Genomic DNA, 144,179 nt, shown 5'->3' on the forward strand with positions numbered 1-144,179 from the left:
ACCCAAAGCTTGTGACATTTCATCATGGATCTGCTTCGCACCTTTCTCCTTGGAGAAACAGGAACTTGATTATGGTCCTATGCTCTTCCAAATTTTTCTGTGCCATGTTAATTTTTGACCTGAAAAAGAAAGATAAGTTAAAATCATAGGTAGTTGATTTTTGCACCATTGAATATAGACATATTGGTCAGTACACCCTGCAATTTACAGCTTTCTCACTCTTTTTCTGGGTAAGGCTCGATACTTATCAGCACCCCCTCGTAGCGGGACTGCAACATTGCAGCAGACAAATCGGATACCTGACACTTTGTGGGGACCAGTGACTCTAATACAGTGATCAGTGCTAAAAATATGCGCTGTCGCTTTACTAAAGACACTGGCTGGGAAGGGGCTAACATCAGGGGCAATCAAAGGGTTAAGGGAGTGCTTGCTAACTGTGTGGGTTGGTTTGAAGTAGAATAATGACGAATCAAACCAGGCAGGACCTCAGCGATGCAGGTTTATTAACAGCTGGGAACATACAGGTTTATGTTAAAAGTATAACAAGATGCAGTTCTAATTTATTGTAATTTCTTACAATGCAAGCATATTAGGTACAACATGATTGGTTGCTAAGATCTAAGTCAATGTAACTAACCATAAATCTGACACTTATCATACAACCAGACAAACTTATTAATTCACTGAATTCCCACATGTTTATTAAAATGATTTATAACTGTTTTTGTCTATGGCTTTATACATTACAATACTTGTGTAGAGACAGTATGGCACCCAGTCATGTTAAATCAAACCCTCTTTGTCCTGATAAGACTTTACCAACTCAAGGATAACAGATTTACGACTTTGTGAAATGAACTTGCAATAACCTCACCTTATGTGTTATGCGTCTTATTGTTTTTCACTATATAATCCTATGTGTATGTATTCATATATTGGTTTTACAAAAAGGTACTGTATTATTTACATAATGTGTGTGTGTAACTACTTTTATTCAATATTGTCTAATTATTAATATATACATACACATCAGTGTTCTTCTTATTCAATGTATTTTAACAGTTGTAATGAGGACACAAGCAGACCTTTTGGACCCAGTCAAACTAAATGAAAGTACATAACTTTACCATATTCCACATAATTATTTTAAAACCATCATTATCTTAAAGGAATATTATCTTATCAGGCCGTAGTTCAACTGCTGTCAAAGTGTTTCTTTTCTAATTAGTGAACTTAACTGTTGTCTTATTTTTTTTATTTAAAAAAGTGTATTTAAAAAAAAAAGACAGTTGTGCAAATACGTACGACCACCACTTTATTCTCTATGGTGTTAGAACCCCAAACATTATATATATATATATATATATATAATATTTTTTTTTCAGTATTGCTACATATTTTTTTAAGTAATATTCTAGCAAAAAAATGTTTTAAATTGGAAACAACAAGTGTATCGAAGAGGCTTGGTCCTTAGGTGGTTAAAAAATAGTCGATCTTGATTGAGAGAATTAAATTCTGCTTTAAAGTTTCCTTTTGCTGGAGTTGCAACTCCTCTGATCAGTATATTACTTGCTACAATACTCGATTCACAGCTGTTTGTTCTGTTCCATTGTGTTTAAGTGAATGGGCTGCCAACTCTCCAGAAGAGGCAACCAGTCAGACCACGCCATTTCTTCTGATTCGCACCACAATGGATGTGCAATAATGTGCTGTTCTGCAATGCATGTATGTCAGAGGTGCATTGGGATAATGTTTTAGGTTACCATAGACAATGGATGGCACTGAAACATGCTAACGCATGGAACGTGTCCACCTACATTGCAGTAATGCACGTTACCACAACACAAAAATGTGATTGGGTGCTTTAAAGTGGTTGTATAGCCTTTTTTGGGACTTTTACCTACAGGAAAGCCTATAATAAGGCTTACTTGTAGGTAAAAAAAAATATCTCCTAAACCTGTACGGTTTAGGAGATATTTCCCTCGCAATGCGCTGCTGACTGCAGCGGCGCATGCGCACAGGGGATTCCCAGCTGAAAGCCCGGCAGACTACGGACGCTGCCGGGAAGAAATCTCCCGCGCGCATGCGCGGGAGTGACGATATCGCGGCTCTGCCCACTCACAGCGCCGGAGCCGCGATACCTGGAAGAAACGCCGAGGGAGCATGTCAGCTCCCTCGGCGTGGATCGGACCAGATGTCGGGGCCTCATTCTAAGGTAAGTATTTCATAATGAGCTAGTATGCGGTGCATACTAGCTCATTATGCTTTTTCCTTTGCAGGTAGGAAAAAAAAAAAAACATCTGCGGGTTTACTCCCGCTTTAAAGTAAGGTGCACATGGGCAGCCAGCCAAAATAACAAAAAAATCCAAAATGTTTCAGCAATTTGTGTTGGGTTTATGTTGGATACATTTGCAAACATATGTGAAGCCACACTGCCACGTCAAGGCCCCTCTGCAAAGTGTGGTCCCTAACTCCACTCTAATGTTATTTGTCAAGTTATTTGTCATTGTCAAATACATTCCAAATATAAACTAGTTAAAAAAATTCATTCAAAACAGAGGTTTTGGTTACATACCGCATATTTGTAATCATATGTGAAATCACCTTCCATTAAGCTGTTCCAAACCTGCCTGAAATAAATACTGTCCTCCAACCTCCCCTCATAGGCAGTCCAACACATGCCTGAAAACAAAAAAGGTCCAGCCTCCAACCTCCCCTCATAGCCGGTCCAACGCACGCCGAAAAAAAAAAAAAGGCCTACAACGTTTCCTAATAACTGTTCAATGCATGCCTCAAAAAAATACCGCCCTCCTGATTCCCCTTAAAGTGGTCAAATGGACACCTGAAAAAAATACCAGCCTCCAAACTCCCCTCATAGCTGGTCCAATGCACACCGGGAAAAAAATACTGGCATCCAACCTCCCCTCATAGCTGGTTCAACACACACCTGCAAAAAAGGGACTACTGTTTTACAACCTCCCATCATAGCTGGCCCAACACATGCTTGAAACTCCAACTCCCACCCCATAGACGGTCCAACGCATGCCTGAAAAATACCGGCCTCCAACCTCCCTTCATAGCCAGTTTGACTTATGCCTGCAGGAAAGATACTTACTAGAACCCAAAAATGTGTGGGACTTTAAATGTACCTCCTTGTGTGTATTAGAAACAGGCTTATAACGTATATAAAAATATAACAATTTTATTAAACATATTACAGATATGGAAAAATAATTTTAAAACAAATCCACAATTTAGTTAACCTCAGTGATGTTTATCCTGGCCTTGGGATCCGGTTAGTTGGCCGACATGTTTCACGAGCAAACATGCTTTATCTGGGCCTCAGATCCTATTCAGAAATACTGTAATCATATACAAGTATATGTGTGAAACATTGATCACTAGGTAGAATATTGCGTAGCATATTCTATAGTACCTTATATGTACATTATTGATTAAACACACCATACAAACATATTTACGTGTTTTGCAAACAAACACGCTTCATCAGGGCCTCGGATCCTATTCAGAAATCATGTGTGTGTGTGTGTGTGTGTATGTGTGTGTGTATGTGTATATATATATATATATATATATATATATATATATATATATATATATATATATATATATATTGATCGCTGAGTAGCATATTATATAGTATCTTATATGTACATTATTGACTAAACATACCGTATCATATCATATCATATCTACCATGAATATAAAAGGATGGATTAAGAACTTCCCAACATTATTGGCTACTTAATTTTGATTGACAATACATCAATCAAACAAAATTACCTGCAAAAAAAAAATGCCTGAGATGTTGCTGGTAAACAGCCTGCCAGTCCCAGGGGGAACCAAACTGAGTCCTCCAAAAGCTACCTCATATCCAAGAGTGTAAATCTATTAAGATTTAAGGTACATCTGTCAGAAACCATGAACCAGACGAGACAGAAGTACAATTAAATCAAGCTTGTTTATTAATAAAAAATACAAAGGTAAATAGAGTAAGCATAGTCAAAGCATAGCCAGAGGCCAGTAACTGTATTGAGTAGTCAGCCAGTCCAGAGTTCAATAACCAGATCGGGTAACGAACCATGCCAGAAGTCAGGGATCCAAGTGGAGCAACAGCAAGCAGGGTAAGGAGCCAGAAGGGTTGTCAGCAAGCCAGTCTTTAAACAGAACCGCAGGAGATGGTTTCTTGTGATGTGATGAAGGCAGAGATGAAGTGAGCTGGACAGCTTTAGGTAGGCAATTCAGACGAGTAGGATCAGGAACAGCTGGGTGACTGTGGAGAGAGATGAGAGCTGGCAATTAGCTGACAGCTGAGCAGCCAGCCCAGAGAAGGAAGGGCTAAGCCAGCCCTGACAACATCAAAAATATGTGTGGTGGTTCCCCCCCCCCCTTGTTTTCGTGGATTTGTTTTTAAGATGATTTTTTTTTATATATATGTGATATCTTTAACCACTTCAATAGGGCATTTATACACCCTTCCTTCCCAGACCAATTTGGACACTTTGAATGCCAATTACTCAGTCATGCAACACTGTACCCACACAAAATTTTTCAAATTTTTTTCATACAAATAGAGCTTTCTTTTGGTGGCATTTATTCACCACTGGGTTTTTTAATTTTTTGCAAAATAAGTGAAAAAAGAGCGAAAATTTTGGAAAAAATTTTTTTTTGCAAATAAGTCCATTTTTGTTCATAAATTTGTGCCAAAATTTATACTGCTACATCTCTTTCGTAAAAATAACCCAAATTAGTGTATATTATTTAGTATCTTTGAAAGTTATAGAGTCTACAAGCTATGGTGCAAATCACTGAAAATTGATCACATCTGATCACACCTGATGCACAGACGACCTATCTCATTTCTTGAGTCTCTGAAATGTCAGGACAGTACAAACACCCCTCATATTACCCTTACTTTTTGAAAAGTAGACAGTCCAAGGTATTTAGTAAGAGGCATGGTGAGTTTTTTGAAGTTGTAATTCTTTTCCCACAATTTTTGGGAAAACTTTTAATTTTTTGTTTTTGTCCACAAAATTGTCATAATAACAAGTTATTTCTCACACACAGCATATGCATACTTCTAATTACACCCCAAAATACATTCTGCTACTCCTCCTGCGTATGGCGATACCACATGTGTGGGACTTTTACACAGCCTGGCCACACAGAGAGGTCCAACATTCAGGGAGCACCGTCAAGGGTTCTAAGAGCATAAATTACACCTCTAATTTCGACCTATTACATTTGTGAAGGCCCTGGAGCCCCAGGACAGTGGAATTACCCACAAAATGACCCCATTTTGGAAAGCAAACACCCCAACATCTATTCTATGAGGCATAATGAGTCTTTTGAACAGTTCATTTTTTCCACAAGTCTTCATAAAACGTGGAAAGAAAATGAAAACGTATTTTGTTTTACACAAAGTGGTCAGTTTATAAGATATTTCTAACTAAAAGAATGCACAAAGCAAAAATGACACCCCAAAATAAATTCTGCTACTCATCATGAGTATGGCGATACCATATGTGTGTGACTTTTAGACAGCCTAGCCACATACAAAGGCCCAACATGCAGGGAGCACCGTCAGGTGTTTTAGGAGCATAAATTACACCTCTAATTTCCTAACTAGCTATCACACTTTTGAAGGCCCTGGAGTACCAGGACAATGGAATTACCCACAAAATTACCAGATTTTGGAAAAAAAATACCCCAAAGTATATTCTATGAAGCATTATGAGTCTTTTGAATGGTTCATTTTTATACACAAGTCTGCAGAAAACGTGTTGTGCTTTTTTTTTTTTTTTTTTAACACATACACAATGTTGTCAATTTATAAGATATTTCTAACACATAGCATGTATATAGCAAAAATGACACCCCAAAACACATTCTGCTACTCGTCCTGAGTATGGCAATACCACAGGTGAGACTTTTATACAGCCTGACCATATACAGAGGCCCAACATTGAAGTAGTACCTTCAGGCGCTCTAGGAGCATAAATTACATATCTCATTTCATTCCTACCTATCACACTTTTGAAGGTCATTGAGCACCAGGACAATGGAATTACCCACAAAATGACCCCATTTTGTAAAGCAAACACCTCAACGTGTATTCTATGAGGCATGGGCTGCAACTAGGTACTCTAGTACTCCCTTGGGCTGGTGACAGGTACTCGGGTACTCCGATAGCCTGGTGACAGGTACTCGGGTACTCTGATGGCCTGGTGACAGGTACTCTGGTACTCAGATGAACTGTGAAAGGTACTCAGATGGACTGTGACAGGTACTTGGGTACTCCAGATGGGCTTGGACAGGTACACGGGTACTCAGATGAACTGTGAAAGGTACTCAGGTACTCAGATGGGCTGTGACAGGTATTCAGATGGACTGTGACAGGTACTCAGGTACTCAGATGGGCTGTGACAGGTACTCGGGTACTCAGATGGTCTTTGACAGGTATTTAGATGGACTGTGACAGGTATTCGGGTACTCAGATGGGCTGTGACAGGTACTCAGATAGGCTGTGATAGGTACTCGGTACTCAGATGGACTGTGACAGGTACTCGGGTACTCAGATGGGCTGTGACGGGTGATGACAGGTATTTTGATGGCTGGTGACAGGTACTCATTATTAGGGGGGGGGGTAATCAGTGTGTTTTGGTGTAAACTAAGCGGTAATGAGATGTTACCGCAATCTTCTTCTCACACACGATCAGTAACATCTCGTTACAGCGGTTTGTTGACATTCTGTGACCCGCTGGGATTAGACACAGCCGGTCACATGGTAAAGAGCCAATTTTATTGGCTCTTTACTGCGATCGGGGTTGGGCTGTGTCAGGGTGAAGCCTCGTCCCCGATCGCCGCTCTGCACGCACCCTAGGGGTGGGGCGGGGAGGCAGATCACATGGATCAGGGATGGGCTGTGTCCAAAGGACACATCTCATCCACGATCGACACACTGCGGGCCCCTGGGGGCCGTCAGGAGTGGCGAGATACCGAGGATGTCATATGTTGCCTACCCAGGATGGTATGGTAACACTCTATCCCCACGCAAAACTTAAACTATGCAGAAAATAAACTGTGGCACTCCTGCTGGTGGTATTGCTCTCTTGGAGACAGGTGCTGAAGAGAGTGATGATGTAGTGGACTCTCTCTGGTAATGATGGCTTGACTTAGGAGATCCTCTCCCTTTATGTTTACTAGCATAATCATCTTCTGATCCCTCCTCTTACCACCTAGTTTAAAATTTCTTCCAAGGCTTTCACCTTTTTCCTTCAAAAATGCTGCACTTCCATTTAAGTGCAGTCTGTCCCTGCTGAAGAGCCATTAACCAATTGAAAAGTCAGCCCAGTTCTCCATGAAGCCAAACCCCTCCTCCCTGCACCAGTTCCACAGCCCTAATCTGCTGCCGCTCTGGTGTGGCACGAGGTATAGGCAGTATTTCTGAAAATACTGTCTTAAGCCCCATACACACTATCAGTTTTTCTGCTGAGTTTTTCCTTCAGGTTTACCAAAACCATGTAGTGCAAGGGCCTGCCTGATTGCATTCAAATTGTAACTCCTAAGGTTTGACCTCATATTACATGGTTTTGGTCAATCTGAAGGAAAAACTCAGCAGAAAAACTGATAGTGTGTATGGGGCTTTAGAGATCCTTTTTTCTTGATCATACATCACGGGACACAGGAGCTTCATTACATAGTGGTTTATATAGGCACCTCTGGTGATTGGACACTGGTTGACCCTAATTAAGGAGAATTCCTCCCCTATATAACCCCTCCCATTTGGGAGGCACCTCAGTTTTTTCGCCAGTGTCTATGGTGTTGGTCACGTAAAACTTTAGCTCTATGCAGGTCCCTGCGAGGGCCTAAGGGCTACAATAATCTGGATCCATACCTCGGGCCGATATTTGACTCCCAAGATGGTATGGTACCCGGGCCTCGTCAGCCGAAGAAGCAAGGTTTTGCCTGTAAGTCCTCTCCATTGGAAGACTGGGCTATGGGAAAACCAGACTTGGTGTACTGTTTATACAGAGCGCACAAAAGTCTCTGGCAGAGCTTTCTACATGGCCCAGGTGGGAGGTTCTTCCGAGAAGGAGCCCCAGATATACCTGAAGGTTGGCTAACAATACCCGCCGTGATGGGTGAAGGCTGGAATTTGTCTGGTTCAGCAATTCCTGCGGCGGGGACAGGTAAGGGAAGTTATCCTGTATATTTAATATATGAATGGATTTCTTCATTGTGAGTAGTTGTATGTCTTACCTGGTTTCCACCACTAGAGGGAGTAAGAGCAGCCTGATGCATACTTACATGCCTTTCAATACACACGCTCAGTGAAAGCCTGTTTCTCCAGCTAACTCACGTCTCCATTGCAGTCCCTGCCACAAATAAGGTAAACAGGGGTCCCACGCAGCTCCGTTTTGGGTTCTCCTCCCCCCCCTGGATTCCGCGGTCCTCGTGCACGCGCGTGGGCACGTGCACGCGCGCCGGGCGCGCTCCCGGCCTAATGGAGGAGGGGGGGTGTGGTTGCGAGCCGTGCACGTCAGTGTGCACGGCGCTGTACTGCGCAGGCGCCAGGCGGCAGTTTTAAAAAGCCCAGAGCGTCAGGGGGCTGTAATTGGAGACACAGGAGCTGTGGGCAGTAAGCATCCGTGGGGATTGGATCCAGGCAAACCTTAAGACACCTACTCAGCATCAGGTTGTGCAATTTAAGCATATATATATTATTGTGAGACTTTAAGCACAGCAGTGATCGCACTTGTACAAGTACCTCTGCTTTGTAGCCTAGTACTATGTCTCCTCGTAAGAGGGTCTCAGGGGGAGGTATTAAGGGCACTGGTAAATCACCGCCTAGGTCCAGGGGTTCCAAAAGTGCCTGTAAATTACCATCCCCCCCTGCAAGACTGGAGCCAGCCTCTCAAGACGAGTCAGTGCCCCTGTCAGGTTTTGCAGCCTCTCCTAATGTCGCAGCCCCGGTTTATGTCACTGAGGACTTCTTTAGGGCTACATTGGAGGGTTTTGAAGGGAGAATCATGAATTTTATTTCCTAAAAGATAGCAGGAAAAGGGGTAGATCCCCTCCCTCTGCTGAAATCCCTCTCTTAGATGGTTCTTCTGAAAATGAGGAGGGATCCCTATCTTTGGATAGGGATCATGAGCAGTCGGATGAGTCAGAGGAAGAGGAGATAGTCCCCTCCTCCCAGGCGCTCAGAAAGCAGGTGCAGTATTATACTGAATTGGTGCGTACCACATTCAGAATGCCTGCTGCTGAAGTCGCTACGTCCTCTGTTTCTTCCCTGGGAGTCAGGAAAGCCCCACAGACTGCCTATTCCTTCCCAATTCATCCTTTAATGGATAAATTGATGTATGAGGATTGGGGACATCCCGATAAACTGTTTGCTCCTCCTAAAAGGTTTTCTATGCATTATCCTGTGGAGGAAAGTTTCACCAAGAAGTGGGGGGTCCCATCTGTCGATGCGGCTGTTTCTTGTGTGAATAAGAACCTAACTTGTCCATTGGATAATGCGCAGGTATTCAAGGATCCAACTGATAAAAAGCTGGAAACCTTATTAAAAGCCTCCTTTTCCATGGCTGGCACTGTGGTGCAACCTACAGTCGCAGCCGTGGGGTTGTGTCAGTTCCTCAAGGAACAGGTTAAGCAGATGCTTGGGCTCCTTCCCAGTGAGGAAGTAGAAAATTATGCAGAATTGCCTCACATTCTGTTTCATAATTGATGCGATTTTGGATTCCGTCCAACAAGCATCACGTTTGTCTCTCATGTTGGTTCACATGCAAAGGGCCCTATGGCTAAAGAATTGGGCAGCTGAGCTGTCATGCAAGAAGCATTTGACTGGGTTCCCGTTTAAAGGGGAGCATTTGTTTGGAGAAGAATTAGATAAGTTCGTCCAAAATATTTCAGGAGGTAAATCTACTCTCCTTCCAGTCAAAAAGAGCAAGCGTCCTTCCTTCAGGCGTGCTCTCTCTCCCGAAGCATCAAGCTCTAAACAGTGGCGACGGCCTTCTCAGTCCTCCTCTACCAGAAAGGCTCAAGGCCGAGCCCAGGGACAGAAAAAGGCTTGGGGGCGAAAGCCTGCCAAGCAGAGCCCAAAAACTTCCTTGTGAAGGGGCGCCCCTGCTCGGCAGAGTTTGGGGAAGGCTCCTGCAGTTTGCAGGCGCCTGACGAGAAGAGATCCAGGACAAGTGGGTGATCTCTTCAGTATCTCTGGGCTACAAGCTAGAGTTTCAGGAGATTCCACCTTCTCGTTTCCTAAGGTCAAGGATCCCCAGGGATCCAGTAATGCAAAGACCACTATTTCTGGCCTTAGATCAGTTACTATCCCAGGGTGTGATAGTAGAAGTGAACCCGAAAGATCGGGGTTCGGGGTTTTACTCAAATCTCTTCACCGTTCCAAAACCAAATGGAAGTGTCAGACCTATCCTGGATCTGAAGGACCTGAACCGGTTTTTTACACATTCAGTCCTTCCGAATGCCGTCAATCCGCACTGTGGTCTCCTCCCTGCAAGGGGGAGAATTCATGGCATCAATAGATATCAAGGATGCATATCTCCATGTGCCAATTTTTCCCGCACACCAAAAATTCCTAAGGTTCGCGGTAGAGCTGCGCCATTTTCAATTTGAGGCCTTGCCGTTCGGGCTTGCTACAGCCCCTCGAGTCTTCACAAAGATTCTGGACCCTCTCTTAGCAATCTTAAGAGCTCAGGGCATAGCCGTCATGGCTTATCTAGACGACTTGCTTCTCGTGGAGAAAACTGCAGCGTTCCTAAGTCACAGCGTCACCAAAACGCTAGAACACCTAGAACGCCTAGGTTGGATTATAAACCTAGAAAAGTCGTCCCTACAACCGACTACCCGGTTGGAATACCTAGGTATGATCATCGACACCACTCAGGGCAGGGTGTTTCTTCCAAGGCTAAAGGCCTTGGCCATTGGGGATCTGGTGCGCCTGATTCTGGGCAGAAGATCTTCCTCCATTCGGTTGTGCATGAGACTGTTAGGGAAGATGGTCGCCTCCTTCGAGGCCGTCCCATTCGCCCAGTTCCACTCAAGGCCTCTGCAAGGATGCATCCTTGCGGCTTGGAACAGGAAGCCCCAATCTCTGGATCTTCCTATGCGTCTATCCCCAGGGACACGCAAGAGTCTTGTCTGGTGGTTACAAACCAAGAATTTGCTGAAGGGCAAAACTTTTCTTCCTCTCTCATGGAAGATTATCACAACAGATGCCAGCCTGACAGGCTGGGGAGCTGTATTGGAGGAAACATGCTCGCAGGGGAAATGGTCTGCGACCGAGAATCTACTGCCCGTAAATATCTTGGAGATCCGGGCAGTTTACATGGCACTCATAGAGTGGTCTTACAGACTGCGAGGTTTCCCGGTTCGGATTCAGTCCGACAATGCCACCGCAGTGGCTTATTTCAATCACCAGGGCGGTACCAGAAGTCTGGTGGCCCAAAAAGAGGTGAATCGCATACTTGTCTGGGCAGAAAAGCATGTTCCATGTCTTTCTGCAGTCTTCATCCCAGGAGTGGAGAATTGGCAGGCGGATTTTCTCAGCCGCCAGCAGTTGTGCCCAGGAGAATGGGCTCTGCACCCCGACGTGTTTCAGAACATATGTCACAAGTGGGGTACTCCAGACGTAGATCGGTTTGCATCCAGGTTCAACAGGAAACTGGACAAGTTTGTGTCAAGGACAAGAGATGCACTTGCTCAGGGGTCAGATGCTCTGACAGTTCCCTGGGATCAGTACAATCTGATCTATGCCTTCCCCCCGAGCCCGCTTCTGTCGCGGTTCCTGGGAAGGGTCAAGAGGGAGACAAAGTCAGTCCTTTTGGTGGCCTCGGCTTGGCCCAGGCGACCATGGTACGCAGAAATCATGAATTGGGCAGTAGGCAGGCCATGGACCCTCCCTCTCCGGCCAGATCTGCTCTCACAGGGTCCAATCTACCATCCTGCTTTACGCAGTCTGAATTTGACGGTTTGGCTGCTGAGACCCACATTCTGAGAGACCGTGGCCTTTCGGGGCCAGTCCTTTCTACTCTGGTCAATGCCAGAAAGCTGGCCTCCAGGCTTATTTATTACAAGATCTGGAAGACATATGTTTCCTGGTGTGAATTCAGGAAATGGCATCCTAGAAAGTATGTCATTAACAGAATCTCCAGTCAGGCCTAGAAATGAATTTGGCCATAAGCACTATCAAGGTGCAGATTTCGGCCCTGTCGGTATTTTTTCAAACACCGCTTGCATCACATTCCCTGGTACGGGCTTTTATCCAGGGGGCTATGCGGACAAAACCGCCAGTTAAACCTCCGGTATGCCCATGGGATCTGAATTTGGTTCTCTCGGCCTTACAGGGGCAACCATTTGAACCTTTGCATCTGGCTTCTTTAGCTCTCCTGACTAAAAAGCTGGTCTTCTTAGTAGCCATATCTACGGCTAGAAGAGTATCAGAGTTGGCAGCTCTTTCCAGTAAGGAGCCGTATTTAATTATCCATAAGGACCGGGTGGTCATGCGTTCCAACAGGTCCTTTCTACCTAAGGTGGTTTCGGGTTTCCATTTGAATCAGGATGTAATCCTACCATCCTTTTTTCCGGACCCTCAGTCCACAGAGGAAGAATCTTTACACACTTTGGATGTGGTTAGAGCAATCAGTATTTATCTTCAAGCAACTTCTCAGATAAGGAAAACTGATTGTTTATTTATTCTGCCAGAGGGCCCTAGAAAGGGCCAGGCAGCGTCAAAATCCACTCTCCCAAGGTGGATCAGGCAAGTTATTTCTCAGGCCTATGGTTTAAAGGGGAAGATTCCTCCTTTTCGGGTGAAAGCGCACTCTACTAGGGCTGTTAGTGCTTCTTGGGCAGTGCATCACCAGGCCTCCCTGGCTCAGATCTGTAAGGCTGCGACTTGGTCATCAGTCCACACATTCACCAGATTCTATCAGGTGGATGTCAGAGGGCAAGAGGATATCGCCTTCGGGCGCAGTGTACTGCAGGCTGCAGTTTGGGTCCTCAGGTCCCTGGCGGTCTATATTTATGATCTGTGTCTCCCTCCCCTCAATCTGAGCATTGCTATGGGACATCCCACTATGTAATGAAGCTCCTGTGTCCCGTGATGTATGATCAAGAAAATGGGATTTTTATATACAGCTTACCTGTAAAATCCTTTTCTTGAGAGTACATGACGGGACACAGGACTCCCGCCCCTCTTGGGTTTTACGTGGTTTCTTATTGCTTTGCTACAAAATTGAGGTGCCTCCCAAATGGGAGGGGTTTTATAGGGGAGGAATTCTCCTTAATTAGGGTCAACCAGTGTCCAATCACCAGAGGTGCCTATATAACCCACTATGTAATGAAGCTCCTGTGTCCCATGATGTACTCTCAAGAAAAGGATTTTACAGGTAAGCTGTATATAAAAATCCAATTTTTCAATATAGTTCCTAAGTCCCTGAAATTTTGTAGGGCTCTAAATCCTACTCAAACGTTGTCATTGGTACCGATATGTACCATGACAGGTGGGTCCGACCCAGCCCCATCAAACAATCTGTCCATGCAATCTACAATGTCCCAAACCGGAGCATCTGGTAGACATACTGTTCAGCCATAACAATCTTTGTGACAGATTGCCCTTTCTATGCTTCTAATAACTGAATCCCCTACCACCAGTATCTGCCTATCCATTCCTGTAATTTTGCTCCAACTTCACTGGTGATGGTCCAAAAGTTCCTCTGGATTTTTGGCGGAGTCTCAACTTGAATGTCACATTCTGGCAGAGTCTCAATGTGAACATCACATTCTGGTTGAGTCTCAGCATGAGAGTCACATTCTGGTAGGTTCTCAATGTGAACTTCACATTTTGTTGGCTTGTCAACCTGAATTTCTTTCAGCTTTTTGGTCATCTCTCCCGGTAGAGCAGCACCCTGTTCTTTTGAAGCCCTATACACACTATCAGTTTTTCTGCTGAGTTTTTCCTTCAGATTTACCAAAACCATATAATATGAGGTCAAGCCTTAGGAGTTTCAATTTGTATGCAATCAGACAGGCCCTTGTACTACATGGTTTTGGTAAACCTGAAGGAAAAACTCAGCAGAAAAACTGATAGCGTGGTAGTGATAGGGCTTAAGTGTAGTCCATCCCTGCTATAGAGCTACTAACTGACCGAAAAGTCAGCCCAGTTCTCCATAAACCCAAAGCCCTACTCCCTGCACTAGTTCCTCAGCCATTTTTTAAGTACCCTAAGGCTCGAGCTACAGGCAGTATTTCTGAAAATACTGCATTGGAGATCCTTTTCTTCAATATAGCTCCTAAGTCCCTGAAATCATGTTGTAGGGCTCTCCATCTTCTTCTAACTTTTCATTGGTACCGATATATACTATGACAGCTGGGTACTCCCAGCTCCATTGAACAATATGTCCATGTAATCTGTAATGTCCCGAACCCAAGTGCCTGGTAAACAACATACTGTTCAGCAATAACTGACTTTTTGACAGATTGCCCTCTCTATTCTTCTAATAATTGAGACCCCTACCAATATCTGCCTATCCTTTCTTGTAACCTTGCCCCCATCTTCACTGGAGGATATGTTCCTCTGGTTCCCCTGGCATTTTGATGGAGTCTCAACATAAATGTCACATTCTGGTAGAGTCTGTCAGGGCTGGGCTCAGCCCTTGCTTCTCAGAGCAGGCCGCTCAGCTGTCGGTAAATTGCCAGCTCTAATCTTTCCACAGTGACTCACCTGGTGATGATATCCTGTTTGTCAGTCCTGCCGGCTACTTAAAGAGGGATTTCACTGTAAAAAAAATATTAAAAGCCAGCAGCTACAAATACTGCAGCTGCTGACTTTTAATAAATGGACACTCACCTGTCCCAGGATCCAGCGCTGTCGGCAGCTGAGGCCGATTGATCGCTCGGCTCTCGACGGCTGCCGTCGCCATTCTAGGTGAGGGAATTGGGTAGGGCCGAAACAACTAATCGATTAATCGACAACTAATCGATTATGAAATTAATCGATTACTATTTTCATAATCGATTAATCGGCCAGTAACATAATGGGGTTAAAAAAAAACTAAAATTAGCCCTTTATAGTACAAAAAGAGCAAACTGCTACTGTAAATATTACTTTCACTGTCCCATAGTAAAAAATTAACCCCTTACAGTAGCGATTATTTGCTCTTTTTTTTTTACTAATTTTAGTTTTTTAACCCCATTATGTTACTTAACATCTCAGGCCTGGGTCACACCTGTGTTTTTTGGTGCTTTTTGCAGAAACACACTACAGTTCATTTACATGGTTTCCTATGGGACACGTTCGTATCCATGATTTTTTCAGCTGCTGCTTATTTGGAAAAGACAAGGACAAGGACGCAAAACGGTGCTATTTTGTTTTTTTGGTTCAATATACTTCAATAGAAAAGCTGCAGAAAAGCATGTAATAATGCATTTTTGCGGCAATTTGTGTTTTTAATCTGCCCAACAACAAATTGGCCAAAAAAAATGTCAAAATGCAAATAGCAGCAAAATTACCATTTTTATTTTAAGGTTATTAATCGAAACAATAATCGGCCAACTAATCGATTATGAAAATAATCGTTAGTTGCAGCCCTAGAATTGGGAAGTGAAGCCGCAACGGTGAAGCCGCGAGTCGCGCAGCGCAATAGGAATGGTCCACCCGTGTGTGTCCCACCAGACAGCGCGCAGGGACAGGAAGAGGCATAGACTCCCGTGGGAGTCTTTGCCCCGAAGTGGGTGCAAATACCTGTCTTAAACAGGTATCTGCACCCCCCTCCCCCCGAAAGGTGCCAACTGTGACACCGGAGGGGGTGGAGGGTTTCCGATGAGCGGAAGTTCCACTTTAGAGTGGAACCCCGCTTTAAGCTGTTCAGTCCAGATCCTCTCTGCCTTCGCTTTGGTCAAACACATCCAGAGACTCTCTCCTGTGTACCTTGCGAAGACTCGCTTGGCTGACATCCCTTCTGGTTCCTGATCCTGCTTGCTGTTCCACTACACTGATTCTCCGGTTTCCTGATTTCCTGGCCTGTCCTAAAGTACGTTGATCTCTGGCTCCATGAAGTCCTGGCTTGTCTGACTATCCATTCCGAATTCTGGCTATGATTTGACTACGTTGCCCTGTTTACCTTTTACTATTATTATTATTATTATTAAACAAGTGGAATCTTAATTGCTAGCCAACCACCCACCACAGTTGTACTGTGGCAGATTGGCATGGCTGCGCAAATTACCGTAGGTATACATTGCTTCTTTGAGACGATCTAGCAGGCACAGGTGCCGCCAGAGGCCACGTGTCCCCGGAGCTGATGCATGTGCCCGGAGAGCGCTATGTTCGCCGGGCACCAGCGATCACTAGTGACAGAGCAGGAACGTGGATCTGTGTGTGTAAACACACAGATCCACATTCTGCCAGGGGAGTAGAGACAGCTGGACAGGGTCTCCTCCCCTAGTCAGTCTCATCCCATCCACAGTTAGAACACACCTAATGCTGCGTACACACGTAGCCGACTATCCGACGGACTTAGTCTGGCGGACTTCCCGCCAGACTGTCCGTCAGACTTTCCAAACGGGCTACTTGCCCACACACGGCACTTTTTCAGCGGACTAATACGGCGTACTAAGTCCGCCGTACTATCCGCCCTTTTGAAATGAACGGACTCGCCCACGCACGCGGAGGAAAGTCCGCTCATTTTGAGCACGTCTCCAGGTAGGCGGGGCCCACGAAGGAGACGTCGCTGGCCCCGCCACCTGGTATGGACTTAAAGGGGAACCCCAACGCCAAAAAAATCGGCGTGGGGGTCCCCCCAGGTCCACATCAGACCCTTGTCCAAGCACGCTACCCGGCCGGCCAGGAAAGGGGGGACAAGCGAGCGCCCCCCCCTCCTGAGCCGTACCAGGCCGCGTGCCCTCAACATGGGGGGTGCCTTGGGGAAGGGGGGCCGCGCGGTCCCCCCACCCCAAAGCACCTTGTCCCCATGTTGATGAGGACAAGGGCCTCTTCCCGACAACCCTGGCCGTTGGTTGACGGGGTCTGCAGGCGAGGGGCTTATCGGAATCCGGGAGCCCCCTTTAATAAGGGGGCCCCCGGATACCAGCCCCCCACCCTATGTGAATGAGTATGGGGTACAATGTACCCCTACCCATTCACCTGTAAAATAAAGTACAAAAAAAACACAACACACAAGATAAAATAGTTTATTGCACAGCTCCGTGGGTCTTCCGTATTCGGGGGGTCTTCTCGCCGGACTCCTCCGCTATCTTCTTGTAGCTCTTTTACTAGCGGAGGAGCCCGGCTTTCTTCCTCGCCGCGGCCTCTTCTTCCGACTTCGGGGGTCTTGTCCCCCTCTTCGGTTCTTCTGCCGGGCCACCGCGCCTTCTTCTAGCTCTTTTACAGGCGGTGGCCCGGTCTTCTGTCGCCGCCGCCGCCTTCTGTTCTGTTCTTCTCTTCTTCAGATGTTGCCTCGTCGAGTCCTCTGCTCACGATGACGGGGACCAGGCACGCGGCGACTTATATAGGGACATCGCCGGATGATGTCCCCGCCTATTATGATGTCACAGTCCCAGCATCCTCTGGGACTGTGACACCATAATGGGCGGGGACATCATCCGGGATATCCCTATATAAGTCGCCGCGCGCCCGGTCAGAGCCATTGTGAGCGGAGGACTTGACGAGGCAACATCTGAAGAAGAAGAAGAGAAGAACAGAAGGCGGCGGTGGCGACAGCGACGACATCGGTGACAGAAGACCGGGCCACCGCCTGTAAAAGAGCTAGAAGAAGGCGCGGTGGCCCGGCAGAAGAACCGAAGAGGGGGACAAGACCCCCAAAGTCAGAAGAAGAGGCCGCGCCTAGGAAGAAAGAAAATACTTTATTTTACAGGTGAATGGGTAGGGGTACATTGTACCCCATACTCATTCACATAGGGTGGGGGGCCGCTATCCGGGGGCCCCCTTATTAAAGGGGCTCCTGGATTCCGATAAGCCCCTCGCCCGCAGACCCCCACAACCAACGGCCAGGGTTGTCGGGAAGAGGCCCTTGTCCTCATCAACATGGGGACAAGGTGCTTTGGGGTGGGGGGACCGCGCGGCCCCCCCTTCCCCAAGGCACCCCCCATGTTGAGGGCACGCGGCCTGGTATGGCTCAGGAGGGGGGGCGCTCGCTCGTCCCCCCCTTTCCTGGCCGGCCGGGTAGCGCGCTCGGACAAGGGTCTGATGTGGACCTGGGGGGACCCCCACGCCGATTTTTTTTTTGGCGTTGGGGTTCCCCTTTAAGTCCATACCTGGTGGCGGGGCCAGCGACATCTCCTTCGCGGGCCCCACCTACCTGGAGACCCACTCGAAATGAGCGGACTTTTCTCAGGGCGGGAAAAGTTCGCTCATTTCAAAAGTACGGCGGACTGGCACACACACGGCCGGATTGTCCGCAGAAATGCGAGTCCGCCGGGAAGATTGGAGTGCAAAACTACTTTCTAAGTCCGCCGTACTTTCGGGTCAAAAAAGTATGCCGGAGGCTACACACGGGGGGATTGTCCGGCGGACTTCAGTTTGACGGACTTTTCCACCCGCTTGTTTGATCGTGTGTTCGCGGCATAAGGAACACAGTTAACCCCTTGATCGCCACTGGTTTTAACTCCTTCCCTGCCAGTGACATTTATACAGTAATCAGTGGCTATTTTTAGCTCTGACCGCTGTATAAATGTCAATGGTCCCGAAAAAGTGTCCGATCTGTCCGCCGCAATGTCACAGTCCTGATAAAAATCACAGATTGTTACTAGTAATGGCATACCAATCAATGTATGCTTATTGTGATATAGATAGAGAGATATTTTATTTTTATTTTTTTAACCAAAAATATACATATTGGCCTAAACTGATGAAGAAATTTGTTTTTTTTTGTTTTGTTTGTTTTTTTAATGAATATTTATTATAGAAAAAAGTACAAAATATTGTGTATTTTTTTATTTATTTTTTCAAAAAAAAATTTTTTCTTTTTTGTTCATAGCGCAAGAAAAGGTGAAGGTGATCAAATACCACCAAAAGAAAGATGAGGTAAACACAGACTGATCGTGTGTTCATTCCTCTTCCCCTAGCTAGTCCAATCTCCACTTCAGTTAGAACACACACTAGGGAACACAGTTAACCCCTTGATCGCCCCCCTAGTATTAACCCCTTCACTGCCAGTGACATTTCTACAGCAATCAGTGCATTTTTATATTTTTATTATCCTTTCCCTTGTGTCTGGGTACAAATAGCCCAGAAGCTTCAGCTAGACCAATGTACACAGCTTCCTTGTACATCATATGCTGTGGTTATTTCAAAACTAACTTAGCAGCCTACCACTATAAGCCCTAATATAGTGCACAAATATGAGTGAACTTAGTGAAGAGGTGTGATCTGTTAGGCACAGGCTGTTCCTGCCACTAAACATTCCTAAAGAGTTAATTGGAAGGTTGTGAGGTGGTTTGCTGGAACCTGGAGATTCCAGGAATAATAACAGGTTTCCCCTGGTCAGCAGATGCACACCAAGTAATCTAAATCTTAGGCCAGCAGGTAGCTCCACAATGGTGCATTTAGAGTTTTTTTTGGCTCTTAAAAGCCTGCCTCCTAATTTTTACCCATAGGGTGTGGGGGGGCACCCTTGTGAACAGCTCAACAAGTTCCAACTTATTATTTCCTCTTTACACTGCTGCTATATCTATCAGTGTGCAAGAGTTAATCAAGACCTTTTGTGGTTTGGGATACAGCCCACCTGTGAGCTGTACGAGAAGCATAAAATGCTATCCTGCAACCCTTAATTGACGGGTTCCTGGTGCAAACCTCTGTGCTAAAGCTACATAAACTAGCCTGTATCTAGTGTGAAGTCCTACAGGTGTCTACCTCCAGACTAAAATTGTGATAATTTCTTCCTGAGAATGACTTACCGTATTTATCGGCGTATATTACGCACTTTTTCCCCTTAAAATCAGGGGAAAATCGTGCGTGTTATATGCTGATCCTCCGTCGATCCCCCGCTGATTGTGAGCGGAGGAGCGAGCCGCTAAGATCATAGCCGAGTGCACTCAGCTAGACTATGCTCCGCTCAGTCCCGCCCAGTCCCACCCTATGATGGACATACCACAGGGACTGGGCGTGACTGTGAGCAGAGCCGAGTCTAGCCGAGTACACTCAACTATGATCTTGGGGGGCTCTCGGCTCCGCTCACAGTCATGCCCAGTCCCACCATTGGACCTGTGTTATGTCCATCATAGGACAGGACTGCCAGAGGAGCCGAGAGCGGCACAGCACCGCAGAGATACACAGGACATCCGACTCTTTATCTCGGTGGCACCATTTTTAAACTGGAAATCTGCAGATGGACACTGATAAGGCTGCATTGATGGGCATTTAAATGTAAGTTTTTTTCCTTAAAATTCCCACCTAAACTTTGAGTGCGTGTTATACGCCAGCACGTGTTATACGCCAATAAATATGGTAATTGATCTCTGGTTCTATGCTCATTAAGACCTTAGATGCTTGGGAGGCTTGGACTCGCTCCCACCTGTGTGTGGGCCAGCTACACCTACTCAGACTTATTCAGTAACTACCATGCTCCTTCACTGATGGCTGAGGATTAGTATCGGGAGTTCAGGCTATGCCTAGGATAGATTGTTTGTTGGACCGCACATCAGAAATACACACCATGGGAAGTTGTTTTGTGTCTTTTCTGTTATATAACTTTCTTATGGCCCAATAGAAATGCATAATATTGATTATGTGACTGTACAGTGTTGCTTATCAGAAACGCATAACATTGAATTGTTAGTGACACTTCTGTTATATAACGCTACACTATTTGTAGCGCAATGTCGCAGTCCCGCTAAAAATCACTGATTGCCGCAATTAAGTAAGCAAAAACAATAAAATTTAAAACAAAGTCCATAAAAATATCCCATACTTTTGTAGATGCTATTACTTTTGCGCAAACCAATGAATATACACGTATTGGGATTTCTTTCCCCCAAAAACGTGTAGCAGAATACAGATTGGCCAAAATAGATGGAAATTTTTTTTTTTTTTTACAATTTTATTCTTTTTTTGTTTATAGCGCAAAAAATAAAAACTGCAGAGATGACCAAATACCACCAAAAAGAAAGCGCTATTTATGGGGAAAAAAAGGACATAAATTTTGGGTACAGCGCCGTACGACTGCGCAATTGTCAGTTAAAGTAACGCAGTGCCGTATTGCAAAAAATGGCCGGGTCAGGAAGGAAGGGAAAATCTCCTCGAGCTGAAGTGGTTAATAAAAAGCAACCACATGTGGCAGTATATTAAATTATATTAGTTTACAATAGAATTGATATGTTCAATGCATTATTAAAAAAAAAAAAACACTTGGTGGCAGTATAATATATACGATATTAGTTTACAATGAATATTATATATGCAGTGCATTTGTAAGAAGCAACCACCTGGTGGCAGTATAACAAATGCTGGTTTACTTAGAGTTGTCTATTGCTTGTAATGCAAGAAACTGAACACTTGAGGGCAGCATATACGCAGGAATAGTGTAACTAAAACTACACTTTCAGTTATATTTGAACACTTGATAGCAGATTAAACCCCAACATTGGTCAAAACCTTTTTTTTTTTTTTTCCTATAGCATGGAGAAGGGTTAGCATCTCTTTCAAATCACTTTCTTTCCAAGTGACAGTGTCAGAACAGGTAGTGAAGAAGAATCTCTCTCGAATAGCTGTAATAGAGAGTATCACTTACCTCCCCTGTTATACAGGTTTCTGCCTCACTGGTCCTTGTAGTAGCAATCAGTCCCATGTAGGTGCTCCTTTTCTATGGTATGATGGGCCTTCCTTCTCGTGATTTCATCAGTCAGTGCTTATTTACCTGATCACATGCTCCTGTGCCACTCTTCCTCTCCTCTATCCAGCCAGGGCTATATCTGTAGTGCCAGGCAGAGGTCACTGCCTGACAATGTTTTTCGAATGCCAACTGCCACTATGCAAGCTGCCTAGGACACCGAGCTGTCCCCAGGGCCCAGGGTTGTACACAGATGTATGCAGGTAGGGGTAAGGGAGCCTTTACTGCAATATTCAGAGATTTATGCTGCTCAGTGTGAGGGTGAATGGGACAGACAGGCACTGGAAGTGACGTCAGCGTGTGAGCTTGCCGCTCGTGGAGATTAGCATTTTTCACTGTTGTTTATGTGAGTACCACAGCTGTTCGTTTTAATAAAGTATAGTCTGGTTTTACAATACTACACTATCTGGAACCCCCTTTTTCTTCTATATACCATACGAGTAAGCCCGGGAGGGATACCCAGGATACACGTTGGCTCCAGAAGAAGTTCCGCTAATATACACATATAGTGGGAATCGCCCATCAGGAGAAAGAGGCCCCTTAGAAGATTTTGCTTTATGTCATTCACTAAACTAGATGTTCACAGTGTGATCGATTACACCATCCAGGATATTCATTGTTATCTTCTTATGCTGTTACCTTACAGCTGTAAGGTGAGAGGCCACCCTGCACTGAGGTGTCACTGCACAGGAGAGAAAAAGACACTTGCCTTGATTTTTTTTCAATTTGCACAGTGTTAGATGGAACCCAGCACTCCATTCACTTCCTACCTGTTGCCAATCTAGTTGTCACGTACCTTACAGTGGAGTCCAAAATGCTGAGAGTGGCCTCTTGCACGGTTCCGGTCCCAACACCCCTGGTAGTGGGGACGGGGAGTGCTGGGGCAAGGAAAGGGTGCAGGTGCCTGATGACTGGAGCTTGGAGATACAGAATCCTCTCGGAGGAAGGCGTGAAGACTGATCACCAGAACTGTTCAGCGGAAAGCAGGCAGGTAAGTATGGATTCAGGAACAACTGCAACATCAGGAACAGGCAAAGGTTCGCAACTGGCTGGCAACAAGGTACATAAACGGAAGGCAAGTTTGTAGTCAAGGACAAGCAGAGGTTGGGTGCGGGCTGGCAGCGAGGTAGAGAATCAGGAAACAGAGCCGTAGTAGAGAATCCAAGCCGAGGTCTATATAATCAGTAGAGGTAGGTAACAGGCAGGGGTTGATCCAGGAGAATGGTCAAGCAAGTCGGGTTTGTCAGGAGCAAGGTAACAGGTCAAACAGCAGTCAGGAACTCGGGAACAAGCTGAAGACGATCCAGCACTGGTATCAGTCAGAAACTCTGTTTATATAGGGCGTCGTGCGCCAGGATTGGTAGACATGAATGTGAGTGCGCCCACACGTTCGTATGGGTGCGCATGTTCGTTACGGAACTCGTTCGCCTCTGTCGGGGACACTGGGAGGGCCTGGGACGGGCATTAGCACTGTGAGTTCTCTGACACTAATCTTTTAAGACATTTATTTTATTTGCATCCGTGTGCACTTCATTGTTTGGATTTCTTCACAACATTAATCTATTGTCAGTCAAGTCATGCAGGACTTTATATATGATCATAGCAATTTCTTATTTGTTTATACACTGTTCAGATTTTTTTCAACTATTTATTGTTAATATTCATGTTTACAACAACACCTTCCACTTATTTTATCATCTTTGCACCTATTACTAACAGCACAGCATTAATTATTTTGTGTAAAGTATGCTCACCCCTACTATTAAAAGTACCAAATACCATCTCTAGATGTTTAGACCAGGGGTCTCAAACTGGCGGCCCTCCAACTGTTGCAAAACTACAAGTCCCATCATGCCTCTGCCTGTGGGAGTCATGCTTGTAACTGTCAGCCTTGCAATGCCTCATGGAACTTGTAGTTTTGCAACAGCTGGAGGGCCGCTAGTTTGAGACCCCCGGTTTAGACCCTCCCACCATATACTGAATAGAGAAAATCCACCTATGAAGAGCCCCACATTTTAAACCTATACTAAAAATGTTGAATAGTCAATTAAAACTACATAATAGACCCAACCCTAGGTATATCAATAGAGAATGGACCTGTGGGTGTATGCATGGTCCATCACCATAAATAGTTTTAAGTGAATGGTTATGGTCCCAGACCTAGGTAATGGGATATCTATAGATACTACATATTGCTAAGATAACAACTCAAGTCAAAATCCTTATTAAAACCCCCTGGAACCAAAGATCCCAATTGGTGTATCCAAACTCCCGTTTACTATGTTCTCTAAAAAAGTTATTCTACTCCAATGATGTTTAGGGGCTTCTATGTCCCAAAATTGCATCCCTCTTGGATTTGGTTGTGTTTGTCTCTAAAGTGTACCGATAAATGATATTTATCAAACCCATTTTTAATATTCCGAACATGCTCCTCAATCCTTTCCTTAAGGGCCCTTTTTGTTCTACCAATTTAAACTAAATCACAGGGACATTTTATGGCACAAACTACCCCTTTATTGTCACACGATATAAAATCCTTAATGATATATGTCTGGTTTGTACTAGAATTAGTAAACCGTCTTCTTTTTCTTACGTTTTGTGGGACTCTCACACAACTGTAGCATCGGCTGCAGCTGTGGAATCCCTTTTATATACCAGAATGTGAGTTTCCTGGATTTGGGGGGTTCGGTCACATTTTGTACTATTTTATCCCTTAAGTTCGATACTTTTTTTTTTTGTATACACATAAAGTCCAATATACAAACCTTGGTTTATCAGGTAAAATTCCTCCTAATTGTTTGCCTTGTTTCAGGACTTATATTTAGTGACAATGTTTTTCGCATTCCTAAACTGTAGATTATAGTCTAAAACTATGTTGATACCCATATCTTCATTTATATCCCCTTTTTCTTTATCCACCAATAACATGTCCCTTTCCATATCTCTAATTTTATTTCTCTCTTTTTCCAGAAATCCCTCCTGGTACCCCTTATCTTTAAACATGTTGGTTGGTCTTTCTGATTGCTTTTCAAATTCCTGAGTTGTAGTGCAATTCCTCTTTATCCTGATATTCCTCTTTATCCTGATATATTGCCCTCTAAGGATAATGGTTATCCAGGGCTTATAGTGGCAACTAGTGGCCGGAATATATGAATTATTTTCGTTTGTTGTTTTCGTCTGCATACCAAAGGAGTTTATACTTGCCTCCTAGATCTAAGAAGTATACTTGGGTTTTACTAATTATCCCAAGTTAAAGCGGTAGTAAACCCAGTTTCAAAAAACACTTACATTCCCGGCATGCCGGAAATGCTAACTTTCACATTGGTTGTGCTCTCAACCAAACTTTCAAACCATCCAATGGCTGGTTTCATAACTGATCACATGTGCAGCATTATGGCAGTTGAAGAATCATTAGAGGCCAAGATGGCAGCTTCCTTGACTGAAAACGATAGAAGGGTTTACTTCCACTTTAAACTAATGTTCTGATCATTGGTATTCATAACCAATAATAGTGTTCTTAATTTATCCATATTTCCTTTCCACACGATAATCAAATCATCTATGAAACGTCTGTAAATCGCTAAGATCCTATATCCAGGTCTATACTCACAATGACAAAAAAAGCAAAGGAAAAAAATCCAAGGAAAATTCCAAGCTCTACTTACTGACCAGCCTGTGACCAACCAAATTCACCTGTCTAACAGTATGCATTAAAACCAGGGGTTTAGTCTGCACACATTCGCAAATACATGCATAAGCTACATGCCTTCGCCAAGGCACCCTGTTACCTCTGACTTTTAAGAGGCTCCACAATAGGAGCACATGTATTCTGATGGATAGATGGATGGGTAGGGCAAATGGGATGAAGGGAGCCCACCCCTCCTTAAAGGTACAGGTGCACACTGAACACCCAGCACATTGCACTATGGCTGCAAAGGTGTCAGTGCATTGCCTGACGGAAATATCAACAGTACAAGAAAGTTAACCACTGCCCCCACCTATAACTTTTCTTTGCAGCAGGGAGCATTGGGGGCAATACATGTAAAAAAAAAAACAAAAAAAAAAAAAAAAGGCCAAGGAAAATTCCAAGCTCTACTTGCTAACCAGCTTGCGACCAACCAAATTGCCCTCCGATGCTTCTTGCTGCAAAGGCCAGATATAGGTGGGGGCAGTGGCTAACTTTTTTGTCCTATACTCACAGTGACCCCGTATACTTGGATGCCTCCATCCAATATTGGTCGGACACTTTTCTTATGAATCTCCAGGCCAGATCCTCAGTGAATCCTTTTGATATGGCTCCAACTACTTCCAGGGAATAGGACCCCCCTCTTACTGAGCTGGGACCTTGATGAACTTCTGTAGACTTTAGCTACACGGCCCAGAAGGGCAGCAGTCCTTCAGGCTGGGATCTTCACCTCCCAGGACAAGAACCAGCAGTGGAACTACTTGGGTCACAAAGGTCACACTTGTGATTGGGCCCTGGAGTTTTGCCACCGCACCCCACTGCCAGCGCTAACAGCCCCCCCCCCCGCATGAATAGGAGAGAGAGAGCTGATCAGTTTCTCCTCCTCCTCCTCCTGTGTCTGCCCCTGGCAGTGTTGTACCTCAGAGAAGGGGAAGTGTGGATGGGAAGTTTGAAGTCCAACTCTGCAGACTCTGATGTAAGGGGGGCTCTGTGGACTCTGATGTAAGGGGGGCTCTGTGGACTCTGATGTAAGGGGGTTCTGTGGACTCTGATGTAAGGGTATGGATATAGATTAAACCCATACATGTGGGGATGGGTTGATAGTTGTGCCATTACTAAGTCAGGGGAAGGAAATATTATAAGTTCGGTTTTGGACAAGTTGAGTTTAAGGAAGTGTTGTGACATCCATACAGATATGTCTGTTAGTAAGTTGGTGATGTGTGAGGAGACTGATTGAGTGAGTTGAGGGGTGGAGAGAGAGATTTGTGTGTCGTCAGCATAGAAATGATATTGAAAGCCGTGAGAGGCTATCAGCTGACCCAGGGAAGAGGTGTAGATTGAAAATAAGCCCCGGACCATTTTCCAGCTAAAGGACCAAGCCCCTTTTTGTAATTCGGCACTGAGTCACTTTAACTGACAATTGCGCAGTCGTGTGACGTGGCTCCAAAACAAAATTGACGTCCTTTTTTCCCCCCACAAATAGAGCTTTCTTTTGGTGGTATTTGATCACCCCTGCAGTTTTTATTTTTTGCACTATAAACAAAAAAAGCTACAATTTTGAAAAAAAAACACATTATTTTTTACATTTTGCTATAATAAATATCCCCCAAAAATATATATACAATTTTTTTTTCCTCAGTTTAGGCCGATACGTATTCTTCTACATATTTTTGGTAAAAAAATCGTAATAGGCGTTTATTGATTGGTTTGTGCAAAAGCGTCTTATAGCGTCTACAAAATAGGGGATAGTTTTATGGCATTTTTATTAATATATTTTTTTTTACTAGTAATGGCGGCGATCCGCAATTTTTATTGTGACTGCGACATTATGGTGGACATGTCGGACAATTTTGACACATTTTTTGGACCATTGGCATTAATATAGCAATCAGTGCAATTAAAAATGCACTGATTACTGTAAAAATGTCACTGTCAGTGAAGGGGTTAACCACTAGGGGGCAGTGTAGGGGTTAAGTGTGTGTGTGTTTTTTTAACTGTAGGGGGGCATGGCTTGGCGTCTGACGTCACTGATCGTCTTTCCCTATAACAGGGAACAGATGATCAGTGACAGGCTCACTAGGAAGCACGGGGGAGAGGTTTGTTTACACTTACCTCTCCTCGTTCTTCAGCTCTGTGACCTGATCGTGAGACACCGGCGGCGATCGGCTCCACAGGTCCCGCGGCCACGTTCACGGAGCTCAGGACCGGGTCGCGAGTGCGCCTCTGGCAGCGCACTCGTGACCCACGGCTGGGCACTTAAAGGGCAACGTACCTGTACGTGCTTGAGCCCAGCAGTGCCATTCTGCCGACGTACATCGGCTTGAGGCGGTCCTTACACGGTTAATCACGAAATATATGTATAGTGTATACTACAGAAAACAATTGCCATGGCCAGTGAAAGTGTTTTGGTTTGCTTGAAGAAAAGATGGCAACCCTACCCAAGACAGCAGAAAGGGTGTCTGCTGTGGGACCGTAATAAAGGGCCCTGCGATGGGAATAAAGGGCGACCGAATCAATGGGAAGGGCCCTGGGCTCCGAGAGAAGTGGGGAACCCTTCATGAATTCTTGAACTGGGGCCTTAGTTACGCCGCTGACAAGAACACTGCTTCTTCAGGCCTCAAACTATTTTTGTGTCCCTCAGCCACCTACTGGGCATTCTCCCCCCAGGGGGAGAATGCAGCCAGTGAAACCCAGAACAGCCAAAAATAATCACACACCGCTCCAATGTTTACAGAGGATCCAAAGACCTAAATTTCGCGACCTATTCCAGGAGGGTGCTACATAAGGGTTTGGTGAGCGGGCAGATTTGACGAAGATAAATGCTAGAATGCAAAATGGACAATTGCCACTCGGTATCCTCACAGGGGACATCCGACTGCAGTTTACCTTTAAGCCTTTTGCTGAGGGGCCTGAAAATATAAAACGCTGAGAATTGTGCCCTAGCATTGTGCACGTGCCAGCAGTTTACTGAAAATGTGAAGAGAGAAAAATGGATCATTTATATGGCTGTCAGAACATCTCGATGTTCCTGTAAGAGTACACGCCGTGTCCGATTCCTTCCTACAAGAGAGATTTATTTCACAGCTTGTTCTGTGCTTATGCCATAAATAATACATTCACAATTCTACGTCTATCCTCCGCTGCAAACCTGAGCTGCAGAAACTATTTTAGAGAAGTTCTTTGCTTCTCTGAAGTCTGTGCTGTTTGAGGCCATTTTCTATACGTTGTCCGGTCTTTGGCTGCGTTTTTGTCCTCTCAGGACACAGAAGAGAACCGTGTGCTTTCTCCGCTCAGCGACCACAGACAGCATTTATCCAACAAGACCAATCGCACAAACAAACTCAGAGCAAGTCTCCTATCCTCTTCAGCTCCGGAAGATTCACCCCTCTTCCTGACCAGGTCATTTTTTTTTTTTTTGCATTACAGCACTGCGTTACTTTGACTGACAATTGCGCGGTCATGCAACGCTGTACACAAATCTTTTTTTTTTCCACAAATAGAGCTTTCTTTTGGTATTTTATCACCCACCTCCCATGGTTTTTATTAATTTTTTGAGCTATAAACAAAAAAGGCCGATTATTTTGAAGAAAAAAAATATATTTTTTACTTTCTGCTATAAAACCTATCCAATAAAAAAATGTAAACACATTTCTTCTTCAATTTATTCCAATATGTATCCTGCTACATATTTTTGTTAAAAAACAAGCATATATTGATTGGTTTGTGCAAAAGTTAGCGTCTACAATTGATGGGATATATTTATGGAAATGTTATTTTATTTATTTTTTACTAGTAATAGCGGCGATCAGTGACTTATAGTAGGACTGCGACATTGTGGCGGATAAATCAGACACTGACTGACACTTATTTTGGGGACCAGTAACACTAATACAGTGGTCAGTGCTAAAAAAACAAACAAAAAAAAAAAACCCTGTCATTGTACTAATGACAATGGCAGGGAAGGGGTTAACATTTGGGCGATCAAAGCGTTACATGTGTTCCTAGGGAGGGCTTGCTAACTGTGTGAGGGAGGTGCCTGTACTGTGGGAAGGCAGAGATCCGTGTTTCTGCTTAGCAGAAACACAAGATTACTGCCTTCCCTTGTCACAGAAAGGCAATCTGCCTGTGTTTTGAACGAACGGCGCATCCCGGCTGGACCCCCTGATTGGCTCCTGTGTCCAGTCACAGTGGGAGCGGGTCGCTGGCGGTACACATGTGCGCCCCAGGCCCCGAAAGTGCAGAATCACGCACATGTACTTTTGGCTAAACAATTTATAGTTCTAGAACACATAGTGAAAAGCACAGCACATTGTTACCTCCCTTTTACTCAATCCTTCATTCAGCCACTGGGAAAGAAAGGAAAGAGTGGATTGGCCTAGCCTGTCATGTTATATGCTCCTCCAGAAGCTTGGGTAATTATTTTGGTTCCTGGATATTAACCACTAGGCGTCCACGCTATAGCCAAAAGATGGCTACAGCGCGGCGCCTAATTGCCGCTTATTTGGCTGCAGTTATAGGTTTTTGGTTGCACTTATTTAGGTTACTGAGTGTGCACTTCTTATTATAGTGCGCACTCTGACCTACCAGTGTCCTATTTTTTTGTGTTTGTGTTAGTGTAGCGCTACCCCCACAGGAGCCACTGGTGTATAGGGGAATAAACTTGGATGGGGTAAGGGTTCTTAACAAAATCTCAGTTAGATCCTGGTGAATGCCCTTTGCAGGCAGCGGGGACCGTGGGCCCCTTTAGTAGAGTAGCAAAAATAGAGGTCTTTGGTGCTAGCTGTCCTATTCTTGTATCTACTGCTCCTAGTGCCACCTCACCTCTTCAGCCACTGCAAGCCTGCCTGGCTGCAGCTGCCCCTTTCACTAGCCCTCCTGGCTACTTCTTCACAGTCCATCCCAGACTGCTTGTAGCCAGTCCCTCCAGGCATTCCTCTCAGTCCTCTGACTGCAACATTCACCAGCCCATGTAGCTGTCTTCCTCCTTGGAGATTTGCCCCACTGTCCTCTCCTTGCTCCCATGCCTCCTGGTCAGGATCCCTCCGTGTGTCATGAGAAGGGGTTCCTTCCACACCCGAGCCCAGGCCTGAGTGCACCCCCCCTCCCCATCCTAGGGGGCTACTTTCAAAGGCCTCTGACAGCCTAACACTCCATCTCCATCTTCCACTCAAACTCAACTGCCCCAGCTGGGCTGAGTTTGAGTATTTGAAGGGGTCTTCCCCTTTTTAACCCATCTGTTGGGAAAGTAGATACATTTTACGCTGCACTAAAGCGTGCTACACCATGTAAACCTGTATTGTGGTCTATCAACTTATACACCTACAGGCACATGTACTAATTCATAAATATAAATAAACAAATAAAATAAACAAATGTATATATAACAATGAATAACCCTATGCGACTAAATCCAAATAATTAATAAATAATAAAGTTTTCCTGTGATCCAGAATAACCTGTGTTACTCATATTGTCCACTGGGGGCATATACAATTTCCAAAAAAAGGCTTCTGTGACAAACAATAAATAATAAAAAAAAGAAGGTATGTATGTGTGTGTGTGTGTATATATAATATAAACAAAATGTGACAAACTTGTTGTAAAACCGTGATAATCTCAAAAACGTGCAGAAAGTACATATGCATAAATACATTTCAAACAAGTGCTTCTGTGTCACAATCCTTATTGTATTCATTTTATAATCCCCCTCTGTTGGGGATTGGTCTGGGCCCTCAGAACACTCCTAGACCCCTCCCAACTGCTTCTGGAATTTTCTCCAAGTTCACAGCAAGCAGGGAGGAGTCACCAGAGATGCTGCTGCTGAGTCATCCAGCCCTCTTTGAGTCACTCAAAACCCTGACCCATAAAAGCACATGCGGAGCCTGAATTTACCTACACTAACTAAAATCCTAACTTTAGAACTCTAGCTATGCTAGGGGGTGCTGCACTAGTGTAGCCTGCAAATGTCCAAAGCCCCTTCTAAATTGTGTATTTATTTTGACTTTGCCCCACAATGATTATTGTGGTCAGAAGGCTATAGATTTTGTGTTTGTCAGGTCTTACAAAAAGACAGGGTATGGCGCAGTTTCTTATCTCTGCAAAGCAGAGATAAGAAACAGTGATATTTAGTAAAAAGCAGCACATATTACACATAGTTAGGCACACATTTAACCCCTTGATCACCCGAGATGGTGACCCCTTCCCAGACAGTGGTTTTAGTACAGTGACAGTGTATAGTATTAGCACTGAGCACTGTATTAGTGTCCCTGCTGATTACAGTGGCAGTTAGTCAGTTCCCACAAAGTGTCAGTTGGTGTCTGATTGGAGTCCTGCTGTAAGCTGCTGATGAGCACCATTACAAGTATAACAAAAAAAAAACACAATTTAATTATAATTCCAGTATATACACCATAGCTTGCAGATGCTATAACTTTCACACAAACCAATCAATATACATCTATTGGGAGTTTTTTTTTTTATACCAAAGACATGTAGCAAAATACATTTTGGCCTAAATTTATAAAGAAATTCTTATTTTTTTTTTCTGTTATAAAAAAAGTAAAAAAAAAAATCGGAAAATCTAAATTTTCTGTATTTTTTTCAGTTTTATATAATAAAAAATAAAATAAAAACCCAGTGGTGATCAAATACCACCAAAAGAAATCTCTGTGGGGAAAAAATGATATAAATATAATGTGGGTACAGTGTTGCATGACCACGTAATTAACAGTTAGACCCCTTTCACACCACACCGCACCTTGCGTCGGCGGTAAAACGCCGCTATTTTTAGCTGCGTTTTACCGCCGGATTTGCGGCGGATTTCGCCCGCTAGCGGGGTGCTTTTACCCCCCGCTAGCGGCCGAGAAAGGGTTAAAACCGCCGGCAATACGCCGCAATAGCGGCGTTTTGCCGGCGGCATTACAGCGCTGCTCCATTGATTTCAATGGGCAGCAGCGGTGGAGGAGCGGTAAACACACCGCTCCTTCACCGCTCCAAAGAAGCTGCTGGCAGGACTTTTTTCTGACGTCCTGCCAGCGCACCGCTGTAGTGTGAAAGCCCTCGGGGCTTTCACACTACACACAATGGTGCAGCTTCTTTGGGGCGTTTTGTAGGCGCTATTTCTAATGCTATAGCGCCTGCAAAACGCCCTGGTGTGAAAGGGGTCTTAAAGTAGCACAGTGCTGAATAGCAAAAAATGGCCTGGTCATGAAGGGGGTAAAATCTTCTGGAGCTCAAGTGGTTAAAGTGGAGGGCCACCCAAAAATAAAATAAAAAAATGCATTAATAAAATAAATAAAAATTTTCACTTACCTGAAACGCTGTTGCTAGACAGTCTTCCTAATCTGCCTCTTCCTATTCCGCAGCGCTTCCTCCTCTTTGGTGAGCGGCCCTGTTGCCTTCTGGGACACGTGTGTCCCAGAAAGCAATGGGGCCATTCACAAAGCATCGCGCGACTTGCACATGCGCAGTAGGAAACGGGCGGCGAAGCCGCAAGGCTCCACTACCTGTTTCCCTTCGTTAGGATGGAGGCGCCGGCAGCCGATCCAATAGACGGATCGGCCTTGGGGCGGCCGACATCGTGGGATCGTTGGACAGGTAAGTGTCCTTATTAAAAGTCAGCAGCTACAGTGTTTGTAGCTGCTGACGTTTAAAAAAAATAAAAAATTGTATTGGCCGGAACGCCCCTTTAAGATGTTTGACCTTTTTTCTTGTTTTGCTTGGCCAGTCCTTGTAATGAGAATGAGACAGGTGAGCCACAAATAAAAAAACTCTCATAAGGCAACACTAGTTTTTAATTTAAATATGTCACACATCACAGCTTACTAATCCTTAGACGTGGTAGCTGCATTATTATTATTATTATAAATTTATTTTATTATTTTTAATCAGCTTTTTTTCCCCCTCTCTTAGGGTGACAATGCTCATTCGCATTCAAGAAGCAGTGTTGTCACCCCAGGGCAGGAAGTGTGTAAGGACCACAGAACACCCCCCCCCCCCAACTCTGTAAGATAGAGGGGAGGGATTTTGTAGTTCACAGAGGAGCACTGGACAGGGCGTATGACACTGCTTGGAATTTTAGTTTAGCAGAGTGCAGGAAGTGACAAGATTGTTGGATTTCTTTTTTTGCTCTTATCAGACATATCAGATACAATTTCTATGGTATATTTAACAGACCAAAAGGTAAAAAAAAAAAGAAGAGAAGTTCCTTATTAGGATTTACATTGACTTTAAAGCGGAGCTCCACCCAAAAGGGGAAGATCTGCTTATTTGCATCCCCCCTCCTTCAGCTACCACATTTGGCACCTTTTGAGCGGTAAATGTCCCAGTATTTATAGCTGCTGATTTTTTTCTGAAGGAGCCCGAAACTCCACTGTAATTGCTCTCCTATAATAAGAAAAGAAGAGAATGATAAAGACTTTGGATTGATTTACTAAAACCGGTGAGTGCAAAATCTGGTGCAGCTGTGCATGGTAGCCAATCAGCTTTGTGTTTATTATTTTTCAAGCTGAAATTACAGCTGCACCCAATTTTGCACGCTCCAGTTTTAGTAAATTGACCCCTTTGTACTTATGTCAAGTTTTGTATGTGTGTAGTTTACATACTATGAGCAGTTCTTGCAATCACCACAAGATGGCAGCAATCTCCTTTATCTCTCATAAAAGAAGACCATGAATAAGCTATAACCCTAACAATTTGTTTTATATGATAAAATACATGTTACTTTTTTTTTTTTTTACAAATTCTCTGACCGTGAAAATTCAATGCAGGCACCACTGCGGTCCACAAACTCCAATGGGTATCAACATGTTCGTTGCCCTGTCAGATGAGAGAACCTTTCCCCCAAAAAATATATTGTACCTGTCCGCATCAGAGTGCTTCCCATTGACTTACACACTGAGATGATGCAGAGATCATCAATTCAGTGAAGAACATTCATGCTGTGATTCACAATATAATCATGCTGGTAGGAAGAGCTCCTTTGTGCTCTGATCTTTCGCTAACTCTGGAACCAGAGTCAAAAAGACATCCCTAAACTTCTCTAACATGACTTAAAGCGGAGTAAATACTGCAGCTGCTGACTTTTAATAATCGGACACTTACCTGTGCCAGGAAGTGGGAGCTGGAACAATCTAAAAAGAAAAAAAAATCAGTATACATACCCTTTCTGCAGGCGATCCGACCCGATCTCCAGCGGCGGAAGCTCTGATCCCATGCTGAGCTGTCAGCCGTGGCTTTGCTGTGGACGTGGGTGCAGAGGACACATCCGTCAATGGAAGCCCCATAGTAACGCTATGGGTGACGTCACTTCCTATTAATTTCACAGCCGTTGTCGGCCGCATCCTCTGCAAAGCTTCCTCTACTGGAGATTGGGTCGGATCGCCTGCAGAAAGGGTATGTATGCTGATTTTTTCTTTTTTTTCTTTTCAGAGCTAGATGGGTTAGTGTTAGAATATTGGTGACTGTAGATGCAGGGATTTTAGTTTCAGCCTGGACTTCCACTTTAACACCCCTTTCACACCAGGGCATTTTGCAGGCGCTATAGCGTTAGAAATAGCGCCTGCAATCCGCCCTAAAGAAGCTGCACCATTGTGTGTAGTGTGAAAGCCCCGAGGGCTTTCACTCTACAGTGGTGCACTGGCAGGACTTCAGAAAAAAGTCCTGCCAGCAGCTTCTTTGGAGCGGTGAAGGAGCGGTGTGTTTACCGCTCCTCCACCGCTGCTCCCCATTGAAATTAATGGGGCAGCGCTGTAATGCCACCGGCAAAACGCCGCTATTGCGGCGTATTGCCGGTGGTTTTTACCCTTTCGCGGCCGCTAGCGGGGGTAAAAGCGCCGCTAAAAATAGCGGCGTTTTATAGCCGACGCAAAGGGCGGTGTGGTGTGAAAGGGGTCTAAATGAGGAAACCCATTTAGGGATCTCTTTAAAGAGCACCTGTCATCAGAAAACCATATAACACTCCTCCCCCTGCATAACACACCTTCAATGCCATGATTTACCATTAACGTTCCATCATGCCATGATAATCCCCCCCACCAAACCTCCAAGCTAATAACTTTACCTAAGGTGGATGTAAACCCTTCCATATACCCAGTGAAGTGACTATCCTCAGATGATACAAAGAGATTAAACAAATCCTCCTACATAAGTTGTACCTGTTTATCTGCAGCCATCTGTCCCCTACATCCATTCAAAGTGCAGAATTCTTACCTGAGCTGTCAGGAATCGGAAAAAAAAACTTTTTTATTTTTGATATATTTGTGTTTTTTTGGATCCTTTGCATTTTGCACTTTGTTCACATTTCATGCCCGAGGTTTACAACCAATTTAAAGCTAATATTTGCATACAGCAAGGCATGACCTCACCAGCTATTCATGTGACAGCACTCTGTCCTGGCAATTGGCTGCACAGGCACTGGACAATGCATGGAAGAGTCATTGACTTACTAGTTAGTGATGGCAGCATCAGTGTGACTGGTCTGGTTCCTAAAGACATATCATATATTTCCAGACTTAATACATACTTTCTATACTGTACCTTTTACGTGCTGTTACTGCAGCCGATGTAGGAACAGATGAATCGTTGCATTGTAGAAGAGCTGCTTTCCTGCTCTGAGGAAGCAGGAATATCCCTCGAAATGTGCCAATTCTGTGTCAGTTGCTTAGTGTAGCCCAGGGCTCTCCATGGAATATTTGCCTCTTTGGCTGATTCTATTATTTAAGGCTTGTAGCCATATGGCTTTTCTGAGTATGTGTTTACATATTTTTCATCAATAAATGATTTTAAGATATTAAGACTTTTGCTCCTTTCTTGCTATTTTGTCATTTAGAATTAAAGATCTCCCAAATCAGAAGAGAGCTGCATAGCTTGCATCATAGCCTGCTATTGAATTGAAGTCCCTGACTATTCAGTCCTTCATCTCAATGCAGCTTATGTACCTTTTGCAAATAAAGGTTTTAACCACTTAAGGACCAGAAGAATTTACCCCCCAAACGATCAGGCCATTTTTTGCGAAATGGCACTGTGCCGTTTTAACTGACATTTGCGCGGTCGTACGGCGTTGTACCAAAAAAAAAAGTATGTCCTTTCCCCCCCCCCCCAGAAATAGAGCTTTCTTTTGGTGGTATTTGATCACCTCTGCGGTTTTTATTTTTTGCGCCATAAACTAAAAAAGAGCAACAATTTTGGGAAAAAAAAGCTATTTTTTTTACTTTTTGCTGTAATATCCCCCCAAAAATATAAAAAAATGTATTCCTTCATCAGTTTAGGCCAATATTTATTCTACACATATTTGGTAAAAAAAAAAAAAAAATGCAGTGTATATTGATTGGTTTGCGCAAAAGTTATAGTGTCTACAAAATAGGGGATAGATTTATGGCATATATATATATATATATATATATATATATATATATATATATATATATATATATATATATATATATATATATATATATATATATATATATATATATAATATTTTTTTTTTACTAGTAATGGCGGTGATCTGTGATTTTTAGCGGGACTGTGACATTGCGGCGGACAGACTGGACACTTTTGACACTTTGTTGGGACCTGTGACATTAATAAAACGATCATTGCTATAAAAATGCACTGATTACTGTATAAATTGCAAGGAAGGGGTTAACACTGAAATGGATAGGAACTACAAATTAGTTCTTGGTTATCTGCTGCTATTTCTAATTAAAAAGTATAAATGTACGTGCACATTAGAAGTAAACACTCTCTGAGACACGTTCAGCTCGGCTACTTCTAAATTTTGATTTATTAGTGGGCGGTATTAATATTTTATACAGAAAGCTACGTCATTGCTATGTCAGTCTAATAGGTACATCTTATTGGTTACAATACAAGAGAAATGAAGAAACTTGATGCTTGAAGTTTGGTTGAAGCTGGTTCTGTTATCTCAAATGCATTCTTCTAACGCGTGGGATGTAGGGGGTGGACGCCATCTTTAAGAGTCAATCTGTATACTACATAATAAGTAAGGAGCATAGGAACATGTATGCACATAAGCAAATAAACATTTTCTGATTATCATTATGTACATTAGATTCTTTAACAACTCTAGTGGTGATCAAGGGGTTAAGTGTTCCCTGGGAGGTGTTCCTAACTGTGGGGGGGGGGGGGGGGACTGACTGGAGGAGGAGAGAGATCGCTGTTCCTGATCACTAGGAACAGACCATCTCTACTCCTCTGACGGAACGGGGATCTGTTTGTTTACAGTGACAGATCCCTGTTCTGGCTCTCTGTGGAGCGATCACGGGTGGCCGGCGGACATTGTGGCTACCGGTCACGTGCATCGGCTCTGGCGCACGCCCACTGTATCTATTTCACGAACCGACGTACAGCTATGGCGATTCGTGTAATGGAGCCAACCTGCCGCCTTGTAATGACGGTGGCTGGTCGGCAAGTGGTTAAAGTGGTTCTCAAGTCAAAATTTTTGTTCCTTAATGCATTTCCTGCATTAGGATAAAAAATGCTCCACTTCCTGTAAAAACCACACCCCCCACCTAAATAAATATTGTACTTGACACCTTTCACCACTTCAGTACTGTGCTGGCAACAGAACTGCTCTTCTCGTAGGAGACATGGAGAGCAGCAGGACCCATAGGCTCCCACTGCTGTAAGTGACCTCCTGTGAGAAGGGAGCGAGAGCATGGCTTACTGTCACTGCATGCGTCTATGGATGCACACAGCCCAGCTTGAGAACACTTGCACACAGGGGTGTGCCCCCTTAACACTTGGCTTTCTTAAAAGGCACATGGAGGAAGGGGTACGAGACAGCGTCGGCTGGGGACTGCCAAAGAGGAGGTAAGGGACCACTTTATGTAAATTAGTTTATGGAAATTTAGGTGTGTATAATGTCTTTTTTATCTATATTGGAACATTGCTTCCAAATCCTGAATCCAAATGTAAAACACAAATGTAAATAGGAAGCTTTTCACTTTTATTTTTTTTTATTACAACAGTTGTGACCCCCCCTTTAGAGTTTAATCAAAGCTGCCTGTAACGTGGAGCTTCCTTGAACGTGTTACATTTGGTAATAATTTATCTCAGAAATGTTGCGAAATGTTTTTGTTCTTTTTGGCAGCATTAATGGAAATCCCCCATATACTGATTTATAAAGTGCTCTTGGCTTTTTATGCAATTTCAATTCATGTATTGTCTTCTGTTGTACACCAGTGTATTTGCAGAAATAATTCATTAATAGACTATAAAATTCTTTGGATGTTCTACTACATCTGAAGCCTTAGAAATCTATTGTTTAAGCCCAACAGCAGATCTGAAAGCTGCAGACATACCGAACAGGGAAGTCACAGTTTGTTGCTCCCTATATTCCAGGAGTATACAGTTAAGGCCGCATACAGTGCCTTGAAAAGTATTCATACCCCTTGAAATTTTCCAGATTTTGTCATGTTACAACCAAAAACGTAAATGTATCTTATATGGATTTTATGTGATAGACCAACACAAAGTGGCACATAATTGTGAAATTGAAGGAAAATGATAAATGGTGTTCAAAGGTTTTTACAAATATGTGAAAAGTGTGGCATGCATTTGTATTCAGCCCCCCTGAGTAAGTACTTTGTAGAACCACCTTTCGCTGCAATTACAGCTGCAAGTCTTTTTGGGGATGTCTCTACCAGCTTTGCACATCTAGAGATTGACGTTTTTGCCCATTCTTTGCAAAAATAGGTAAAGCTCTGTCAGATTGGCTGGAGAGCGTCTGTGAACAGCAATTTTCAAGTCTTGCCACTGATTCTCAATTGCATTTCGGTCTGGACTCTGACTGGATTATTCTAACACATGAATATGCTTTGATCTAAACCATTTCATTGTAGCTCTGGCTGTATGTTTAGGGTTATTGCCCTGCTGGAAGGTAAACCTCCATCCCGGTCTCAAGTCTTTTGCAGACTCTAACAGGTTTTCTTCCAAGATTGCCCTGTATTTGGCTCCATCCATCATCCCATCAACTCTGACCATCTTCCATGTCCCTGCTGAAGAAAAGCATACCCACAACATGATGCTGCCACCACCACCATGTTTCACGGTGAGGATGGTGTGTTCAGGGTGATGTGCAGTGTTGGTTTTCCACCACACATAGCGTTTTGCTTTTAGGTCAAAAAGATCAATTTTGGTCTCATCTGACCAGAGCACCTTCTGCCACATGTTTGCTGTGTCCCCCACATGGCATCTCACAAACTGCAATCAGGACTTCTCATGGCTTTCTTTCAACAATGGCTTTCTTGCCACTTTTCTTTGTGGTCAGCCACAGTGGGAGATTCCAGGTGAGTCGTGTGACTCAGGAGTGTTTGTAACGCCATGGCAAACTGATCCATGTGGTGATCCAGTTCATCCAATCTGGAAAAAAAATATTACCAACAAGTGGATTGACTGCATCTTCTGAATTCATGGCCTTTGCCTACTGTCCGAAACCATGAAATCAGACCGAGACAGAAGTACAGTTAAATCACACCTGTTTAATAATAGAAGTAAAAAGAACAAACATAGTCAAAACATAGCCAAAGTTCAGTATCCAGAATGGATAGTCAGCCAAGCCAGAAGTCAGGGATCAATGTAGTGCAACAACAAGCAGGATCTGGAGCCAGAAGGGATGTCACGCAAGTCTTTAACAGAGACTCAACAGAGATCCCCTGGGCTGGACGACTTAAGTAGGCAGGACTGATAAGCAGGATATCATCAACAGGTGAGTAACTGTGGATAGATAGGAGCTGGCAATTAGCCGACAGCTGAGCGGCCACCTCAGAGAAGGAAGGGCTGAGCCCAGCCCTGACAGTCCTTTGATCCTGCCAAGACAGAGAGCGTTACCAAAGTGGGCAGGTGAGAGGAACAGAATAGGGTACTCATCTGTGTGTGGTGCTTTAAGAGTATTGAATCGCGGATTTGGACAAGTTACTATTTGAGTGATTCCTCCTATCCGAATTATTGTTTAGCACAATACACAAAGGTACATACTTTTACATTAATCCTTTTGTGGACATGCTTGTGGGTTATATGGAAAATATCCATTTGTCTGATCCTTTTTTCTGGGATGGGACAAATGATGAGTTTCACATGAACATGGTTAGAGGGTTATGTTTGGGAGAGAGGGATGTGTTTTCTTATTTAGGCCCAGATCCTGGATGGTATGTGGACTACATGAGAGGGGGTGGTGCAAACTGTATAGCTTATGCAACAGGGTATGGTACCAATCCGAGTGTGCCTTCTGCCTACATTTAGCACTAACAGCCTTTTTTAAACCACCCCCTTACACTCCATTGTATCCCAGCTTGTCTAAAACAGATACTATGGATGATATAATGAGGTCATGTAACTCCCATCACCCCCTGCAGTGACCGCAGGCTGCTGCTCAGGCTTGAGCGACAGCTGCTCTGCCACTGGCTGCACAGATTGAGGTAGCTGTTCATGCACAGTCCCCTCCTGGTGAGGCACAAACTATTCAAGCCGAGGCTTTACCATCTCCTGTGGCCAATGTTTCATAAACTCCTGTAATACAGCTAGGTAGTCCGGAACAGAGTCAGAGTCAGTCGCCAGACTCTTCCCAGCTGGACTCCGACCTTCTGCTATATACACCTGATCATGATGAGGTGGAACTTACTCTCCCTTGGGTACTGGTTCAGCAGAGGGTGGCTACGGTGTCGGTCCTTTCTAAACACACCGAGAGTTCTCCTCTTGTACAGAAAATACAAGAGTACAAGACAGAGAGCTCAGTCAGAATATAAGGCTCTTGGAAGTGAAGTGGATACATTAAAAATGCTTGTCACTCCCAAATCAGATAGCGCTCATACCTGAAACTTGGGAGCGTCATGTCTATGGCTGATCCTGGATCAGAAGTGGATAATATGATAGAATTGATTCTTATACATTTTGTTTTATGAGTGCACTTTACCCTCTATTATTTGAGAATGCATATTGCTGCATTTGCATTCCATGTTCAGCAAATCTAAGCCTTGCTGGAAAGTGAGTGTTGAAGACAAATGCGAGCTCTTGTAATTCAGAGAAGTTATCTGTATAGATTTAAAGTATGTTATTACATGTTTATTGTTAAAAGGTTGCAATTACTGTTAGTCTATTCATGGAATGTGTTAGGCACATAGTATTAATCCCATGCCCAATTCATAGTTAATTGGAATCATAAAAGGGGAATGTAACATCACTATTGAATTACATGTATGTGCTGGTACCAAATGTTTTTTTGAGGACTCCGATCAGATAAGTAGATTAAAAGGTTTAAGATAATTGCAAGATACACATTTTTAAGAGTAATATTTTAACTTGTAGTTGGGGTATTTTGATTTACTTACTTTAAGGAATGTTTTTTAATTGTGCAATTGCCTATCCTCACATTGTTAAGGGTTTAGAAGGTATTTTTCAATATCAACAAATTTACTATATTTTGGATTGATAAAATTGCCCTGGGCTCTGAAGGGTTCAATAAATGGCATTATGGTTTTATAGAAGAACCTAGCGTGGTGTTTTATGTAGGAAAAAATATGTTGCTCAAGATTAATTATGAAAAAATAGATTGTATGTTTGAGGGGTAGTTGGGCTGATGAATTCATTTGTTGATATTGAAGTTAAAAAAATGGGAACCTGGCATTACTAGGATATATTGCCTGTTACAAAACAAGGGAATGGTTATTTGTGCAAACAATGATTGGGGATTTAAAATTTTTAGATTTTTACCTTTTTGGCAACACAAGTTTAGGATAGAAAAAAAGAAAAGGGGAAGTGTTCCAGGCGCTATGCCAGAGGAATTGTGGTTAGGAAAGAAAAAGGGAAGTAACCTAAGGTTGTGTGATCCTATGCACCTAAGCTACCATTAGGAAAAAATATACTTTGAGTGAGATATGGATTTGGAAAAAAAAAAATTGGAAAAGGTGTTTAAAGAGAAAATATGTAAAATTTTCTTAATGGAGAATGAATAGAATGGCCAATGAATGTGGAATGAGAAAGTGGTTGAATTGTGTTTAACCACTAGAGATCCGCGCTATAGCCGAATGACGGCTACAGCGCAGACCTGCTTTGCCGGAACTACGTCTATTGACGTCGTCCCATGTACGAGCGGCCTGCACGCCCCCTGAGGGGCACGCAAGGCGCGCTCTGTGATCGGCGAGTCTATGAGACTCGCCTGATCACGGATCCGAGCAAGGGGTTGATCCTGACCCCTTACCACGTGATCAGCTGTCAGCCAATGTGACAAAACAGAGCCGGTAATCGGCTATTTTTCCTCCTCATGCTGATAGCGCGAGGAGAGAAAAAAAAAGCCGATCACCAGCGGCCGTGATCGGGACATCAGTCCCGATCACGGCCAACTTATCAGTGTCCACCTGCCCCCTGCCAGTACCAGCCAGTTATTAATAAAAGTGCCACCCAGCAGTGCCACCCATCAGTGCCATACATCAGTGCCACCTATCAGAGCCACCTATCAGTGCCCATCAGTCCCATCTATCAGGGGTACCTATCAGTGCCCCTTAGTGCCATCTTATTTGTGCCCATCTTTGCCCATCAGTGCTGCCTTATCTGTGCCTATATAATACATACACACACACACACACACAGTATTTCACACAAGTGAGTACACCCCTCACATTTTTGTAAATATCTTATTATATCTTTACTATATTATAATCATATAATATTTATTATATCACTGAAGAAATTCCACTTTGCTACAATGTAACGTAGTGAGTGTACAGCTTGTATAACAGTGTCAAATTTCTGTCCCCTCAACATAACTCAACACACAGCCATTCATGTCTAAACCGCTGGTAACAAAAGTGAGTACACCCCTAAGTGAAAATGTCCAAATTGGGCCCAATTAGCCATTTTCCCTCCCTGGCGTCATGTGACTCATTAGTGTTACAAGGTCTCAGGTGTGAGTGGGGAGCAGGTGTGTTCAATTTGGTTTTACCGCTCTCACTCTCTCATACTGCTCACTGGAAGTTCATATGGCAAAGAACTCTCTGAGGATCTGAAAAAAAGAATTGTTGCTCTACATAAAGATGGCCTAGGCCAGTGATGGCTAACCTTGGCACCCCAGATGTTTTGGAACTACATTTCCCATGATGCTCAACTACACTGCAGGGTGCAAGAGCATCATGGGAAATGTAGTTCCAAAACATCTGGGGTGCCGAGGTTCTCCATCACTGGCCTAGGCTATAAGAAGATTGCCAAGACCCTGAAACTGAGCAAAGACCATAGAGTGGTTTAACAGGACAGGTTCAACTCAGAGCAGGTCTCGACATGGTCGATCAAAGAAGTTGAGTGCACGTGCTCAGCGTCATATCCAGAGGTTGTCTTGGGGAAATAGATGTATGAGTGCTGCCAGCATTGTTGCATAGGTTGAAGGGGTGGGGGGGGGGGGTCAGCCTGTCAGTGCTCAGACCATACGATTGGTAAGGGGAAACCTCCTAAACAGGGTCAGAAATAAAAACTCAAACCTTTCTCCGCTCGCTCCAAAACAAAAAAAAAAAAAAGAAGTGTTGGCTGCAGTTCCTCTTTAATATTGCTGACAGTAATTCAGAGAAGGTTTGAAAACCATTTCTTATAGCACAAAGCCCCTTTCAATCTGGTGAAACAAACATTCCACTTATTGTCGCAACTGTCACAAACATTCCAATCCCCCTGCTAACCAGTTAGTGAACATCTGTGTTTTCAAATGACTCACTCTGGCTTCTAATTCTCCATATGGAGGCCTGTGTACTGAAGAACGCTCCGCAGGATGTTCAAAGGGAAACTGCACTGCAGCCCAACTCTGCATTCTGACTGCCCAGGGTGTATTATTTATAAACACACAACACAGGAATACTTTCATTTTTACCATTTTATTTGAACACGGTCTGGGTTTCCACATATGTACATCTTTTTACAAATAATCTCTTATAAATAAAAGTATATATGGCAAAAATATGATTTTTTTTATTTATTTTTTTCAACGCAGTAGGATTCTTTATGCCCTGAAGCAAAAAAATAGGCTATATTAAAGCTATTGACTGCTCAGAGATGGACTCTGATTCATCAGGTTTTCTTTAGCAAATAATTGTGGACAAAGGATTAGCAGTAGTCTTTAAATTCTTCCATCCGCAGTACGGCATTTCATTGCAGCGGTAAATGAGTTCTTCTGGGCGGTTCGTTTTCAGGGATATATAAATGAAACCCTTACAGGATATCAGCTTAATTTGCCATGCTTAGCTATGGAAAATTGGGCTCCAGCCCTGAGGGGATTACATGCTGCAGGATAACCATGACTGGTCAGAAATAAGAGGCAGCCCGTTCCATACTCCTGAGGAAGAAGAGTCAAGTTCTGCAAAACTTCATACAACTGGCCTTGATTGAGTATATCCAATACTTTATATACAAGGTTACATTCATTGGAACTGTGGGGTTGAAACTAAAACTAAGACCACGTTTACACTGAAGCGCTGCTAAAACAGCCGCTAAAGCGCCAGTCGTTTTTGCGATGCTTTGGCGGCGGTTTTCGAATGCTAGCAGATCACATTTTTTTAAGGTCCAACCAACCAACCAACCCCTGTGTGCTGGTACTCGTTGAACGTTTGTTTAGTTCTGTAAATACCCAACACACTACATGGCTTAAAAGAGTAACAACACTTGTGTCCACCACAGCTCAACTGTATGTATTAGGACCACATACTATATTACCAAAATTATGGGGATGCTTGCCTTAACATGCACATGAACTTTAATCCCAGTCTTAAGCCCCATACACACTAATATATTTTCTGCAGATTTTTGTCTTCAGATTTACCAAAACCCTATAAAATAAGGTCAAACCTTAGCGGAGTTCCACCCGTTTTTTTTTTTTTTTTTTTTTTTTTTTTTTTAGTTTATTAAAAGTCAGCAGCTACAAAAAGCATAGCTGCTGACTTTTAGACCCCTTTCACACTGCCAGCGTTTTAAAGGCGCTAGAAAAAAGTGGCTCCATTCACTTCAGTGTGAAAGCCTGAGGGCTTTTACACTGGAGCAGTGCGCTGGGAGGGCATCACAAAAAGTCCTGCCAGAACTCAATGGGGCAGCGCTGCGATACCGGCGGTGTTTTGCAGGCAGATTTAACCCCTTTTTGGCTGCTAGCCGGGGGGGTTAAAACCACCCCTAATAGCGCTGCTAAAGCAATGGTAAAGTGGCGCTAAAAATACTGTCAACGCCCGGGGTGGCTCGGTGTGAAAGTAGTCTTAATAAACAGACACATACCTGTCCCACAGTCCAGCGATGTGGGCGCCCGGAGCCTCGCTCCTCTCCCCCCCCCTCTCCGTGGCGCTGTCATAGCAACTGTGAGCACCCGGCCGTGACAGCTTATGGCTTCCATCCCTGGGCGCCCACTGTGCATGCGCGAGTCGCGATGCGCTCTATTGGCCAGGCAATCTTCTGGGACCTGTGATGTGTCCCAGAAGATCGCTGGCAGGGAGGGGCCGCCTAGGGCGAGAGGAGGAGTCGCCTAGGCAGCCAAGAAGAGGAAGAAGGAAGTCCCACTAAAAAGAAGGTACACACTTCCACCGCCCCAAAAAATTACATGCAATTGTGGCATGTCAGGGGGCGAGGAGTGCTTATAGTTTCATAGTTAGTAAGGTTGAATAAAGACACCAGTCCATCCTGTTCAACCTGAGTGAGTGTCTACAATTGTCCCTATCCCTGAACATTGCACACTCACATTGGTCCCTACCCTCAAGGAGCCCACAATACAAGGTCCCCACTCATCTACTAGGGTCAATTTTGGACAGAAGCCAATTAACCTACCTGCATGTCTTTGGAGTGGAACTCCGCTTTTAAGAGTTTCAATTTGTATGCAATCAGGCAGGCCCTTGCACTACATGGTTTTGGTAAATCTGAAGAAAAAAAAAATCTGCATAAAATTGAATAGTGTGTATGGGGTCTTAGTCCGTAGGGTTCAATATTGAGTTGGCCCACCCTTTGCAGCTATAACAGTTTCAACTCTTTTGGGAAAGCTGTCCACAAGGTTTAGGAGAATGTTTGACCATTCTTCCAGAAGAGCATTTGTGAGGTCAGGTACTGATGTTAGACGAGAAGGCCTAGCTCGCAGTCTCCGCTCCAATTTATCCCAAAGGTGTTGAGGTCAAGACTCTGTGCAGGCCAGTCAAGTTCCTCCACCCCAAACTCGCTCATCCATGTCTTTATGGACCTTTCTTTATGCCCTGGTCCAAATCATTTGGTGGAGGGGGAATTATGGTGTGGGGTCGTTTTTCAGGGGTTGGGGGTTCACCCCTTAGTTCCAGTGAAGGGAAATCTTAAAGTGGTTGTAAAGGTTGTGTTATTTTTTATTTTTATTTTTTTTTTTAAATAACAAACATGTCATATTTACCTTCTCTGTATAAGGGCTTTGCACAGAGTGGTCCCGATCCTCCTCTTCTCAAATGCCCACCTGGAGAGTCGCTTTCCATGTGGGCACACTCCTGAGTTCTGCTGCATCTATAAACACAGACAGCAGGACTCCATCTCGGCCCCTGGGTCACTGGACTTGATTGACTGCAGCGGGAGCCAATGGGGAAAAATCTATTTATCCAATGGGGAACCGAGACGGCGACTGGAGCTGCTGTGCTTGTCCCAGTCCCTGGAACAATCGTGTCCAAGTAAAAGGGGGGGCTCTGGAAAGCTGCTGCACTACAGAAGGTTTTTCACCTTAATGCATAGAGTGCATTAAGGTGAAAAACCTTGAAGGTCTACACCCCTTCAAGGCGTCAACATACCAAGACATTTTGGACAATTTCATGCTCCCTAATTTGTGAGAACAGTTTGGGGATGGCCCCTTCCTGTTCCAACATGACTGCACACCAGTGCACAAAGCAAGGTCCATAAAAACACGGATAAGGGTAGAGGAACTTGAGTGGCCTGCACAGAGTCCTGACCTAAACCCGAGAGTAAACCTGTGGGATGAATTAGAGCAGATATTAAGAGTCAGGCCTTCTTGTCCAACATCAGTGCCTGACCTCACAAATGCGCGTCTGTAAGAATGGTCAAACATTCCCATAGACACACTCCTAAACCTTGTGGGCGGCCTTCCCAGAAGAGTTGAAGCTGTTATAGCTGCAAAGGGTGGGCCTTTCAACTCAATATTGAACCCTATAGACTAAGACTGGAATGCCATTAAAGTTCATGTGCATGTAAAGGCAGGCGTCACAATGCTTTTGATAATATAGTGTTCTTCCTGTCCCCCTAGGGACACATCCTTGTGCCACCCCCTACTTATCCCTATTAGCTGGCTAGCCTGAGTATTACATTACTAAAACTACTTGTCCCACAAGTCACGCCAAGGCTGGGTGTGGAAAGTTGGAAAAAAGACAGCCTGATCACTGAGTTAGAACCTAGAACAGAGAACTGATGACTAGAAGGGTAGGACAAATTGTTGCCCCACTCTGCTAGCAATTTGGATGTGTGTATACAGACCCAGATTGGGCGATACTATATTACACAGTACAATATTCCACCAAAATAATATTCAAACTGTAGAGGAACAGCAACAGCGATGACCCTTGCGTTGGCAGGAGTCTGGTACCTTTTTATTATACGCAGGAATGTCTTAATGGCTTGGCAGCATGAGTGGGTGGTTGTATGCCACCCATGGCAGTCTTGCTGCCTCTGGTGATGGCCTATGTAGAAATCCAGCTCTGGTCCTCTATACTTTACATACCTACACACTACAGACCTAATAAAACTAACTGCTTGTGTAGGCCCTTGGAGCATTCATTTAAGGGCTGATTTAATTAATGAAAGTAACAACCTGGTTTGCGAAGGAAAACACAACTCTTTTGTGACGTATTTATTCAGGAGGCATCTGTGGCTAGGGGTGCTACAAGCAGCCACTAAATCACTAGATCAATAAAGTACAAAAGTACAGGTAGAGAGGGTTCAGGAAATGTTTCATGGCAAATGTATGCAAGTGAGCTGCTCCAAGGGAGGATGGACTTCTGCACACACACACTGCTTTTATATGGCAACTGGTTGTTCTGATGTGGTGTTTGGCAGTGGTGGCTGGTGGGTTTTTCTTTTTGGGGGGCAGCGAACAAGCAACCCCCCTCTAGGCAGCCAGTGGCATGCCACTGACAGCACCTCGCCCCCTGGGCGGCCTGCGGCATGGCACTGACACCAACCCCCCCGGGAGGCCAGCAGGGCAGCACTGACACAAACCCCCCACCCCGTGAGGCCGCAGCATGGTACTGACGACCCCCCCCCCCCTCCGGGAGCCCGGCGGCAGGGCACTGACAACCCGAGGCCCCCCCAGCCGGTGGTCAGACACCTACCCAATCTAAGGCTGTGGTGTCTTCTCCTCCTCTCCTGGGTGCGGGCAGCGGCTCCGGCGGCTTCCTCCTCTCTGTTCCTCCTAAGCGCTAGGCATGCAATAGGATTGTCTGACACTTTGGCCAGTCGGGAAACAGGTCAAAACCTGCCTTCTGATTGGCGGGGAGGAACTTTAGTGTGAAAAAAGGGAAAATGAATTTGCAGTCTTCATACAACTGGGTGGGATCGCCACTGGCTCTAATCAGGTGCTTCAAAAGAACACTCCCCCCATTGGAATCCATAGTTCGGCGCAGTGATATGTAGATCAGGGGACCCGACGCATGGATGGGGGGGGCGGCGCCCATGCGCCCTCTATGCCCCTTTCCCCCCATAGCAGTATTCTCTAACCCCCATCCAACAGTAGTATCCTTTGTCCCCATTCACATCACCCAACCCCCACTGTAGTGTCCCCTGCCCCCCCATAGCAGTGTCCTCTGGCCCCCCCTTTGGTTAACCCCCCATAGTGTCTCGTGCCCCTTTCCCCCCACCGTAATATCCTCTGGACCTATAGCAGTTTCCTTTGCCCCCTACAGTAGAGTCCTGTGTCCCCCAGCAGTGTCCTTTGCACCCTTCACAAACACATTGCTGTGTGTGGGTAGCACTTTCCTACCTTACAGCGGGTGTACAGCAGAGTGGAGAGCGGAAGGCAGCACAGTACTGGAATAATGGTGAGCGCAGAAATGAACGGAGTTAACTCTTCATATTAACAAGCTGGTGATTGGTTGCTAGGCCAACCCAGCCTCCCGCTGTCCACGCTGCAGTGAAGATGAGAGCGATGAATGCAGAGAGGAAGGATAGGTAAAACAGAGACGTGTTCGCGACCTACCCATCGGCTGTCAGCGGTCGTCAGGTAGATCGCAATTGATGGCTGGCAGACCCCCGCTCCACACTGACTGCCAATGTAAAGGGGCTTTCCTAGTTACCACCAATTTAAGAGGCACTTACCCACTGACCACTAGTGTACGCGGACACTAGACCTTTGAAGGTCTACATTTTATCTTTGGCCATTATTATTGGTTTTATATTAAATAAGATTTATATTGTGGTACAGAGCAAGGAATGCTGTAAAGAGCCCTGCTCTGGGTGCCAAATTCTGTAGCATTGCCACATTCCTTATTCTTTTATTTAAAACATTACACAAATTACTGATCCGGCTAACGTGTCATGAGAAGTAGGTAAAAATATTTACCAGGGTAAAAAGTTGAGAGGCTGCTTTAGACATCCGCCTTGCCGTATAAGCCTGTAAAAAATGTCATTTAATTTGAAGCTGTATCTCTTTTTGGAGAAACTTGCTGGTACAGTACCATAAAATTCGGCCACTGATGATTTACAGTATAGGGGCAAAACCTGAAACCACCCACTACTAAAAATGACCCATCTACACCTTTACAACCATGCTTCATCTTTAGTAGATGTTAATTCACAGTTTAACATAGATAGTTATCCACAAGCGAACACTCCATCCATCACATCTTCCTGATTTTCCTCACAAGCCTTCATTCTGAGAGTTGGTGTCCAAAAAGTATACCCCATTTCCAAAAATACCCTGGAGCCCATACAAGCAGACCCATCAAGGCTGTTGGATGATCACGCCGACGATGTTCTTCTAGCTGTCTCTATGGAATGGTTTTCTGCTAAAGATTTACATGTCTAATGCGCCATCAGCAGTGCGCCTGCACTAGAGGAAAAGCATTTTTAACTTGGCCAGTTGATTTATGCAAGCTGGATATTTATGATAATACTCAGTACTATCATTAATGGGGGGGGGGGTGGCACTTTTTTTTTTGGAGGGGGGGGAGGCAGACAAGCCCACTTTACCCAATGGTCAGACAAGCCCATTTTACCAGTAGTGACTGGGCCGTGTTCCCCTCTCAGTCATTGTCTTTTGACTCAGAAGACATGCTCCCAAAAAGTATGTCACTTCCGTGCAAGTTATTGCTTAGCTGCGACTTGCTCTTCATCAGCAGCTGCGCCCTCCTGCAGATGAGTCTCTCTTGTTCCTGCTTTAGCTCGATGTAGGACCGGGAAAAAGTATGGAAGATTGAGGTCACAGGGAAAGCCATCAGTAAAATTCCACTTAGGATGCTGCTGAGAGCTACAACCTGGCCTGGTATGCTCCTAGGCACCATGTCGCCATACCCTACTGTCGTCATGGTGATAACAGCCCACCAATAGCAAGCAGGGATGCTCGTGAACTCCTGCGAGTCCGCCATCTCGTTCTCAATCAAGTAAAGCAGCGGGGCAAAAAGGGCAATGGCTACACATAGGAAGAGGAGCAGCAGGCCAAACTCACGGGTGCAACGGCGGGCAGTGAGGCCCAATGTCTGCAGCCCTAGGGAGTGCCTAGCCAGACGCATGACATACAGGATCCTCAAGGCACGAAGTATGCGCAGCACAAGGCCCACTTTGTCCAGGTAGATGTTCCCAGTTCCCGATTTCTTCTGCCCACCTGAAGTGTTGTCCACGACCAGCGCGATATAGTAGGGCAGGATGGCCACAACGTCTATTAGGTTCAGTGGCTGCCGCAAGAATGCAAACTTACTGGGCGCCTGGATGAAGCGCAAGACAAATTCCAGAGAGAACCAACCCACGCAGACCGACTCCACAATAAAGATGTTGTAGCACATGGTGGAGCATTCCCCCTGGAAAAGAAAGATATTTCTGGGTCAGAAACAGATTTCAAATATTACATTTCAATGTTGATCTGTATTGTGAAGAAAACTGCTCAGAATGAGGGTAAATCTAAAAAAGGTATTCATTAAAAGATATATTATATATATATATATATATATATATATAATATATATATAATCTTATATCTATCTATGTATCACACACAAATATACACACATGAATACATACAGAATATAAAATAAGCCCTCATTATGAAGCATCAGTTGACCCTGTGGAAGGCAATCTTGCCCCACTGACTCCTGAATAGCACAACGGGTGAAACACATTAAAGGATCAAGTTCAACATTTATGAATAATGATCCTGTCACAGTGTGTGAAGAATTAATTAAAACTAAGACCCGTAGCGATAAAGGTCAGGGAACCTAGTCAGCCAGAAATGTGTCATATACTTCCGCATTCACATTGTAAAATGTGTGATGGCCTTTGCCAAATGGGTAGTGACTCCTCTACCTTATGTACTACAATGCTAAGGTTGTCCAGCTCAAGCTTTCAAAACAAAACTGTGACCACGGGTACTAGTGCCGCGTACACACAAGCGGATTGTATGGCGTACTTAGTCCGTCATACAATCCGACGGACAATCCGTCGTAGTTTCCACTGAACGGACTTGACCACACACGGATGCACAAACAGTCCGTCAAAAGCTTGCGCGATGACGTGTACAGCACGTACGACGGGACTAGAAATAGGAAGTCCAAGACACAGCAAAGCACCCTTCCGCCGTGTAAATCCTTTCTGGGCATGCGCCATTCTTAGTCCGTCGAACTAGCATACTGACGACCGTATTGTCCGCTGAAACCAAAGTATGACGGACAGAATTTCGAAAAAACCGAAATACTTAGTACTCCGGACTGCACGCTGAAAAAGTCCGCTGAAGCCCACACACGAGCAGATTGTCCGCTGAAATGTGTTTAGACGGACTGAGTACGCCATACAGTCCGCTCGTGTGTACGCGGCATAGGACTACCCAGGACTGTTTTCAGACATCTGAGCCAATCAGACTGGCAGGTCTTCCAACTTTTATATAATGTTTAAGAAATGTTTATTGAAACAAGAATTTTCTCCATAGAGCAAAGCCAGTAGAAAAAGAAAAAAAAAAAAAAAAGATGTACAGGGGGTCCCCGGGTTACAAACAAGATGGGGACTGTAGGTTTTTTCTTAGGCTGGGTTCACACTGCTGCGGGGGGAGATCCGGATGTGATTCGCACAGCAAATCACATCCGATCTCCGTAGCACTGCGAGTTCAGCCATACAGATAGTATGGCTGAACTCGCAGCTGTCCCGCAGCAAACTCGCACAGGACCCTTTTTTGGGTCCGCAACGGAATCGGATCGCATGGGGGTTCACACCATGCGATCCGATTCCTGTGCGAGTCGGCAGATCGCACTGCGATATGCCGACGGATCTGGGGGTGTCATTAACATAACATTGACACCCCCAGCCGTCCGCATAGGGCAGTGTGAACTGCCGGCGGGAGGTATGCGATGCGGGAAAACGCCGCGGATTCGCGGCGTTCCCGCATCGCAATAGTGTGAACCTAGCCTTAAGTTGAATCTGTTTGTAAGTCGGACAGGTGCATTTTTTAAGTGTAGCTCCAGTCAAAAAATCTATTTTTAAGCTTTTTGGATAACATAGGGAAGGGTTATCACCCCTGTAACATTTGTTTAGCTGTCTGTGCCCCTGTACAAAAGATTTCACCTCACTTTCTGTCCCAATGATAATTGGATTTTGAAAATTTTGGGAAACAAGGATTGGTGATAAAGCATCAGTGGAGACACCTTTTTTTCCCATATTAACTCTTACAGGAGAGAATTTCCCTTCCTAGGGGTAGATTTCCTCTCACTTTCTGTTATCTCCCTCCATTTGTAAGTCAGAGTCGTTTGTAAGTCAGATGTTTGTAAGTAGGGGGGCGCCTGCATTTATTTATTTATTTAAATTAGGTTTAGCAAATATGTATTTTGCCATTAAAGTGGTTGTAAACCCTTACATTTACCTACTAAAGTGACAAGCCCCAAGCCACAGAGATGAAACAAATCCTCCTACATACGTTTTACCGGTTTATCTGCAGCCTTCTCTTCTCTATGGTCTTCTAAAACACTCAGATCAAAGGTGATTTCTCAGCTTCAGTGGGCAGGGATCTGACTGCGCAGCTGAGGCTTTTAATAACCTGTTGCACGTGCGTGCCGCTGGCGGCACTCTCCCGCTTATGATCACACACAGCGGGAGCTCAGCGGCAGGTACCGCTGACTTGATGTAAACAAGGCAGATTGCCGCTCTGTCAGTAGGGAAGGCGTTGGGACACAGATCTATACCTTTTCTTAGTAAAAGCACCTCCCACAGCACACAAGCACTGGCTAGGAACACGTTTAACCCTTTGACCACCCCTGTTAACCTCTTCCCTACCAGTGTCATTAGTACAGTGATAGTATGTTAGTATAGTATTGTGTGGTATAGTGTAAGATTTTTTTTTTTTTTAGCACCGATTACTGTATTAGTGTCACTGGTTACCAAAAAAAGTGTCAAAAAATGTCAGATTTGTCCACCGCAATATCGCTGTCCTGCTATAAGTCGCTGAATGCCGCCATTACTAGAAAATAAACATATCCCATAGTTTGTAGACATTATATCTTTTTGCGCTAACCAATCAATGTACATTTATTGGAATTTGTTTTTAACCGAACAGATGTAGCAGAATACATATTGGCCAAAATGTATGAAGAAATTCGATTTTTTTTTATTTTTATAAATTATATATATATATATATATATATATATATATATATATATATATATATATATATATATATATATATATATATATATATATATATATATATGTATATGATGTGTTTTATAGCAGAAAGTAAAAATATATATATTTTTTTTCTTTAAAATGTCTGCCTTTTTTTATTTCTGGCGTAAAAAAAGAAAAAACAGAGGTGATCAAATACCACCAAAATATATTTTTTCTTGTGAAAAGAAATGACAAATTTTATTTGGGTACGGCTTTGCATGACTGCTAAAGAAAGTAACACCGTGCTGCCTGTATCGCAAAAAATGGCCTGGTCATAAAGGGGGGGGTATATCTTCTAGAGGGCAATTGGTTCAATTATTTTCTTGTAGTGGTTGCATTTTTTTTTAATTATTATTTTGAAGCACAGTGTAGAAAAGTGTATTTAGAATTTTTAGTCTCATTCTCGTAGCTCAGTTTTCACAAATTTAACCCGTACAGACAGAACAATGAAGAAAGATTAAGGAAGAGGCAAATCCTCAGCCTGGGATGATGACCCGACAACGACGTTGGGCACCGATGTACTCTCCCATTCCAGGTAACTGTATACTGGTATAATATTGGCTTTCACGGCTTTGTTATTTCAATTAATTAAAAAGACAGATGGCTGCAGTTTATGTACAGGCAAATAAATGATGATTACTCTTTGTACTCTGTACAGTGTGATTAATTGTCATTGCCTGGTTGAGCCAGAGAGGAATGGGAACATCCGCCGAGCTACAGCCATTATCCACAGCTTAGATCTGCCAATAACCATAATAAAGCGTTGGCATCGAAAATGGTCATGCTATACAATTGGTGGGGAGTTATAAAATATTTGAAATTCATTTGGTGCGTTTGGAAAATATAGCAGTTTCAAGCATAACTGATCTGAGACCACCTCATTCACGGTAGTGGGAGCAAAACAAAAAAAAACACGTACAAAAGCTCAGTAATCCACATTAATGAGATCCGGAGTTGCATCCCTAGAGTCAACATTATCCACATGTCGTGCGGGTGGTGTGGTCTACTCCCACAGTACAAAACATAGCTGCGGTTCAATTTATTACTGTCAACATCTGTATAAAGTAGCAGGGGGCTGACGAAAATAGTTGCTGTTGGGATCATTTAAGTGCTCCTGCTCCCAATTCCAGGATCTGCGTTTTTAGCTATTGCATTCTCCCTGTCCGTGTCCACCGACAAGGTGATTGATATGGTCAGTCAACTATTATTAGACATGTGCAGGTATTGTAATTTCCTTTCAAATTTGGCTGTTAGTGAACGCAATGAATACGAATTTATCCAGACGCGCTAATTCATCCCAAAGGTGTTCTATTGGGTTGAAGGCAGGACTCTGTGCAGGCCAGTCAAGTTCCTCCACCTCAAAACTCGCTCATCCATGTCCTTATGGACCTTGCTTTGTGCACTGGTCCAAATCATTTGGTGGAGGGGGGATTATGGCGTGGGTTTGTTTTTATGGGGTTGGGCTTGGCCCCTTAGTTCCAGTGAAGGGAACTCTCTTAAGGCGTCGGCATACCAAGACATTTTGGACAATTTCATGCTCCCAACTTTGTGGGAACAGTTTGGGGACGGCCCCTTCCTGTTCCAACATGACTGCAATGGCATTACAGCCAGTGCACAAAGCAAGGTCTATAAAGACATGGATGAGCGAGTTTGGGGTGGAGGAACTTGACTGGCCTGCACAGAGTCCTGATCTCAACCCGATAGAATACCTTTGGGATGAATTGGAGCAGAGAGGGAATACTGGCTCCTTGCATCTTGGTCACAATGTTGACATTATTCCCCTGACATTTCAGATCAGATAGATCCAGCCCTGATGCTAAGATATGTATGCATTTCCAGCTCTGCTATCTTTGGGGTCTACCGATTGTTTTATTGGTTTATAAAGACGGTATCTTCCACTTGTTGTTTTTTAAATTGTATGTTTGACTTAGATTGTGCACAGTGGGGGAAGGTTTATTTTAAAGACAATCCACGACTTTAGTTTTACCTTCAGTACTTTATGTAGTCATGCAAAATGATGACAATTTCTGTGTCCATCTTTGCATAGGGGGCTACTTTTAAAACCTTTGTTCATTTCTTGCAAGTATAGAATTTTTTTTTTTTGTGAAGCTCTGACCAGTGTTAAAGGGGTTGTAAGGAGGGGCCTGGAGTGCAGGCAGGAGACCCCAGAAGAAGAGGATCGGAGATACTCTGTGCAGGACCATTACACAGAGCAGGTAAGTATAAGCATATTGGTTCTTTTTATCAAAAAAAAAAAAAAAAAAACGTTTACAACCCCTTTAAGGTTTGAACATGCACTACAGAAACTGATTTAGCTGTTGTGATCTATAACGTCTTTTTAAATTAAGCCAAGTTTCATTAACAAAAATATTGCTTTTTGAAAAACAGAACCGCTCCGCTGTTAAATGACAGCGGGGCAGGGCGGCTCCCATTCTGGGACACTGTCATACGACGGCATCCCAGAACGGGTGCGCAGCATGGCGATCATGCCTGCGCCGTGTCCTAGCAACCCCGATCTCTGTAAAGAGCAGCGTCCATGGCTCTTTAACCATGTGATCGGCTGTGTCCAATCACAGCTGGTCACATTTAGACAAGGAGATGCCGGTAATCGGCTCTCCTCACCTCACACTGACAGATTGTGTGACGAGGAGAGCCGATTAGCGGCATCTTCATACAGGTGTACATGTAGGAATGTAATCAGGGCACTGATCATCAGTGCTCCAATTACAATATAGCAATACAGTGTCACCAATCAGCGGCCATTAGCGATGCCAGTCAGTGCCGCCTATCAGTGCTGCCCATCACTGCTGTCGATCAATGCCCATCAATGCCCATCAGTACTGCCTATCCATGCCACCCACCAGTGCTGCCCATCAGTGCGGCATATTAGTGCCTCATCAGTGCTCACAAGTGCCACCTCATCAATGCCCACCAGTTCAGCCTATCAGTGCCCAACAGTGCCGTCTCATCAGCGCACATCAGAGGACGGTGAAAAATTACTTGGTTACAAAATTTACTGACAGAAAAAAAAAGTAAAAAAAAAAAAAAAAATTTCCCTTTTTTTTTTTTTTTTGTAAAAAATAAAAAACCCAGCAGTGATTACATACCAGCAAAAGAAACCTCTATTTGTGTGAAGAAAATAATAAAAAAAGTGTTTTGCTACAGTCTAGCACGACCGCGCAATTGTCATTCAAAGTGCGACAGAGCTGAAAAATGGCTTGGGCAGGAAGGGGGTGTAAGTGCCCAGTAGGCAAGAGGTTAAACATGTATTGCACTACCACATAAGAATAAGTAGAGGGCATCTACCAATGTGCTGAAAGAAAAATAAATTAAGAAAAAGGCTTTTAATTTTTTTCTTAATATTTAATGTTGCTAATATTAATAGGTAATATGTGCAATGGCATTACAGCCAATAGAATTTACATTTTTTTTTTTTTTTTATGTTTTAACCACTTGCCTAACAGGCATTTTCACCCCCTTCCTGCCAAGGCCAATTTTCAGCTTTCAGCTCTGTAACATTTTGAATGACAATTGCGCGGTCATGCAACGCTTTCACCGAATGAAATTTTTATAATTTTTTTTCCCCACAAATAGAGCTTGCTTTTGGTGGTATTTGATCACCTCTGCTTTCTTTTTTTTTTGCGCTATAAACAAAAAAAGAGCGACAATTTAGAAAAAAAACATTTTTTTTACTTTTTGCTATAATAAATATATTTTTAAAAACAATTCCCCCCCCCCCCCCAGTTTAGCCTGATATGTATTCAACTACATGTTTTTGGTTAAAAAAATAAAAATAAATAATCGCAATAGGCATATATTGATTGGTTTGCGCAAAAGTTAAACCGCCTAAAAAATAGGGGATAGATTTATGCCATTTTTCTTATTTTCTTTCTTATTAGTAATGGAGGCAATCTGCGATTTGTATCATGACTGCGACATTGCGGTGGACACATCGGACACTTTTGACACTATTTTGGGACCACTGACATTTCAGGATTCAAGGAGTTAACACTAGGGGTGATCAAGGGGTGTGGGGGGATAGGACTGACTAGGGGAGGAGACCGATCAATGTTCCTATATTCTAGGAACACGCGATCTGTCTCCTCTCCCCTGACAGGACGTGGATCTGTGTATTTACAAGTTCCTGCTCTGTCACCAGACATTGCAGCCGCCGGGCACACGCTTCGCACCCGAGTGACGTGGCCGGCACGGGCGCCCCCTATACCACCGGGAACCCGAGGAGCTCATACGACGCCTGCACAGGATGAAAGATCTCACCTGCGGATGTCATATGACAATATGCGAGTATTGAAGTGGTTCAATTTTAACCATTTCAGCCCCAGACCATTTTGCTGGTCAAAGACCAGACCACTTTTTGCGATTCGGCACTGCGCCGCTTTAACTGACATTTGCGCGGTCATACGACGTGGCTCCCAAACAAAATTGATGTCCTTTTTTCCCCATAAATAGAGCTTTCTTTTGGTGGTATTTGATCACCCCTGCATTTTTTATTTTTTGCGCTATAAACAAAAATAGAGCGACAATTGTGAAAAAAAAAACGCATTATATTTTACTTTTTGTTATAATAAATATCCCCCAAAAATATATATAAAAAATTTTTTCCCTCAGTTTAGGCCGTATTCTTCTACATATTTTTGGTAAAAAAAAAAAATAAATAAAAAAAAAAAATCGCAATAAGCTATTATTGATTGGTTTGCGCAAAACTTATAGGGGATAGTTTTATGGCATTTTTATTAATTTTTTTTTTTACTAGTAATGGCAGCAATCAGCGATTTTTATTGTGACTGTGACATGGCGGACACATCGGACATTTTTGACACATTTTTGGGACCATTGTCATTTATACAGCAATCGCTGCTATATAAATGCAGTGATTCCTGTGTAAATGACACTGGCAGTGAAGGGGTTAACCAGTGGGTGGCAGTGTAGGGGTTAAGTGTTCCTAGGGGTGTTTACTAACTGTGGGGGGCTGGGCTTTCATTTAGTGAACACTGATCTCTGCTCCAATCACATGGAGCAGAGATCAGCATCACTAGTTGCTAGGCAGAACGGGGAGATTCTGTTTACAACGGCATCTCTCCGTTCGGCCACCCCGTGAGACGATTGCGGGTATGCCTGCGGCAATCGAGTCCGCGGGACCCGCGACCAGACTCACGGGGGTCCCGACTGGCGCGCTCGCGAAGGCAGGGCGGGAAAATTTAAAGGGAGGTACAGGTATGCCCATTTGCCTGCCCGTGCCATTCTGCCGACGTACATCGGTGTGCGCCGGTCGGGAACCGGTTAATATGCTGCTATTGTAGGCCGGGGAAAAGGCTTTAGGATTTAGAAAAGGCCAGCAGAGCAGCGTTAAGTTTTACGTCAAATTTCGTCATTGTCTTTTGACTAAAACGCCATTTTAGTTTTAGTCACATTTTAGTCATCTGAATAGTTTTAGTCGTATTTTAGTCGACTAAAATCTCCAGTACCAGTGTTATATTTTTTAGACGAAATTAAAGCTGGCTCTGACTGGATAGGGTGGGTGGATTCAGTTTTTAGTAATCCAACTGAAATTCACTCAAGTCTTGGAACGTGAAGCAGGATGACACCAAATTTTTTTATTTTTTTTTAATGAAATTGTTGAATCATGACCAAACCCAAGAGTTCTTACTTTTTCCTCTTCTTCCCTCAACTCGGGCATGGTGCTGATAGAGAGATTCACTGCTGTGATTGTCACAAATAAGACTGACAAGCAAGCAAAGATTTTCCCCGGAAGTCCAGACTGCGGTTTCTCCACCATGTCCCTGAGATGACGCATGCACATGTCAAACCGGCTCTCATCCTCTGGCTCAGAAATATTTTCACTCTCGATCATCTCATCCTCCTGGAGGTTGAGCTCGGCAAACTCTTCCATCTTTTGAATATACCGTCTTTTACAGCACCATTCCAAGCTGTCCTCTTCAATCCCCCAATAGAGAAGCTCCTCCTGGAAGGAAAGTGCGCACATCTCCCGCAAGAGCCGCAGTTTTCCCACGCGCAGGAATGTCAAAATAGTCCTGAAGGCTCCAGGGTTCCGATCGAAAAAAAACTCATTGCAAGTAACGTCATAATCATCGCATATGCTCAGGATCTCATCAAAGTTGTTGCACAACTTTAGCTGTCCCAGCCGCGTCAACGGGAATTCCTCCAAAGTGGTCCATGGAAGCAGGTACCTAATGCCACCAACATTAATAATGGCATGGTGCTTGCGGTCCTCCGGGTGTATGCAATTAAAGAGGTCCTCCCCTGGCGGTATGAGCTTAGCCCTTTTGTAAAATATCCCTTTCAAGGATTCAGCTTCGGTAAAGAAACTTGGGTTGAATGAAGCGTCAGAGGCGCAGCTCAGCGCACTGTAGTCATAGTCCGAATTTTCCCCTCCAAGAAGAGTCATAATGCCGAGAATCACATTCTGTGGAGATTTTCTGGGGAGAATTCTGAAAAATAGAAACACAGTTAATGTTACGTTGGATATTTGTACAGAGCCAACATAGTCAGAAATTCTTTATAGAAAATAGTCATTCACATTAGTCCCAGCCCCAGAAGAGTCTGGATTTTACAATCCCTGCCTCAGAGGAGTTAACATATTGGGCCAGAAGCCATATATCTTGGATTATAGGAAAACCCACGCAGATATTGGTAGAACATATAAACTCTGTCTTTCACACAAAAAAAAAAAAAAAAAAAAAAAAAAACCTCTAGGGCCACAGCTCTGTAAGAAAACTGCTAACCACATTATTACCTTACTGCATTATACATACAGTGCCTTGCGAAAGTATTCAGCCCCCTTGAACTTTTCAACCTTTTGCCACATTTCAGGCTTCAAACATAAAGATATAAAATTAAAATTTTTTATGAAGAATCACCAACAAGTGGGACACAATTGTGAAGTGGAACGAAATCTATTGGATAATTTAAACTTTTTTAGCAAATAAAAAAAACTGAAAAGTGGTGCGTGCAAAATTATTCGGCCCCTTTACTTTCAGTGCAGCAAACTCACTCCAGAAGTTCAGTGAGGATCTCTGAATGATCCAATGTTGTCCTAAATGACTGATGGTCACACACCAGGCAGGGCCGTAATACTGTTGTGGAGAAGTTTAAAGCCGGATTTGGATACAAAAAGATTTCACAAGCTTTAAACATCCCAAGGAGCACTGTGCAAGCGATCATTTTGAAATGGAAGGAGTATCAGACCACTGCAAATCTACCAAGACCTGGCCGTCCCTCTAAACTTTCAGCTCAGACAAGGAGAAGACTAATCAGAGATGCAGCCAAGAGGCCCATGATCACTCTGGATGAACTGCAGAGAACTACAGCTGAGGTGGGAGAGTCTGTCCATAGGACAACAATCAGTCGTACACTGCACAAATCTGACCTTTATGGAAGAGTGGCAAGAAGAAAGCCATTTCTCAAAGATATCCATAAAAAGTCTTGTCTAAGGTTTGCCGCAAGCCACCTGGGAGACACACCAAACATGTGGAAGAAGGTGCTCTGGTCAGATGAAACCAAAATCGAACTTTTTGCCCACAATGCAAAACGATATGTTTGGCGTAAAAGCAACACAGCTCATCACCCTCAACACACCATCCCCACTGTCAAACATGGTGGTGGCAGCATCATGGTTTGGGCCTGCTTTTCTTCAGCAAGGACAGGGAAGATGGTTAAAATTGAGGGGAAGATGGATGCAGCCAAATACAGGACCATTCTGGATGAAAACCTGTTGGAGTCTGCAAAAGACCTGAAACTGGGACGGAGATTTATCTTCCAACAAGACAATGATCCCAAACATACAGCAAAATCACAAATAAACGTATCCAGGTGTTAGAATGGCCAAGTCAAAGTCCAGACCTGAATCCAATCGAGAATCTGTGGAAAGAGCTGAAAACTGCTGTTCACAAACGCTCTCCATCCAACCTCACTGAGCTCCAGCTGTTTTGCAAGGAAGAATGGGCAAGAATTTCAGTCTCTCGATGTGCAAAACTGATAGAGACATACCCCAAGCGACTTGCAGCTCTAATCGCAGCAAAAGGTGGCTCTACAAAGTATTAACGCAAGGGGGCCGAATAATTTTGCACGCCCCACTTTTCATTTTTTATTAGTTAAAAAAGTTTCAAAAATCCAATAGATTTCGTTCCACTTCACAATTGTGTCCCACTTGTTGGTGATTCTTCACAAAAAATAAAAATGTTATATCTTTATGTTTGAAGCCTGAAATGTGGCAAAAAGTTGAAAAGTTCAAGGGGGCCGAATACTTTCGCAAGGCACTGTATATGTAGCGCTGCATACGCCGTATTCAAAAGTATTGGGACGCCTGCCACGTACACACAAGCAGAATGTCCGACAGAAGCTTTTCCGTGTGTATGCCTCATCTGACTTTTTTTTTTTTTGAAAATTCAGACGGACCTAGAAATAGAACATGTTCTAAATATTTCCAACAGAACCAATTCCTATAGGGAAAACCACTCGTCCTGTATGCTGTTCAGACGGATCAAAAACAACGCATGCTCTGAAGCAAGTACGAGATGGAAGCTATTGCCTACTGGGTATTGAACTTCCCTTTTCTAGTCCCGTCGTACGTGCTGTACGTCACTGCATTCTTGACGATCGGACTGTGATAGTGTGTACGCAAGACAGTTTCAGCAGAAATCCCGTCGAAAAAACCTTCAGAGTTTATTCCGATGGGAAAACCGGTCGTGTGTACAGGGCATTAGTCTGTAGGGTTCAATGTTGAGTTGGCCCACCCTTGCAGCTTTAACAGCTTCAACTCTTCTGGGAAGGCCGTCCACAAGGTTTAGGAGTGTGTCTATGGGAATGTTTGCCCACTCTTCCAGAAGCGAATTTGTGAGGTCAGGCACTGATGTTGGACAAGAAGGCCTAGCTCACAGTCTCCGTTTTAATTCATCCCAAAGGTGTTCTATCAGGTTGAGGTCAGGCCAGTCAAGTTCCTCCAGCCCAGACTTGCTCATCCATGTCTTAGCAACTGCATCAGAAACAGTACGGGCATGGGTGTTCAACCCGTGACCCTCCAGCTGCTACATTGCAAGGCACAGGTACAAGCATGACTCCCAAAGGCAGAGGCATGATGGGACTTGAAGTTCCACAGCAGCTGGAGGGCCCCAGGTTGAGCACCCATGGTAGGGGTTGTCTTTTTAAAAGTTTATTGCAAATTAACTTATATAGGATTAAGGGAGCTGTGGGATACTCAAGGCCACTAAACAGTAGTGTGAGGACACTCTTCCCTTTGCAGCAGCTGATTAATACATTCAAGCAAGAACATAACGTGGGAAGCACTGGGACACCATTAGCAATGTCCTAGACCAGACAAGCCTTAAACTCAGTGTATCAGGGGTTAGCAACAGTCACTGAGATCTTTCCTCCCTTAAGTCTGTACTCACAGTATCCTCAGGGTTTCGACGGCTCCTTCAGACTCAGGCAGGCAGGCTCCTCTGTAGACCTCCCAGATCAAATCCTCTGAGGCACCTCTTTTTGCCTCCCAAAGGACATGTAGCAGGACAGCCCCCGACCCCCTCCCCAACAGCCGAGACCTTGATGAGACAGGCAAAACTTTCAGTAGAATGGCCAGAAAGAGCTGGCAACCTCTCCCTCCTGGGAAAAGAACCCTGTTCCCTGGGGTTAAACTATTTATTTACTCCCCAACCACCATCTGGTTACACCTCCCCAGGTATTGTCTGGCACTGCATAAAGATTGTCTATTTGACTCTCCCACCCACTATGTTCTGGAAATCTTCAAAAAACAGGGTGAAGTAATCAAACTTGCAGCCTGCACAGCCCAGAGCAGCCTAAAGCAATCACATGCTGCCCTGCCGATTACAGAAGAGCCACAGAACTAAAATTTGCCTAACCAAATCCTAGCACCCCAACTGGGAGGGTGCTACACATATACAGTGTACTTTCAGGGCTGGTGCAAGGATTTTTGACACCCTAGGCTAAACCTAAATTTTGCTGCCGTACCATTGGCTCCACCCCGCCCCTTTGCCCTGCTCATGTATACCCTCACTAGCACCCATCAAATGCAGCCTACCAGTGCCCATCAGTGAATGTTTGCTTGCTTCCATTCATTCGTGAGTCGGAACACAGACACAGTCCTCTGCCGCTGGGGCTCTGACACTATGTGCGAACGGAGCTGCGGCCGCCTGCTGATGCTAAAACGTAGTTGCTTGCTGCAGAGAGAAGAGAATATGAACACCAGTGGCCAAGCGCCCTAGGTAGCAGTGTGCCCTAGGCGGCTGCCTAGTTTACATAGTGGTAGCACCAGCCCTGCATACTTTGCTAGAGAGTTAAAGGGGTTGTAAACATTGCATTAAGGTGAAAAACATCTGACAGTGCCTGCCCCCCCCCCATTTTACTTACCTGACCCCTCGAAAGTCCCATGCTCGTCTCCAAAATCCTCTTCGCCGCTCAGCCTGGCTGTTGATTGGCTAGAGTGGATGGATTGAAAGCAGCACTGGTGTATCAAGGGAGCACGCCCGCAAGCGAGAGAGCTTGCATGAACGTGAGAAGTACTTGCGGGGGGCGGGGGGAGCCGAGATGAGCAGGTTCGGGGCCACTCTGTGCAAAACGAGCTGCACAGTGGAGGTAAGTATAACATGTTTGTTATTTAAAAAAAAAAAAAATTCCCTTTACAATCCCTTTAAAGTAAAACTCCTAGGAAGAAGATTTTTTCTTTTTGATTTAAGAACATCTACACATCTCTTCTGCCAAAGAAAAACATCCCTCTGTTTTCTAGTGTTTATTTTGGGGTGTGCTTCCTATATGTATGCAGTGCACCCTACAGGCTCACTCCCAGTATCTGTAGAATACCAAGAATGGAACCAGGTGTAGAGAAGGTGCAACTCTACTAGAAGTGCACAGAAATGAAGAAGCAGTGGAAAGGATAGCAGCAGCGGCAAAGGAAATCATTCTGAACCAGGAGGAAAGAAAACACACATGCAAGTACGCATATGCATATAGCACTATGGAAACTTTGGCTGTTGTTATTGTCCCTGTCAGGCCAGCTTGTGTGTCAACATACCAGCACCACCTATAATAAGTGTAGCGGCCTTGACTTATTGGGCTTACCGGTTACCTTCTCTTGGCCTGCTCTTCCACGTCTAGGGGTCCCCAGGGTTGATACCCAAGGACTTGAACACTGACACAGATGACGTCCTCTTTAAGAGGTTTTATTTTGCAGTAAGAACTCTCAAATAACACAGTTTCTTAGGGAACAGAGGGCACAGGTGAAGAACTCAGGCACTCTAGCCAGAGATCATGGCAGTCAGCAAGTTGACTCAAACTTGATCAATCAACTAAGGGTGAACAGGAACCCTTTTCCGCCGTACCTGGAACGTTTCCCGTCTCCTCAATGGTACTGGAAAATTGTGAATTCGTCAATGTCCTTCCCAACTCAGTAACCAGGCACTTCTCAGGATGCCTCTTGCCGGCCCTCCTCCGAAGAGTCCTCCCCCGGTCACTTCCACGAGCTGTGGTGTCCCTCCAAGCCGAGAGCACACCCGGACACCTTGAATCCTCCCTCAGTTACTGTGCCTCGGACCAGCAGGCTCCGAGACTCGGAACAGACGGATCCCTACCCCAGACCAGGCAGGTCTATCAGGGGCCACTAACAGGAACATGTTGCGGGATGTCGAACACCCCCTGACCGGGACCTCTCACGGGGCTACCCCGGTCCTGGAACCAGAACAGACCACACGGGTCACACGAACACCTCCCCTTTAACACGTGACCCACACCGCTTAAGTACCCCCTTCCCAGACTCCTCAGCGGGCACCGGAACTCCCACTGATTGGCTCCAAAAAGGCCAATACCCAAACATCCAACCAGACCTGCTACATAAGGGATGAGGATTCTGACCGTTTATTGACCAAAACTGTGACGCAAAAGAGATAGGAGATAGCTGCAAGTCATAAAAGTAAAATATTGCCGAACAGGAGATGTAAAAGCCTTGTTATTAAGGCACTCTAATTATACAGATAAAAGGAAATACTCAAAGTGAGCACAAAGTATTACAGTCCAGAGATTAATCTGTTTATTATACCTATAAGTAAGCCAAGAAATTTTGGGCGATAGCCACAAAACCAAAGACATTACGGGTAGGGCTGCATACATCAGCAGAGGATCATACGGCCCGTAATAAAGTACAGACTACACTCTTTATCAAATAGTCACCCACATCATGGATCCTAAACCTCAATGGGTCCCCAGAGTTTTTTTTTTTTTTGAGGGGGTGAGTACTTAAAATTGCCTTACCAGCTTGGTAGTCCAATGTAGTGTCTTAATTTGGCCTGTATATAGCCTATTATGTTCAACACAGTGGCTCAGTGGTTAGCACTTCCGCATATCACCACTGGGGTTGTTGGTTCGAATCCCAACAGTACTACCTACATGAAGTTTGCATGTCCTCCCTGTGCCTGTGTGGGTTTCCTCTGGGTACTCCGGTTCCCTCCCATACTCCACAGACATGCTGGTATATTTATTGGCTCCTGTTTAAATGAGCTCTAATGAATTTTGAGTTAGGAAGCTTAGATTGTAAGCTCCCGAGGGCCAGGACTGATGTGAATGTATAATATATGTAAAAGTGCGGCGTAAATTGATGGCTCTATACAAAGTACCTGAAAAAAAAAATATTGTAATTAAATTTAAAGCTGAATTTCAAGGAGATAAAAAAATGCACATGTAGCACCCTGGGTTTTAGGCGGGAGCTCCTCACAAATTTACTTGCCAGGAATAGTCACCCTGGTCAATTGCTAGAGATCCATTGATTTCTCCCGAAGTTTGGCCTGGTTGCACGTTCCTCTTTTACCGATAGGTGGCCAGGTACTTGGTGGTACTAGATACGAGAAGGGCAACCCAAGGTCATGCTATGAGTATATGTTATATCTAAGCCAATGGGCAAGGGTTTTCTTGAATCCCTTGGCCTGCTGGGAGAGCATATATATTTGGATGAGAACAGGTAATCCATGTTCTGTGACACCTGGACCGCTGTCTGGGTGGACACGTCATACGCCCTGGGCTGCTAGGCCGGTGATTGGGCCTATCCCAGGGGCATCTGGCTGCCAGGCTGTGTGAGGGCCTATTCAAAAGTAAGAGGGCAGCGTAGGGTTGAGATTGCGGCTTGTAGTCCAACCAGAAGAGATGATTCTGTCGGCCGGGGGGGATCTGTCCTGGTCGGAGGTAGATGGGAAGCGGTTGCCACTAAAGGGACCAACCACTTTTACCAGGGACCACAGTGAGTAACTGAAGCAAGTACCAGAGTAGCATTCTCAATGAACGGGCACGGTGGAGAATCGGAAAACTTCAGGCGTTGATCAAGTCAAGGACCCAGCCATCGGAGTTGACGCTTGCAGAGTAACCTTGTCCGTCAAGCCATGGACCGAGCCGTTTAGCAGGGGTGAAGCTTGAGAAGTATCTGGAGTGCCAAGCTAGGGACCTAGCAGGGAAGCGTGGGTGACGCTTGAGGGAGATACCACCGCAAAGCTTTGAGGAGCTCTAGGGATTTAGATTCGGTGAATCAGAGGGTCCAGTGAGAGACCCTGAGCTCAAAGGGCTTAAGAATTACAAGTAAAAGTTGTAATGAAGCAAAGAGGATTGTAATAATTTGTGTTAAGAACTGTTCAAGACTGTTGCCATAGGAGACAGCAATCCTGCATGTGCAGATGTGGCGCCTTTCGCTTTCCCCGTATGGCTGTCCTCCTACTGAAGTCTCGGAGTCTGCCAATTTAAATTGCAACTGCATAAGGGTGTCCTGGCCCCAACCTGCTTTCCCTCTAAAAATATAAAAAAAGGACTGTTAAGCAAAATAAAACCTCTTTTTCATCCAATAAGTGTCTGGCGCTCAATAAATTCATCCATGTTGTATTTATTATGCCTCACGACCCACCACATACAGAAGTATCTCAGCTATCTTTGGCCCTGAAGGTTCTAATTAGACTGGAGGAGGCTAAAGACTTTGCTACACACAACTAAAACAGTTCTATAATCATGCAATACCCTAATAAAATTAATTTTTTACATGCAAGTACTAGAGTTGCACCAATACCGTTTTTTTTTATAGGCGAGTACGAGTATTGTTAGTTTCGGTCAAGTACTCGCTGATACTGTGCACGTAGGCTCTATGTACTGTGAGTTCTAAGATTATTTAAACTGTCCACTAGATGGCACTTTAATCTCTTTCTATACACACACACACACACACACACACACACAGGATCGGTGGGGAAAATTGCATGCGATACAGGTAGGAATCGCACCACATTCCTGTTCAAATGAAATGCGATGATTTGCGCCCATTCATTTGTATTAAGGTAAATCGCACAACAAAGTATTGGTTTCAGTATAGGGAGCATTTGGGAGAGTACCAGCACTCACGCAAATGCTTGGTATCGGCACTGATATCTGTGCTTCCCTAGCAAGTACCTAAGTGTACCAGGTATCAGACTCGTGCAGTTCATATGCAGCACAGCGCAGACTAAGGCCCCATACACACTATTAGATTTTCTGCAGATTTTTGTCTTCATATTATATGGTTTTGATAAATCTGAGGTCAAGCCACAAATGGATAAATGATACAACAATATTAAGTGCAATAATATCACAGTGCAAAAAATGAATAAAGTGACAGTGCATAAATGAATAAAGTGCCAATGAATGCAAGTGTCTCCAGAAGATAGTGAAAAAAAAATAAACAAATGCTCAAACAGTCCAGATGCTTAACAAAATAAATTAGGAGTCTATAAAAGATGATAAATGTCCTCCAAATCTGGATAATATATTTGAAGGAAATTCCAAATATGCGACTTGATATAGATGTTCTAATTGGTAAATAGTGACGTCCATATAGAATTCCATAAATTCTCTCTTAAACATTGGTCTCACAGGACTCTCACCTTATACCACCATATATATATATATATATATATATATATATATATATATCTCATCAAGAAGTGATTAGTATTTTCCACATTCTCCTATTGGGATCTTATTGTGTTGGTATATACTGCAGATTGAACCATAGGTGCTTCTCCCTTTTAAAATCCTCCACAAATATTTCCTAGATCGCTTCGGTGTCACCAAGGCATATATGGGAGGAGGGAGAGAGAAAAGATGCCTCCACTAGTGTAATATGTTTGAAAAGGCTATAGTATAGTAAGTGCCAAATAGGTGGACTCTGAAAGTTATAAAGTTCAAAACAGGCAAATAGAAAAACTATGACTGTGGCATTCTCAGCGCTCTCTCACGTCTCTTCCTGGTGTACGTCTGACTCAGGCCACTCCCTACGCGTTACGACACATCCCATGTGTTCACCTGGGGAACCAGATTGGTTGTACAGACCTAGTTTATATGACGTGCAACCGGAAATGTAAGAGCGGCCATCTTTTTGGAGGTTCGCTCTAGGTTTACATCGCGCCCATTTTATTGGTGGTCTATGTGACATTTTCTTGTAGTTCGAATACGGCATCTATTCAATACATAAGGTTGGGTCTATATGTGTAAGTCTCCTGTACTCACACACGTCAACTAATGTATGAATAGATCAAACGGCTAATCGATTAAACTCTCTCTCAACTGAAACAAATTTTTTTTTTTTTTAATCTGTTTATTAAGTTTTGAAACATTTAACAAAGAACAAACAACATACATTGGTCATGACAAGAGTGGGCTTTGGTACCTACAGAGACATGAGATGAGGCAAACAATTGCGTGCAATACAGCAGTGGGCTCAAGACCTCACAATGGTTCCAACAGGTGGCATTCGCGGGTAGGATGATGCCAGGGGGCCCAGAACATCAATCACCAATATACAATTACAGTTACAATTGCAAATTCCTATTCATTTGACGAAAATATCAGGTTAAGAAGGGTGCGAGTCAGAGGCTGTGGAGGGATCTGCCAGCCATTTGGACCAAACCTTACCATATTTTTGGGTGCAGCCCCTATTAGCGTAACAATCTTTGTACAGGGGCAGGCTATTGTTAACTAGTTGTTTCCACAAAGAGAGAGGAGGAGGAGTGGGCTTACACCAGCTAAGGGCTATGCCTTTGCGGGCATAAAAGAGAAGCTGTCCGACCAGAGTGTGGCTAGCCACAGTGGGAATTAGTTCTTCTATCAGGCCCAGTATACATATTGCCATGGAGGGTTGGAGCGATATGGTGGTGACCTGTGTGATGACCTTTAGTATCTCTTTCCAGTAATCGACAATGGGTGGGCAGGTCCAAAAAATGTGGGTGAAGTCACCCGGTATAACTCAACTGAAACGAATATTTACTTTGGATAATAGTTTATGCTAATTCCAGAACGGAATAAAGTAGAATGAAAAACATACACTATGAGATTTAAAATCGCACAAATGCCTACCTAGTAGGTTCTGTTTTGTTCAAGGCTACGTCGTACAATGCAGATAAACCGAAAGAGTGCCTAAAGTACTTATATCTATGAAATTATTACACCTACAGTATGGTTAGTGGTTTTCATAGGAATGGATTAAAAATACATATTAAAATTATATATAAAATACATAAAATAATATATATATATTATGTATATAAAATTAGCAATAATAAAAAAAAAATCTGCATTGTACGACTGACGTAGCCTTGAACAAAACAGAACCTACTAGGACATTTGTGCTATTTTAAATCTCAGTGTATGTTTTTCATTCTACATTATTCAGTTCTGGAATTAGCATATACTATTTATTATCCAAATTAAATATTTTGTTTCAGTTGAGAGAGCGTTTAATCAATTAGCCATTTTAATCTATCCATACATTAGTTGACGTGTGAGAGTACAGGAGACTTACACATATCGACCCAACCTTATGTATTGAATAGATGCCCTATTCGAACTACAAGAAAATGGTCGCATAGACCACCAATAAAATGGGCGCAATGTAAACATAGAGCGAAACCTCCAAAAAGATGGCCGCGCTTACATTTCCGGTTGCACGTCATATAAACTAGGTCTGTACAACCAATCCGGTTCCCCAGATGAACACACGTGACGGGTTGTAATGCGCAGGCAGTGGCCTGAGTCAGACGTACACCAGGAAGAGACGTGAGAGGGCGCTAAGAACGCCACAGTCATAGTGTTTTTCTATTTGCCGTTTTTAACTTTATAACTGTATAACTTTATAACACAATAAGATCCCGATGTTGGCTCAAACTTGTCTTGCATACACACGGTCACACAAATGTTATCGGAAATTCCAAGCGTCAAGAACGCGGTGATATACAACACGTACGAAGAGCCGAGAAAAATGAAGTGTGGCTCTTCTGCTCGATTCCGAGCATTCGTGGAATTGTGTGTGTCATAATTGTGCATACACTCTCCGAATTTCCGACAACAAGTCTTGTTGTCAGAAAATTTGAGAACCTGCTCTCAAACAGTTGTTGTCGGAAATTACGACAGCAAACGTTCGATGGAGCATATACACTTTCGGAATTTCCGACAACAAGCTCACATCAAACATTTGTTTTTGGAAATTCCGATCTTCTGTACGCGGCTGAATTGCTCATGTGCTTACAAGAAACATGCCGATAGATAGAAAGCAGAGAATCAAAGATGTGCTCATCTGTCCGCTGCTTCTCCTTTCACTTTCCAGTGATTGAGGGAGGGACAAGACCCAACTGCATTACTGAATTGAAGTGGACAAAAATCGGGTCTCCTGCCCTCCCAGGCAGATCTGGGCTTTGGGGCAGTCTTTATATCGACAGATGAATGTAAATTAAATTGCAGGCAATACAACTCCCATGTACAATGGGGGAAAAAAATATTATTTAATCCCCTGCAGCTTTAGTAAGTTCACCCACTTACAAAGAAATGAAGGCTCCATAATTTTTTTATCTTGGGTGTATTTTAAATGATAGAGACAGAATATCAACCAAAGATCCAGAAATAACACGATACTAATTTTTAGAAATTAAGTCACAGTTCAGTGAGTAAAATATGCATTTTAATCCCCTACCAACCAACAATAATTCTGGCTCCCACAGACTGGCTACAGTAGGTGCTCATGTGGTACACAGATTAGTCCTGTCAATTTAAGAAGGTGCTCCTAACAACTCGCTATTTTTATAAAAAGACACCTGTCCACAGAATCTTTTACTTCCATTCAAATCTCACAATCATGGGCAAGACCAAAGAGCTGTCAAAAGGGTGTCAGGGACAGGATGGTAGACCTGCACAAGGCTGGAATGGGCTACAAGACCATCAGCAAGAAGCTTGGTGAGAAGGAGACAACTGTTGGAGTGATTTTTCGCAAATGGAAGAAATACAAAATAACCATCAATCGCCCCTCGGTCTGGAGCTTCATGCAAGATTTTGCCTCATGGGGTGAGGATGATCATGGGAAAAGTGAGGGATCAGCCCAGAACTACAGGGGAAGAGCTTGTGAATGATCTTAAGGCAGTTGGTACCACAGTCACCAAGCAAAACATTGATAACACAATACGCCACCGTGGACTGAAATCCTGCAGTGCCCGTAAGGTCCCCCTCCCATGAAGCCACATGTACAGGCCCGTCTGAAGTTTGCCAATGATATCTTTATGATTCAGAGAAGGATTGAGAGGATTGCTGTGGTCAGATAAGACCCAGATTGAGCTCTTTGGCATGAACCCGACTCGCTGTGTTTGAAAAATGAAAAATGCTGACTATGACCCTAAGAACACCATCCCTACAGTCAAGCACTGAGGTGGAAACATTATGCTTTGGGGTTATTTCTTTGCTAAAGGTACAGGCCAACTTTGCCGCTTTGAGGGGCCAATGAACATGTATTGTAAAATCTTGGATAAGAACCTTCTTCCCTCAGCCAGATCACTGAAGATGGGTTGTAGATGTGTCTTCCAGCATGACAATGACCCAAAACATACCACCAAGGAAAGAAAGGAGCAGCTCAAGAAAAAGCACATTACGGTCATGGAGTGGCCTAGCCAGACCCCAGACCTTAATCCTATAAAAAAAAAAAAAAAAAAAAAAATGTATGAAGGGGGCTGAAACTTCAAGTTGTCAAGAAACAGCCAAGAAACCTTAAGGATTTGGAGAAGATCCGTAAAGAGTGGACCAAAATCCCTCCTGTGATGTGTGAAAACCAGGTCACCAACTACAAGAAACATCTTACCTCTGTGCTTGCCAACAAGGGTTTGTCCATCAACTACTAAGTCATGTATTGCTTGGGGATCAAATACTTATTTTACTTGAACTTAACTGCATCTTAATTTATAATATTTGTATCATATTTTTTTCTGGATTTTTGGTTGCTATTCTGTCTCTATCATTTAAAATACACCTATGATACAAAAAATTCTAGACCCTTCATTTCTTTGTAAGTGGGTAAACTTACAAAATCTGCAGGGGATCAAATAATTATTTTTACCACTGTATGTATTTTATCTGTGTGATTAGCAGTTTGTCTGAAAGTTCTGCTATATATTTTGCAAAGTTATACATATAAGGGCTAGGCAGACAGACAGGATATAGATATATGATAGATATAGCTTTGTTATGGTGAAGCAAAACAGATACTTTCTCTTTAGATATCATCAACTTTCCCAAATGCATCCTTTTAGGTTCATTGCTTTCTCCTGTTACATAGTTACATAGTTGGTGAGGTTGGGAAAAGACAAGTCCATCAAGTCCAACCTATGTGTGTGATTATATGTCTGTATTACATTGTATATCCCTGTATATTGCGGTCATTCGGGTGCTTATCTAAAAGTTTTTTGAAACCATCGATGCTCCCCACTGAGACCACCGCCTGTGGAAGGGAATTCCACATCCTTGCTGCTCTTACAGTAAAGAATGCTCTATGCAGTTTAAGGTTAAACCTCTTTTCTTATAAGAAGAATGAGTGGCCACGAGTCTTGTTAGACTCCCTTCCGCAGAAAAAAGTTTTCTCCCTATTGTGGGGTCACCAGTACGGGATTTATAAATTGAAATCATATCCCCTCTCAAGTGTCTCTTCTCCAGAGAGAATAAGTTCAGAGCTTGCAAACTTTCCTCATAACTAATATCCTCCAGACCCTTTATTAGCTTTGTTGCCCTTCTTTGTACTCGCTCCATTTCCAGTACATCCTTCCTGAGGACTGGTGCCCAGAACTGGACAGGCACTCTAGGTGCGGCCGGACCAGAGTCTTGTAGAGTGGGAGAATTATCGTTTTATCTCTGGAATTAATCCCCTTTTTAATGCCAATATTCTGTTTTCTTTGTTAGGCTCAACAACGGCATGCAATGCCAAGCTGCTGCTATCATCTACTAGGACCCCCAGGTCCTTTTCCATCCTAGAACCCCCCCGAGGTTTTCCCCCCAGTGTATAGATTGCATTCATTATTTTGCAACTCAAATGCATTATTTTACATTTTTATACATTAAACCTAATTTTCCATGTAGTTGCCCACCCCATTCATTTGCTCAGCTCTTCTTGCAAGGTTTCCACATCCTGCGGAGAATTTATTGCCCTGCTTAGCTCTTAGTATCATCCGCAAATACTGAGATTGAACTGTTTACCCCATCCTCCAGGTCGTTTATGAACAAATTAAATAGATTAGTTGTCTCAATTCCAGTCCTCAAGGTGCCCCAACAGGTCGTGTTTTCAGGCTCTCCATTATTTTGCACAGGTGATTTGATAAGTTTCACAGCCTTAGTAATTACCCCAGCTGTTTCATCTGAGGGAAATCCTGAAAACATGACCTGTTGGAATTGAGAAACATTAAAGAGGAAGTAAACCCTGATGAGTTTACTTCCTCTTTTTTTCCCTGCAAAGGTAAAGCATAATGGACTACTATGCATCGCATAGTAGCCCATTAGGTGTCACTTACCTGACACAGGAGCCAGCGAAGTCGCCGCTGTCCCCTGTAGTCCGCCGCATCCATCTTGCTTGTGGCGTCTCGCAGCTCCGCCGAATGACAGCGGCGAAGCCGCGATGACGTCACTCCCGCGCATGCGCACGGGAGTGGCGTCTCGCAGCTCCGCCGCTGTCATTCGGCAAAGCCGCGATGACGTCACTCCCACGCATGCGCACGGGAGTCGACAAATGCGGCAGCTCCATTCTTGGAACTGCGGCGTTTAGTGCGCCTGCGCGCCGCTGTCTACGGCGCATGCGCCGTAGACAGCGGTGCCCGTTTTCGGGCAAATATCTCCTAAACCATATAGGTTTAGGAGATATTTCTTGGACCTACAGGTAAGCCTTAATCTAGGCTTACCTGTAGGTCAAAGTGGTTTGTAAGGGTTTACTTCCTCTTTAACTGTTCTTAAAATGCCATGTTTGACTGATCAGCTGGGGGTATTGCAGAGTGTGAGATAATCTCCAGTGTCTACACTGTGTCCGGAATTGCATGCCATACAGATCCTTACTTTACCACCTAGGATGTCAGCAGACTCAGATCCCACTGTCAGCGCTCGATTGTTAGAATGTAATGTTTAATGAGGCTACATAACTGATTCAGCCAAAACCCCTATTATTCTAATCTGAAGTCTCGTGCAGCAGGGAAAGGATGCTGCACTGTACAGCCAGCAAATTGGCTCCTGACTGTGAAGAGATGCTGCATTTGGGATTAAAGATCTTCACACCAGTTGATTTAAAGCTTTCATCTATTCCTGAAATCATTGGCTCCTTTTACAAAGTAATTGCAAATAGTGGAGCATTACCATGAAAAACAATTATGAGCGTATCCATGTCTGCATTGCCGCAGGTGGCTATTATTCGATTTGTGGAGGCATTTCGCTCCTTCAGTTTAACCACCAACTGAATGCCAGTCAAGAATGCTATAAACAGATGTTTACACAAGTTTTTTCTTTTTTTTAATTTTGTAAAATATTATCTATAAAAACTTCTACTACTTTTCTACAATTTGGCTTTTTGGGCAATAGTTACACTTCTTTTGTATTTTGCCCTAAGCACGGAAAACACGGATTTTAGCACCCACCAGTGCCGCGACAAAGTCGCCCAGCGAAAAGATGCTAAACTGCACCCCCAATTCCCTTAGGGTTAGGGTCAGGGTACCCCCCATCCCTGCAATTAACCATTGCACCCAATCCAGTCACCCCTTGTCCCAGCCCTGGCACCTACCAATACAGCTATACAGAATATGTGAGCCATTCACTTGATATCCTGCTTTTAACCACTTCAATACCAGGCACTTTCCCCCCTTCCTGCCCAGGACAATTTTTAGCTTTCAACGCTGTCACATTTTGAATGACAATTGCACGGTCACACAACACTGTACCCAAACTAAATGTTTATCATTTTCTTCACACAAATAGCTTTCTTTTGGTGGTATTTGATCACCTCTGCGGTTTTTAATTTTTGTGCTATAAACAAAAAAAAAGAGAGCGACAATTATGGAAAACAAAACAAAAAAACAACAACAACTGATGGCACCGATAGGCAGCACTGATGGGCACAGATAGGCGGCACTGATGAGGAGCTACTGACAGGCTTTACCGATTGGCACTTTGTTGGAGCACTGACAGGCATTACTGATGGGGTACTAATTGGCACTTTTTTGGGCACTGATCTGCACTTTCATGGGCATTGGCAGGTTTTAAAGACGGGGGCAGGCTGGCAGCTGATGGGCACCTTTTGATGGGGGCTGTGCCGATAATCAATGTGCTGATCATCAGCACAGACCCGTTTGGCTCTCCCTGTCAGTGTGAACCGAGGAAAGCCGCTTACCAGTACTTCCTGGTTCATGCAATGATCAGCTGTGATTGGTCACAGCTGATCACGTGGTATGAAGCCTCTGTTAGAGGCTTCATACCGCGATCGGAGTTGCGGTGTGTCAGACTGACACACAGCACCAACAATCGCCGTGCTGCTCGCTGGCTCTATTGTCCTGATCTCATCATATGATGTTCGATCCGGATAACCAAACCACTTTGTCGCCGTCATTTTGCTATACAGTGGGCGGCAAGAAGCTTACAATCCTGTGGCTGCACATTTCACCTGACATGTACAGCCTTTACAATTCTTTCCTAAATATACCTAATATAACTGGATACATTCATAGGCAATGCTGATCTAGGGAACATACGATTGGCTCTCCAGGGATCAGGAAGGAATTTTGTTCCCATGTTCAAGCAAATAGGATCATGCTTTGCTGTTTTTTTTTTTTTGCCTTCCTCTGGATCAACTGTGGGTATAGGATTGGGTAATTTTGTTTTCTTTCCCTTTTATTAGTTGACTTAGATAAACTTGTGTCTTTTTTTTCAACCAGACTAATTAACTATGTAAGGAAGGAGTTTTAGTCTGCACACTCCATCCAAATCTTGAAAAAGTGTTTGGCTGGACATATGCAACGGTTTTGTCCCGAGTAGCCAAATCACAGGCTTTCTATGCTGTCAAGCGTCCAATTGGACAGCGGCCGTTTACTGGCCTTCCTGAGAACGGTGTGCAGAGATTGCACTTGGCATTCAGGTGGACTCAGGGACATCCTCCATTTCCTGACATGCTCGTTACCATTGCACACCATGTAAGTGGATAATTGTATTGCCTTTATCTCGTGTATTAAAGATACTACACTCACTATCAGATTTTCTGATAATTTTTGTCTTCAGATTTACCAAAACCATGTAGTGCAAGGGCCTGCCTGATTGCATACACATTGAAACTCCTAAGGTTTGACCTCATATTATATGGTTTTGGTAAATCTAAAAGGAAAAAAAAAAAATCAGCAGAAAATCTCATATTGTGTGTGTGTATGGGGCTTTAGAGGCGCTTGTCCTTACTCCTTTGGCTTCCCTGAAGAGACCTATGGAGGCCTCAGAGAGACCTGGTTTCCCTTTGTCGGCCACCCACTCCGCACGGATAGCGCCACCCTTACAGGGAGGCTGTACTGCACCTGCTTACAAGCTGACCACTAATATTACACACCAGCTCCACCCTAGGCATGTGCATAATGAAAAAAATTGTTTTTGTTTCGATTCGTTAATCAAGTTATTTCGTTTTGTTAAATTCGGTGGATTCGTTTTCGGGATTCGTATTCAAAATTAATTTTATGTTACATAGTAGGTGAGATTGTAAAAAGACACAAGTTCATCAAGCCCAACCTATGTGTGATTATATGTCAGTATTACATTGTATATCTGTATGTTTCCGTCATTCAGGTGCTTATTTAATAGTTTTTTTTTATACTATCAATGCTCCCCGCTGAGACCACCGCCTGTGAATGGAAGGGAATTCCACATTCTTGCCGCTCTTACAGTAAAGAACCCTCTACGTAGTTTAAGGTTAAACCTCTTTTCTTCAAATTTTAATGAGTGGTCGCGTGTCTTGTTAAACTTCCTTCCGCGAAAAAGTTTTATCCCTATTGTGGGGTCACCAGTACGGTATTTGTAAATCATATCCCCTCTCAAGCGTCTCTTCTCCAGAGAGAATAAGTTCAGTGCGCGCAACCTTTCCTCATAACGAATATCCTCCAGACCCTTTATTAGCTTTGTTGCCATGTTGCCTTATTAGGTCTTTATCAAAAAACAATAAAAGAAAATCTTCAAATGATTACAATGACTCTTTAAATCACCTTTGTCTTAACAAAAACAGAATTTTTTTTTTTCGAAATGGTACTCACACACAGTCTGTGATTTCAGCAATATGTGTACAGTTATGCCGTGTACACACAATTGGACTTTCTGGAAGACTAGGGCCGACGGTCTTCCCGACGGACTTTCGCCTGAGCTCCGACGGACTTTCCGAATGGACTTGGCCACACACGAATGGACGAAGTCCGTTCCTTTTGAACATGATGACGTAAACGGAACTAAACAAGGAAGTTCAATAGCCAGTAGCCAATAGCTTCCCTTGCGTCGTATTTGGTCCGTCGGACCAGCACACAGACGAATGGTTTTCCCGATTTTAGTCCATCGGATAGATTTGAAACATGTTCTATTTCTAGGTCCGTCTGATTTTTTTCAGAAAAATGATCGGACTAGCTCATGCACGATCGGATTGTCCGACGAACTAATCCCTAAGGACATAGTGTGCCTGAAAGTCCGGTCGTGTGTATGCAGCATTAGAATTCGGCTGGAGTTCAATGTAAAAATTTAATTGGAATTTCAGTCCGAATTTTGGAAATTCTGACAAATTTTGTTTCGTTATTCGGACCATTCTGTAAAAAAAAATGTTTATATTGTAATTCGGGTATTCGGATATATTCCAATCTCCGAATAACGAAAAATGTGTGCAACAAACAGCATTTCTACCCCCCCCCCCCTTACGTCTACCATCAGTCCCTGCTCCTGCAGCTTCCTGAGATATGTCGTGGGGCAATCCCAGGAGAATGCAGGAGCAAGGACAAGTCATTCTTGCCTAGGCGAGAAAGGCGGCAAGGAGCGGGGCTAGACAAAAAAAAAAAAAAAGTAAACAAGAACATAAAAAAGCACCAAATTTACACTGCAGAGGAAGAAGGGAATCCAGCAAGCTAAAGTGCCTCTGGAGGGTAAAAAAAACACTTTTTTGAAAATGGCAGATCTTCTCTGTCCTTGACACGGAATGTCAAGATTATAAAAAGAAGCAGACGACGATGGAAGATGGAGGATGCGGCGCAATCAAGTGAAAGCCAAAGAGGAGAAGAATGGGGCTCTGTGTGGGATGCTTTGTCCCCACCACACCAGCAGTAAATTGAGTTCTCTGCAGGCCGGTCTGATTGCCTGGCTCCTAACAATGGACTTAGTTAATGGAAATGGTGGGCAAGAGGTGATGATGGCCAAGCTTTCAAGAATAGCTTGCTTTATAATACAGACCACTCGCAATAGAGGGCTATGCCTGCCCATGACACAGTATATTAACCCTTGGCAGGGAAAGCTATATTTATTTTTATATATATATATATATATATATATATATATATATATATATATATATATATATATATATATATATATATATATATATATATATATATATATATACACACATACATACATACATACATACATACATACATACATACATACATACATACACACACACACAATTATTTTATCATGAGACACATCCGTAAGAAGTTGAAAAGACAACACGTTCAAAAAGCTTTAAAATGACATTGCCTTCTCCCCTTTTATTATCCATTATTTGTATGGCTAATAAGATACATTTTGCATTCTATTTAGTATATAGTATGAGGTATAGTAAGACATGTTAGTGTGGGATATGTGTACGTAGATGGCTGTACCACAGATTTGCTCTGCTATGATTTACAAAAGACCTGGAATATAACAAATATAAAAACGCCAGGGAACTGAATTACAACTGTAGTAAGGTTTCACTCTCCAGCATGACACTTGTCATATTATACTTACAAAGTATCAGAATAGCTTTTCATTAAACTGCAACAGTTTTCTTTTGTCCCAGAATGGTAGATCTAATGCCATTAACCACTTCAACTCCAAAAGATTTAAACTCCCCCCATTTATGACCAGTCGATTTTTTTATTTATTTTTTGCTATTCAGCACCGCGCTAATTTAATTGACAGTTGCGGGGTCATGCAACGCTGTACCCAAATAAAATGTATATATTTAATTTTATATATGCAATGGCATTACAGCCAATAGAAATGACGGTCTTTTTTTGTTTTTGTTTTTTAAATATTTTAAACCCCTCTTGATGACCAGGACATTCTTTGCGATATATGGCACTGCATTACTTTGACATTGTGCGGTCATGCAACGCCGTACCCAAATACATTTTGTATATTCCCCCCCCCCCTACAAATAGAGCTTTCTTTTGGTGGTATTTGATCACCATTGGGTTATTTTTTTGTGCTAAAATGAAAAAAGCCTAACAAAAATTAAAAATTATATATATATATATATATATATATATATATATATATATATATATTTTTACCTTCGGCTATAAAACATATCCAATTTAGGCCAATATGTATTCTGCTACGTATTTTTGGTAAAAAATAAAATAACAGTATAGGCGTATATTGATTTTGCATGAAAGTTACAGCATCTACAAACTATGGTAGTTATACTGGAATTTGTATTTTTTTTCTATAATAGTAATCAGGGACTTATAACAGGACTGTAATAGTATGGTGAGTGGTGTGACATGAACTGACACTTTGTGGGGACCAGTGACACTAATACAGTGATCTGTGCTAAAAATATGCACTGTCACTGTACTATTGACACTGGCTGGGAAGGGGTTAACATCTAGAGCGATCAAAGGCTTAACTGTGTACTTAACCAGTGTTTGTGTGTACTGTGTTGTGCTTTTACTAAGGCTCTGTTCAAATCTTGGCGTTCTGGATTGTGAGCGTAAACGCAGCAATTCTGACAAATCGTGGGATGCCCTTGTGATCCCCGTAATTTCCAATGGCACCCTGATCGCAAACCCGTTTTTATTGGGATTAGTCAGGTGACAATCGTGGTAAAATCGCGCAGACAGTATCGTGGGACACCTGTCCTCCAAAAGAAGTTCTTGTACTTTTGGGCAACAGGAGTCCCACGATTCTGTTCGTGCGATTTTACTGCATCAGGCGACAATCTCAGCAAAATCGCACCGCAATGGATGAGCGAGTTTTGAGTCCTGACATCAACCCGATAGAACACCTTTGGGATGAATTAGAGCGGAGACTGCGAGCCAGCCCTTTCCGTCCGACATCAGTGCCTGACCTCACAAATGTGCTTCTGGAAGACTGGTCAACAAACATTCCCATAGACACACTCCTAAACCTTGTGGACGGCCTTCCCAGACGAGTTGAAACTGTTATAGCTGCAAAGGGTGGGCCAACTCAATATTGAACCCTATGCACTAAGACTGGGATGCCATGAAGGTTCATGTGCGTGTAAAGGCAGACGTCCCATTACTTTTGGTAATATGGTGTAACTGAGAATATATGTGTAGCGGCCATTACCCTTTGTAGGGCGGCCTTGACTTATTGGGCTTACCGGTTACCTTGTTCTTCCACGTCTAGGGGTTCCCAGGGTTGATACCCAACAACTTGGACGCTGACACCAATAAAGTCCTTTTGCAAGGTTTTATTTTGCAGGGGTAACATCCAACAACACAGTCTCATATAGGAACAGAGGGCAAGGGTGAAGAACTCAGGCACCTTGAACTGCAGACATAACAAAGTCTCTAATACCACCCAGAGAGTAGCCACTCGCAGCTGGGCACTTCAAGGCTGAACAGATCTCTAGCCAGAGATCATGGCAATCAGCACGTTGATTCAGAACTTGTAAAATCTCTGAACGTGGACAAGTTGTAACCGAGAGTGAACAGGAACCCTTTTCCTCAGTACCTGGAACGTTCTCTGTCTCCTTGATAGTACTGGAAAAAATGTGGATTCGTCAATGTCATTCCCAACTCAGTAACCAGGCACTTCCCAGGACGCCACTTCCCGGCCCTCCTCCGAAGAGTCCTCCCCCGGTCACTTTCACAAGCTGTGGCGCCTCTCCAAGCCGAGAGCAAACTGACACTTTGAATCCTCCCTCAGTTACTGCGCCTTGGACCAGCCGGTTCCGAGACTCGGGAACAGATGGATCCCTACCCCAGGCCAGGCGGATCTATTGGGGGGGTAACCGACAGAAGCATGTTGCGGGATGTCGAACACCCCGTGACCGGGACCCCTCGCGGGGCTACCCCGGTCCTGGAAAATAAGACAGATCACACAGGCCTCACGAACTCCTACTGAACACGTGACCTCAACATCTTAAATACCCCTTCCCAGACTCCCCAGCGGGGCCCGGCACACCCACCGATTGGTTCCGAGAAGGCTGATACTCAAAACGTCCAACCAGGCCTGGTTCTGGCTTGTCATGTGCACCTCACTGTTCACATGACCAAGCAGAACTTCTAACACAGCCCAGCCAGACTGATGTCAAAGTTAACCTACATATTTAACCCTCAGAACCCCACTACTGTTCTGAGGCAAAAACAAAAATTTACACATGAATGACACTTTGTTCAAAATGTCATCCGCTACATATGGAAAACCGAATCGATTTTAAACCACTTAAAATTACACCAACATAGTCCAGGCAGATGACTTGCAGTGTATACCTACTAGCATACAGGAGGTTTCCCCATCATAAATATTGCAACCTCAGAAAGTCGATCTGTCCAGCTACCACTGTTTAAATACACTTTTTAATAGCTTGTATTGCAGCATGGTAGAAGAATTTTCCCCATATGGTTTGTATAATCTCTCACATGACATGACATATGAATGCTGCATAGTTGGCACTCCTGTCTTGTCTATTCTATGGGTTGTGTACATATAAGCTGTCTTTTAAAACACACCAAGATAGATAAGCAATGCTCCTAACAGGAGGCACAATGCAAACAAAGACATAGCTGCAGCCATATTACCAGTGCATCAGTTTCAAGTAGGGATGCACCGATATATCAGTCGCCGAAATTTTTTTTGTCCGAAAATTGGGTTATCTGTGTTTTAAAAAAAAAAAAAAAGTGGCAATAATGGCTGCCAAAAATTATTGGCCGAAATTATGACAATAATGATCGAAAAAAAAATTATTTTCTTTTTTAAAAACGGTCCATTACAGTTTTCGGCCAAGTGCATCCTAAATTTTCAGCTCTGGTCCAGAATTTTAATTTCGGTGCACCGCTAGTTTCAAGCATTGGCAAGTGAAGGGGGTCACTGCCACAAACCATCTCAGCGACTTTAAGTGGAAGTAAACCCATCGATTTAAACAGTTTAAAAAAAAAAGGCATGCCGGGAGTGCTAACTGCACATTGGCTGTGCTCTCAGCCAAACTATCAAACCATCCAATGGCTGGTGTCATAACGAATCACATGTGCAGCACCATAGCAGTTGAAGATTAAACAGAGGCAAAGATGGCAGCTTCCTTGGCTGAAAACGATAGGGGAGTTTACTTCCACTTTTAGGGCTCTTTCACATGCCTCCCAGCCACCAACCTGAAATCTAACATTACAGCCTAACAGTGCTGTACACATGTTGTGGCCACAATTTGTTGCTTCGAACCTGCGGCCTGTTGAGACCTGCAGCCCCTCCTATTGAGATATAAAATATATTAAAAAAACTAAAAACATATATATTATACGCATATACACACACACACACACAGTATATATTTAGATTTATGTTTCTTCTACATATTTTTTTATCCGTTAAGAGAACTATCGAGAGACTATTCAGCTTAATGTTCATTCACTGTCTCCAACATGGTCTCACATCAACGTGGTATAAACTTCAACCCTTTTTACCCCTTTTTTTTTCCCCTCTTTTTTTTTTTCTTTTTTCCCTTTTCTTATCCCTTTTATTTTTCCAAACTTTATTTAAAAAAAATTTTTTCCATATGCAAATAGGCAAAAAGCTAAAAAAAATAGTTAACATCTCTATACAGTACTTTCCCTGTCTATTTCTCCTTTCTCCCTCCCATTCCCCCACCCACCTCCCTACTCCCTATCTTGTTTGCCATTGCATCGTCCCTGCTCTTCCAGTCCTGCTGCCCTCCTCCATCATCCTTTCCACATAGTTCCCCTAAGCCTTAAAACGTATTCCTCTTCCCCAGATACTGTTATATCTTTCTACCTGCCTTCTATCTCTACTGCTTAAATATTCAATTTTACAGATGTAATCTACTCTTTCAAACCACTCCTTTAAATAACCATTTCTTTGGTATTAGCCCTTTTAACAGAAATGGGGTCAGTGTTTTCCCATAGTGCTTTTTTGTATCTTTTTTCGTGTATCGTGAAACGGGCACGTCTGTAACTTATTTCATATCTTTTCCCCAGTTATCTCTCCTATACAATCTTGAATTTCCTGCCAGTAATCTTTTATTTTTGGACAGTCCCACCAGATGTGTGTCATTGTGCCGATTTGTTTAAATTTCCTCCAACATTGTGGGGATCTATCCTGTTGATATTTATGGATTTTCTCTGGTGTTAAATACCATCTTACCAAAAACTTTAACGTTAATTTCTATTGGGTTTATATCCGTTGCATAATTATATACTACTACTACAATCATTCTCTCGACCAGTTGTTCGTCTAGTTTTATGCCCATTTTTTCCCCCCATTTTCCTATATAATGGAGCGGCCCATATCCTTCTAGGTCTGTCAGGATTCCGTATATTTGTGATATCCCTTGTTTTAATGGTGTTTGCGTACAACAACGTTTTTCTAGTGGATTCAAGTTCTTTCCATCTCAAATTGGTTGAGGTAGTGTATTTACCAAATGTTTTAATTGCAAATATTCCCATTCACTAATCTTTTACCCATCTATGTGCTTTAAATCCTGCAATGTTCTCTTCTTCCCTTGTTTAGTAATATCTTAACTGTGCATTTCCCATTTGGCCACCAAAAAGTGTCTCCTTCCCTGGAGTAAAAAAAAAAAAAAAATTGTTCCTGTGAGTGAGATTAATGGTGAATTGTATTTCCATTTTCCCCGTTTATAAATTAAGTCCCATATTTTAAATACGTTTCTAGGCAGATCATGTCCTTCTAATGCCCTGTACACACGGTCGGAAATTCGGACGGAAAAGGTCTGATCGGATTATATTGTCTGAAAATCCGATCGTGTGTGGGCTCTATCAGACTTTTTCCATCGGAAATTCAGACAGAAAAAATTTGAGAGCAGGATCTCAAATATTCAGACAAAAAAAAATCTGATCGGACTTTTTCCGATCGTTTGTAGAGGATTCCGATCAGACAAAGTGCTCAGATAAAATTACGAGACCAACGCTATTGGCTACTAGCCTCAACGTAGTCCCGTCGTAACGAATGAACGTCATCACGTTCCGAATGATCGGATTTTCCTGCAACTTTGTCCGATCGTGTGTAGTCCAGTTTAGGACAAAATCCGTTGGAAAAAAAAATCAGATGGATTTTGTTGTCGGAATGTCCAACTGTGTGTACAAGGCATTAGTTTAGTGTTCTATGCTTCCGTGATACCCATATATTCTTATGCAATAGTGTCCTACTAAAAGTGTTTTTTTATTTTAACCCAATTTTTCTTGCTTTTTTCATTCCCCCATTCTACCATTCATTAAATAATAACTGCTTTTTAGTATCTATTTGTATACAGTGTTGCTAAACCGTGTTTTTTTTTTTCTAGCAATCAATGCAAAATTTTTCTCTCTGCTTTCTATTTTGCTATATATATAGCAAAATTTTTCTCTCTGCTTTCTATTTTGATATATATATATATATATATATATATATATATATATATATTTTAGCATCATTGTTTTTAATGTTCTAAAAAAAAAACTTTATGGTATTGCTATTGGTGTCATTTGGAACTTGTATATTATTTTTGGAAGGATCACAAATTTTAACATACCGTATATACTCGAGTATAGGCCGACCCGAATATAAGCCGAGGCCCCCAATTTACCCCCAAAAAAACTGGCAAACTTATTGACTCGTGTATAAGCCGAGGGTGAGACATGCCTGTCCATCCCTGTGTGTGTGTCCGTCCATCCCTGTGTGTCCGTCCGTCCCTGTGTGTCCGTCCATCCCTGTGTGTCCGTCCATCCCTGTGTGTCCGTCCATCCATCCCTGTGTGTGTCCATCCATCCATCCATCCCTGTGTGTGTGTGTCTCCATCCATCCATCCATCCATCCCTGTGTGTGTGTCTCCATCCATCCATCCATCCCTGTGTGTGTGTGTGTGTCTCCATCCATCCATCCATCCATCCCTGTGTGTGTGTGTCTCCATCCATCCATCCCTGTGTGTGTGTGTATCCATCCATCCATCCATGTGTGTGTGTGTGTGTGTGTGTGTGTGTCCAGCCTACCTGTGTCCCGAGCCTTTGTCCCGAGCCTCCGTCCCGTGTCGTGCCTTGCCTTCGTCCCGTCCCGTCCCGTCCCGTCCCTTGCCTTGCCTCCGTCCCGTGCCCTCTTCGTCGGCGGCCATTGTAAAATTCAAAAGCCGCGCCTCCTCCTTCGCCTGTGATAGGCGGAACACTGAATTTCCCAGCAGCCTGTGTTCCGCCTATCACAGACGTCGTATCATCCTCGTCCGTAGTACGAGGATGATACGACGTCCGTGATAGGCGGAACACAGGCTGCTGGGAAATTCAGTGTTCCGCCTATCACAGGCGAAGGCGGAGCCGGAGGCGCGGCTTTTGAATCAGAATGGCCGCTGTCTGTCTGCTCGACACGCTGATCGAGCGGGCAGACAGCGATGACTCGAGTATAAGCCGAGGGGGGCACTTTCAGCCTCAAAAAAGAGGCTGAAAATCTCGGCTTATACTCGAGTATATACGGTATTTATCCTTCCAATCCAGGATAGAGGTCTCATCGATATTTTCTCAATTTTCCTTTTGATCTCATTCAGTAATGGGATATAATTTGCCAAGTGTAACTTCTCTAATACAGGTGTCAGCTTACTTCCTCAATATGATAGTTCTCTTCCCACCCATGTGAATGAGAATTTCCATTGTAATGCAAGTTCTTCTTTTTCATTCTACGCTTATATTTAGTATTTCTGTTTTTATGGGATTGATCTTAAAATTCGAGAGTTCCCCATATTTTTTTATTTCTTTCATTATATTTGGCAGTGTCACCCTTGGTTTAGGTACGTACAGTAAGATATATTGTCTGCGTATTCCGGCACCTTATGTTTCTCCTCTCCCACGCTCGCCCCTCCTATATCAACAATCTTCCGCAAAGATGCCAAGAATGGTTCTAATGACGATACATACAGGAGTGGTGATAGCAGGCAGCACTGTCTTGTCCTGTTGAACATTTCAAAAGGTGGCGACATACTTCCATTAACCCTTATCATCGCCATTGGGCGACTATATCCATTTTTAATCCAGCGCATAATTTTAGGTCCCAATCCTAGATGTTGAAGCATGCCCATCATGAATCCCCAGTCTACCCTGTCAAACGCTTTCTCCTTGTCAGTTGACAGGAGTAGCACTGGGGATTCCCCTGTTTTTTCCCCTTTTTCACAGCATTAACATTGTTCTTATACTATTATTCCTCCCCTCTCTACCAGGTACAAACCCTGTTTGGTCTGCGTTAACCCATTCTGGCATTAAACTTTTTAGTCTCAATTTTTGCGTATAACTGTGTCAGCATTCAGCAATGCTATGGGCCTATAGTTAGAGCAGATAGTTTTATAATTTCCCTCTTTGGGTATAATTGTAATATGGGCTAGTAGTGACTCTCTTCTTAATTATTAATCTCTCCTATTTTATTCAGGTAGTCACATATTTTTGGTATTAATTGATTTTGATTTTTTTTTTTTTATAGTATTTAATCGTAAACCTGCTAGGTCCTGGGCTTTTCCCTATAGGTGTTTCTTTCATTGCCTTTCTAATTTAATCTTGTGCGATTGGTTCATCTAGTTCCTTCAATCTTACTACTGGAATTTTTGGTAGTTTGGCATCTGACATATTCTTGCGCTTTTCTTTTTCTTCTTCTTCTTTCTTCTTCTTCTTCTGTGTCTCTTTGTTTCTAAATCAAGTATAATGCACTATAGTATATTTGAAAGACCTTTGCGATATCAGTTGTTTTATGTACCATCTCTAATTTTTTTTTATGTTTTCTATGTAATTTAGTCTTCTTATTTCTTAAGATTTTGGCAAGATGTTTCTCAGGTTTATTTCCCCATTGATCTCTTTTTATAATTAAAGCCTGATGGATTTCCACTTCTGCTTGCTGTTTATGCCTTTGTTCTAATTCATGTATTTCTTTTACCATTTTTTCTATAGTTTTTGCTCTCTCCTTTTTTCTTGCCCCAATAGAAATCAACGTCCCCTAATAAAAACTTTATGGGCTTCCTATATAGTTGCCTTTGTTAATTCTGGTGACTCGTTCAGCAAGAAATATTGGTCGATTTCATTTGTTAGTCTTTTCTACTTCTACAGCTTCTATTAAATCTTCGTGGGCCTTTCCCCTGTTCTTCCCTTTTCATTCTCATCTTTATCATTACTGGGGCTTGGTCAGATATCAATGTTATTCCAATTGAGGTTCCTATTACAGCCTCCAGGACTCTATGCTCCACCAATATATAATCCAGCCTGGAGTACGTGTTGTGCACTGCCAAGTGGTAGGTATAATCTTTTGTGCTCGGATGTTGAATTCTCCAAACATCAACCAATTCATGGTTATATATCTTTTTCTCTACCAATCTTAATTGTTTATTTTCCTTATCCAGTGCACCAGATGTACTATCCAATTTATGGTCTATAGAAAAGTTAAAGTCTTCGGCCAATATTAGGTAGCCCTGCTTAAATTTCATCAAGACATTTAAAATTTGGGGTATTTATTGGGGCAATATACGTTTGCAAGCGCACACTTCATACCCTGTAAGGTCTCCCCTCAAAAAAAAGAAGGCGATCTTCTGGGTCTACCTTTCTCTCCTCTAAGATGAAACTGACCTTTTTCCCTAATACTATTGCTACACCATTTACCCTTCTACTTGCAGAGTCCCCATAATACCATATTGAAATGGTGTTTGAGTATAATTTGGTGCTTGAGTCCTTTGCGATATGTGTCTCTTGTATAAATATTATTTCTGCAGCATATCTTTCCAATTCCCTTAATACCATATATCTATATCCTGGGGAATTTAAACCTCTTACATTATATGTCAAAAACGTCACACTATTCAGGTTTCTTTTTTCCTTTCCATCTCCCCCTGGAGGGCGGGAGGGCCCAAACACGTAACGAAGTGGGGAGAACTCCACCCATATCATAGTAGTTTCCCCAATTCTATTGAATTTCATGGTCTTGCAACACCTTCAGTAGAGGTTTTAACATCCTCCTTTTCCTTATGCTGCGTTCAGATGGCCAGCAAAAGACAGATGAGAGCTTTTCGTTGGAAAATGCGACCACGTGTATGCTCCATCGGAATTTTGCTGGCCAAATTTCCGCCAGCGAAAGATTTAGAGCAGATTCTCAATTTTTCAGGCAGAAAAGATCAGAAATTCCGATCGTGTGTATGCAATTCCAACACGCACAAACTCACACATGCGCAATCCCATCACAATTCTGTTGGGAAAACAATCAGAGCTTTTTCCGACCAAAATTCCGATCGTGTATACACTGCATTAGAGTTTCTTGCAGAGTCTTTTCCTCATACTTAATTGAGAACTTACTCCTCATATTTCCCCATATTTTATTTTTTTCCTCCCAGTTATCGAACCTTACAATTTTGTCCCTTGGGCTCTCCAATTTATTGTTCACTGGGACACCAATCGTTCAATGGAGAGTTGCTAAAACTGGTGCGCATAGAATCTTATGCAGCTGCGCATGGTAACCAGCTTCTAACTTCAGCTTGTTCTATTAAGCTCTGACAATAAGCCCAGGTTCACACTGAATGCAGGTTTGAGATCGTGAGAGTTCAGCTGAACTCGCACGATTTCAAACCGGAATTTTAGTCTGACTTTGGGGGGTGATTTGACAGACCTCTCTGGGGGTTCATGCACAGATGTCTATTGAAATCACCCTGCAAGTCACCAAAAGTATGCAGGAACTACTTCCGGGAATCGATGCGGCACTGCAAAGTTGGAGTCACACCAATTGGGACACTCCTATTACCGGCAATAGGCTCCGATTTCACGCATGTCAAATCGCACGCCGATGTGAACGAGGGCTAAAACTTGGTAGCCAGTTGGTTAATATGCACAGCTGAACCAGATTCTGTGTGCACCCATTTTAGTAAATCCCCCCCTTAATGACTGGGTGTGACCAACACGAAAAACAATTCTGAAAAATAATGCTACTCTATTACATAGGCAGATACTTAATAGCATGTTCTGATTTTCTTGTCAGTGTTTTTCCTTGTCTCCATGACAACTATCTTCATCACAAGCAAAATTAATACTCTGATTTTACCCATTCATGTCAGGAACGTCCTTATGCTCTTATGCTGGGAATATAACGCCCATTATTTACTGTTGGGAGCATTCCGCAAATTGCAAGAAGAAGAGGTCAGTTAGACTAGAGAGGGTGATAAACCCAGCAGAGGAGTAGCCAAAACACCTAAAACATTTTTACCGTCACATTACTGGTCACCTAGGATAACCCTGGCCTGTTCACACCTTTCTGGTGTGATTCGGTAACACGTTAATACAGTTTACACACGTTTGCTCATTGCAGTGCCGTTAATTTTGAAAGTCAAATCAACCCGCTAAGGCAATGCTGGATTGGCAAACATCGGTGAGTATTTTTTTTTTTTGTTTTTTTTTTTTTTGACGGTGCTTTGCCAACCCGTTCATTTAAATGTGCCCAACGCGACCCACCATTACACCAGGCTCTGAATGGGCAAAAACATCCAATCTTTCTGTTCACACGATGAAGACTACAATTACCTTGATGATCTTTTTCCCGAATGTTTATTTTGCTGCTATAATAAGATTTTGAATCCATTTCTTTTTGAACTTGCATCAGCTACCTTTTTAGCTTCAGTAAGAAACTTGGTATTTGCTTTCATTTCACACTGCAGAGGTCAGTAATAAGTTATGCATATGGCAGGGGTCAGGAGTAAGTAATGCAGAGTTTAGAGGTCATTGGTAAGTAGTGCAGAGTTCAGTGGTAAATAATAGAGTTGAGAGGTTGGTAGCATGTAATGCAGAGTACAGGGCTCAGGTGTACAAATTAGTAGTAAGTAAGTAACACAGAGTGATGGGGTCAACTCAATTGTATGAATTGCAGAGTGCTGAGGTCAGGAGTTAGTAAAGCAGTGTTCAGAGGTCAGTAGTATGTATTGCAGAGGTCAATAGTAAGTAAAAAACAGAAGTCAGTGGTAAATAATGGAGAGAACAGGGGTCAGTAGTATGTATTGCAGAGTGCTGAGGTTAGGCGTAAGTAACACAGAGTTCAGGGGTCAGGAGTAAATAATGCAGAGTGCAGGGGTCAGTAGCACAGCACAAATCCTCCAGTCTGTGAAAATTAATTCCCCAGAGCTCATTCACCTGGCAGAGTGCTCCCAGGTGTCCCTTTGGCAAGGTAATACGACACCTGAGGAGGTGAGGACTTTCCTTGGCTCTGCATTGACATATTTGGTCAATGCGTAGGGATGCCATTAAGAATTAAGGGCACCCACACTTGTCTGTGCAGTGCAGGAAACTGCACCATTTAGCATGCGTTTGAACACCACACGGTGTGCATGAGCCTTTAAAGTGCTGCCAAAGATTAGCTTTGATTATTAGTTTAAAGCGGAACTCCACACAAAAGGGGAAGTTCTGCTTTATGTCCTCTTCCTCTCCTCCCCTGCCACATTTAGCATGTCATTTTTATTGGGGGGGGGGGGGGGGGGGTACCTAGTTTTGATAGGTATCCGCGCCCACTTCTGCTCAGATTTCCAGCGGACGTTCTCCTCTGACCCTCCCTCCCCACAGTCTTCTGGGTCACAGGTCCCAGAAGACTGTGGGACCATTCACAAAGCACAGCGCGTCTCGCTAATGTGCAGTGGGAAACCGGCTGTGAAGCCAAAAGCAGAATCAGTGCAGGGAACCCGAAGCCTAGTGAAGACCTGGCCCGGGTGAAGATGGCGCTGGATCTCTGGACAGGTACGTTTCCTTTTATTAAAAGTCAGAAGCTGCAGGATTTTTTTTCCCCCCATGAGTCAACCTACTCTTTATCTGAATCTTTTCACAAGACGCAGGATTGAAATAAGACTGGATTCCAAAATTCTAGACACAGTGTGATGACTAAAAAATACAATAGTGTTTCGAAATCTCTAAAGTGTGCCTATTATCCAGCAATGGAATCCAGGATTGAAAAGGCTTGTGAATAATCAGCCTCATTCTGAAGACAAAGAGGCTTGGAAATATTCAGGGACTGTATGTGTTATTCAGCGATTATGATTATCACTTACCTTAGGTGTTCTTCCAAGTGGTTTTATTAACGCTTACTGTGTATAATAATTCTGTGACTGATTGATCTAAGGCTTTGTACAATATTGGTGCCTAAAATATTTCTCTAGTCAAAAATAAAAACTCTAAAATTTTTCCATTGAGTAAAACGGACAACTAGGGGTTTCAACATTTCTTTATTTATTCGTAATTTATACAACCTGCTGAAAAGTTAATCTGACAATTCTGTTCTATCAAAGGAATACTGGGCAGTGGCGGCTGATGCTGGCTTCTCCTCCTGGCCAATCTGGTCTTAAGACTCCTTTCACACTGAGGCAGTTTTCAGGTGTCTTAGCGCTAGAAAGAGCGCCTGAAAACTGCTGCCCGAATGTGAAAGCCCAAGTGCTTTCACACTGGGGCGGTGCGCTTGCTGGACTTTAGAAAAAGTCCTGCAAGCAGCATCCATGGGGCAGTTTGGGAGCGGTGTATACAAAACCCCCCTGCCCAATGCATTGAATGAGCAGCGCATCAGAAGCGCCATAACATGGGCGTTTTTAACTCCTTTTTTGCCTGCTAGGGGTTAAAAGCACCCCGCTAGTGGCCGAAAAGTGCCGCTAAAACGAGCTGCGCTTTAGAGCTAACGCACGGGCAGTTAATGAAAAGCCCCAGGAATGTGCCAATTACGAAAGATTCCTAGAAAGTTCTGTGTAGGTGGTACTATACCCCAGCACGTATAGCCCAAATTTCTTCCAAATGACTCTTCCATTTTCTTCCAGGTCCGAGTTCAGAAGGCGCTAGACATGTCCACTATGGAAAAATTTGTTTAGTTTAGTTTTCGATTCATTTGATTGTTTATCGGATCATTCGTTATGATCGGCATTCGTTACTTCAGATGCATTCGTATTCATTCTGTTCACTAACAGTTACTTTAGCCAAGTTTGAAAAGGAAATTCCAATGTGAATCTAATCTATCCCAAATTAGCTGCTATGGTGCACAGACCTGAATAGAAGAATTACTGACTTCAGCTATCTTACCTAGAATTTAATATAATAATAATAATAATAATAATAATACAAACTATGATAATAGTTAATAAATTTAATCACAATAGAAAATACGAAAAACAAAATTATCGGACTGGAATTGATTTGCTAATCTTGAATTCAGTCAGAATTGTTTTTGGATTTTCATTCTGACAATTAGTTTTCGTATGCTTTCGTCAAAAGTGTCTTTGGATCATTCAGATGCTTCCCTTCCGATTTTTCCTTTCTTTACACAATTTCCTTTCTGCTTTTATGTCTTACGATTCCACCTCTGCTTGACGGTCACTAATACTTCCTTATATAATCTTGTGGATCTACATTCTAGGCTACATAGGATAGTTTTACAAACCTCCTATGCTGCATTAGCTTGATTATTCTCTCCTTATGTAGCGGTTACAGATTTTATTACCCGTCACTGTGTTACCCATTTATGCCTTTTTCTATAACGCAACATGTTTACATTTGACGACAAAAAAAAAAAAATCTTATTGAAAGACAGATGTAAATCTTTTTTCCGACTCTGCTAATGAACTCTTTTTAAAGGATATATTGATTCATTACACACACACACAGATATCTTTCAAGCATTTATTTATTTCTTTTAAATGTTGACGATTATGGCTTAAACCCAAAATCCTGTATCTCAGAAAATTTGGATTTTCTAAAAAAGTTGAATATTGTAGACTCATGGTGTCAAAACGCCCGTTAGGCCCCATTCACACCTGAGCATAGCGTTTTCAGCCAGAAAATCGATTTTGCAGCGTTTTTGTACCGCAATTTTGTGCAGGGCCAAAGGTCCAGAACTTGTTTGAGCTTCAGGCGACTTGGAGTGGAGATGTGAACCATCTCCATTGAGAATAATAGATTTTTTTTTTCCCTCCAGCGTTTTGTAGCTTCAGGCTTCAAGCTGCAAAACGCTCAGGTGTGAATGGGGCCTAAAGGTTTCCTGAGCCTTTAAATTGTCTCTCAGTCTGGTTCAATAAGTTACACATTCATGGGGAAGACCGCTGACTTGACAGTTGTCCAGAAGACAGTCATTGACACCCTCCACAAGGAGGATAAGTCACAAAGGATCATTGCTAAAGAAGCTGCCTGCTCATAGAGTGCTGTATATCCAAGCATATTAATGGAAAGTTGAGTGGAAGTTAAAAGCGTGGTAGAAAAAGGTGCACAAGCAACAGGAATAACCACAGCCTTGAGACGATTGTGAAGCCAAGGCCATGCAACAATTTGCATGTTTGTTGTCAAAAAGTCAGACCATGTGTACGGGCCTTTAGAGTGCTCTCTGCCTACCAGGGAGCAGGATCTATTTGTTAGGTCTGCTCATTGTGCTCAGGTGCAGCTCAGCTTGTTTGACTGTCGCTCACTGGTCCAATAGGGAGGCATATTGGACAGTGGGAGGGGACCTGACAAGTGAGTGCACCATCTTTGTCCTGGTATATAAAGCCAGAGTACACATGCTCAGAGTTAGTTAAGCCAGGGAACAGAATCCAGGAGGTAGTGGCTGCCCTCTCCTTCGTGGAGGAGCTCACGTGGCCCTGGGTGGTTGACCCAGGGGCCTAGAGAGAGAGAGAAGCTGAACCCAGAGGTCCTGCAAAGCTGACTGGAAGGGAGACACTAGGAAGAATCTGATTCTGCCTACTCAGAGTACAGATCTGTGTCTTTGGGACCTGTCAAGTGAGGGCCACCCCTTCAGCTAGAAGACTCGGTGGATGGGTGTCAGTAAAGGGGATGCTAGAGAGTGTCCTGAAGATAATGTAGCGCATCAAGTCTGTTGCTACTGAGATAAAGAAGACTTAATTCCTCCATACATGTGGCCGTATGGTTAAAGCAGTGTGACTGCTTCCACAAGTAATCCGGGGAGGTCACGTGAGAGTTGTCCTTATCCATTGTGGACTGATCATGGTGTAACAATCAAGTGGGAGAAGTGTGAGACAAGCGGAAATCCCTAGCAAGCAAGTGGGGAGTATTAGCACACAGCTGCTGGTAACCTATGTGGATTTTTCTGTATTGTGTAAAACTTTTAATTTAGTTGTTACATTTTGGAATGGGGTGCCTCCAGATTGTCTAAAGGGTGCCACGACTGGAAAACGTGTTAAGAAACACTGAGTTATAGAAAGTAGACTTGAGTTAGATGTAGATGTTGCCTTCCCTACAAGTGTACAGTCATTTCTTTAAACGTTTGCCAACCGCCTCATGTACGAGTATGGCGGCAGAGCAGCTCTCCAGTGCCTACATGATCCGGCACTTGCGGGTGTGTGTGTGTGTGTGTGTGTGTGTGTGTGTGTGTGTGTGTGTTGGCTATACTGTGATTAGACACAGCACAAGCCAATGAGTGGGTGCCAGCCAATGGATGTCCGCCGGCACCCGCTGATGAATGAATGAAATACTTATATAGCGCACAATGCGAACTGAATCGCCTCTTGTGTGATCAACATGGAGACACACAGAACAGAGCTCTGTTCTGGCAGCAGGGATGTGGTGTATTTTTGTTTTCCGGCAAAGCACATCCCTTAGTAAAAACAGCACATAGTAAACACAAAAATACAGGGTAAGCATACATTTAACCCTTTGATTGTTCTAGATATTTAACCCCTTCCCAGCTAGTGTCATTAGTACAGTGACAGTGCATATTTGTTTTTTTAACACTGAACACTGTATTAATGTCACTGGTTCCCACAATGTGTCAGTTAGTGTCCAATTGTCCGCTGCAATATCACAGACTTACTTTAAGTCGCTGATCACCCCCATTACCAATACAAAAAAAAAAAAAAATTATGTATATATAAAAAAAATTCAAAATTGTTGGTGTTTTTTTTGTCTATAGCACACAAAACAAAACAAACAAAAAAAAAAAGAACAAAAATAAAACAGGTGATCAAATATCACCAAAAGAAAGCTCTATTTGTGGGGAATAAAAATAAAAATAAATTTAATTTGTGTATGGTGTTGCATGACCGTGCAATTGGCACCAGTTAAAGTAAAAATGGCCTGGTCATGAGGGGGGGGGGGGAGTAAAACTTCCGGAAGGCAAGTGAGTAAATGGTTAGTCCAATCCACAAAATATTTGAATATTGTATACTATACATACAAGCAGGATCTGTTATGGCTCATCTGAAGGCCTCGTGGATCCCACGCCACTACCTTCCGGTCAGTGCCCTGTTTCTTTAGTTGGTTGAAAAAAAAAAAAAGTAAAGTATTGTTGTTTCATTTTTGCTTTATTGAATCACGTCACCCGGAAGGTGATGATTCCCATGAACAGCCACCCTAGAAGTTGACTCCGGCGTGCAGTCATCATGGCCCGGCTGTGTTTACTGGATCTCAAGTACAGTGGTGAATTATTATAAACTGGAAGACAGCTTCAAGATGAAGAGAGCAGATAGAACAAGAGTGTTTAAACAGAGCGCACAGCAGCCGTGGAGATTAACATAGGAGACTCAAAAACCAACTCTTCTTTTTTTTACTCTTTAGCCGAATGACATTATTAAACAAGTATGGAAAAGATAAACAAGAGAAAGTGCACAGGGACAGCTGGTGGGTGGCACAGTGGTGTAGTGGGTAGCACTCTCACCTAGCAGTAAAAAGGGTCGCTGGTTGAAATCCCAACCATGACACTACCTGCCTGGAGTTTTCATGTTCTCCCTGTGCCTGCGTGCGTTTCCTCTGGGTACTCCGGTTTCCTCCTACACTCCAAAGACATGCTGGTTGGGGAAATTGGCTTCTGTCCAAAAAAAAATAATAAATTGGCCCTAGTATATGCATGGGGATCTTGGATTGTGGGCTCCTTGAGGGTAGGGACCGATGTGAGTGTGCAATGTATAGGGATAGGGACAATTGTAGACACTCACTCAGGTTGAACTGGATGGCTTGGTGTCTTTATTCAACCTAACTATGTAGCAGCTGCAGAGATGGCTGTAAGTAGAGAGAATTGATAAAAGAGCCTCCGGCTTCCAGCTGAACCTATCCCTATTCGGCTTCCTTGTGATGAGTCGAGGGGGGAAGAAGAAATTGCCACATACAGAAGCAAAGGGGTTGTTTTACTGAAGGCAAATCCACTCTGCACTACAAGTGCACTTGGAGGTGCAGTCGCTCTAAATCTGAGGGAAAGTTCTGAAATCAGGGGGTGCTCTGCTGATTTTATCATCCAGTCATGTACAAGCAAAAATGCTGTTTTTTTTTTATTTTCCTTGCATGTCCCCTACGTATCTTCTGCGACTGCACTTCCAAGTGCACTTGTTGTGCAAAGTGTATTTCCCTTTTAGTAAATCAACCCCAAAGTCTCACATTTCAGCAGATACGCCTACCACTTACAAATTTGGCAATAGAATTTTTTTCTCTTTACAGGTCTGAATGCACATATATCTATAGGCCCAGCGCACACAGCTGCATAATGATCAGTAAAAAAAAAAAAAAAAAAAAAAAAAAAAAAATTGGACCTAGTAACAGTTGGATCCTTCCTTCAGAAGCCACCTGCATCCTAGCAACGGAAGATGCTTCTAGGGGGCAATAGCCACCCAGGGCCAGATCTAGCCTATTTGATCTGGGGGTGCAGTAAAAAAAAAAAAATAAAAAAAAAAAAAAAAAAGAAGGAAATAAAGTATGGGGGAAAAATGTCAGCACAGTCTGTCACAGATGCAGGGAGCCATTCACTTGTTCACTCAGCACACTTCTGTATGTCTGCCTGGTAATGCAGAAGTAAAAAAGGGAACACCATCATGTATCAGGCTGTCATTAGATTAGGATGAATAAAAAGAACCTGTGCTCCCTTATATGGGGGCCATAACCCTTGGCAGGGCGGCCTTAACTTTTGGGCTTACCGGTTACCTCCACTTGGCTGGTTTTTCCACGTCTAGGGGTTTCCAGAGTTAGTACTCAACAACTTTGGACACTGACACCATAAAAGTCCTTTAGAAAAGGTTTTTATTTGCAGGGGTAACATCCAACAAACACAGCCTCGTATAGGAACAGAGGGCAAGGGTGAAGAAACTCAGGCACCTTGAACTGCTAATGTCAAAGTCTCTAATACCACCCAGAGAGTAGCCAGTCGCAGCTGGGCGCTTCAAAGCTGAACAAATCTCTAGCCAGAGATTATGGCAGTCAGCACTTTGATCCAGAACTTGTGAAACCTTGGATCTTGAGTACCTCGTAACTGAAGTGAACAGGAACCTTTTTCCTCAGTACCTGGAACGTTCTCTGTCTCCTTGGCAGTACTGGAAAAAGCGTGAATTAGTCAGTGTCCTTCACAACTCAGCAACCAGGCACTTCTCAGGATGCCAGCTTGTTGGCCCTCCTCCAAAGAGTCCTCCCCCAGTCACTTACACGAGCTGCGGTGCCCCTCCAAGCCGAGAGCACACCCGGACGCCTTGAATCCTCCCTCAGTTACTGCGCCTCGGATCAGCCGTTTCCGAGACTCGGGAACAGATGGATCCCTACTCCAGACCAGGTGGGTCTATTGGGGTTAGCCAACCGAAGAATGTTGCGGAACGACGAACGCTCCCGTGACCAGAACCCCTTGCGGGGGCTACCCCGGTCCAGAATCAGGAACAGACCGCTAAGGCCTCACGAACGAACCTGGAACACGTGACTTCAACATCTTAAGTACCCCTCCCCCAGACTCCTCAGCGGGGCCCGGCGCACCCACCGATTGGCTCTGGGGAAGCTGATACCCAAAACGTCCAACCAGGCCTGGTTCTGAGCCTGTCATGTGTACCTAACTGTACACATGACCAGGCAGAACTCTAACACAGCCCAGCCAAACTGATGTTAAAGTTACACCTACACAATTAACCCTTTACTGTTCTGAGGCAAAAACTAAATTTTTACAGGACAGACACATTGTCCAAAGTGTCATTGCTACACTTATATCAAGTGTCCTTATCAGAGTCCCCCCTTTACATAATGGTCCCCCATCAGAGTGCAGCCGCACATCATTTGTCTACAACAGAGTGCCCCTTACATCAATTGCCTTCCCCAGTGTCACCTTACATCAATTGTCCCTAACAGAATGGCTCGTGAATCAGTGAATGGACCCTGAGCAGGGCTGGGACAAAGGGTGGGTGGGACAACTGCCCTGGTTGCAATGGTTTGCTGTAGGGGCGGCTTCCTTCTGTTACAGGGCTGCCAGGAGTAGTGACAGCGGCAGCGGTTTTGAAAAAAAAAAGTAAAAAAAAAAAAAAAAAAAAAAGTAGCGACTGCTGGGCGTAGGGTCCCCTAAACTTGCACATCGTTAAAGGTGGTGGGGAGGGCGCAGTGTGGTATCTTTGCCCTAGGCGCTATGTGGCCTTGTCCAGGCACTGATCGGGCCAGAGGTACCCCCCTTTTTGATAGATAAAAAGTGTATTTTATATATGTAGCACTTACGCCCCGAAGGAGCGGCTGGTTTTAATGGGCTTACCGTTACCTTCCCTCACTCACTTCTCGTGCCTAGGGGTTTGCCATGGTAGATGGTCCAGAAACTTTAGAGACTGACGACAGATCCACTTAAAGTGATTTTTATTTGCTAAAACGTAGTTAACAGTCTCTAGTATAGGATCAGAGGGTTAGGTGAAAAGTCCAGGTGCTCTTAGTGTCAAAGTCAGTAATAAAGACCTTTCTTATTTTAAATAAATCCAGAGAATAGCCATTCACAGCTGGATGTTCATTCTAGTTGGATAGTCCCTCTCTCACAAGGCCTAGCAGCCAACAGGGTGCTTAAAATCAGGAACAAGTCTCTGCCACAGACTTTGTTATAGAACATGAACAAGGAAACTTGAATACTTGTAGAACACTCGTGTGGTACCAGTATCTTGCAGCCGATCCGGCGATACCGCACGAGATAGGTCCTTCAGCTTCACAAGGCTCTTGCTAAGAAACCAACCCTTGCGAGGCCTTCTTCTGAAGAGTGCTCCCCTGGATAACTACAAAGTTGCTGGGCCTCTCCACAACCTGAGATGGCACCGGACCACCTCTGAATCCTTTCCTTAGTTTCCTCAGGCTAGCCAGCTCCGAGACATAAAGTCAAGTGGATCCGCACCCCAGGCCATAGGCGTCCTGGGGGCTGGTCAGGAGGACCAGGACCATGGAGTCAGAACATACGTCTGGACCGGAAACCCCAAACCACGTGACATCTGCATCTTAAGTACCATCTCCCAGAAAGCACAGCAAGAGCGACACTCCCACTGGGCTGACTCCGAGAGAAAGTGACCTTAAAACACCCAACCAGACTGTTTCCATGCCTCCCAGAAGAGAAAGCACCCCCTATGGCCAGGCTGAACACCCTATAGTCCAGTCAGACTGATGCTGAGGTCAAAATTTGGAATAATTATACACAAACCAAACTGCAGTGCAGGTGTAACGTTAAATCCAAGTTGGCATAGCGTCAGATTATAATTATGCCGAGCGAAGAGTGGCGAGCCCCTGTGTTGGAGCGCATCGTTACGTATGCGCACTCCAGCGGGTAGCAAAATGTGACGTGCCAGGGGCACTGCCAGAAAATGTTTTTTTTGCGGACAATTTATTGGGGAAATGGCTGGTGCTGGCGCTTCAATCATCCCGGCACCATGGTTGTTATGGTGTCAGGATGATTGAAACGCATTATTTATTGTTATATAAAATTAAATAGTTCAACTCACCATAATGCAGAATCAGTGGGAGCCCTGAGCGTGTCACTTGCCACCGTCTGCCACCATATGCGGATTGTCACTTGCTACATCACCTGCCACAAGTTGCGGATTGTCACATCATCTGTCACAAGTTGCGAATTGTCACGTCCCCTGCCACACGTTGCGGATTGTCTTTTGCCACGTCACTTGTCAATCGTTGCCGATTGTTACTTGCTGTGTCCCAGAATCAGGCAGCAGAGAGAGGATGTAATCTTTCTGCTGCCCGCGGCTGCCTGCACAGTGAGGGCGGAACTGCAGGGCAGGCGGTGAAAAATTATGTCGCTTTACCCAACAAAACCTGTTTCCCCTGGCTCTTGGCTGAGATCGGAACTCTGCCCCTCCAGCCCTCTGCACCTCCTACTCTCCCCCAAATGCTAATCATCATCCTTCTACCGCCCCTCGCGCTTGTCCTCCTTCCAGGTGATATCGTCGGACTAATAATGATGACATAATAGGGACCGCAGGTATCGAAAAAGGTTTCCACAGAAAACCGGGGACCCGCATGGGGGCGGTAGAAGGATGATTAGCATTCGGGGGAGAGACGGAGTAGGAGGAGCAGCAGTGCAGATTGGCTGGAGGGGCAGAGTTCCGATTTCAGCCGAGAGCCAGGGGAAATAGATTTTGTTGGGGAAACCGATCTTGGCACAACACCGACCTGCCCACTCTCTCACCTGCGTCTAATTTCTCAGGGGGGGTGGGGCAATTCCCACGTTGCCCCCCCCCCCCCCCGGATCCTCCGCGATCCTTAGGGTGTCTAGACATATTTTTTACTTAAAAATTTAATATATTGCAACTTACCAAAATTTTAGATTATTTCGGCTGCTTATGTTTAGGTCTCTCTCCCCCCCCCCCCCCTTTATTTTCACCTAGTGAAGGCGCCTACTGTTCACTGTAATTGGCTCATTCTTGGGTCAACTCTCAACACAGGTTTAAAATAAAGGCGGCCATTAACAGAGTTGCTCTATTTATGAGGACTGCATATGGTGATCAGTCTGTGTAGGACTTACCAGTGGAGGTGTGGAGAGCCTCTGACCATTGAAAGTCAAAGTCATCACATGTAAAGTGTCGGACAATCTATGTTGAATTGTTCACCTACTATTTCCTTATTCTATGTAGAAAAGGAAAGACGGTATCCTTACACATGCTCCACCAACAAATGTTAGCCAGGTTCCAGACAGGTCATAAAGCATCCAGTGGGCATATGAAAACTATAAGCTTGAGGATGAAGATGTTTACAGTTCATTCTTAGCCCTTGTACACACGGTCGGAAATTCCGACCACAAAATCCGTCGGATTTTATCCGACAGATTTTGTCCAAAACTGGTGTTGCATACACACGGTCGGACAAAGTTGTCAGAAAATCTGATCGTACGGAACATTATGACGTTACGACGGGACTACGTTCAGGCTAGTAGCCAATAGCTTTGGTCTCGTAATTTGATCTGAGCATGCATGGCACTTTGTCTGATCGGAATTCTCTACAAACGATCGGACAAAGTCCGATCGGATCACGTTGTCGGAAAATTTTATATCCAGCTCTCAAACTTTGTCGGTCGGACATTCCGATGGAAAAAGTCCGATGGAGCCCACACATGGTCGGATTATCCGACAACACGGTCCGATCGGACATTTTCCGGCAGAATGTCCAACCGTGTGTACAAGGGCTTAGTGAAACATCTACTCATCAATGGGTCAAAATAAAGTTTCAGTTTTGATCATTTTTTATTCTTGGTTGCATCACTTTTGCAGACAGTTTAATTTGTCCCCAAAGTCATTGTTTTCTTTACAAAAATATAGTAGGTTGTGAGGCATACTGATGTGAAATAACTCCTGTCCACTGAGATTTGGGTGTCTCTGGCCACCTTTGTGTAGGGTTGCCACCTTTTCTTCAAGCCAAACCCGAACACTTTAGCAGCACAGGGCACATTTTTTTTCGTAGTATACATTATAGGATTATAAAAGACCAGGGACACCTTTGGGTGCCCCCCAGTTAGAGTGGTTACACAGAGCGCTGCGACAAAGTGGGTGTGGCCAAACTGTTCTTGCTAACACCCTGCCCCCCACCCCCCAGTGATGTCAAACCTGCCCTCAGAGAGGGGGCTTCAGCACCCGAATGGCAACAGATTTTTGTGTGACTATCTCAGTTACTTGAGGAGCCACAACCCAGTCTAAATAATGTGTCCGGGTTTCAGGCAGACTGAAACCCGGACACAAGATTCCAAACCCGAACTGTCCGGGTGAATCCTGGACAGGTGGCAACCCTACCTTTGTGTATTGCAGCTCCTTCTATTACTTTCTTTATGAAATTAACAAAAATCCAGCACAACAGGTGTCTAGACCCAGAAACTCAGCACAGGGATGGTGGGAAACTGCCATTCCACTCCTTGACAGCGAGGTGCGAGGTTGCTAGTTCCTTTGCTCCTGTGCTTCCAGAGACCAGGGGCTAGAGTTGCTTCTCTGCCCCAGGAGGGATGCTGGATCCTGGGTAGGACCCTGGCGGGGGCCCCCTGGCTAGGCCTGTGGAAGATTCTGGGCCTGGCCAAAGGAGTGATGAGTCCCCGCCTGCCTTTAGACAGAGGATTGTTGGAAAGCTGAAGCAGATTGAGAACGAAGAGGAGAAATTGTTGATTTTGTTGACTGAGTTTCGGAAGAAAAAACAAGTTTGTGCTAAATTATACAGCAAGAAGAGGCCGGCTCTGAGGCCCTGAGTTGAAGGACTTGAAGCAAGCTGTTAAGAAGCAGAAGGAGCTGGTGAGCTCTCTGAAGGAGAACAGTGGCATATTTAAAGAAAAATATAGAAATGAGGAGCGATTTAATCGCATAAGAAGAGGAGCCGCTTCCTGCATGGAAGGTGACCCAACCAGTGAGGAGATGCAAGTACAGTTGGAGTCAGCAGAGAGTGAGAAAGTGGGCCTGGAGGATGAGCCCAGCTCTTGAACACCTCAGACATCTGCTGAGCCCTCAATGGTGGAGGCCTCTGTCCCCTTCCCTCCCCAGCAATGTGGAACATCTGAACAGGAGGTTGAAGGTTCTGGCATGCTGGATTTCATCAATAAACTGGAGACCAGTCCTAATGCAGCTCCCCAGGATGGTAAGGAGAAGATGGACACCGTTCCTAGCCCTGTGGAAGAAAGACCTGTGGAGAGAGCAGGTGCAGGTACAGTGTGTGTGCAGGATAGTGTGAACTTTAATGACAATGGGCCTGCTGAGGGTTGTAATGCTACAGACAGTCAGCCCAGACCCATAGACAATATACAGCAAGCAATAAATAACTGGCAGCTTCAGTCTGCAGAGAGGTCCATGGACAATACAGAGACTTTGCCTGGACCAGGCACAGCGGCTGTTCCTGTGAATGGTGGAGGAGATGCTGGGAGCAGTAATGCTACAACTCTCCAGGAGTCTGCAGCAGCCAAGCCTGTCATGGATCCCAGGATTGAAGCTGAGTGTTCGGGGGAGGGGGTGGGTCCTGCCTCTGCTAATCAGAAGACTGCTATCCCAGCTGATTCACACTCTCTGCCAGCAGGTTTGAATGTGTCTGAGGACAAGACTGCAAATGCTGGTGGAGGAAGAAAAACTTATGCTGGTGTTGCTGCCACAGGTTCTGGGAAGGGGGAACAAGCAGGGAAGGAGCATGGGGACGTTCTATCTTCCTCCCTGTTTAAAAGGAGGAATGTTGTCCAGTTGAAATGGGAAGGCGATGGAACCCCCCCCCCCCCCCCCCATAGGACAGTGGTGGATAAAATCCTGCAGTTGGTGTTTAGGCCTGCAGATATCTTCGCCCTGATCAGTCCGGGAGGTTCCTATGAATATGATTTGTCCTTTATCCGTCCGGAGTCTTTGGACATATTTTGGAAGGGGTATGAACACGTGTGTAGGGGCCTACCGGACTGGAAGGGCTCATCCCCAAACTTATTTCACGCCAGCCCCTCATTAAAATGGTGACAATTCTTGTACACAATGAATCCATACCACAAGGGGATTCATCTGTATGGTTGAGGAGGTATGGGGATGTCCTGAGCCCCCCCAAGAAAGATTTTGGACGATCAGGGAATATGGGGGGGGATGGTCTGTGCAGCTGAAATTAAAGGTCAATGTTGTCCAGCATCTGCCATCCTCAGCTTTCCTGAGGAGGGACAGGCTGACCATCTTCTACGCGGGCCAGTCAAAGCTCTGCAACAAGTGTGGTGATAAAGGGCATCTTGCATCCTCCTGTCCAGTGATGAAGTGCTCTCTGTGTCAGGGTATAGGACATTTGGCAAATGACTGTAATATTATAAGGTGTAATCTGTGCAATGCGGTGGGACATCCTTACAGTCAATGTCCTGAGGCAATGCACAACAAGCCGGAGCTCATGAGAGTTTTTCCGTCTGGACATGGAGGATGCTCAGAGCTCAGCAGCTGGAGGGCCTGTGAGTCCATCTGAGTCTGTGCAAATATACAATGTGTCTGTGGTGCCCCAGTCTGTGCCAATACCCAATGTGTCTGTCTCCCCAGTCTGTGGTGCACCAGTCTGTGCCAATACCCAATGTGTCTCTGTCTTCTCAGTCTGTAGGTAAGGTTTCAGTTGCCAAGAATGTGTCCAATCCTTCTATGTCTTCTAAAATTGCAGAGGCAGCAAGAGGTGCTGAGGGAGGTGCATCAAGTGCGGTGCCAGTCCCCCTCCCCGACGCTGCAGGGTCTCTGTTATGGGTCATGGGGTGCAGAGGAGTGGGGAGGATTGTGAAGAGGCTGGCCTGGTGGTAGATAAGGGAAGGGAGAGTGGGGGGGTGAAGGGGAAGATAGGTGTGGGCTCTGTTTTGTCCAAGGATGATATGGAGGATAAAAGGAAGAGGGTCAAAAGGAAGGGAAAAAAAAAAAAAGGAGGTACAGTTACCTTAAGTCCTGAGGTTTTGCATTTAGAAAATAAGTTTGAGGTCCTGTCAGATGATGACGATGAGTGGGACTCGTTCAGTTCAGCGTCCTCCATGGATGATGAGTGCCAGGGTGCAACGAAGCGCGCTGGTTCTCCAGGCAGAGGGAGTAGTCAGGTTAAGAAACGTCTGCCACAACTACCCTAATGGCAGTTCCAACTCTGTTTTTATAAAAGGCTCCATGCATGGTGACGGTGATGTTTCTTAGTCTGGCTCTCCCGTAGTTATAAGCATTTGGGTTTGCACCATTTATTATGTTCTTGTTTTGTATAGTCGTATTCAATTATTTTGTAAATATGTTTTATTGTATATAAGTTGTTGTTTGTAAGATTTTCAATAAACAAAATTAACCCCTCATAATGGGCACAGCAGGTGTCCAGACCCGGGAACTCAGCACAGAGATGGTGGGAACCCTCATAATGGGCATAGCAGGTGTACAGACTCAGGAACTCAGCACAGGGATGGTGGGAACCTGTCATATAGGGCACAGCAGGTGTACAGACCAGGGAACCCCTCATAATGGGCACAGCAGCTGTGCCGATACGGGAACTTCAACAAGGCTCTCACCAATAGAGACTCTGCGATATAGAAAACAGTCCGTTTAGCTCTCTAACATGTACCAGTCACTAAAATATCACTTTGAGGTGAACTGACTTATTAAAAGACCTTTTAGTTTTAGGTTTTTGCTTCTTTCATGTATTTGTGAAGAGATATGATGGAGTCTTTAGTGCAGTGTTTTTGATGATGATGTAAGATGGAACTTATGATGCATACACAGTGTTGTTCACAATTGAATTTGTTTATACGTCTGTCAAATTAATTTCCCTAAATGGAAATCAATAGGAAAAGCATCCTAAATGTATCACACATGCGTCACAGACAAATCAATTTTTGGCTAAAAAGGTCTCAATGCAGGTATTACTGCGCATGGCTTTTACTGGCTTCTGGCTCTGATGCCTGTGTACACTTACAGCCTCCACTGCCTTACAACTGACATGTGCAAAATCTGTTGTGTGGAGAGCTCCATGCACACCAAGACCCCTTTCACACCAGGGCGTTTTGCAGGCGCTATAGCGCTAGAAATAGAGCCAGCAATCCTCCCTAAAAAAGCTGCACCATTGTATGTAGTGTGAAAACCCGAGGGCTTTCACACTACAGCGGTGCACTGGCAGGACGTCAGGGAAAAGTCCTGCCAGCAGCTTCTTTGAAGCGGTGAAGGAGCGGTATTTACGGCATATTGCCAGCGGTTTTAACCCTCTCTCGGCCGCTAGCGGGGGTAAAAGCGCCCCGCTAGCGGCTGAAATGCGCCACAAATCCGGCGGTAAAACGCTGCTAAAAATAGCAGCGTTTTACCGCCCACGCTATGGGCGGTTTGGTGTGAAAGGGGTCTAAAGTGGGGTACACACTATAAGAAAATCGGTTGAACAAACGTCCGATTTTCCTCCTCGATTCACAGCAAGTGGGAACCGAGGAAAAAATTTTTGTGTGCAAATTCTCATACGACAAAGGCTATTTATTGTCGTTTATGGTTTCTGATCATGTACAGTCTTCCATTTCAGATTTTTCTCGTACGAAAATGGTACACATTAAATGAAAATTGATCATTCTGTTCTCATAGGAGAACAATTTTGTAGTTTGTCCCTTCGGAAATTTGTTTTGGAAGGTCGGAATCAGCTTTCGAAACCTGTGTATTATCAGAAAAATGTTACAATCGTTCCTCGGATGAAAACGTTCACCCAATTTTCTTATAGTATGTACGAGCTTTTAGTGGGAAACCAGTACACTTGCCCCCTTCCCAGCTACCATTAGTCTCCAACCAATCAGCACTAACAAAAACAGCTCTGGGGCTACACCACTTAGCAACCATTATTGCCCCCCCCTCCCCCAAAAGTCCCAGCATTTCCCAGTGTGGGCTGTACTGTGCCACAAAGGCCTAGTCCAGCCTCTGGGACACTCACTGAGTGCCGGTTCACATTTGTGCGATACGAGAACCCTGCAAATCCACTGCGGGCTCCCACATCACACCCAACTCGCAAGGCAGTTCACACTGCCATATGCAAATTGCTGGGAGTGTCAATACAATGTTAATGACACCCCCATTTCAGCTCCCATATCGCACAAAAAACTGACAGTTTTGGACATGAATCAGATTGCATGGGTGTGAATACCCATGCAATCCGATTCTGGCGGGGCCAGAAAAAAAAAAAAAAAAAAAAGGGGTCCTGTGCGAGTTTAGTCCAAATGCAATGCAAATTCAGTCATACTATCTGTATGGCTGAACTTGGATAGCGCATTCGCTGCGAATCAGATGCAATCTGGCACTGGTGTGAACCGGCACTGTACAGTAATGGGTTTTGAAGATTATATACTAGTGCTGTAATTGTTGTTCAAGTATCATCGTATTGTGCTCCTTAAAAACAACCACAATATCTTTTTCCAGAGCAGTCTGTATTTCTCCTGAGGTTACCTGTGGGTTTTTCTATGTATCCCGAACAATTCCTGTGGCAGTTGCGGCTGAAATCTTTCTTGATCTACCTGACCTTGGCTTGGTATCAAGAGATCCCCAAATGTTCCACTTATTAAATGATTGAACAGTACTGACTGGCATATTCAAGGCTTTTGATACCTTTTTATATACTTTTCCATCTTTGGAAAGTTTCATTACCTTGTTACACAGGTCTTTTGACGGTTCTTTTCTGCTCCTCATGGCTTAGTATCTAGCCTACTTAGTACATCAATGTGAGAGCTACCAAACTCATTGGACTATTTATACACAGAAACTAATTGTGATTTAAAAAGCCACAAAATGTGGGAAATTAACCTTTAGGCCCCTTTCACACCGAGGCGCTTTGCAGGCGCTAGAGTGCTAAAAATAGCGCCTGCAAAGCACCCTCAAACAGTCACTGCTGTCTCTCCAGTGTGAAAGCCCAAGGGCTTTCACACTGGAGCGGTGCGCTTGCAGGACGCTGAAAAATGTCCTGCAAGCCGCATCTTTGGAGCGGTGTATTTACCGCTCCTAAAGCGTCCCTTCCCATTGAAAGCAATGGGGCAGCGCTCCAAACCCACCTGCAAAGGGCGGTTTTAACCCTTTTTTCGGTCGCTATCGGGGGTTAAAACTGCCCCGCTAGCGGCCGAAAGGCACCGCAAAAACCACGGTAAAGCGCTAAATATAGCGCCGCTTTACCGCCTGTGCGCCCAGCGCCTCAGTGTGAAAGTAGCCTTTAATTGCCATTTGACCCTGCGTGTGCCACAGTCTGTTTCTGTACCAAGGCATGTAAAATTTTTATCAGGGTGCTTTCTGTTATCATTATGATTTTAAAAAGGAGCCAAAAAAAAACCAAAAAACTATGTGATAATAAATGCATTCATGTGATCACTATCCTTGAATAAAACACAGTTTTTTTTATATGATCAGTCATATTTTCAATATAAAGGGCAAAATTTCAACATTTCTGCCAGGGTATGCAAACTTTTGAGCACAGCCGTAGCTCTGACATATACTGCAGTGCTGTAGAGAGAACACTGAGCCAGTCACATCACTCTTTGCACTAAAAGAGCTTACACTCTAATACCCACCTCAGTCACACGATTAGGATTTTACATTTAGATAGCTCCGACATATACCGCAGTGCTGTACAGAGAACACTGAACCAGTCGCATTAGTCTCTGCACTAGAAGAGCTATTTTGCCTCCACAGTCACACATTATTATACATTTATGTCCACTGCAGGCACACCATCATACATTTGTATAGCTCTGATATATTCTGTAGGGTTGTACAGAGAACACTGAGCCATTCACACCATTCTCTGCACCAGATGAGCTTACACTCTAATGTCCCATGCATGTATACATTCACATTTATATTGCTCTACACCAGTGATTCTCAACCAGGGTTCCTCCAGAGGTTGCTAGGGGTTCCTTCAGGATTAGGCAATTTATACCTCTCAGATAAGTTCCCGCCGACACCAGCGATCTTTTTAACTATCTGTAAGGAGGTAATTCTTACCAATAACCACAAGTGTAAGGACCATTCTTCCCAATGACTATCACACTAATGTATCATGAGTTGTATATTTCTAATTTTTATCAGGGGTTCCCTGAGACCGGAGAACTATTTCAAGGGTTCCTCTGTGTTGAAAAGGTTGAGAAAGGCTACTCTACACAGTCACACATTGGGGCCAAGGTGGGAAAAAGGTGATCAACCCACCACTATGTTTTTCATCCACATCACACATAAGTTTAGGGCAGTGATGGTGAACCTCGGCACCCCAGATGTTTTGGAACTACGTTTCCCATGATGCTCATGCACTCTGCAATGTAGTTGAGCATCATGGGAAACGTAGTTCCAAAACATCTGGGGTGCCAAGGTTCACCATCACTGGTTTAGGGCATACCTTGCCCATTTTTTGGAGACATGCGGTAGGAAATGAAACCAGGACCCCAGTGCTAATACACCACACCATAGCTAAATACGAAGCTTCTGGGATTTATCCATCTCTGGCTTCAGTGCTAAAAACACACACAGGTCCTTTTTTGTGGTCAAAACCCATTGTGGTTTCTAAACCCTCAGAGCTTGGGGGAGCAGAGATCTCCATTGTAAGCGGATGAAGTCAATCTGACAACAAACCCTGGAACTGATGACTTTGACTACATAGGGGGGGGGGGAAAGCAGGAGAGGAGTTTTCAGTGACATTGCAGTTCCACCCCCCCCCCCCCTTCCGTATTACACCCGCACCTGGCTGCTCTACAGGAAAATTCTTCACACTTATGCAAAGCAAGTCATGTGCTCTCTGCAAGGTTCACATCATCAAGTCAAATGAGGTGGAAATAGTTGGTTTTCCCTGGTGGTAGAACAAAGACGATAACCCACATACAGGTGTCATAAAACAAAGTGCAGCAACCAGATTCCACTTCAGTGGATCACAGCAGTAAAATGTTGATTTCTATGGGACAATGCACACTGCTTGTCACTGATATTTTGTTAAGTGGTTTAGAAAAACACATTTTCTTTTTTTTTTTTTTTTTAGCTCCATGGTGCAGTGAACATACTCAAAACGATTTATTTGTTTTTACAGGTACTTATATAGCGCCATCAATTTATGCAGTGGTTTACATGTGCATTCACCTCAGTCCCTTCCCTCGTGGAGCTTACAATCTATAGTCTCTAACTCACATGCAGCCCCGGTTCACATTGAGGGTGGATTTCAAACCAGCAATGCAGTCCGACTTTGAGGGGCAATTTGACAGACATCTGTGTGGGTTCATGCACTGATGTCTATTCAAATGCCGCCGCCCCCCCCCGAAGTCGCCAAAAGTAGCGCAGTAACTACTTTTGGGAATTAAAGCGGCGCCGCAAAGTCGTCATTGCACCGAATCCTATGGTGCCATTGCTGGCAAAATGTCAAAATGTCAAAACGGCCAGATGTGAACGTGGGGCTAATACACACACACTAGGGCCAATTTAGACAGGAGCCAACTAACCTACCAGCATGTCCTTATAGTGTGGTAGAAAAACGGAGTACTCTATGGAAACCAACGCTGGCACAGAGAGAACATGCAAACTCCAGACAGGTAGTGCCATGGTTGAGATTCGAACCAATGACCCCAGTGCTGCCAGGTGAAAGTGCTAAACTAACACTATTTAATAACAGATGCATAAAAAAAAAAAAAAGTGAGCACACAGAAAAGAGCACAGGGGGTACCACATGGTCCTCCTCAGAAGAGACAGGACTAAGGATGAGCTCAGGCGTGTTCGCATGGAACACGTGCAGAGCCCGCCATGAAGTCGGCGCAGCGCTGCGCTAATCACAGGCAGTGAGACATTGCTCCGATGTGAGGCTGCAGAGATCGAGGCAATGTCTCACTGCCTGTGATTAACACTTCCTGGCGGGCTCTGCACGTGTTCCATGCGAACACGCCTGAGCTCATCCCTAGACAGGACCCTTGCCTTCATCCCCCGGGGCCACAAGGCTCCAGACAAGGGACTGGGGTACACCCAACCAAAACCAACCTCTCACAAACTCCACCAGTATGGATACAGCATTAGTTTAATTAGAGGGAATACTTCACTTCATAATCATGCAAAGGGAGTCAGATTGACCAACATATTACTATAGTTTGCTTCAAGTAACAACAACTGTAAAGAGTTAACAAAAAAGCAATCCATTTAAGATTCTGTAACTTAAAAAAAAAAAAACCTTGAACTTGATGAACCATGTAGTTTTTTCTGCCATTATTTTTCTGTCTACGCTTCATCCTACAACTTTACTGCTCTTACTGTAAACAATCCTTCCTATCCCAATGGTAAAATCATCCTTCCTCTCCAGAGGGAAAGAGACTGGGAGATCGGTCCCCCATAAAAAGGACATTTTGAAGGACTACCTCAGTACCAACTTACACAGCGTATGCTCAAGATTTGATAAAAGATTTTCAATTCTTCCTCTAAGTCTACAGAGTTAGATTCTGGGAGCTACTTCATACACACCTTGGGGTCGATTTACTAAAGGCAAATCTACTTTGCACTAGCTTTAGATAGGAGGGGAAGCTCTGCTGATTTGATCATCCAATCATGTACAAGCAAAAATGCTGTTTTTTTAATTTTCCTTGCATGTCCCCCTCAGATCTACAACGACTGCACTTCCAAGTGCACTTGCAGTGCAAAGTGGATTTGCCTTTAATAAATAAACCCCCATGTGTTCCTGTTGCCCTCCATTTATACCACCTCTTTCTATTGACCTTGGCTAGATTTCAATGTCTTACAATCACATATAGTGTGCACATTTTCTTCAGATAAAAGCAACACACTGGGGTTGATTTACTAAAACCAGAGAGTGCAATATCTGGTGCAGCTGGCATAAAAACCATCAGCTATTTTTTTTGCTAAAGCATAATTAAACAAGCTGAAGTTAGAAGCTGATTGGCTACCGTGATTTTGCACCCTCCAGCAGGGATGAGCTCAGGCGTATTCGCATGGACCACGTGCAGAGCCCGCCAGGAAGTCGACGCAGCGCTGCGCTAATCACAGGCAGCGAGACATTGCCTGATCTCTACAGCCGCACATCGGGGCAATGTCTCGCTGCCTGTGATTAGCGCAGCGCTGCGTCGACTTCCTGGCGGGCTCTGCACGTGTTCCATGCGAATGCGCCTGAGCTCATCCTTACTCTCCAGTTTTAGTAAAGCTGGGTTCACACACAAGCTGCAGCCGCATCTCACAGCAGGGATTCCGATGCATCCCTGTTCACAGATTCAGTTTCAAATTTCCGCCTGAATTTGTACCTGATTCTGAGCCAAAGACGCACAGGACCCTTTTTCCAAATGTAAACCGCGGCCACTCCGGAGATATGTGAATTGGCTCCATTTGAGAGCCGGCGACACACTCCTGTCATGCGAATTGATGGGGGAAACTCTCATCCAGTTCAAGTGTGAACCCAGCCTAAATCAACCCCATGGTTTCTAACCTAAATAAGTGTCTGTGGCATAGGCATGTGCATAGCCAAGTCACCCTGTGCAATGCACATTTCCCCTGCTGAACACCCCTACCCCCCTGGCAGCTGAGGCTTTTTTTTTTTTTTTTTTTTTTTTTTTTTACACTTCTCTCTTTTTAATTTTGTTTTTTTTTTTAAAGTTTGTTAGGAGCACCATTGAGGGGCTTTTGTGAAATATCAGAGAAAGGGACTGAGGACAGAGATTCCCCAGTCCCTTTCTCTGAAATTTCACCAAAGCCCCTCAATGGAGCTCCTAACTGTAAAAAACAAAACAAAAACAAAAAAACAAAACACAAATATATAAAAAAAAACAACTACTGACAGGGTCCACTGCTCTACTGTGCATGTGTGTTTGAGCTTTGGGATGCACACCCTAATGAGCACCTCTGGTCTGTGCCTTACATTCACCACTTTTACAAGAATGCTGTTTAAAATATACATTTTTTTTAACAAACCATAATAAAAATTACCTCTCCAAAAAAAAAAAAAAAAAAAACAATTGACCGTGATTGGGTAGTAGTCCACTATTCAATTCAGATCAATTGAGCTGCAAAGGCAAGCAACAGATCTGAGCAATGCCTGGGAGCCGCACAGCTTTCCAAGCAGCTGAATAACTTTGTGGCAAGCAGAGGATTTTCCTGCATGAAAAGTGAGTAAACCTTTCACCATGTGCGAATGTCATCAGGGAGAAAAAAAAACAGCAGGAGATGGAAACAAACTCCACACCCCCCCCCCCCCCCCCCTTATTGTTCGTCTGGGAGAAAGTTTTTTGCTACATTGTTGTTTGTAAAGTGATCTTCTTATTTATATCTTTCGGTGGGATATACAGATGATAAAATCCTAGACAGATCCCAGTGAGCTGTGTGGGGAGATCCAGCAGATCCAGGCAGGGATGGAGTATCAGGATGGGGCCCCCCCTGTAGGCTCAGCTGTGTGATGGAGAATTAATCAGCGCAGACAATCACACAACACATGTTGCATTTTGCAGATCCTGCACTCTTCTCTATCTGCTGGAGGGAGAGGTAACTGGGAAAGCTTTTCTTTTATGATCATAACAATTCCTGTCTATCATAATTTCTCTTATGTGTTTTCAGTTAGCTGTCAATCATCTGTCACACATGTCCTAATAAACACAATCAACTAAATATCACACCTAGTATTCCAACACACATACACACTGCAATGTGGCTGCTGATATCATTCAATCCACACACAGCAACAATGTATAGGATGAGTAATAAAGTACACAGCAACAATGTATAGGATGTGTAATAAAGTACACAGCAACAATGTATAGGATGAGTAATAAAGTACATGGTAACTAGCTACAGGACAATGCAACAATGTCTATAAATCAGAGATCTGTCCCAAGGAAAGTTCCTTGCGTGAGAAGTGATAGAAAAGATTCACCTGCTCTGGAGGGTGAGCTGTTACGGTGCAGTCCTGTCTCCTCCGGTAAACCCCCTGCTTTGTCCATGAGTGTGCCCTGTGTTCATGCCAGGCTCCAGAGAGGGCAGCCAGTGCCCGGGTACCCAGGGAAGAGGAGCGCTGCTAGCAGAGCACACAGGCAGCTGAGTGTGCTGAATGGAGAGGAGGAGGCTCCATCACTTGAGAGGGGCTGAGCCTGGCTGGGAGCTGATGATTATTTCCCCGTGTGACAAGCACACTGCTGCCTCCCACCATCCTGACTGTCAGCTGGGATTTCCAAGAGGTGCTGCAGCAGCTTTAAATGACGTTTTACGCATGTAAAATAGAGTATCTTCTTTTAGGGGATGTTTGGAATGAAAAAAATCTTTGCACAACATTCAGCAGCCCAAGAGGTGCTGCAGCAGCTGGCACTGCTCCTCTGTTGTCATGGTGCAGCCCTTCCATTTATTACAAGAAACATGATAATTGCTGTTCAGAGCTCAAGTGTCCCAAACTCAACCTTTTAAATGACTGTATTTTTTAAATGCATAAACTCTATCTTAATTTAATGTATGTTTGGAATGTAAAATCTTTTCACAACATTCAGCAGGAAGATTTCCTAAGGCTCTATGGTTGCCACCTCATCCCTTTAAACCCGAACACATATTAATTACACAGGTTCTGTGGCTGATTAAGGTGGTAATTAAACTCACTTTGTGCCTTATCTGCATTTAATTAGCCTCAGAACCTGTGTAATTCAAAGGTGTTTGGGTTTAAGGCTGGGTTCACATTGCAGCGATGCGAGAACGCCGCGAATCCGCTGCGGGTTCCCGCATCGCATGCTTCCCGGCGGCAGTTCACACTGCCCTATGCGAACGGCTGGGAGTGTCAGTGAAAAGTTAATGACACCCCCAGATCAGTTCGCATTTCGCAGTGCGATCTGCAAACTCGGACAGGAATCGGATCGCATGGTGTGAACACCCATGCGATCCGATTCTGCTGCGGACCAAAAAAAGGGTCCTGTGCGAGTTTGGGGCGGGTGCGATGCGAAAACAGATAGTATGGCTGAACTCGCATCGCACAGAGATCGGATGTAATTTGCACTGCAGTGCGGTGCGAATCACATCCGGTTCTCGTAGCCGCAGCAGTGTGAACCCGGCCTAAAGGGATGAGGTGGCAACTCATACACTATACAATTTTCTTGTTCAACTTTCATTTAGATGTACCTAAACCATATAATAGGAGCTCAAACCTAAGCCCTTTCAATCTGTATGCAACCAGGCAACCCCTTACACTACATAGTTGAAGGTAAATCTAAAGGAAAGTGAATAAGAAAATGCTATAGTGTCTGGCCAGCCCAAGAGGTGCTGCAGCAGCTGGCACTGCTCCTCTGTTGTCATGGTGCAGCCCTTCCATTTATTCCAAGAAAAATTACTGTTCAGGGCTGAGGTTTCCCCACACTCAACCTTTAACCACTTCAGCCCCAGAAGGATTCAACCCCTTAAAGAGGGATTTCACTGTAAAAAAAAAATATTAAAAGCCAGCAGCTACAAATACTGCAGCTATAAAAAAAGGGGGGTAAGGTGCGCTAAGGACCCTAAATTATTTCTTTAAAATATATATAATTACCAACAAGTGAAAAACACAACCAAATCCAAAACCCTAATGATAAGAAAACAGAACCCTAGTGGTAAAAAACAAAACCCTAGTTGTAAAAAAGGGGGGGGGGGGGCTGCCACTACCTTATTTATTCACCCAAAAGGTGAAAAAACGTGAATGAGTACAAAAGTGGTAGTAACGGTGCTCTCCTACTATTAATTATGCCTGCAGGAGGTTTACCTGCTATTGATTGTACTTAATCTTTACGTGGGTGGGTGTACCAATAAACAGTGTAACTAAATACTCACACCAAATAATATTATGATATTGTTATAAAAAATGTTTTGAAACAACGAATAAATTACTAAAAATCGCTGGCAATATGCGTAAGGAAACCCTGATTCACATTACAAGAACTGCAAAGTAACTTATTGCAATATTAAAAGTGCAAATGTGCATGTGTGCAAAAATTACAATAAAAGGTGCTATGTGCTTAAAAAAAGTGCAAAAATAACATCAATACCAATTATGAAAAGGTGCTACGTGCTACTACAAGTGTCACAATATACAAATCCAGTCTTTTATATTGAAAAATCACTAAATGAAAGCATGCGATTTTTTTAAAACATGCGATTTTTTTGGAATCGCTAAATGAAAGTGTGTCATTTTTGAATAGATGAAAAAGTCCAACAGCAGAGAAACCAACAATACTCCAATAAGAGAGTTCTTCTTAAAGCGGAGGTCCACCCTAAAGTGGACCTCCGCTCATCGGAACCCTCCCCCCCTCCAGCGCCACAATTGGCACCTTTCAGGGGGGAGGGGGGTGCAGATAGCTGTACAGTACAGGTATTCTGCACCCACTTCTGGGATAGCTCTCTGCAGAAAGGGGCGTAGATTACGCCCCTTTCCGCAAGTGCCCCGCTGCCTGCTGGGAAACACACAGATCCCAGAGGCAGCGGGGACCGTCCTTATTGCGCAGCGCGATTCGCGAATGCGCAGTAGGGAACCGGGAAATGAAGCCGAAAGGCTCCATTTCCTGATTCCCATACCCAAGATGGCGGCGGCAGAACCTTACAGACGATCTAGAGATCGGCTTCGGGTGCCGACATCGCGGGCGCGCTGGACAGGTAAGTGTCACTATTTTAAAAGTCAGCAGCTGCAGTATTTGTAGCTGCTGGCTTTAAAAAAAAAAAAAAAACGCGGAGTCCCGGCGGACTCCCGCTTTAACCAAAAAGTGCCAATGTGCTTCAAATCCCCAGTGGACTCCTGGATTGCAACCGGTGCGATTTGTGTATATAAAGACAATAGTCCGCACTCACCAGCTCCCCCTCCCCTTGGGGGGTTAATGCGCCTCCACAGTGTAAGCCCCTGTGTCGCTGTGCAGAGCTGGTCCGGTTAATATCCAGTAACTGTCCACTAATTTTTCCTCATTTAAAAGCAAAAAAGGCAAACATAGTGTAATCCAGCGTTTAAAATCCCGTTTTATTAAGTGTAAAAAGCTACTCACACTTTAGAAGGTAAATATTGCGTCTCAGTAAAATGTAAGTCTCAGCGTGTTTGAATTCACCGCCGCCGCCGCTATGCGAGAGTGCATACACCTTAGGCCATGCTCCTAGGAGGTCTGCACTGCACAGCGCTAATCACAGGCAGTGAGACGTTTTCCCGATGCGTGGCTGCAGAGATTGAGAAATGTCTCACTGCCTGTGATTAGCGCTGTGCAGTGCCAACTTCCTGGTGGGCTCTGCGCGTGCTAGTTGCAAACACGGCTGAGCTCATCCTTACCTGGGAGGTGTTTCTAACTGTATTGACTGGAGGAGGAGAGAGATCGCTGTTTCTAATCACTAGGAACAGACAATATCTCTCTACACTTCCCTGTCAGAACGGGGATGTGTTTGTTTACATTGACAGATCCCCATTTTGGCTGTCTGTGGAGCGATCACAGGTGGCCGGCGGACATCGTGGCCGCCTCCTATAGTTGTTAAAGGGACTGACGTACAGCTACGCCGATTTGTGCAGCCGAGCCAACCTGCCGCAGTATAACCACCTCAATACAGTGCAGTTACACCCCCTTCCTGACCAGACCAATTTTCAGCTTTCAGCGCTCTCACAGTTTGAATGACAATTACTCAGTCATCCTACACTGTATCCATATGAAACTTGCGTCCTTTTTTCCACACAAATAGAGCTTTCTTTTAGTGGTATTTAATCACTAGTGGGTTTTTTATTTTTTGTGCTATAAATAAAATAAAACGTAAATTTTGTGAAAAAAATGCCTTTTTCTTCGTTTTTGTCATACATTTTTGCTAATTAGTAATTTTTCTTCATAAATTTTGGCCAAAATTTATACTGCTACATATCTCTGGTAAAAATAACCCACATTAGTATATATTATTTGGTCTTTGTGAAAGTTAGAGTCTACAAACTATGGTGCCAATCACTGAAAATTGATCACTTCTGATCAGGCCTTCAGTACATCAGGTGTACCTCATTTCTTGAGACACTAACAAGTCAGGAAAGTACAAATACCCCCCAAATGACCCCTTTTTACAAAGTAGACATCCCAAGGTATTAAGTAAGTAGCATGGTGAGTTTTTTTAAGTTGTCATTTTTTCCCACAATTCTTTGCAAAATGAAGATTTTTTTTTTTTGAATTTTTTTTTTTTACTAAATTGTCATATTATCAGGTTATTTCTCACACACAGCATATGCATACAACAAATTACACCCCAAAATACATTCTGCTACTTCTCCCGAGTACGGCGATACCACATGTGTAGGACTTTTACACAGCCTGGCCACATACAGAGCACTAACATTGATGTAGTACCTTCAGACGTTCTACGAGCAAAAATTACGCATCTCATTTCTCAACCACCTATTACATTTTGAAGGCCCTGGAGTACCAGGACAATGGAATTTCCCATAAAATTACCCCATTTTGGAAAGCAAACACCCCAACATATACTCTGTGAGGCATAATGAGTCTTTTGAATGGTTCATTTTTTCCAGAAGTTTTTGGAATATGTGGAAAAAAATTTAAACGCATTTTTTTTTTTTTACACAAAATTGTCAATTTATAAGATATTTCTAACACATAACATGTATATAGCAAAAATTACACCTCAAAATACATTCTGCTACTCCTCCCGAGTATGGTGATACCACATGTGTAGAACTTTTACACAGCCTGGCCACATAGAGAGGCCGAACATTGAAGTAGTACGTTCAGGCGTTCTAGGAGCATAAATGACACATCTCATTTCATTCCTACCTATCACACTTTTGAAGGTCCTGGACCACCAGGACAGTGAAATTACCCACAAAATGACCCCATTTTGGAAAGCAAACACCCCAACGTATATTCTATGAGACATGGGCTGCAAATAGGTACTCGGGTACTCTGATGGCCTGGTGACAGGTACTCGGGTACTCTGATGGCCTGGTGACAGGTACTCGGGTACTCTGATGGCCTGGTGACAGGTACTCGGGTACTCTGATGGCCTGGTGACAGGTACTCGGGTACTCTGATGGTCTGGTGACAGGTACTCGGGTACTCTGATGGTCTGGTGACAGGTACTCGGGTACTCTGATGGTCTGGTGACAGGTACTCGGGTACTCTGATGGTCTGGTGACAGGTACTCGGGTACTCTGATGGTCTGGTGGCAGGTACTCGGGTACTCTGATGGCCTGGTGGCAGGTACTCGGGTACTCTGATGGCCTGTGACAGGTACTCGGTACTCTAATGGACTGTGACAGGTACTCTAATGGACTGTGACAGGTACTCGGGTACCCTGATGGACTGTGACAGGTACTCGGGTACCCTGATGGACTGTGACAGGTACTCGGGTACCCTGATGGACTGTGACAGGTACTCGGGTACCCTGATGGACTGTGACAGGTACTCGGTACTCTAATGGACTGTGACAGGTACTCGGGTACCCTGATGGGCCGTGACAGGTACTCGGGTACCCTGATGGGCCGTGACAGGTACTCGGGTACCCTGATGGGCCGTGACAGGTACTCCGGTACCCTGATGGGCCGGGACAGGTACTCGGGTACCCTGATGTGCCGTGACAGGTACTCGGGTACTCTGATGTGCCGTGACAGGTATCATCCCTCCATGTTAGTCAATGTGTCCATGCACACCATCGCTTTCTCAGGAGTTTATAGGCAGAAAAACAAACAAACAAAAAAACAAACAAACCACCAAACCCATATTTTTGAGAAGAGCAGAAAAAGATGCCTAAAGCCCCATACACACTATCAGTTTTTCTGCTGAGTTTTTCCTTCAGATTTACCAAAACCATATAATATGAGGTTAAACCTTAGGAGTTTTAATGTGTATGCAATCAGGCAGGCCCTTCTACTACATGGTTTTGGTAAACCTGAAGGAAAAAATCAGCAGAAAATCTGATAGTGTGTATGGGGCATTAGGCTGGATTCACACCTATGCATTTTTAGTACTTTTTGCATATTTGCACTACAGTCCATTTATCATGGTTTCCTATGGAACACTTTTTGTAGTGCAATTCTACAAAATGCAAAAAGCACTAAAAATGCATAGATGTGAATCCAGCCTAAGTTCCCAAACATGCACGGAAGAGCATGAAAAAGCTCACAGAAGCTGGAACACACACACACACACACACACACACACACACACACACACACACACACACACACACACACACACACACACACACACACACACACGTTTGTGGAAAAAAAAATGCTTATGCTCTAAAAAGCTCAATAAAAACGTCCAAAAAAGTACAAGCTTCTTCAAGCTAAAATAAAAGCTCAAAGATTTCCTTAGGCCCCTTTCACACTGGGGCGGTGTGGGCGTCGGCGGTAAAGCGCCGACATTTTTAGCGGCGGTCGCTAGCGGGGGTGGTTTTAACCCCTGCTAGTGGTCGTAAAAGGGTTAAAACTGGGAAAGCGGCGCTTTGCCGGCGGTATAGCCGTGCTGTCCCATTGATTTCAATGGGTAGGAGCGGTGAATACACGGCTCCTTTCACCGCTCCAAAGATGCGGCTAGCAGGACTTTTTTTCACTGTCCTGCTAGCGCACCGCTCCAGTGTGAAAGCCCTCTGGCTTTCACACTGGAGTGAAAGGGGCCGTTTTTTTCAGGCGCTACACAGGCGCTACACAGGCGCTGAAAACCGCCCCAGGGTGAAAGGGGCCTAAGAGGTGCTGCAGCAGCTCTGATATCTCCCTGTAGCCAGTTACCAAAACACACTGCGATTGATTTGCAAAATCTGGTGCCGCTCTGTAGAGAAATCAACCAGCTTCCAGGTTTTCTTGTCAAAGTTTTTTTTTATTCAACAAGCTGATATTAGAAGCTGATTGGCTGACATGCACAGCTGCACCAGATTTTGCACTTTTAGTAAATCAACCCCACTTTGTTTTCCAGGAGTAGGGATGGGCTTCGGCGTGTTCACACAGCTTACGTGCAGAGCCCGCCAGGAAGTCGGCACTGTGCTGCGCCAATCACAGGCAGTGAGACATTTCCCCATCTCTGCAGCTGCGCATCGGGACAATGTCTCACTGCCTGTGATTTTTCTTTCTTCACCGCGTAGTGCCAACTTCCTGCCGGGCTCTGCACGTGGGCTGTGCGAACACGCAGGAGCCCATCCCTATCCAGGAGGAAGAGGTTGACTCCATGTGTGGGCTACATTAACTGCCTTTGCTTTTCTGAAAGAAATATGGAATGTAACAAATGAACTACCACTCAAATACACCTCCACAAGTTCACATCCATTCATTTTACATGCAGAAAACCCTATTCAAATGTTAATACATAAAATGACTGTAGAGGAAATAGATTGTGCCTTCTAACACACAATCCACTGTCTCCAGCAGCCATAGAGCCCGATGACTGACAGATGGACTTACCACAGTGCATGCTGATGAGGGATCAAGTTTAAATCAATACAGCCAATCACCCAGAAGAACGTTACCTTTTGTGAAATGCCATTTGAAAGGCTTTGCTGCATTTATATTAAACACCATGACTGGCCACATTCGCCAGCACTCCCCCCCCACCCAATGAGCCTCTGTTGCTGCCAGTTGCCGTATACATTGGAACTTTGGTTAACGAGTAACGTGGTTAACAAGTCTTTTGAAATACAAGCAACTTTAAAAAAAAAAATCCTGACTCGGTTTGCAAGTGTTGTCTCGCAAAATGAGCAGAATTCAAGGTAATGGGGTGTGCAGTACCGTATTTGGCCAGAGGTGCGGGGGCGCCGGTGACACTCGGAGCAGTTCAGAGCCATTTGGAAATACTCTGAATCACTCAGAAATACTCCCGAGTGTTTGCATTTTTATAGCACTGATCGCTGTATAAATGTCAGTGGTCCCAAAAAGGTGTCAAAAGTGTCAAATCTGTCTGTCGCAATATTACTAAAAATTGCTGATCACCGCCATTAGTAGTAAACCAAATTTAAAAAAATAAAAATGCCATAAATCTTTCCCATAGTTTGTAATCGCTATAAATTTTGCGCAAACCAATCAATATATGCTTATTGCGATTTTTACCAAAAATATGTAGAAGAATATAGACTGGCCTAAACTGATGAAGAAATTTTGTTTTGGGGATATTTATTATAGCAAAAAGTAAAAAATATATATATATATTTTTTTAAATTGTCGCTCTTTTTGTTTATAGCGCAAAAAACTAAAAACAAATAGCACCAAAAGAAAGCTCTATTTGTGGGGGGAAAAAAAGGACACAATTTTTGTTTGGGTACAGCATTGCATGACCGTGCAATTACAAGTTAAAGCGATGCAGTGCCGAATTGTGCTCTGGTCAGGAAGGGGGGTAAAACCTTCTGGGCCTGAAAGCGGAAGCAAACCCATCGATTTAACAGTTTCAAAAAACAGTTACGTTTTTCGGGCACGTGCCGGGAATGTAACCGTCACCTTGGTTGTGCTCTCAACCACACTGTCAAACCATCCAATGTCTGGTGTTATAACTGATCACAGACAGGTGAAGTGTCATGGCAGTTGAAGATCAAAAGGAGGCCAAGATGGCAGCCCCCTTGGCTGAAAACGATAGGAGGGTTTACTTCCACTTTAAGTGGTTAAGCAGTTACAGAAAAAATGTCTTCCATTTTTACGCTAAAGTTTTAACTGATTATATAGAAGCTGACCATTATATGCATCTCTGTCTATATTTAATGGTTTGTCTCAACCCTCTACCTACAAATTTCACTGGACAGCTTGATCTGTTAATTGAAAACGACCAGATTTACTGGCAGGATCAGTGGAAATAAAACTTACAGGAGGGATTGATAAAAACAAAGCCTGCTGTATTAATGCAGACTGCTTCATGTATGTTCATGTACATGTGCTTCAGCTTGTTCAGTTATGTTTTAGCAAAAAAAACAAACAAACAAAACAAAACTGGAAGCTGATCAGTTTCTATGCGGAGCTGCAACAAATTTTGCACTCTCCAGTTTTAGTAAATCAACCCCATGGTGTCCAGGGGCGTTTGATTGCATGTTTACATTAGAACCAGCATCTATCCATGTACAGCAGCATGCAGCCTGTGATCCATTTGCGCAGGTGGCTGTACGCAACACCTTATGGATCCAGGGCACCAAAATACAGACATTTTTTTTATTTCGCTCATATTTCCACTTTAATATTTTATGTGACTTTCACATTTTACATGCTTGCTATTTTATCATTAACACCCAACAAATGGAGATTTAAGCCCAACACTGCTAATTTGTGTACGCTGGCAGCTGACCCTGCAATGTGTCATCATTTGCTATCTCCTTCAAACAGTGGGAGTGGGATAATCCAATCCATGACCAAAGCTTGCGGCCTTAACCTCCTGAAATATCTCCAAAATTCGCCCCTTCCTGACCGCAGAGCTTCTAATTTACTCCCTGATTATCTCACACCTCAACTACTGCAACTTCCTCCTCATTGGCTTACATTTACATAGACTATCCCCTCCTCAGTTCATCACCGTGGCTGCTGCCAGGCTCATCCACCTTACCAACCGCACAGTGTCTGCTACTCCTCTCCGCCAACCCCTCCATTGGCTTCTGCTCACCCAACGAATTAAATTCAAAATACTAACAACTTACCTCAACAATATATATTATTGCGGGTTCATCCCTCCATTGGCTTCTACTCACCCAACGAATTAAATTCAAAATACTAACAACTTACCCAAAGACCATCCCAACGATATATATTATTGTACCCCACTTAAATTGTTCGCTCTTGGACTCCGCCCAGACTCATTGTGTGCAAGATGCAAGGTAGCTAATGGGGACCTGATACATCTCCTTTGGCGGTGCCCAAGGTTGCACCGCTTTTGGACTGGCATAGCAAACACCATCAACAATACTTTTCAAGTAACCGTCTCTCTTAACCCTAAACCGTGCTTAATGGGTATACTGGATGAGGTTATAACAGACAATTATGTCAGGGAGGCGGAGTCCAGAGCTCTGTTCTAAGCTTGAAAGCTGATCAAGCAACATTGGGTCTCTCAAACCTCTTCAACTTTAGAGATGTGGTTAGCCAATATGGGATTAACTTTGAGAAAGGAGCGCTTGTCGCTTGATATATCAGCATATAGGCAGCCCGACCCAGTTCAATAAGATCTGGGGATGTTGGCTAGCTACCCCTGGCTTGGTTCCATTAGACCTAATTCTTGATAGGCTATTGACTTAACACGGGAACCAGTGGCGTTGCTATGGAGGTGCGGGGGGTTCGGCCAACACCGGGTGACACCCAGCAGAGGGGTGACGCCGGGGCAGCCACTAAACGCTATAGCTTGCAGCAGAGAGGTGCGAGCAGGGCATTCAGCCGTGCGGGGGAGGGGGTTAGGCTGCCTCTAACACTCCCCAGCTGTCACTAAGGCCAGGATCTCCAATATCTCCCATGGCAGCTGGATCAGATGGGTGGAGCTGCCTCCTCCACTCCTCCCACAGACCCCTTCATGCCAATCCCACAGCTTAAGGAGATAGACACAAGGACACAGCAGCCCCGCCCACCTGGGTCTTCATCTGCATGCATGAGGTAATCAGAGGTATGCTATCAGTTACTGCACAGCACTCTGTCACACATCCCAACCTGCCCTGTACCACCTCCAACCTGCCCTGTACCACCCAAATCTGCCAATATACTAATCCAATCCCATACCACCCCAACCTGCCACTATACCACTCTATAATACCCTAACCTGTGTCAGCCCCACCTGCCCTGTACCACCCCCAACCTGCTCTGTGCCACCCCAAACTGCCCTGTACCAGCCCAACCTGCCAATATACCAATCCAACATACCCCATACCACCCCAACCTGCAACTATACCATTCTATACTACCATAACCTGTCACTATACCACCCTATACTATCATTTACAGGGGCTGGGTTTGGTGCACCCCCGTGACCGTGCGTTGCCTGCAGGGTGCGGGCAGCCTAGGCAGGAGGGGGGTGACACCATATTTTACCGCACCAGGTGACCCCAACCCCAGTGACACCACTGACTGGAACTTAACTGCTCAATGTGTCCTCACCCTTGGTGGAAGTTTAATTTAAAGTACTGGGAGTAAGAGATATGATGAGAATGTCTTCCTAAACTATATCTAGGGATATATACACTGTGAGATATGACTAATGACATCTCCGATTCAATCTGTTTTCTAAACCTGCTTTGGCTTTGTACAAGAACATTATTCTACCGTGGTTCCCCGAAAGTAAGACCTGGGCTTTTTTTCGGGGAAACACGGTACTTTGTATTATCTGAAGGTATTGTATAAATGTAATACTTCGGAATGCGTATTGTGTATCGCACCTTTAAAAGTTGTTAATAAACTTTGATTCTGATAAAAAAAAAAAAAAAAACACTAAAAACTTACACAGCCATCCACAACTCTGCCCCCAGCTACATCACCAACCTAGTTACATAGTTAGTCTGGGTGAAAAGACACAAGTCCATCCAGTTCAACCAACAAAAGGGGGGTAAAAATGTATACAATCTTATATACAATAACACCCCAGCAAAGCATGAGTCTAGTCTCAGAATGCCAACAAAATTGTTCTCGCTCCTCCCAAGATCTCCTGCTCTCTAGCTCGCTTGCCATCTCCTCCAATGCTCCTCTTCAGGACTTCTTCAGAGCCTCTCCTATCCTATGGAACTCCCCACCTCAATCTGTCCGACTATCTCCTACTTTGTCCAATTTGAGGCGATTGTATGAAAACTCTTCTCATCAGAGAAGCCTATCCAGACTCCCCCTAACTTTTGTACTTTTATCCTCTCCACCAGCTCATCCCCCACAGTTATTATCTTTTGTATCACCCGACCTTACCTTTTTTATATTGTAAGTTCTAACAAGCTGGGCCCTCTGATTCCTCTTGTATTGATAATGTAACGGTACTGTCTGCCCTCATGTTGTAAAACGCCACTATATAAAGTAATAATAGTAACAGAAGCTGCCTGGCTGTCACCTTTTTTTTTTTTTATATCAATATATCTCTTGGTGTAGTGTATTTTGATGGTTTTGGTTACTGTGCAGTGAATATGTCTAGGATAATTAAGGGCTCGTTTACGTTTATGAGCCCCAGTAACTGGCGGTAAATCTCACCCTAATTCTTTTACTACAGTAACAGTCAGCACAGCCGCACTTCAGTGGAACGCGGCGCACATGTCATATGTTGAGGTGCGCTGCATTGAGGAAAAAGAATGAGTGGGCTGCCTTACCTCAACGACCTTAATGCAAAGCAACGCATTGCATTCTAATGATACTTGCTGAACCTTTCACTGTGCAGCATGATTAGTAGCTGCTTTCGCATCACAGCAGTGGTATTTACTGCACTGCATGAGATAATTTACATTTTTTTTTTATTTATTTTTTTTATTTATAATCCTATAGCTGTAGGCTTTATGTACAAAACATTCAGGAATAGAGTATCCCAAACTGGAATAAATAGCATCATGGCTCTTTGCCACCATTTCCCCCCTCCAGCCCTAAAGGTCTAATAAACTGCAGACAGCACATCCAAATAATGTAATAAACTGATTTAATTTATTCATTATGAGGATCAGCAGTTGGGGATAGCGAATCGTTTTGTCCCAGTTTTAAATTATTTGCATCAAACATGTAATGAGCGTGGTATTGGAGTGTGAGATCTTACTGCGAAAGAAATGATTTAGCTCCCAGATACATATAAATTGCCCATTTTACCTCTCTGGGTTCATTTTATAGGTATCTGTATGATACATCGCTGACGATAAAGGTGCGTTGCTGTATCTGAAATGAATTTATGATTTTTTTTTTCATTACACAGATGCGCAAGGGACAAGATCGCTGGTTCTGTAAATCCAAATTTGTCCACCAAGGCACCTGGGACAGTCTTATGTTACCGTGCATGAACTTTATTATTTAATGCTGTAACATTTTTTTCAGGTTTTCTTTCTATTTTTTCTTTTGTTGTTCCTCTCAAGCATTCATCTTTGCTTTGACCATTCCCATTTATCGCACCCTTTTGATTGCTTCCTATTGGGGCTGGGACAAGGGGGTCGGAAGAAGGGACGGCTGCGCCCGGGACACTGTGTTATAATGTGAGGTTCGGAGTCACCACAAGGAGATTTGGAGGGGGGGGGGGGGCTGGTGTTAGGAGGTAAGAATTGTTCTAGGAGGGAGAATTTTGAGGAGGTGTGCTAGTAGTGGTGATGTGGGGGAAGTTTTACTGATAAAATTGAAAATGGGGGGGGGGGGGGGTGTTTGTGTTAGAAAAGATAATTTGTTGGGGGGGGTGGGGTGGTAGGAGGTAAGAATTGTTCTAGGAGGGAGAATTTGGGGATGTGTGCTAGGAGTGGTTATGTGGGGGGAGTTTTTCTGATAAAATCGAAGATGGGGGGGGGGGGGGGTTTGTGTTAGAAAAGATAATATGGTAGGAGGCTGGGGCGTTATTGTTGGGGGGGGGGGTGGTGGTAGGAGGTAAGAATTGTTCTAGGAGGGAGAATTTGGGGAGGTGTGCTAGGAGTGGTGATGTGGGGGAGTTTTTCTGATAAAATTCAAGATGGGGGGGGGAGTTTGTGTTAGAAAAGATAATATGGTAGGGGGCTGGGGCGTTATTGTTGGGGGGGGGGGGGGTGGTAGGAGGTAAGAATTGTTCTAGGAGGAAGAATTTGGGGTGGTGTGCTAGGAGTGTGCTGGGCGGCACAGTGGTGTAGCGGGTGGCACTCTCACCTAGCAGTAAGAAGGTCGCTGGTTCAAATCCCAACCACGACACTACCTGCCTGGAGTTTGCATGTTCTGCCTGTGCCTGTGTGGGTTTCCTCCGGGTACTCCAGTTTCCTCCCACAATCCAAAGACATGCAGGTAGTTTAATTGGCTTCTGTCCAAAATTGGCCCTAGTATATGAATGGGGACCTTGGATCATGGGCTCCTTGAGGGTAGGGACTGATGTGAGTGTGCAATGTACAGGGATAGGGACCATTGTAGACACTCTCAGGTTGAACTGGATGGACTGGCGTCTTTATTCAACCTTACTATGAAACTGAAACAATGACAGGAGTCATGATGTGGGGGGAGTTTTTCTGATACAATAGGAGATGGGGGATTTGGGGCGTTTGTGCTAGAAAAGGTAACATGGTGGGATGGGGGGAGCATGTGTGCTAAGATGATCGTTTTTATTTTTTTTATTTTTGGGGGAAGGGGCATTTGTGCTAAAAGGGGAATTTTGCAGGGATTTGTGGTAGGCTGGGAGATTGGGGAAGGGAATTTGTGCTTGGAGGGGAAATTTTGAGGGGTACAGGATTTGTACTAGGAAGGGGAAATTCCTTTTTTTGGGGGGGGGGGGGTTGTGTTGGGGGCCTATGTGAAATGAGAGGATTTGAGCTAAGCATACATAGTCACAGAGTTACATAGTTAGGTTGAAAAAAATCCATCTAGCTCAACCAAAAAAAAAGCAAAAAACAGACACAATCTCATATACACAATCCTATACCCACAGTTGATCCAGGGGAGGTCGAAAAACCCCAGCAAAGCATAATCCAATTTGTTACAGCAGGGGAAAATATTCCTTTCTGATCCCCCGAGAGGCACCATTAAACATGCAGATTAGCTGTAAAAATTTTTTGGGGGGAGGGGATTTTTTGTCATGTTGGCATGTTCCACCTGGGCTCTAGCTGACCTTGTTCTGCTGAAGCTTCCTGTGGCCTTGTATACCTGGGCTTTTAAGCTGGCTGAGGCCAAAGCAACCCTCTGTGACATCCTAATCGTATCATTTACTTAAGCGAAGACAATCATTTAGATTTGTGCTCATATTCTTTTGTGTAATGTTATTTTTTATTTTTATTTTTTGAAGGTCATTGTCAGTTTCCTTTGGAAATAAATAATGAAAGCTCTACAAAGGCATGCAAAATGTGTGTAGTACATTCACAAAGTATTTCAGAGGTTGACTTTTAAATGGGGTAAGCTAGGCAAGCTGTATTTATCAAATTCCCAGTGCAGTCATAAAGAGGTAACTGTCATATTCCAGCATTATTATCAACAGTTTGTTTTAGGGGGCGTCAAATCTTATTTAAGAGACCGTTTTTCATGAACCCATGGTGTTTTCTTTCCAGATGCCACCCAGGTACGCTACCAAAGCCTGCCCAGCTGATGTGACTGGACGCAGAATTCCTACGCAAGACGTACACACTCTGCTACCATGTAAGAAAGAGATCTAAAGGACATTCCACAAGGTCAGTTTACAAAAAGATAAATTACACATTTAACCCCTGTATCTCATGCAATATGAAAAATGACAATTTACTACAGGTTTTTGCGGTATTTACCACAAAAGCTAAGAAACGCTAGCTAAATCCTGCATACACTTGTCTAAAAGTCAATTCACAAAAAAAAAGTAAACAAAAAGATTCAATAAATAAGGGGTGGTTTAGTCATGTGGTATTTAACGTATAGTAGCTGGTTGTTAAGGAGCCAGAATCCGGCAGCGTCCTTAACAACCAGTGAATAACTGGTTGTTAAGGAGCCGGTACCCGCAGCATCTGTCAACGGGGATTCCCTGATGAAAGCAGTGTGTAAACAAGAAAAGCTGACATTAAAAGACAAAAAAAAAAAAAAAAAACAGCATGCAGCCCCTCTCCCCCTCAGTCCAGTCCATTGCAGGTCCTACCATATTGATAAGGATAAGGGCCGCTTCCCCACAACTCTGGCCTGGTGACTTTGGGGGTGCGGGGGGTAAACTATCAGGATCTGGAAACCCCTTTAACAAGGGCATCCCTAGATTCTGGCCTCCCCCCCATGTGAATGGGGATGGGGTACACCAAAGAAGACTAGTGTAAATAAAAACAGCAGACCGTTTTTTACAAGTCCTTTATTAAAAAAAAAAAAATATTCAAAAATGTTCCCCCGATGCAGATCCATCCGGATGAACACCACCCGCTGCCAGCATGGAAAAAAAACAACAACAACGCTCCCAATCCTGACTGACATGCCGCTTCCCCCTGCTGCCGCTTAAGTAAACAATGGGGGCAGAGTTAATGATGTCACAAGGGGGCGTGGACACCAAGTGATGTCATTGACTGGGACTGGGCCAATTACATTACAAGGGCAGGGCCACCTGCTGATGTCATTGACTTCGCCCTGTTCAATATCACCTCCATGGTTTACTTAAAGGGTAAGTTCACCTTTACAGAAAAAGCTGTAAGGTGAACTTACACAGGCCCCCCTCCTTGCCGCCCCCCCCCCCCCCAGTTCTGCTGACCTGCAGGGTGGTGATCTCCCGTTCCAAACCCCGGTATAGCCACCTCACAGCTCTTTTTTTTTTTTAAATGTTTAATAAAGGACTTGTCAAAAACTGTCTTCTGTTTTTATTTACATTATTTGGTGAATGAGTAGGGGTACTAGCCCACATTTATTCACAAGTAACAGAATCTGGTGCCCCCTTCTTAAGGGGCTTCCAGATTCCAATAAGTTTCCCCCCCGAACCCCCACAACCGCCGAGCCAGGGTTGTGGGGAAGAGGCCCTTGTCCTCATCAACATGGGGACAAAGTGCTTGGGGGGGGGGAGGGGAGGTTGTTGAGGACATGTGGCCTGGTACGGTTCAAGAGGAGCTCGCCTCCCCTTTTCTGGCCTGCCAGGCTGCATGCTGGAATAAGGGTCTGGTATGTTTTTTGGGGGGTGGCTTTTTTATTTTGGTGTGAGGTTTTCCCCCCACAAACCATATCAGACCTGAAGTGGTATTGCATGCATTTATTTTTTTTTCCTTTGTTTTTTACTTCTTTTTTTTTTTTTGCTGTGGGCTTTTTGTATACATATTCTTCGATCAGACCTGACATACATGAAGTGCGTAGATTAGAACAATGTACTGTGACTTCATTTGCCATATGTAGCATCCAAAAATGACAGGGTCTCACCGATCATAGTGCCTAAAGAACATATTTAGGCGATCTATACTCCGTATACATTGTATATAAGGTTGTTGTTTTCTTATGATGAGGACCAGTCTATTACCAGAATGAGGATTCATTATTGAAGATATTATACTTTGTGGATAGTCCTTCTACATATTACTGTATTGATATACAATTATTTATTCCACGGATGGGACTGCAACCAGACTGCTGTCTCTTCGTCTGATTCAAGACTCGATTTTCCCGTCTTCAGCCCTCCAGTCATTCTTCAGTCATCCTGTGTGAATTTTATATTTCTAGTGAGTAAACCCTTCTTGTTTCTGTCTTTCCCTCTTAAAAACATTCTTTCTATTCTGTTCTTAACTTTGTGAAGTTTGGGTTTTGCTACCTGACACTCCCAGGTTGCTGTGTTAAGGTTTGAGCCTGCAGTGATTTCTCACTTGCAGGCGGGTTACTGAAGTGGAGTAATGAATCAACAGGCATAGGTATCTGTAAAGAATGCTATGGTCAGGGTAAGTAGTAGTACATTAAGAGATACTCTGGAGGCAAAATAAACAGCAAAATCCAGGAGACAGGAGGCCGGGGTTGTAACCAGAATGACAAAAGTTACAGAACTTCATATAAACATGTCAGAGAAGACTTTGTTCCATTCACTGATCCAGATTTACATTTGATTTCCAGTGATACCCTTCAATGTACCTGTGCTGCATATTGTATACTGACCAGTAGATGGCATGTGTTTGTGTGTGCTTGCTTTCTTTTCAAGAATTATCTTACTTAATTTTCTTCCCTACCTTATTTCCCCCCCCCCCCCCCCCCCCTTTTTTTATCTGCATTTCCAACATACTCTTTCTAATTCTCTTCCTCTTATTATTAGTCTTTTTTTTTTTTTCTCTCTCTCTCTCCACTCACTTGTCTTTCTCTCTGTCTCTGTCTGTCTGTCTCTCTCTCTCCCCTCTTTCTATCTGTGTCACCTCTGTGTCACCTCTCTCTCTTTTTAAACTGGCTCTCCTCTGTTCATTTTCTTTGTTTTGCACACTTCTCCCCTCTATCTCCTTTTTCAGCTTCCCCTCTCTTCTCTCTCGCTCTCTCTGCTCTTTCTATCACTGTCATCTCTTTTTACACTCGCTCTCCTCTCTGTCTTTTTTTTCTTTGTTTCACACACTTCCCCTATCCCCCCCTTTTTTTGCCCCCCCACCCCCTTTCTTTCTTTGACACTCTTCATTTTTCCCCCTCTCTTTATTACTCTCCTCTGCATCGCTTTCTCACTCTCCTCTCCCTGTCTTTCTCACTCTGTCTGTCTTTTTCCACTCCACTTTCTCTTTCCTCCCTTTCTCTCTCTCCTTTTCTCTTTTCCCTTTCTCTCCTCCTCCTTTTTTCTCTCTCTATCTCCTCCCTTATTTCTCTCTCTCTCTCTCTCTCTCTCTCTCTCTCTCTCTCTCTCTCTCTCTCTCTCTCCTTCCTTCTCTCCTTCCTTCTCTCACTCTCTCTTTCTCTCTCCTTCCTTCGTGCTCTCGCTCTCTGCTCTTTCCATCTCTTTTATCTCTTTTTTTACACTCACTCTCTTTTTTTTTTTTTTTTTCTGTTTCGCACACTTCTCCTCTCTATCTCCTTATTCAGCTTCCTCTCTCTTTTTCTCTTCGATCTCCTCTTTCTCGCCCCCCTCCCCCCCCTCCGCTCTCTCGCTCGCTCTCTGCTCTTTCTATCACTATCACTGTCATCTCTCTTTTTACACTCACTTTCTTCTGTTTTTTTTTTCTTTGTTTTGCACACTTCCCCCCCCTCTATCTCTTTTTTCATTTCTTTACTACTCTCCTCTGCATCTCTTTCTCACTCTCTCTGTCTTTTTTCACCTTTTTTTTCTTTTGTCTCTTTCCTCCCTTTTTCTCTTTCTCTCTCTCCTATTTTTTTTTCTTTGTTTCTCACACTCCCCCCCCTCCATCTGTTTTTCAGCCTCCCTCTTTCTTTGGCACTCTTAATTTTTTAATGTCTTCCTTACTCTTCTCTGCATCGCGACTTTTCTTACTCTCCTCTTCCTGTCTTTTCTCTCTGTCCCTCTCCCTCTCTCTTGTGCGCTATATCTCTCTTACGCGTTATATCTCTCTCTTGCGCGTGCACTCTCTCTCTCTCTCTTGCGTGCACGCTCCTTCTCTCTCTCTCTCTCTCTCTCTCTCTCTCTCTCTCTCTCTCTAATGTAACTTGGGTAACATAACAATCGAATTGGTTGCCTTTTGATTCCTGCACTTTGCACAGTCTTCACACTATTCTACTGAAGGAGCCCAATAAGTAATTAAAAAAAGTAGAACACAAATTATAAAGCATCTATTTTGTCATATGCTGCTCACATTCAAGTCACTTTTAGAACTCTTCTTAATAACGCCCTCATTAGTCTGCGTCTTTACTTCCCACTAATAGTGATATCATATATTCCAGAACTTGCTCCATGTAGGTGGAAGACATCTCGCTCTAGCATTGGGCTCTTGTCAAATACAATTGCAGCAATTTATGGTGAACACAAACTTCTGGGAAAAGTTGTAAGTAAGGCAGTGGTTCCCAACCTGGGGTCGGGAACCCCCTTGGGGGTCAAATGATGATTTGCCAGGGGTCACTGAATCCTGGACTGTTGTGTGAGAGAGTAGTACATCCTAAAATGTACCAGAGGGGGTTTTAATATTGTACGAGAGGAAGGGACTCAGGGAGCGCTAAATGTCCATGGGTTAGGGGGGCAAATTACTTGTCTTGCCTTGGGTGCTGACAACCCAAACTACGAAAACACAACTTGGGAAATTATATCAAGGGGTCATGGCACTAGAGGGGTTGAGAACTACTGCTGTAAGGAGTTGGCACAAAAAACTGCAGGTGCAGTGGCTGTATAAGTCAGCTGAATGTTTGCCATATACTGTATATGACTTCTTTTTTTTTTACTACATAATGACATGTGGCATTACCTCATATGAGATATATTATCTGTGTAGAGTGGACTGTTCATTGTTAGAAGCCTCACAGATATATTTTCTACTAATGTAATCATTGAGTGCAAAGAGAATTTACAAGGAGCAAAGAGGCCACGGAAAAGTTCATTTAGAATACAAATATCATGGGAAACAGAAAAGCAACTCAGGGTAAAACACATGTGTATATACTGTATATTTAGCAATCAACCATGACAAAAAAGTATACTATACTCTTAATAAGGAAGACCTCTGTTAAGCACCTTATGCATCTAAAGTAAGATCTAAGATATAACTATAAAGCCCCATACACACTATCAGATTTTCTGTTGAGTTTTTTTCCTTCAGATTTACCAAAACCATATAATATGAGTTCAAACCTTAGCAGTTTCAATGTGTATGCAATCAGGCAGGCCATTCTACTACATGGTTTTGGTAAATCTGAAGGAAAAACGCAGCAGAAAATCTGATAGTGTGTGGGGCTTTATACAAAATCCCAGAATGATTATCTGCAGTCCCTCCTTTAATGATATTACACCCCTGATGGGCTTTCATCAAAAAATGACCCTAGAGTGTACCTGTTTGGCTGTGGTGGGACATTCGACTGTAAGGCTGTATTCATACCTATGCAGTTTCAGTGCTTTTTGCATTTTGCAGATTTGCACAACAGAATGTGTTCCATAGGAAACTATGGTAAATGGACTGTAGTGCAAATCTGCAAAAATGCAAAAAGCACTAAAAATGCATAGGTGTGAATCCAGCCTAAGTTCCTGTGGTGCAGAGTTTGATGTGACTGATTCAGTGCTCTCTTTACAGCACTGCGGTATACAGGTCCTTCTCAAAAAATTAGCATATTGTGATAAAGTTCATTATTTTCTGTAATGTACTGATAAACATTAGACTTTCATATATTTTAGATTCATTACACACAACTGAAGTAGTTCAAGCCTTTTCTTGTTTTAATATTGATGATTTTGGCATACAGCTCATGAAAACCCAAAATTCCTATCTCAAAAAATTAGCATATCATGAAAAGGTTCTCTAAACAAGCTATTAACCTAATCATCTGAATCAACTAATTAACTCTAAACACCTGCAAAAGATTCCTGAGGCTTTTAAAAACTCCCAGCCTGGTTCATTACTCAAAACCGCAATCATGGGTAAGACTGCCGACCTGACTGCTGTCCAGAAGGCCATCATTGACACCCTCAAGCAAGAGGGTAAGACACAGAAAGAAATTTCTGAACGAATAGGCTGTTCCCAGAGTGCTGTATCAAGGCACCTCAGTGGGAAGTCTGTGGGAAGGAAAAAGTGTGGCAGAAAACGCTGCACATTGAGAAGAGGTGACCGGACCCTGAAGAAGATTGTGGAGAAGGACCGATTTCAGACCTTGGAGGACCTGCGGAAGCAGTGGACTGAGTCTGGAGTAGAAACATCCAGAGCCACCGTGAACAGGCGTGTGCAGGAAATGGGCTACAGGTGCCGCATTCCCCAGGTCAAGCCACTTTTGAACCAGAAACAGCGGCAGAAGCGCCTGACCTGGGCTACAGAGAAGCAGCACTGGACTGTTGCTCAGTGGTCCAAAGTACTTTTTCGGATGAAAGCAAATTTTGCATGTCATTCGGAAATCAAGGTGCCAGAGTCTGGAGGAAGACTGGGGAGAGGGAAATGCCAAAATGCCTGAGGTCCAGTGTCAAGTACCCACAGTCAGTGATGGTCTGGGGTGCCATGTCAGCTGCTAGTGTTGGTCCTCTGTGTTTTATCAAGGGCAGGGTCAATGCAGCTAGCTATCAGGAGATTTTGGAGCACTTCATGCTTCCATCTGCTGAAAAGCTTTATGGAGATGAAGATTTCATTTTTCAGCACGACCTGGCACCTGCTCACAGTGCCAAAACCACTGGTAAATGGTTTACTGACCATGGTATTACTGTGCTCAATTGGCCTGCCAACTCTCCTGACCTGAACCCCATAGAGAATCTGTGGGATATTGGGAAGAGAAAGTTGAGAGACGCAAGACCCAACACTCTGGATGAGCTTAAGGCCGCTATCGAAGCATCCTGGGCCTCCATAACACCTCAGCAGTGCCACAGGCTGGTTGCCTCCATGCCACGCCGCATTGAAGCAGTCATTTCTGCAAAAGGATTCCCGACCAAGTATTGAGTGCATAACGGAACATAATTATTAGAAGGTTGACTTTTTTTGTATTAAAAACACTTTTCTTTTATTGGTCGGATGAAATATGCTAATTTTTTGAGATAGGATTTTTGGGTTTTCAGGAGCTGTATGCCAAAATCATCAATATTAAAACAAGAAAAGGCTTGAACTACTTCAGTTGTGTGTAATGAATCTAAAATATATGAAAGTCTAATGTTTATCAGTACATTACAGAAAATAATGAACTTTATCACAATATGCTAATTTTTTGAGAAGGACCTGTATGTCAGAGCTATAAACAGCTATAATAATCAGAGTATTCGACTATGGTGGGAACATTAGAGTGTAAGCTCCTCTGGTACAGAAACTGATGTGACTGGCTCAGCGTTCTTTGTACAGCACTGCGGTATATGTCAGAGCTATATAAATGTATAATAATAATAGTGTTAGACTGCGAGGGGACATTAGAGTATAAAATTTTGTTTATTAAAAAATAATACAAACACACAGCTCATTAATAAAAACATAAAAAATAACTAAACAATAATAATATAATAACTAAACAAAAACAAGCACATTTACATCAGCAAGTAAAGAAAACAGCTTTCTGCCAAAATAACATAGAAAGAAACATATTTTATTAACAACAAAAAAGACTACAAACCCCTAACCTCAATATAAACACAATCCAGGCTAAGAAACATTTTGAGATTTAACTGCCATCAGGATGCTTTAGATGCATGCTTCTTAGCTTGCTCATACCCCTTGCTACTCGGAGACACTACACGTTTTAATATTCTCTGCGATTCCTCCTCCATAGAAGTCACAGATTTTCTAAGTAGAAGAACCCTCACCCTTCACCCAAAACAACTGAAACCTATTTGATACCTCCATCCTCACCGATTCTACCCCCCCCCCCCCATTAGCCCCTCTCCCCACATCATTCACCTTGCATTTTGCACAAATTGCTCTCATTCCCTTCCCACCCCCCCCCCACCATCATCCAATCCATCACCCACTCCACCCTTTGGTGTCTGCTGACCTCCAGCTGCACTTCTGCCACGCTGAGGAAGAGGGGTTGGTACAACCATACACGCTGGTTCAGCACTCTCCACTACTTTAGGAGAAACAATAGGTGTACAAAAAGATTTGACAACCACACTTTCTGACACTGGCTGGGGAAACACAGACTTAGGGGACATTGACACCACAGCCAGCCTCACAGACACAGATTCTGATGGGACAGAGACCCTAGGATGCCCTGACACAACCTCAGCCAACCCAGACTCTTACCTATTCAGATGGAAGAATTCCTCCACTAACTCAGGCTGATTGTGCAAAGCCTCAGGGCACTGGCTATAAGGGTGACCAACCTTATAACACAAGTTGCATTTAAATATGTTACAGTCCCTTGCAAGATACCTCAGTTCCTGACACAAAGAACACGTCTGTTCTGGACAGGAAAATTAGAAATTTCCCTTGGCTCCACATTTATTGTACAGCTTAGGTTGACCAGGGTAGAAGACAGTAATCCTACTTCTACCAATAAAGGCTGAGGAGGGCAAATGCTTGACCACATTATCACACACTCTTAACCTCATTGACACCGACCACCCACCTGTCCGGATTCCTCTATCAATCATAATCTTTTTTTAGCGGGCACAAAGTTTCACCAAACCACCTCAACCGGACCCATAAATCCTCGGGGGGGGGGGGGGGGTATAGACTTATTCCTTGTCAGGATAGTCACATTATTTATCAAGGGCTGTCATGAGATTACCTTGATGACAAGCCCCTTGCAGTCTGGCTGGCCCCTATATACATGCTCATACCGCTCCCAAAATAGATCCAGTGATTCTAAACGCATTAATGACAAATTATATTCATAGGAACCTGCCGAACTGATGAGCACATATATATACTCTGCCTTAAATCTCGTGGCTAGGATGCTATCCCCAACCACCCTTCTGATAGCTGGAAAACCTCCTCCTTCCCACCTGAGCTGTACTACATCCCTGCGTTTAATGGAAGAAGGTGCCTTAGGTGAAAGTCCCGCAACTGGCTCCCTTCCAGCAGTAGAATGACTTTGTCCTGACACAGCTTTAGCATAGTTCCTAACTGGGACAGATGACACATTAACTGGCTGCATAGCAATATTAACTGGCTGCATAGACACCTCTGAAATCAGGCTTGATAAAATTACCCACCACCCGATCCTCCCTCCTCCCCTATAGCACAGCAGTCCCGTTCACTCTACTCCCAGAAGTACCACAGTTACTAGCAGTCCCGTTGTCAAGTAAAGTCTTCTGCTTAGAAAAAACGCCAGCTGTTTCAGTGTTCATACGGCCCTCCTGCTTTGCAGTTTCATTGTTCATGGAGTATTCCTGCTCTGCAGTCTTAGTGTCTATGTTGGACTCCTTCTCACAGCCAGCAGAAGCTTCTCTGTCTGGATACACACAGTTGGCAATTGCAAGGATTTGTTGTCAGGTGCAATCTCTTTCTTTGTAGCAGCAATCTCAGGAAAGAGAGATTTTCAGCAAGCACTCCTTTACCAAGGTCTTCATATGATGAGTCAGTGCAAGGGAGATTCAATTTCTTTAATGGCCTGCAGCAATCTGCCATTTTCCTAAACCTCCTCCTGAGATGACCCAGGCTGATGGGGAGGGAGGGGGGCAGATACTGACTCAGACACGACAGATCCTGAGATAGGGGTAGTACTAGGGCCACTGTGTGAAGCCACTTCCTTACCCCCCATCCATACTGTCACCTTGCTGTGGTATCCACCCTCTGGCTGGTACTGGCATAGGCACTCTCCTTCATCTGTTGGAAGCTCTCCTCATTCTCATACTTCTCCTTGAACATACCACTGCTTTGCTTCAGACAGGCGACCAACTTCTCCTTCTTCTTTTTCAATGCCTCCTCCAGAGACTTCAGCTTGGATTCATCCATCTTACTGCTTCCAGACTTACTAAGAAGGGATTTATTTTTCCTGAAATCTGCTTTCAGGACATCAAGCTTCTCTTCCTCCTTAGTAATACGGCAAAGTCTACTCACCACTCTATCCTGAAAGGCTGGTAAAGACTCCCCTTGCATACGGACAAGCCCAGGATCCAATGCAGCTTGAGCACATTATGTAGGCCTCAGTGCCTCTGGAGAGCCTCCACCTTCGTCTTCTCCATCCCAGTCCATGATGGCTGGGGAAAAGCCTGCAGGAGAGGCCACAAGCTTGCTGCTTCTCTTAGCTGAGACCAAAGCAGAATGAGCCAACAGCACCCTGCAGAACAGCACCACCTGGTGGAGAAGCTCCTCTGGTGCAGAGACTGATGTGACTCACTCAGTGTACGGCACTGTGTTATATGTCAGAGCTATATAAAAGTATAATAATATTAGCATGTAATGGGGGGGGGGGGGGCATTAAAGTGTAAGCTCCTTTGGGGCAAAGACTAATGTGACTGTCTTGGTGTTCTCTGTACAGGACTGCGGAATGTGTCAGAACTATATTAATAAGCAAGATACTGGCTTGCCTCATAAGTTTTTCTCCCTTGGCAAAGAATGTAGATCAATGTGTGTTCTGGTTCTTAAATTTTGTGATTTCAGCCACTGAGAATTTGGCTCTTTCATAAAGAACATCTCTGATAATATGTTACTCTGCAAAATGCTTTTACTTTCTCAGTAGCGCACTGTCCAATAAATATATTGCTCTGAGACTGTATTCAATACCAGGTCTGTATTATAAGTCCTTGACATTTTATTATTTTTAATAAGTCTTTCAAATGATGTATTACATTTTTGAGCAGGAGTACAAAAAAAAGGAGAGGGCATTCTGTAATATTTACAGCATTTCAATGTATTTTTATAATGCCTGGTTTCTGCAATCAGATGCAGCTCTGACTTATGTTGCATTCCAGTGTGCATTAAATATTGCATTACTGCTATGGACTGTCAGAAGCCGTGAATTTTCTGTTTCCCTTTTCTGGCATCTATTTTGCCCTGAAAAAAATCTATGCAAGACCTTCACACCAACTTCCTATTTTTAAAGGTTAAATGTATTTTCGAGAAACTTACAGGCTGAGAAATAAGCCAGTGTACCAGAGATACTGGGAAATTTTCAGTCTATGGCTTTCGAAAATGTCTGCAGTCACTTCCCCCGAGTCTTTAGATGCAAGATGGGAAAGTGACTTCTGAATCGTTCTAAAAGTGCCCAGCCCAATGCAACGTTACAGCTGAAGATTAGAGACAAGGATGAATCTCCTATGACCATGCCAATACAATCAGCGCAGTGCGCACTGAAACCTATGCAGAGTGGCCTTTTCTTAACCCCTTAGTGACGGAGGGTAAAGCAAATGCCTGAACATTATTCTGCAAATTTGATGTGTGTTAGTAAAACTGTACATATCGTTGCAACTCGATTGTGCATCCAGGGGGGATTATACCTTGGTTTTTTCAGGACAAATTGAGGTTTCTTTTGGTGGTAAATGGTAATAGCTATCTCCTGATTTTATTTTTAAATGGCCTAAAAAATAAAAGGTTTGTTTAAAATAAAATAAAAAAATAGCTGTATTTTTCTTGCTGTTACCATAACTTGCCACCAAAGAACAACTCAAAATCAATTCTGCTCCTGACAATTGCAGCAGTGCCACATATGTGTATGTAATTCGTTGTTTGTACCCGTAGTACAGCCCAGAAACAATAGTGAGCATTTTGCTTTTATTTTGTCTTACCACACTGACACTAACTGACACCGCTACTAATTTAAAAAAAAAAAAAATCCTACCCAAAATATACTGACCTCGACCTTTTAACCTTGATCTTTGACCCTTACATTGATCCCTAACTCTAACTCTGCCATGGACCTAGATCAAACTACTTTTTTCTATATATTTACAGTTTAAAAAAAAAAAATATATATATATATATATATATATATATATATATTTATATATATATATTTTTTTTACATACTTTTGTTTGTCTACATCTTTCTCTCTTGCAAGGAGAAAAAGATTCAGAAGAGGATAAAAAAAAAAAAAACATGGATGGGCTTTACAATGACCATACCTCCCAACTGTCCCTGATTTCGAGGGACTGTCCCTGATTTGGAGCAGTGTCCCTCATTCCTCCTTATTTGTCCCTCATTTTGGTCTGATCTATATAGTTGTATATAAAATGCACTTTTTATCCATCAAAAAGTGTTTCCCAGAGCTAAATCTTTCATCTAATTTCTAAATTGCTGCATTTGTACATTTTAAAAGCCAATATAAAGCAATAGTAGTGGTAGAAAAAAGCACTTGTGGATTTAATTAACCTTTTTTTGGGGGTTATTTCTTCTTTTTAAAGGGGGTGTGGCAGGGGACATTTGCTAGTAGATGTCCCTCATTCCCATCTCAAAATGTTGGGAGTTATGCAATGACTGATAGTTGTGATAGCCGATCAGAGGCTATCACAGCCATTTGGTGACTGGGAACCAGGAGTCCTGGGTCCCAATCTCTAGTACAAAACCAGAGGCTCTTGGTGAGAGCCCAGTCTCTCTGCTTGGAGTGAGCTGTAAAGCACTATGAAGGATATACATTTATTTTGTGAACCCAAGATACTTTTGCAGATCCAGTAATAACCTTGTAAAAGTAGCCGTGATATCATCACTGTGCTGTACATAATCTGAGCAGAGACATGGGAGGGGCCAGCAGGCTACATTTACTATAGAATCCCTGCAGCCAGTCAGGAGGCCTGTGGTGGAACGGGCCTGGAGAAAGGGGTAGTTGCAGCCAGGCGGGCTGGCAGTGCCCAAAGTGGTGGTACTGGGAGCAGTAGCCACAGATAAGACAGCTGAGCACTAGAATTTTTCTACACCAAAGGGGCTTGCAGGCCCTGCCTGTAAAGGGCATTTGCTACTAGTCTAACTGAGTCTTGAGCTAGAGTGACTATTCAAACAGTGCCAGCTGGTCCTGGGTGTTGTAGTTCCACAAACAAGAGTTGTGCTGGAGAAGGAGTAGATCTGCAAGCAAGTTTGTGCAGGAGGCAGAGGAGTGTATATACTGAATGTATATAGTTGTCCCTGAAGACTTTACTACACTGATCAAGTGGACATCCCATATTCCCCATCCAAGTTTAATCCCCTAAATAAAGCAAAACAAAAGCTGCTCGGACTGTTTCCTGACTCTGTGTGTTGTGTAAAATGCGGTGTGCCTGGCTGTGCAGGGTGGGGGATCCCATGCACCAGCGGCTCCTGCGGGAGTAGCGCTACAAGTGCATGAATGAAGGAAGCCATATTTAAACATTACATGTGCAGACTGCGCTTCCTGCTTAGATGTGTTGCACAGTGGCTGTGATTGACTGCTCATCACTTTCTCCAGGTGGACGTCTTGTCACTCCGTTCACAGTGAATGGAATCTA

General features: G+C 43.7%; 1 protein-coding gene across 1 annotated transcript; it reads right to left on the bottom strand.

Annotated features, from left to right (window-relative positions):
* Positions 1–49,401: 49,401 nt before the first annotated feature.
* KCNG1 (potassium voltage-gated channel modifier subfamily G member 1) lies at positions 49,402–115,974 on the bottom strand. Its single transcript, XM_077460530.1, has 3 exons — positions 115,702–115,974; positions 60,087–60,888; positions 49,402–51,572 (listed from the first exon to the last, which is right to left on the bottom strand). Exons 2-3 carry the CDS (start codon positions 60,843–60,845, stop codon positions 50,802–50,804), a joined length of 1,530 nt encoding a protein of 509 aa, XP_077316656.1. The 5' UTR covers positions 60,846–60,888; positions 115,702–115,974; the 3' UTR covers positions 49,402–50,801.
* Positions 115,975–144,179: the final 28,205 nt, after the last annotated feature.

Source organism: Lithobates pipiens, unplaced genomic scaffold (genome assembly GCF_037356315.1).
Source record: "Lithobates pipiens isolate NorthernLeopardFrog02 unplaced genomic scaffold, aLitPip1_a1.2 Scaffold_28, whole genome shotgun sequence".
NCBI lineage: Eukaryota > Metazoa > Chordata > Amphibia > Anura > Ranidae > Lithobates > Lithobates pipiens.

Bases quoted from the DNA above. Each gene is read 5' to 3' on its own strand.
- KCNG1 (XM_077460530.1), bottom strand. From the start codon at position 60,845: ATGACTCTTCTTGGAGGGGAAAATTCGGACTATGACTACAGTGCGCTG. The intron at 51,573-60,086 runs GTAAGAACTCTT...TTTCTTTTCCAG, and splicing joins TGAGGGAAGAAGAGGAAAAA to GGGGAATGCTCCACCATGTG.